Source organism: Arachis hypogaea, chromosome 19 (genome assembly GCF_003086295.3).
Source record: "Arachis hypogaea cultivar Tifrunner chromosome 19, arahy.Tifrunner.gnm2.J5K5, whole genome shotgun sequence".
In the NCBI taxonomy this organism is placed as follows: Eukaryota; Viridiplantae; Streptophyta; class Magnoliopsida; order Fabales; family Fabaceae; genus Arachis; species Arachis hypogaea.
In genome coordinates, this window is record NC_092054.1 from 158,299,500 (window position 1) to 158,434,357 (window position 134,858).

The window sequence follows — 134,858 nt, forward strand, 5'->3', positions numbered from 1 at the left end:
CTCAGACAACAGCAGCAGGCTACAAAGTCTCAAATTCAAGCCATGGAAGTTAAGCTTCGAAAGACGGAGCAGAAACAGCAGCAGATGATGACCTTCATGGCAAGGGCAATGCAGAATCCAAACTTTGTGCAGCAATTGGTTCAACAAAAGGATTGGAGAAAGGAATTGGAGGAAGCTTTCTCTAATAAGAGGATGAGACCTATTCATCAAGGACCTAGTAACAATCATGATGGATTATTAGGTTATGTTGATGAAGATTGCTCAACTTTTATTAAACTAGAATCACACATTGATGATGATGATGATGATGATAATGATGACAAGTTTGATTTTGAGGTATCAGAGATGGACCTTCTTGGTTTGAATGTTAAGGGACAAAGTAGCAGTGAATATCATCATAATAATAATCATGTTCAAGTTGGAGTAAGTAGAAATAATAATAATAATAATAATAATAATAATAATAATAATATTGATGAAGTGTTTTGGGAAGATTTGTTGAATGAAGGTTTTGAAGATGAAGATGTTCTTGCAGCTGCTGAAGATGTAGATGTCTTGGCTGAACAACTTGGTTATTTAGCTTCTAGTCCTCATAAATAATAGGATCCTTCATTGTTATATATTGAACTATATATATATATATATAGAGCAATATTTTGTGAACAAGAGATGTTATTTGTGCTACATTTTTTGGGAATGTTTTAAAGAAATAATTTAATTTGAGGGGTCTCTCTATTGATATATTTAAAAAGCTTAATTATGCAGCACCTCAAATTAATATTTCTCTCAAAAGTTAGTTCAGATAATATCACTAATCTCTTTTTTGTATGTTGTATGTTGCGTATTTAAAGCACAAGGTATGAAAAAAATGGACACCTTTTGACACCATATAAACATATATCTACTAGCTAGAATAATGCAAGTTTGGTGGTTGTTCCTTTACATTTAATTTTATTTTGATTACTTTGATTAACTTTTATATGTCTGGTCCCAATTTGCAATATTTCATACAATCCTATTACGTTACCAACAATATTTCTGTTAATTTCTGCCAAATCTTATTTATAATTGTGTTTAATGGAAGTGTCTTTGTGGATGTGTCTAATAAAAATATTTTTTTTTATGGTTGTGTTTAATAGAAGTATTTTTACAAATATATTTTCTGGATGTGTCTCTTTATATATGTGTTTAAAATATAATAATTAATTATTATTGACAATAAATTAGCAAATAATATATTAGTAACCTATACTTTTTCTATCTCATATCATCACCTCTCTTGAATTTTCCACTGTGTGATGCAATAATAAAGGTCTGAATGAATCCTTAATTCCTATATCTTATATACCATTTAATAGACAAGTTAATTATTTATGCTATATTTTTCCCACTAAATATATTCTAGCTAAAATTTAATTTAATAATTAAGAGGATGGTAATCCAAACCTTGTGCACCATGGGCGGGAGGAGTGATGAAACATTTATGTTTGCAATACAGTAAAAATTCGGGTACAGTCGACTTCACGTGAAGTTGATAATTGAGAGTCATTAAATGATTTGATTGATTTGACTAAATTTTCATCTAATAATTTTCACTTATCAACTTTACGTGAAGACGACTGCACCTGAATTTCCACCTTGTATTATATATATTTGAGTTAATCCTCTCCGGTTTTAACTAATATATTTTTTCATATTGCATTTGTATTGCAGATGTAATTATAGGAAATCTAAAACCTAATAATTTACACTCCAAATACTCATATGTGTATAAGAGATACTAATAGAAATCAACAATAACTAACAAAAAGTAGTGCGTTAATTTTTCTTGTAGTTTGTGTTAAATAATGACTTTGGTGCTTAATTTTCTATCTTTTCCTTTTAAATTGTAGCTCTAATCCCTTTTGTCTTTATCTTTGATTAGTATTGATCTAGGAGTTTCCAGAGAAATTAGAAAGAAGAGACATGTTCTAGTGTGATCTATATATATTCAAAGTTTTATCAATCACTACAATAAAGTTAAATAGTTATTCCACTTTAAGAAATAAAGAAATATTTTTATATTGCTAAATATACTTAAAAGGTGAAGTTTTTGGATAGCTTATGCAAGGTTTTAAGCATCTATCCATGCATGCTGTATTTAAAGTAAACAAATCTAGTTATTAGTAGCATAAAGTGAAACTTCTTTCAAGCATCAAATTGCACCTGGTGGTCTTAATATATATATAGTTTAATTTTTTGTTAGGATAATTAAGACATTAAATTTGGGTGAAGAAATAAGCTGCCATATAAGATGGGAGCAGAAGCAGAATTGAAAGGAGGCATACTCATATATGCATGTGAAATTCTTTGAACATGGCTAAGATAAAGTTTGGCAAATGTTAAGTTTATTTCCTTGAATGGAAAGGGAGAGAAAAGGCTGGGACATTAGCTTCCTTGAATAGGAGAAATTTTGAAATGATGGTGGCAATGACTGACACATAAATTTAGTTGGATATCATCACAATATATCACACATAGTTTGCTGCAAAGTGATAAGGTTGCACATGCTATGCATGAGCACTTTGCCTGCCCCTGCCACCACATTTATATATAAATTCACCATCCTGCAAAGGCAATTTTTTTTTTGTTATGGAAGTAGGAGTAGTGATATACTTTAACATTGTAATTTTTGGTGTTTTTTAAAACTGTGAAAAGTATACAAATCGGAGGGTCCGATTTTATTGCAGAGAGAGAGGGTACAAATCGGACCCAGGGTTTTCTGAAATCGGACACAGGATTTTCTGCCAGTACACAAATCGAACCCAAGATTTTCTACCAGTACACAAATCGGACCAGGTTTTCAGTATCTATAATCGGACGGTTCGATTTCTCTTGGACAACCATCATACGCCAGTAAATCACCATACACCCTCCATAACTCAGGTATACACCATTTCTTTCATCATATTAAAAATAAAAAGTTCTCCTGCAAAATCCATATTTTTATTTAATTTCTATATTTCATAGGCATACTTTTTGAATAGTAGTTTAAGTAAATAATATGATTAAATAATTGTAATGTAATGACAAGTTTATTCTAAAGTAATTATATACATAAGAATGTTTTCATGTTTTAGATATACATGTTTATATATACTTGTCCAAGTTGTGTATGCAGTATGCATGAGAGTTATTTGGAAAAGAATTCTTAGAGTAAGACAAAATAATTAATACAAACGTTGGGGTCCCCTAGCCCTAAGGTCATTGATTGTGAATTGTGTTGGTGCACTTATTGTTTGGGCCGGCATGTCCCATTTTTTTATATCCATTTCATCATCATGATTTAATTTCAAAGAGCCTATTGAAATGGAAGGCCTTCTAACTTTGTTTGAAATCAATAATGGGTTTAGGGGTGAGCATGGGTAGCGGGTACCCGATTACCCGTCCGAACCCAAATTAAACTAATTAAATTGGTTCTGGAACCAACAAGTAATCGGGTCTAATTCGAACCAAATCGATGGCTATTTCTAGTAATTGGTTTAGGTATCGGTTCTGGTGGTGCGGACTCTGAACCAATCCGTGAACCCAATCATATATTAATTAAATAAAAAATATATATTTTTGTTACACTTTTGTATTTATCTTCTAATATGTTCGGTATTTAATATGTTTGGATTTTAATGTGTTTAGTGTTTAATATGTTTGGATTTTAATGTGTTTAGTTTTTAATGTATTTGGTGTTTAACATGTTTGGATTATTTCTATTGATGTTACATGTTTATTGTATTTGCTGAATTTTTAAGATAAAAATTTGAAATTTTTTATGAATTTCAAAGTCATCGGGTACCCAATTACCCGAACCGAACTAATCCGTTCTTAATCGGTTTGGTTTGGTTTGGTTCGAGTACATACACAAAAAAATACAAATCCAAACCAAATCAAATCAATTACATTTTAATTGGTTCGATTCTAATTTTACCTTAAACCCGAACCAAATCGACTCATGCTCACCCCTAAATGGGTTTGAAATTCGATTGGATTGAAGAGCACAAAAACATGTGAGGGTGAGATCGAGAGTTGTGAAAAACATGTGCAGCTCTCTGGAGTATTACAGTTGAAGGTAATGTGTGCATATAAATAAATGTGCATCAGTTTTTGTGACGGTTACCTATGCAACTTGGTACTGTCATATCTAATCTAATTTTATATAGCTCGCTACAACATGATGATGTTTGTGTAATTAAGTATGATTGTAGAAGCAACATACAAGTAATAATTTGGAACACAAGTTTCAGTGATTGAGTATTAAATGTCAATTGATTGATGAAGGAAAATAGATCTAGCTAGGCTAAATCGGGGAAAACAAACAGATCAGGCCCAGTTTAACACCTTGTGTCACAAGCAATTATAATAAATATCATAATTGTATTAAAATGAACCAAAAATCAATTAGTTGTGTACTTGTGTAGGTACGAAAATTTCTCTTTCATTATATCATATATACACACAAGAAAAATTGAAATAAAAAAAGGTACCAACTACTTGTATGTTTGACGACTCAAAAGGGAGAAAAAGGAAACCAATTATATTTGTGTTTGGCGGATACTATACCGATAAAAATGTTAGGTGATGAGTCAAGTATTAGGCTAAATGCACGTTGCAACCTTCAAATATCCACACACACACACAACACACACACATATATATATATATATATATATTAATAATTGGAGGTGTGTAGTTCAACTATTACTTTGTTATTCAGATTCCATTCCTATGGGAATCAAATATACATAAGAAGAAGGTGGGAATTGAAATGATGGTATTTTGATTCTCTAGAATCGAACTTGCTTAGGAATAGCTTTTCAAACTTTGAACCAAACATGAGAATATGATATTCCCATCTTAAAATTTTTAGGAATTATTTATAATTTTTCCAACCACACACACGCATTATGTTATATTGTTACATGTACACTAAAATCAGCTACCATTATAAAATATATATTAGAATATAAATGCACATTGAAAATAAATTAAACTATATATATATATAATATTAATAACTAATTTTAATATACAAATAATATTTTTGATATATTAGTCGAGGAAAATCTCTTATTTTTATAAAATGATGCAACTTAGAATTTCGTTTTCGATACAAACACTCCATTTTGTATTTTTGTTAGTAAAAGAATTCATTATTTCATATAAGTAATTTATTTATTTATATATTTATTTACCAAAAATAAAGAGATTCGAATCCGCGATCTTTTAAATGAGTATAAAAAAATTATGTCATTTGAGCTATAGTTCATTAGCATATAAGTAATTTATTTACTAAAATAGTAATAACATAGTTTTATTTTGACTTTGGTAGGATAATTGGTATTTAACCCACTTAAAGATAATCTTGTAATTATTAAAGTAATACTTTAGGGTGAGTTTTAATGAATTCAATTTAGAAATAGGGAAATTTGATTAAGGACAAAACCCAAATTTTGTTTTGTTCAACAACGCGTGAAACATATCCGAATTCCAAATACGTCCTTATTAACTCAAACTCATTTCTCTGCCAAACACCTTCGTATCGAAGCTCCTTCGTCTTCGTCTTCGTCTTCCTGCACACACTCTGTTCCCTTTCTACGAACTCACCTGATTTTCAAAACCCATCTCCGTTTTCGCCTTCGGATCAAACCCTTTTGATCTTTCGGCGAGTTTCCGCACAATGCCGTTGCTTTGAACGGGATTTCAACGAGTGTCGGTGCCGAAAGAATCAAACGCATCGCGACGAAACAAACCTCTTATTATTTCTATTTTCTGTAATGGGGTCGGCGCCGTCAACGCCTCGCAGGGGCGAAGCGTTCTCGCCGGAGACGGCGGAGTATCTGATCGGAACCTTCATCGGTGACAAGTCCTTCCCACTTTCATCAGAGTTCTGGCAGAAGCTTCTAGAGCTTCCCATCCATGTTCAATGGCCCAGTGACCGCGTTCAAGAAGCTTGTGAGCTATTGGGTTAGTCTTATTTCCGATTGCTACTACTTCCCTGATCACAGTTTATCTTAGGCTTAGAGTGATAATGGCTTGCATGGTGAGCTTCAATTGTTCTATTAGTGAATAATAGAGTTTGTTAGGAACTTAATTTTGTTGAGATTTATGGTCTAGAATGTTGAATGATGACACTATGACGGAGTTCAGATATTTAGTTATGCTATGTCACAAAAATTGGGTTTCTAATAGAACTAGGTCATAGTACGCTAATTATGCTGTTAAGTTGATTGAGTTTGTTTCTAATGGGAAAATCTTATTTTGCTAATTGTCTTTGCAGCAAAAAACAATGGTCAAACTAGGCATCTTGCAAAGATTTTGTTCCATATGGCGTGCACCTTGCAGGAGTCCATGTCTATATCCGGGGTGCCGCCCTTTGTTTATGAAAAGGCTGTTAATGCAGCGTACATCGGTTCGGTGTTTCTGAAGCACTTGATTGAGAGTTTCCGAGGCGAATATGTCGAGCTACATCTATCTCTCGATGATAATGAGACTACACCAATGGATGTTTTGGGAGGTACGAGTGGCAATTGTCATTTCATATTTAGATTTATGATCTGTTGAGATATTAATTTCATTTAACTTTGTTCATATATGCTATGGATTTGGGTGTTGTTTTAGTATAAGATTCAAGTAGAGGCTGGCGCGGCTTTTTTCATCAGTTTCATATGCGTGTACTTTTTTTCTTTTAAAGGAAAATTATTTATCCCTTTCAAGTTTCTTTTTTTCTTTTTTTTTTTCTTGGCTGTATATGTGCATATTACATTATTACCAGTATTATTCAGATTTCATAATTTTTGCTTTGGATATTTTATACAGATCAAACAATTGAAAATTTTGTTATGCGGAATGTCCTGAACTTTATTGCTTCAGTAGATGTGAGGTATGTATATAAGGGTAACTGGAGCTGCTAGTTGTTTCTGCATAGTATTTTAAACATTTGGTCCTTACAAGGTTTTTCTCCTTTAAATTATAGTGCCAACACATATGTCCTGCATCTAGAGCTGCTTAATTTTATGATTATTGCAATGTCAACTCAGCTTCTCTGTGGGCCGTCTCCTGGACCACATGATGTGAACCCATTTCTTGATGCTGCAATGGCTCAGGTTCGAAGTCCAGACATGAACTGAACCTTCATTGCTGTGTTACTCTGTATTTGCAGATAGTGAATTTGAGGTTATGGTATTGTTAATTTTGCAGGACAGCTCTCTGGTTTGTTCAGTTGTTCGCAGACTACTCTTAAATTTCATTACTCGCAGTGGCGCTCCATTTAATAGGGCATCTTATTCCGTCTTTTATGAAGGAAGCCAGAGCAGTGTGTTGCAGAGAGTTGGTTCTGCAGCTGGTATGGTCACTTGATATACTTTTCTGTTTATGCATTCCTTGTAGTCAATTATGCTTTTTCTGATATCATAATTTTCTTGTTGCTGTAAGATTCTAGTCTTGAGGTTGGCAACTTACTGATGGGCTACTTTTGGTGTGTACTTGATTTGCAGCAAATATTGTTTTACTGCCATTCAGTTATTTGGTTAGTTCAAGGGGTGATGGATCAAGAAATCCTCTAGCAGATAGCAGTCTTCACGTGCTTCTTGTTCTCATTCATCATCATAAATGTGTTGTGAGTGAGGATTACTCTGCCACTGAGAATAACAAAGAAAATCAATATTTTTCTGACAACCCTTATTGCAAGGCCTTAGAGCATGCAGTTGATTGTGAATGTAATATATCTTTCATATCTCTACTTCATTCAGTTGATTGAGTAAGTGAGCAATTTTCATTAGTTGTTTGAATGCAGTGGATCGAGTAGATGTTGAGGGCAATGCACACTGTGGTCAACTTGTAAAATTGCCATTTGCTTCATTGTTTGATACACTTGGCATGTGAGTAGCTTGCTCCCTTATACTACATCTATATCATGCATACTTGTGGATTCATTTGATTCATTCTCCAGGAAATACAATTGGCATGTCAGTAGTTGTATGTAATCATGATCACTAAAAAATTTATATTTTCCTAGTGTGAGATGATTGGACCATGAAATAGTTGTATACAAGTTTTATTATAAATAAAGAAAAGAGAGCTTGTTTCTCATAACTTTCTGTTCACCCAATTAATATTAATTGGAAAGAGGGAAATGGAAAAAAAAAGAAAAGAAAAGAAAAGCAAAAGATGTTTGTGTCCTTGGTGCATCAGTTTCTTGGTTAGAGTCCCTAGTGTCTCCTGGTTATTGACTTCCAGTTTTGCATTAAGTGTCGTTAATTATATACTGGTGCTTCTAAACACATCAGTTTCTAAAACCTTATCACTTTTATTCCTCCACAGATGCTTGGCTGATGAGGCTGCTGTTCTTCTACTTTACTCACTGCTGCAAGGAAATTCTGCCTTTCTGGAGTATGTCTTGGTGCGGACTGACATGGATACCTTGGTATGTGGTAGCAAACTTAAAGTTTCTCCTATGGAGGAAGTGGGAATGAATTAATTAGTTATATATCTAGAAGTCAAAAGAAGACTTTGAAATAGAATCCTGTGGAGGCTTATTACTTTATGATTCATGTATTTACTTGATTATCGATATGATATATGTGACTGCCACTTTCTCAAGTCATTCTAAATCATATGAGTCCTGCTGCTGCTTCTACAATGACTGAGAATTGAGCCTTATTGTGATCTTTATCTATCTAATGAAATTAACAGTTAATGCCTATTCTGGAAGCTCTATACAATGCTCCAAGGAGAACAGCTAATCAAATTTACATGTTGCTGATTATACTCCTCATACTCAGTCAAGACTCTTCTTTTAATGCAAGCATTCATAAACTGGTAGGTGTTGTCTTTTGGCACTGAACTATGTAAAACTGCAAGTATGTCCTAAATGCTGATGTGCTATTTTCCTGGATAGATTTTGACTGGTGTTCCATGGTACAAGGAACGTCTTCTGCATCAGACTTCTCTTGGTTCCCTCTTGGTCATAATTCTTATCAGAACTGTACAGTATAATTTGTCTAAACTTCGGGTATGATCCTTAAACTTAGCTGGTCTGTTAGCTCAGTCTCTGTCTCACCTATATGAAACTTCTCTGCTGACTGATAATTTATTTTGGAAATTGCATATATATTTTATAAAATAAAATCCTATATACAGGTAAATTAATATGATTATCTGTTCTCCTGACTTTGTTATTGATGATACTGACGTGACATCTTTCCCTTTTATTGGATTACTTTGTCCCTAGTTCTTATGGCTCATATTTGTACTGATGTCTTTATTTAGTGTGAACTAAGGATATTCTATACTGAAAGTAGCTTTTGTAAAGGGACACCTTATTTCTTAATTTAGTAATATAGTTTGCGCTTGTACAAACCTGAGAGTAAGATATAAGAAGGCACTCAAATCTGTTTATCATATTTAATTATGTATATTGGAGACAGTGACTTCGTAAGTAATTACTCATAGATACCAGTAGAAGGGATGTGTATTTCAATCTTAGAACCACTATTTACATAATTGGTTAATTTTTATATAACTACTCAAAGTGCTCTTTATTTTATTCACATATCCTTTCCTTTGGTCATTTAATTTGTTTTCAATATGATAGGATGTTTATCTGCATACAACATGTTTGGCAACTCTGGCAAACATGGCTCCTCATGTCCACCGATTGAGTGCATATGCGTCTCAGAGACTAGTTAGCCTTTTTGATATGCTCTCACGCAAGTATGTCTACCTTTTCTCTTGGCCTCTGTAATAATATACTATCTCTATTTCATATTTATATCTTAACTGACTGCAGTTTCTGGGATAACAATTTGACCATATTGTTGCTTCACATTAGGTATAATAAACTAGCAGATCGCAGAGATAATAAGCTCCATAATGAAAAAGGCAACTTGATTGAGGGAAACAGCCTAATAGAGGATATGGTATGTATTGTCTAAGCACTTCTATTATTCGTTTGATTATAAACTTTAGGCTATTTCTTTTTCTAATTTATATTTTTTGTACAGTCAACTGAATTGCACATTTATACTGACTTCTTGAGGCTGGTACTGGAAATAATAAATGCAATCCTGACTTATGCACTGCCTCGGAATCCCGAGGTATGATATGATCTTCAACTTTTATTGATTGCAGATTTATAACATATAGTTCTATCTGGTTCACTGTATTAAAAATTTTACATTATAACCTTTTACACCTATCCTGGTGCTTTCTTGTGTGATTCGAGCAGGTAGTATATGCAATAATGCATAGGCAGGAAGTCTTTCAGCCATTTAAGAATCATCCACGATTTAGTGAACTGCTTGAGAACATTTATACTGTACGTGCAGTGCATTTTATTTAAGTCACAGCTTATCCTTGAAATCTTGATTCATTTCAGAGAGCAAATTCTGTTGTATCTTCAGTTAGATTTGTGAAATATTGTCTTTGTGATGCATCATCTCATGAGTCCTTAGTGTCAGAATATATAATTTATTTATTAATATTGCAGGTCTTGGATTTTTTCAATAGTCGTATGGATGCTCAAAGAGTGAGTGGCGATTGGTCCGTAAAAGAAGTGCTTCAGGTGATAATTGTCAATTGTCGTTCTTGGCGGGGTGATGGAATGAAGGTAAGATAGTGTAAGATTAAGTTATTCTGGTTTATTTCCAATAGGGAGTATAATTAGGTTCTATCTTGTTTGGCAGATGTTCACTCAACTGCGCTTCACATATGAACAAGAGAGTCATCCGGAGGAGTTCTTTATTCCATATGTCTGGCAGCTAGTACTATCGCGTTGGTATGGTTCCTGGCCTCCTTGTAACACATCGTATAGTCAATTTTAATCTGTGATGATATTTTGTTCTGTCTGTGTCTCTAATGTAAAATTGCTCCTCTTTCAGGGGACTCACGTTCAACCCAGCAGCCATAAATTTGTTTCCAATTGATCTACCTACAGATGTATGTCTCTCTCTCCACCACCACCACCCCCCGCAAAAAAAAAAAAAAAAATACATGCAACTTCTGATCAATTAGTACAATTCTCCCCCCCCCCCCCCCCTGCTTTCTAAATTTCCTTTTTTTTATTCCCTTGATTTTGCTACTGTATTTTTTATGGTGGATAATTAGCCATTATGATTAGTTGATCCATAATTTAAGCCATGCTGGTTTCGATGAAGACTTGCCAGTTTGTTACAAGTGGACCACCCCATGATCTTCAACTTGTAAAACAAGTAATTAAAGGATAGAAAATGTGTTTCAATCTTCCAACTTATGCCTAACCCACTTAATGTTAGGTCAATTTCGTCCATTGAGTAATGTGATTTTAGTTTCTTTGGCATTGGATACAAGGCACTGATTTCTTAACTTGGTTTTGTTGTTGACTTTGTAATAATGAATTGCAGTGTGTTGAAAATGGGGTGGTGGGAAGCACACTCCGGAATGGTGATTTTGACAAGCCGGAGTATCAGCTTGATCCATAGTTAGGAGCATATGCACTTGGCTGCCTAGCACGTTACTTGGTCGGTGAATATTTGTACATATACATGATATGAAATGAAATGTAGCTATTAGGACCCAAAAATTACTTCTAAGATGTGTATTGTTCTCAATCTCAATTCTTTTCCTGTTCATAAATTTTGGGTGTAGAGGTCCTTTACCGTAGATTGAAAATGAGACATCGAAATAAGTGGTGATTCTAATATTCATGTTTAGGTTTGGTAGATGTTCGTTCCTTATAATCTATCTATTTTCTTGCTGAGCTGAGCTCGTTGTTAACACAAGGCACAACTTTGTAAATTCTACTCGTATGTTGTCAAGGAAAATTTTTATCATTTGTCAAGAATATTGAGAATCTAAATTTACTGATGATAGATTTAATTCTAAGCAGTTATGCCTTATTACTTTATCATTAAATAATGTTTTGAGTTTTAATTTAGACACACCAAATTATATGAAATGCACGATAATGTATTTTCAATTTAACTAACTAAAATATGGTGAATTTTTTATACGTGGTCAGGAGGGTATTTTCGTCATCTTAGAATTAAGGGACAGAATGGTAATCTCGTCACGTTCCTGACCACATATCAATTTTGTTATAGAAGTGACCAAACTTTATTTTTATGTACTTCAAATGGCAAGGTTAAAAAGATTAAAATCCATTCATGAGAAGGGTAATATTTTCTTGCCTTTTTATGGATAATAATAATAATAATGATGATGATGATGATGATAATAATTTCTTGTTTTCACAAAATGCCAACTTCAGCAAGCATATTAGTTGAGAAAGACGGAGAAATGAACGGATGAGAATGCATATTGGAAGAATTCAAATGGATGAATGAGACAGCTTGCACAATTTTCTAATGAATTTAAACTGTCACATATTTGTACAATTTTTCCTTTATCTTGGGTCTATTTGGATCACTATTATTGTCTGCTTCCAAGTTCTTAAACCAAGATATTTGTAATTGTGTCCTTTATTCCAAAGTGCAACAAGGATAATCGATTACTCATTGTATTGAAATTTTCCTTTAAGGGAAATTAGGCATCATTCATAAGCATTTTGAAGGAATCAGCATATGATATTATGATCATGAATTTATCTCAGAAAAATCCTTTATAAAATTCTATACATACATAAGATAAGATAAAAGGTAATATAAGAATACTGGAGGCTTAAAAATGATTACACAAGGGTACCACCCTTAACATACTCAGTGAAAGCAAGAGCAATCAAGCCCAACATGGCAAATCTACCATTCCAAAGCTCAGCATCTGAGGACATGAATCCACCAGATTTTGACTCAACACTAACACCTTGAAACAGTGGGATCAATGAAGCAAGGGACAGCACCACACTAGTCCCCAAGAACCATGGGATCCCACCATTGGATATCTGTGACAACAAATCTTGACCGTTGGATAGTTCCACTGCTAATGCTGCTACAAATCCAATCATTGCAAGCCTTCCATTGATCCTCTCAGGTGCTGGCCCACTGAATGCCAACACATCACTGAACTTTGTGCTCATCTGCCATTTGCACATAAACACATCATTCATGTCAATAACCAATTTTATGATACACTTTATATTTGTTAAATTGTTAAGGGTATGGTACTCACCTTTGGTGAACGAGGCTGAGGCTTTGGTGGTGTAACTGGGCTTATAGGTTCAGTTGATTGTTCTTTCTGCTCTTCCTGCAATTCCCAAAAAGAAAACCAATGATTCATATGCCATTATATCATATTAAATGATCATATTAAAGCTAGCTAGCATGAAACCACAACACATAAATGCAACCACTACTTACCTCAGCCATGGATCGAACACTAAGGCTAGCATTCCTTCTCATGTTAGGCATGTACAGAGCAGGAACACCAAATTGGTTCACTCTTGACCTGCTAGGAGTGCGAGTCATAGGGCTGGCAAGGATAGATTGCATAGCATAAGATGAAACAGCCATTGCTAGATTGGTATGTTACTAATAACCTTGTGAGTGAAACCGCAGATAGCTTCTTAGTGAGTATCAAATTGCACTCTTGAGATGATGGAAGAGTGTTGAATGAAGGTTGGTTATATAGAGTTAAGGGGGTAAGTGTAGTGGTGGATATTTAGGTTCCACGTCATGGCATAGAAGGAGTCATAAAGTTCATTGGTTCACGTGGGTTCCATTGTCCACACATGCTAAAAGCAATAGACGTGGCTTCCATCAGAACCAGAGAGTGAGACTCACTGATTCTGATTCTGAGGTTGCAATGATTTTGGAGACTTGGAGCATTGCACTACCTCAATTAGTTGTTACTGTTTCTTGGTAAATACCAGAAGGTTCCATAGGCTTCTAGGTACTACCAAGTACATTTGCTGTGGTTTGGTTGTTGGCACGTTGCTTATTATAATTAATCAGCCACTACAAGAAATTAAAACTCTTGTCCTTTTTTATTTTTTTTTTGGTTTCCAAACTCATCTTTGAAACAACAATTTGTTGCCATTTATTGTTTCAATTTCACCAGAGGTGCTTCTTGTCTAAGTACAAACCACATGTTTTATTTGTTATAAATCTATACAAAATCATAATCCTTTTTGGCACATTTTTATCAACTTATAATTAGAGATTTATCTTTTACCCTCCATTAGACTAACACATGGCAATTGGAAACTAATAAAATTTGAAACAACTGCAATAGTAATAAAAAACTTATTTTGAATATATTGACAGTATGGGTAAAATCTTTATATTCTTATTGGGCTTTCTTGCTGTCATTAATTATTATAAACCATTCTTGGGGGTATCCCACAGGCTAGTTTGTTGAGATAAACATAGTGGTCGAATTGAATACAAATACAGCACAAATCAATGCATAACACAACACTTGCAACATTTTTATCAGCAGAATTACTTTGGTGGTAAGGGTGTAGTTGCAAATTTCCAAGAGTATTTTTCTAAAGTACTATACTCTTGTTCCCCGGCAATTTCATTGGCAGGAACAGTATCAGAAATTTCCCTCAAATCTTGTTCTGTAAGCTTTACAGCCAAAGATCCAATGTTGTTCTCAAAGTTCCTCAGTTTAGTAGTTCCTATGACATCACATCAAATATATGACAAAGCAATTATCCCTTTTGTGTAAATAAAAATTAAGTTGACAGAATTTGTTAACAACTGAAGTGTCTACCTGGGATTGGGATTATGTCATTTCCCTGATGAATAAGCCATGATAGAGCTAGTTGAGATGGAGTGCATGAATGTTTAGAAGCCAACTCATCAACTCTTTTATAAAAAGGCTTGTTCTTTTCCAAATTCTCTTCACTGAACCTTGGATGCATAGCCTGTTACAGAATCCATCATACCAGAGAAGATTATGGTATTATGCACTTGTTTATCACTAGTTAGTAGTTACATACCAGCAAGCTCTGATTAGGAAGAGACTCAACCACTGCTTTACCAGCGAAAAAGCCACGACCAAGAGGGCTATACGCCACTATTCCGATTCCTAGTTCTCTGCAAGTGCACAATGCTTCTTAGTTAGAGTATAGCAGTATATACTATAAATACAACATTCGAAAGAGAAAGAAAACATAGCATCATATCAACTTGGAGTAGTATACTATAATCATGATTAGTGAGAATATTAATCAACAGAAGAATGATGATGTTATTCTTGCTAACTACCTGCATAGTGGAATTATAGTTTCTTCAATGTCACGGCTCCATAAAGAATACTCCATTTGCAAAGCAGTAATAGGATGAACCGCATGTGCTCTTCTTATTGTGTCAACATTAGCCTCTGATAGCCCAATATATTTTATCTTCCCTTCATTTACCAGCCTTTTCAGCTCCCCAATCTTTTTCACAATCACAAAGCTCATATTTTAAAGCATATAACTAACCATAGATAGTCATAAAGTTCTTCCTTGAAAGGCATGTAACTTGCATAACAAACAAGAGATAATAGAAGCGAAACCATTAAGTACTTACAGTGTCTTCTATTGGCACTGAAGTGTCAACTCTGTGTTGATAGTACAAATCGATATACTGGACATCAAGTCGCTTAAGGCTAGCTTCGCAGCATTTTCGCACATATTCAGGGCTACCCTTTACTTCAAAATTCATCCCACCATTGTTAATGACACCAAATTTTGTAGCCAACTGAACTTTTTCGCGAGGCAACTCTTTTAAGGCCTAAGGGCAGAAGTAAAGGAATCTTCAATAATCAACATATATGAATCAAATTTTAATCTTCCAACTTTTGTTTTCCTACACCAAATTCTATTTGCAAGTTCTAAAGAGTGATCTATTTTGTGAATCAGATGTTAACCAAACTACTAGACTTTGTTTGGAACCAGAACAAACAAGCTAAGATTAATTACTTGTGTAGTGTGGTTACCTTGCCAACCATGATTTCATTATCATGATTATCCCCATAAAGATCTGACGTGTCAAAGAAGGTGACACCTTTATTGAATACTTGCTTAATAATTGAACATCCTTCTTCATGGGAAAGGGGGGCATTGTAAATTCCAGATAGCCCTCCACATCCAAACCCCAACCTAGAAACCTGCAATCCATAACCGAATATTACAATGAGTTCTTATTCTCTCACAAATACTAAACCAAAGATTTGCATTGGGAAAGAGGAACACAAATGTTTTTGGTAAAAGCTACTAGATAATCAACTTCTGGCAAAACCATGATACGCTTACTACTTAGTGCAAAGTCCTATTATGAATGATATCTGAGATCAAAAGGATCAACTGAAAAGACACAATCTTCCTTCAATCAAGTTGATTAAACTCTTCTATAACAACGTTGGATGATGAACATGAACTAGTTTGGCTCTTATAGGCATTTGTAGATGGGATCATAGCAAAAAATTACCTCTAAGCCTTGGCTACCGAGTTTAACTCTGGGAACATGAATCTTGGTCTTCTCCATTTTTAACTGCTATTGAGCTTTGGTGCTGCTTAAGATGCAAGTTGAAGACATTAAAGAGATGTTCCTATTTAAGTATCTAATTAAAAAACAATGTGTTATTCATAGGTTGATTTCATCAATTGTTTAATTGTCCAGTTTGATTGTCAATCACAATCACCAACCACAAAAATTGTATTGCTTCGAGCATTATAGGTGGAAATTGCTTTTTTTTTTTAATGTTGAGAGACATAAATTTTAAGTTTTAGTGTTTGTTTGGAGTTTATTATTTTGATAAAAAAGATATTTTTTTTTATTTTTTAGTGTGTTTGGCAAATTTTTAATAATAAAAGTAAAATCACTAGAAAAATATAAAAAACATCTTTTTTGAGAAGTTGTAATTTACATCTTTTTTTAAAAGATTTTTTTTCCTTAAAAAAAAAAAAAGATGTTTTTCATATAATAAATAAACAAAAAAGTACTTTTATATTGTTATACCCAAACATAATTGATAGATCTTTCTTTTGTATAAGATATCCAAATATAAAATTATTTTTACTTTTCTATAAGATCTTTTACAAAAAGATAACTCGAAAAAAAATATTTTCCCAAAAGTTCACTCAAACAAGCCCTTAATTTCTAATCCGTTATGAAAATTAAGATTTTAAATAGTTAGTAATTTTACATTGGCGTACACGAAATTCAGAAAATTATTTTAAGATTATTATTATCACTACAAATGAATTTGTTTTCATATTAGACAACAACATAAACTGATGGTTTTGATTGGTGTACAGGCAGGATGTCTCAATCCTTTTGGTATCATGCTTGGCGACCATGTAGAACGCTAGCTCTTTTGGTTTTTTTTGTGCATATTTCTGATTCTCACTTGAAGTTAGAAGATGTCTGGCACCATGAGCATTGATGGTGGGATATTCTTGAAGTTAAACTTGATTTGATGCTCTTTGATCCTATCAAGCAGGCAGGAGATAAAACAGGTTGGTTTTGGACAATCTCAAATACTCTCACCTACTCGACTAAAAGCGGGTATGAATGGCTACTGAAGAAGAAATTTGGCTGGAATGATAATGAAAATTGGCTTTGGCTTTGGCGCTTGAGAATACCGGAGAAGATAAAGTGTCTGCTCTGGCTTTGCCTCAACAACGGAGTTCCCACAGCTAGTTATCGGTTTCAAAGAAGTATTTCTACTTCTGATTTTTGTCAGAGATGTTATCTTGCTCTAGAGGATATTAACCACTGCTTTAGGACTTGCCAAAAAGCTCGTCAGATTTGGATTAGCTTAAATTTGGGAATGACCGCTGAGGACTCTAGTTTGGAATTTGGGTCTTGGATTCGTTCTAACCTCAACAAAAATGAGTTTCTCTTTGCAGCGGCCTTTTGGTGAATTTGGAGGGATAGAAACAATGACATCTTCCACCAAGATGATCCATGGAGTAAAGAGAAAATTGTTCACTTAGTTAAACATGCTGCTCGAGATTTCTCTAATGTTGTTATCAACCAAAAACATATTATTCCTTCTTCTTTGAAATATAACTGGGAACCACCTCCAATGAATGTCTGTAAAGTGAACTGCGATGCAAGCGTTTTTGAAAATGAGCAATTAGCTGGCTTTGGATGTATTATTAGAGACAGCATGGGAATTTGGATAAAAGGTTGTTCTGCTAGTATACCTCTTTCTAGTGTTCTCTGTTGTGAGCTTCATGCTATTTGGAGAGGGCTTGTTATGGTTTGGGATTGCGAGTGCAAAGAGGTTATATGTGAAACTGATAATCTTGATGCGTTTCTTCTTGTTTCGCGAGGCACAACCAGCATGATTAGGAATGACTCTGGTCTGCTTGACAAAATCAAAGAGATGCTCCAGCGCAATTGGACAGCTACTTTAGTGCTCATCCAGCGAACAGCAAACAAAGCGGCTGATTTAATGGCTAAGACTGTTGTTTTAAACAAGTAAGTGTATCTAGAGTGGTTACTGCCTCCTAATAATTTAGACATTATTATTAGAGAGAAATACTACTCTTTTTCTTAGGTCTTTTTTCTTTGTGTTATGCTCAGTCACCAAAAAAAAATAATGCTATATTGTTAATTAAGATTTGATTTAATTTAGAATGAATTACTTTAATATAAACTATATTACAGTATCATAAATATGATGTTTCAAAAAATATTATTAAAATTAAAGTAATATTTTTTATTATTAAACTATATTTTTTAAAAATATTATTTAAAAAATTATTAAAATATAAAAAAATATAACCAAGTTTAATAATATTTTTTTACTATGTATTCAATGGCTCACTAATATATCTATCAATTTAATTTATTTTTTTATAATAATATGTAAATAAAAATATTTATCAGATGATGATAGTTTAAAAAATATTTAGGGTTCGTTTAAAAAATTTTAAAAATAATTTTTTTAAATTTTTTATTTATAAAAGATAATAATATTAATGATTGATACAATTTTTAAAATTAGATGGTAGCTTTCTAAAGTGTCCCCACATAGTATTAATCCAGGTTTCTGATTGGCTGCTGCACGCTGTAGGCTCTATGCGTTTCACACGTAAGCTCTCATAAACGACACCTCAATCAAATCCGTGAAGCCACCCACGGCGGTGCCGTTTTGTTGCGTTGGACTAGCAGAGACCTGAAACGAAGAAAGTACTCAACACCTTGTCAAAGTTTTTGACTTTAAGATCTGGGTACCACCTCTCACTTGCCCACTGCATCGAATTTGTCGCAATTTGATTTCAGAAGAGAAAATTCCCAAAAATAAATAAGAGGGGGGAAGCTATGGAGCAAACGCAGTGGAAGAGAAGCTCGAAGATGTGGATGGTTTTGGCGTGTTTGATGATGAGCTTCTTTAGCGGCATTGAGTCGCTATCGGTGACGGTAAACGACGTCGAGTGCGTCTACGAGTATGTGCTTTATGAGGGTGACACTATTTCGGGGAACTTTGTTGTCGTCGACCACGATATTTTCTGGGGCTCCGATCACCCTGGTATCGATTTCACGGTGAGTGTTACCTCAATTCCCTGTCATGGGTTCATGAAATTATTTTCTTTTTTTTTTAATATATGTATTTGTTGCAATTTTGGGGTTTAGGGCCTCATTCTGATCCAGTTACTTGCTGTGAACTTGTTGCTAGTTGGTTGAATTGTGAAGTTATTAGGATTTTGTATCTTCTGGGGCGAGGGGAAATTGAAAAATTGTTTGGCTTCTATTGCGTTTATTAGGGCTCTCTGAATAGTCACAAAATTAGGACTCATAGTTTGATGTAGTTGTAAATTGCAACAGTTCAATGGCTTTTCAGATGTTTAGCATTTGATAGCGTTTTGTAGATAGATTTTGCTGTAATTATAATGAAGGTCAATTAGAATACACATACCATGATACTGATTACTGATACAGGTTTGAAGTCTAGGTGCCCATGGAGGTGCTTTTTAGAACTGATTAACAATTTAAGGGAATGGATTTGTTTTTGTTTAGCCTGCTGAAAGCAATTTATACTAACTCGTGTTATTTGGCTTGTTTTGCATCTTCTGTTAAGTTGCATTTTTTTATATCGGAAAAAATATGTCGAAATTTGGAAGCCTCTAATGAAATTTCCATGTGTCAAGGTTCAAAATTTGAACACCCCATTTGATGTTAAATAATCACCAGTGAGTCTTAGGCAGTTCCCACTGGCTTTTCAAACATGCACTAAATTTGTTCTTCACACCCTTTCAAAAGGATATAGAGAATTTATTGCAAGGTCAGGCTTTAGGATTAATAACATAGAGTAAAAGGTTAGTCATGGAATAGTACGGCGTAAGCGTAATACCTTGAAGCTTGATCTTTTCCTTTAGAAGCTGGTGGTCTGTTGGAGGCCCTTTGTAAAACTCTGCATGCAGTCTAAACGATGTGTGCTAATATAGTGGCATTTTAAGGGTTTGATGGGCAGACATCTTTGTTTATTTATTTGTATGAATCCATTGTGGTTTAGCAGCCATTAGCAGTCAGAATGGCTGCCCAAATTTGCTTATTGTTTTGTAACTTTTGACTTTCAGATATGCTAATTTTTCAGTTATCTGCAGGTGACATCTCCTGCTGGTAATACAGTCCAAAATATCAAGGGGACCTCTGGTGACAAGTTCCAATTTAAAGCCCCGACACATGGAATGTATAAATTCTGTTTTCACAACCCTCACTCAACACCTGAGACTGTTTCTTTCTACATCCATGTTGGTCATATTCCATCTGAGCATGATCTTGCCAAAGATGGTATGTTCTCTGCATAAGGAGGTTTTTGTGGTATATCCATATGTTTAGGCATAAGCGGTAACGTCATTACGATTTTCATGGAATTCTTGTTGATGATTTGCAGAGCATTTGGACCCAATTAATGTAAAAATCGCTGAGCTCAGAGAGGCACTAGAATCTGTTACAGCCGAGCAAAAGTACTTGAAAGCTCGTGATGCAAGGCATCGCCACAGTAAGTAGTTTTGATTTCTGTAATCTAGCACCTTTCTTATTGGGCGAAATCTATCTATTAGGTATCTAGTTTCTCAGACTTGTGTGTACTTTGCTTTTGCCCCATTTTTTGCCAGTTAGAATCAAGAAAGTGAACTTGAGCTACATGATTATACTGATTCAACTTCCTTTTGCGTTTTGTAGCGAATGAGAGCACACGAAAGCGTGTTATATTCTACACCGTAGGAGAGTACCTTCTGTTGGCTGGTGTTAGTGCACTGCAGGTCATATACATCAGGCGCCTTTTCAGCAAGTCCGTGGCCTACAACCGCGTTTAAGCCTCCCCTCCTCCTCCTCCTCCTCCTCCTCCTCCTCCTCCTCCTCCTCCTCCTCCTCCTCCTTAACATTATGGCTTCCTTCTTTATTTATTTAGCAACAGTGTTGTGTTCTTTGTGACCACTGTTTTCACTTTCAAAGGAAGTCTGTGACTTGTGTATTATGATAATCCACAACAATGTTAGATTCTTTAGTTTTCATTTCAATGGATTTACAGAATTTATACCATATGCGGCTATGCTTCTGCTTTTTATTATTATCTATTTATCGTTTTAAAATGGAATCTGTAGGTTATGGTTTGTTGAATGATTGGAGTGACATTCGGCAATTCTAATAATACAAATGATTCCTTCGAATTATGCTAATTTACTAAGAATTTAACAACTAATAGCATTAGTAGGAACACTTTTGGCTTTGATTTAAGTTTAGAAAAGATTGAAGACATGATTTCAATTTTTTTCTATTTCTATTCGAAATAATGATAGGTAATTACTTGAGCAGATGAAGGTTTATTACACAAGTCATTAGTGTTGAGCCAAATAAACGGGATTTCAACAAATTTCGTACTAAACTTTAAAATTTTGATTATCAAACAAGTTTTTCAAATAAAAAACATGCTATGATTATAAGGTCATTCGTTGAGAAAATTCCAATTGAGAAAGTAAAAGGTAGAGTACTGATTACGTCCAAACGAATTAATCACCTCTCTTCATAATAAGAAAAAAAATGATATTTTCAGGGAAAAAGTGAGAATACTCTTGAGAAATTTAAACATACTAATTTATCATAAAATATTTAAGTTATTTTAAAAAAATAAAAGAATTTAGTTGCAAATTTTTTTAAAAAATTATACTGAAAGATAATATACATATTTTATACAATACCGAATAATAAAGGTTTAATTATTCTGTTGGTCTCTATAGTTTTGCAAAATTTTTAATTAGGTCTTTATATTTTTTTTCTTTTTAATTGAGTCCTTGCACCAAATTTTTTTTAATTAGGTTCCTATATTTTTATTTTATTTTATTTAGGTTTCTATACCAATTCTTTTTTTTTAGTTGGATCCTTATAAAATTAAACCAATTATTACTAAGGGGACTTAATTAAAAAAAAAATTTTAGCACAAAGACCTAATTAAAAAAAAAAAAATATAAGAACCTAATTGAAAATTTTACCAAACTATAGGAATCATCCGATTAATTAAACCAATAATAAAATACCTTGTCATAATTTAACACAGTACATTTAGAATGACTGAAATAACCTTACATACGAAGACTATTTACTTGAAAGGGAAGGAGGTGGAGTCGCGAGGTTTCAGCTGCAACGTTGGTACTTACTTGATGGCGGTTGGAGCATGAGTGTTGAGTATGCGGGAAGCAACCACTGTTAATGGAGTGAACTCGCTGAGTTGACTCAGTTGAGCTGAGCGAGTTCGTCATGGAGCAACACTGTTGTTACTGCTTCGACTGCCTCCAGCTTCGAATCAACTCCGATTTCTCCGACCAACTCTTGTTCAATTATGGCATTTCCTCTTCCCCTTTCCCTTTCGGTTCTTCCGCCGTCGTCCAAGTCTCTCTCACTCTCTCTCTCTCTGAGAAATTTCAGATCATTCTTTTGTTCATTTTTCTTAATCTCTCTTTTTTGTTTTCGGATAATCAGATTTCTGGTACAGCTGGCAGTGAAGCTTCATCCGGTCAATTTATATTGCAGTACACGCGCTCTCATCACAGCAATTGTTTCTCCAATTATGTGTACAATTCTTCTCTATTTCTGAATTTTAATTTTATTGTTTAAATGATGGCGGTTTTGTTTGTGATTTGTGATTTGCTATTATTGTTCTGTCTGCAGAAATGAGTATATTTTGGATAGTAATGAAGGAACTAGGAGTAGTGATCCTGATACTGGCACAAGCCAATGTGGTCCTAATGTGCAAAATGGTGGAATTTCTTCATCATCAGATGCTGAAACCAAAAGAGCATCTTCCATGAGCACAAGTTGTAGTCATTCCGGAAAGTTTTCTTGCTTCAGGATAATCACTTCACTGGCCCCCGGTGCCCGCGTGGAAGTTTCTTCATTTTCTACCATCCAAGAGGTTGCCACTGATTTCTTGTCTGGGTTAATGGAAGATCATGTGTTGGATTCACTTGATATCTGGATTGAAGGGAAAGCTTCAGGAAGGGACAGCACAAATTTCCTTAGCTTAATTGGCTTGCCATTTTTTCAGGAGGACACATTTCCCGGCTCCTTGAGGCATCCAAACATAGCCCCTGTCCTTGCATTTTTTAAATCATCTGATCATGTTAACATGGTGCTTCCAAAGACTCCATACAATCTCGAGAATATTCTGCATTTTAACCCCAGTGCCTTTAAATCTGACTGGCATAGAGGATTTCTTATATATCAGCTGCTCTCAGCTTTGGTATACCTTCATGGTCTAGGGGTTTCTCATGGCAACTTATGCCCATCCAATATCATGTTGACTGACTCATTATGGTCTTGGCTGAGATTATGGAATGAACCTACATTGGAATTTAATTCAACTTTACAAAAGAGTGAAGACGTTAATTCAAGCCCTGCAAAAATTAGTTGTTACAATAGTGGTTGCCATTCTAATGGTCTTTATGCTGATTTAAAGCTTTCACCGTCAATAGATTGGCATTCTAGCTTCCATCATTGGTGGAAAGGAGAGTTGAGTAATTTTGAGTATTTACTTATCTTAAACAGATTAGCAGGCAGAAGGTGGGGAGACCATACATTTCATCCAGTAATGCCTTGGGTAATTGATTTTAGCACCAAACCTGATGATAATTGTGATGCAGGATGGCGAGACTTGAGCAAGAGCAAATGGCGCTTAGCAAAAGGTGATGAACAGTTGGATTTCACCTATTCAACATCTGAAATACCTCATCATGTGTCAGATGAATGCCTCTCTGAACTGGCTGTGTGCAGTTATAAAGCAAGAAGGCTGCCTTTGAGGGTACTCCGAATGGCTGTTCGTTCAGTTTATGAACCTAACGAATATCCTTCCACAATGCAGAGGCTCTATCAATGGACCCCAGATGAGTGCATTCCAGAGTTCTACTGTGACGCCCAAATATTTAGGTCGATTCATGATGGAATGGCTGATTTGGCTGTACCTTCTTGGGCTGAGACTCCAGAGGATTTCATTAAATTGCATCGTTGGGCATTAGAAAGTAATATGGTTTCTTTTCAACTCCATCAATGGATAGATATAACCTTTGGGTACAAAATGTCTGGGCAAGCAGCTATTGCTGCAAAGAATGTTATGCTTCCTATATCAGAACCTACGATGCCAAGGTCAACGGGACGTCGTCAGCTCTTTACACGACCTCACCCCATTCGTCTTGCCACTCCAACTGCACGTCGTTATGCCACCAATAAATATGCTAAAGTTTGGAGCCAGGAAAATGAAATACTGCGAGAGACGACTCTCCTGTCTGATGCTGCCTATCTACAAGAACTAGAACAAGCATCTGCATTTTCTGAGCATGCTAGGCATTTGAATTCTTGTTATCAGTGTCCATTAAATCAAACACAGGGAGATCCAACAAAGCAGTCAATTAACGAAAGCATATGCAAATTATCTTTGCCTGACAGAAATTACATGCTGCCATATAAAATGAATCTGATTTCTTTGATTCAGCATATGAAGGAAGAAGATGACGGTTCGCCAGGATATCCAGACTATTTGCTTTGGAGGCAAAAATTGTCTTCCTCAAAAGTTAGCTCTGAAGATATTGCTAGGGACATTTTTTCTATTGGTTGTCTGTTAGCAGAACTTCATCTTTCTAGTCCCCTCTTTGATTCAACCTCATATGCGATGTACTTGGAAGATGGGACCTTACCAGGATCTCTTTGTGAACTACCTCCTTATGTTAGGTTACTTGTTGAAGCATGCATACAAAAGGATTGGACGAGGTATCTGTGTCTGCACACATGTACTGATATGCAATTGGATGCATGTGTTTGAGCTTGATTAGATGTTAACTTTTGTTAGTCATTGTCTCTGTCTTGCTGTTGATCTATTAATATTGTGCTATGCAGGAGGCCTTCAGCCAAATTTCTTCTGGAATCACCTTATTTTCCAAAGACAATAAAGTCCTCCTACACGTTTCTTGCCCCACTTCAGCTTGTTGCTAAGGATGAGACCCGCCTTCGTTATGCCACAAATCTTGCAAAGAAGGGAGCTCTCAGAGAAATGGGCTCATTAGCAGCTGAAATGTGCGCTACTTATTGCTTACCACTTGTAGTCAATACTGTGAATGATGCTGAAGCTGAATGGGCATATATACTACTGAAAGAATTTATGAAATGCTTAAAAGAAAAAGCAGTGAAGAAATTAATCTTGCCAACCATACAGAAGATTTTGCAGGCTAGTTCTGAAATTCATCTTCCGAATTTTATTAGTCTGGAGAATTATATTTTTCTGCTCCTTTGTAATCTCTGTGGACTTCTTATTTAGATGTCTTTTTTGCAGACAACAGGTCATCTACATTTAAAGGTTTCCCTTTTACAAGATTCATTTGTACGTGAAATATGGAACCGAGTTGGTAAACAAGTATACCTGGAAACTATTCACCCATTGGTTTTATCAAACTTGTATAATTCTCTGGATAAAAGTTCAGCTGCATCTGCCTCTGTCCTTCTAGTTGGTTCTAGTGAGGAGCTTGGAGTACCTATTACCATCCACCAGGTTAATTTGTTTTGCATCAATAGTCAAGACTATGCACTCCTTTATTAGTCTGTACGCACCCACCTCAGTTCAGTAATTATTGGTTCACTGACCTTTTTTTATGAATCAGACAATCTTGCCTCTTGTTTACTGTTTTGGTAAAGGACTTTGTGCTGATGGCATTGATGTGCTGGTCAGACTTGGTATTCGTAGTTAATTTGCCTTCATAGTTTCTATCTTTTCATACTGAGATCTTCAGTTTGTAAGCCTCTCTCATTTTTGGACTTCTCAGGTGGCCTTTTTGGAGAATCCTTTATTGTAAAACAGATGCTACCATTACTAAAAAATGTTGTTCGCTCGTTCATTGATATGTCAAGCATGAACAAGCCTGATCCTGTCCAGAGTTGGAGTGCTTTAGCACTTATTGATTGCATGATGACATTAGATGGCCTTTTACCTTTCTTGACAGAAGAGATTATTGTAAAGGAGCTGCTTGAAGTATGATTTTCGTTTCTGCAAAATGCTTTTAACTGCCAGAAAGTATTGTATAAACATTAATTATTGAATTTGATGTAAATACGCAGGACCAAAATTGTGTACTCATCAGGGTTCTTATGCAGAAACATATGGACATTGCCGTGCTTCAGGTTCTTCAAATTATCCATTGGTTTGTTTAATTCCATTACTCATTCCTTGGTTTAAATGGCTCTACACTTGTTATATCTTCCTTTCCAATTGGGACTTTTCACTATTTATACTGGATCATAATTCACAAGTCACCAAGGAATTACGGTTTTTACATTAGCATAATAGATTTTGTTATTGCATTGTTTATGGGAACGGTACAAATAGAGTTATGGTGTGAGGGATTGGAGTTTGTACCTTGGCTCATGGATGTTGTGATGGAGCATTGCATATAAAACAGACTTCTTTGCTCTAGGGAGACACTTCTTCCAAATTGTTTGTTTGCAATTCCCCTTAGTTGCATTTCAAATTCTTTCCTGATAATGTGTTGATTTCTGCTCCATTTCATTTCCAACATGCATCTCACCATTTGCTAATCACTTAGTTTTTAAATACTTGTACTTGCCTCCTGTTTCTCAGGTTGCTGCTACTACTCTCTTTGCAATATGTCAGCGAATTGGGGCAGATTTGACAGTATTGCATATTCTACCAAAGCTTAAAGAACTATTTGATGAGCTTGCTTTCCAGCAAATTTCTAAAGATTCAACTACTGTTACCAGAAATTTGAAGGTTGCCAAACTAAAAATTGTTGGGGACTTGCAAATTGAAAGCCGAATGGATCTAGTGTGAGTGACAAATCTGCTTTTTAGTCTTAAGATTTATTTTATGCTGGGGAAATTAATCTGCTGGCTATCTAGAGAAAGGAACTAGAAATCTAGCCTCTAGTTGAGGAGAAAGTAGAATAATATTTAAGGGAAGTTGAAGAGAAGCAAATCATGCAAGAGAAAACAAACATTTTTTTAGTCACATCATGGTTTATGTCAAACAAAATCCATAGTCGAGATCCCAAATAAAAGCAAAATTCATTGTTTAAAATGCTTAACTAAAACAAGTTGATAATAGCAGTCGGTAGATTTCTTGAATTTGGTCCTAGAGCGTCCTTGTGTATATTTACACTCACTACAACCATCAAGTGAACCATACTACCTCAATTTCTTTTACTCAATTGCAGTTCCATCTTGATGTGCCCCACCTGTCAGTCTGTCACAAGAGCAAGTAATTAACTCTCAATTCGAGAAACAATGAGCTTTTCTTATTGATAGAACATATTATTCGAAATACCAATAATGTTCTTCAGTCATAACTCAACCTCAGCCTAGGAGACAGCAGGTCTTCAAATTTGGCCTAGGCAGATCTTTCATTCCAGAGTCTCAAATACTATACTCAAGCACCTGAAACCATGAGAACTAATCTTTTTTCGTTTTGGGTTTATATGGCGTGTGCGCGCGCGCACACACACAAAAAATTAATTTTGTAAAGTGAAAGGATGGTTACAAATGGATCAAAAAGTTAAGGTGTCATCAAAAGTGCAATTAATTCCCACTGTAAATTTTATTCTTGTTTGCTTTTTACTTTGTTAAATTTTTATCGATGTACAATCTTTTGGTTCATTTGCAGGTTGGTTCTCTATCCTTCGTTTGCCTCTCTTCTTGGGATAGAGAAACTTCGTCAATGTTGTGCTACATGGTTACAACTTGAACAATTTCTTCTACGGCAGCATAATTGGAAGGTAAGTTTTCTACCTTTTCTTTCTCCCCATATAAGTTGATATATGTGTTTTTGTCGATGTGATGCTGTAACCTCGTATTCTTTCTTGTTTGCTTATTCTAAACTGGTCATTGTTCAGTGGGAATGTGCAGGGGAATCATCAAAAGGTAGTTCAGAAAATTTTATTGGTAGAAGATCCACATTTGGCCAGGGTTCCACCTCTGAATACACTCCGGCAAAGCTGTTGCTTAATGGCGTTGGATGGTCAATTCCACAATCCCAAGGAAGTAAAAGTGCTAAGAACTTGATTCCTCAGAGACAATATTTTAAACGCAGTCAGAGTCAAGTAGCAACGCAAGAAGACACACCATACCAATTTAACCAAGAACCCTGGTTTTGGTTCCCCAGCCCCGCCACCGTATGGGATGGACCTGAATTTCTCGGGCGGGTGGGGGTTCAAAAAGATGACCTTCCATGGAAGATCAGAGCATCTGTGATATACTCTATACGTGCAAATCATGGAGCAGTGAGGTCTCTAGCTGTTGATCAAGATGAAAGTACTGTTTTCACTGCAGGAATTGGTCAAGGGTATAAAGGAACTATTCAGAAGTGGGAACTAAGCCGAACTAACTGTCTTTCTGGCTATTATGGACATGAGGAGGTTTGGTTCTCCATATTTTTCTGAAAATGATACTGAGTATTAGTAACTAGTGTAATGAAATACGTCTAATTAATATATTGTTCTTCATATTTATTGTTTATCTCAAATTTTAGGTTGTGAACAATATTTGCATCTTATCATCTAGTGGAAGAGTGGCGTCTTGTGATGGAACAGTTCATATTTGGAATAGTCAAACAGGGAAGCAAATATCAGTATTTGAAGAGTCCCAAACAGATCCTGCCCATACTGCAAGTGATCTATCCGCTGCATCAAAAATTAACATTGACCAGGCAAACATGCTCAATTTGAATACACTGTCAAATGGAATATTGTCTAGTACATTTGATTCAAGCCTTTATACTTGCATGCATCTATTAGACGCGGCTGAAACACTTGCCGTTGGCACTGGAAATGGTTCACTCAGGTGAAATTAACTGTTACATACCATTTCAATTGCATATACATTAGAAAATATGTTGATGCACCCCAACTTCTGATTTATTTCCTCTACTTTACAGGTTTATTGATGTTGCTCGAGGCCAAAAGCTTCATATGTGGAGAGGAGAATCTAATGAATCTAGTTTCCCTTCTCTTATTTCTTCCATTTGTTCCTCTGGATCTGACAAGATGCATGCAGGTGGAATTTCCACTTTGCCATCTTTTATTGCAGCTGGACTAAGTTCTGGTCATTGTAAATTATTTGATGCAAAGAGTGGAAATGTCATTTCCTCTTGGCGAGCTCATGATGGATATGTAACAAAAGTATGTTCATTTTGATTATGTTCAAAATATTAGAGAACCCCCTATTTGATTTTGCACAATACTTCATCAATAACTTTATTTGAAGTTGGCAGCACCCGAGGATCACATGCTCATATCCAGCTCTCTTGACAGAACTTTAAGAGTCTGGGATTTAAGAATGTGAGTTATCACCTTCAATTCATTGCAGTCTTGTCATAAAGTTATCCCTTTCTTTCATTTATCTTGTCCGTCCACATATGGTGTTGCTCATCAATTTTATTAACTTTGCAGGAATTTGCCATCGCAGCCCATTATTTTCAGAGGTCCTTCAGATGGCATATCCAGTTTCGCCATATGGGGCCAAGATGTTATTTCGATTTCCCGGAATAGGATTGGCCTTCTCTCCTTGCCTAAATCTGCCAATGAAATAGTATGAATGCATATCTTTATTTTGCTTGTCTAGCAGCTTCTTTAGATGTCAAAACAATCCTGCTGTTTCTTGCTTTTGTTATATCATTCTTGCATTAGTCATATTATACTCTGCATTTATATTAAAGGTCTCTCCTTGCGAATTTTCATAATGATGATGCGTATGGTTTCCATGAATAACACAGGATGGACAGCATCATATCATTCCCCAGAAGCTCTATGTTTCAGATAACAATGGAATGAGGAGCTTGTCAGCATTATCAAGTATTAGTATACTTCCATTCTCTCGATTGTTTCTCATTGGGACAGAAGATGGTTATTTGAGAATCTGTTGTTAAATATGCTATTGATTTCCTTATCATTCATTGTACATCACTATGCTTTATGATTCATCCATGGCAAGCAAGTCCCGTTTACAGGTTTATCGAGAAACTAAACAGTAAAAAACTTTGTTGGTTGGTAGTTATAATTTAAAACTTTTCTTTTCAGATGTCGGAAAAGTCGGAGCCGCCCACTGCCTAAAAAGAATAATATTTTAAGATAGATGACACAGATTTAACAGCCCAGTGTAAACTTAGATTAATATTTTGAATAAAGTCAAAGATAACTAGATAGGTTCATTAGGTTCCGTTTACAAAATGCTGATATTTCATCCATCCAAGTACAAAGCAGCTAAGCAAAGACACGTCTTTGTTTTGCAAATGGTGGAACCAACTCTATCTATTTTTATATTAAGAATAAATGTCAAATTTACTCATATTATTTTTAAGACATATTTTTTCTTCTAATGTCATGTTAGTAATATCGTTTACTTGGTTTGGCAAAATTTTAGTCAATTATTATTTTTAAATCAGGAAAAAAAATTAAATATATAAAAAAATAAAAAACACCAATAATTAAAAATTAATAGTATCTAATCAAATTTGTAACCTACAAAAATATTAAATTTATATTCCTATATTTATTATATCTTACCGTTATAAACAATATAATAAATTTATAGCTTCCAATAATTAATTTCTATAAATAACTCATTAAATATAATAAACATCCATATTATAAATGTTATAATAATATTATTAATGATAATGAATTTTACATTACAAATATTTTAATTTTATAATATTTGACCTACTTATATAAGTCTCTTATCACTATTCTTTCAAATAACATCAAATTTAACACAAAAAATTTATTTTTGAACTACACAACATCTCAAACTTACTCAATAGAGCATCATTCTTTGGACAATATTACCAAATAAACAGACAATTGGTTTATCAAAATTTGCGTGGTTCGTCTATGGAAAACATTAACACCCACAAATAGAAATGATTATATTAGATGAAAATGAGACAACTACATTTGTAGCACATGTAATCAAACACCACAATATCCAACAATAAGATAATTCTATATACTTTTCATAGTATTTGACCTACTTATATAAGTCTCTTATCACTATTCTTTCAAATAACATCAAATTTATCACAAAAAAATTATTTTTGAACTACACAACATCTCAAATTTACTCAATGGAGCATCATTCTTTGGACAATATTACCAAATAAACAGACAATTAGTTTATCAAAATTTGCGTGGTTCGTTTATGAAAAATATTAACACCCACAAATGAAGAGGAGCCTCTTTGCTTAGAAATGATTATATTAGATGAAAATGAGACAACTACATTTGTGGCACATATAATCAAACACTACAATATCCAACAATAAGGTAACTCTATATACTTTTCATAATCCCATCTATCAAATTATTAGTTACTAACCCAATACTTATTTCAGATCAAAGTGTTACAACAATTTTTGTACCATTTGATGCCAAAGAAAAAATATTGTTGGACACAACTGCTTTAAATCTAATGACACTTCAGAAAAGTAATGACATTGAAGCACCACTCCAATTCAAAAATTTGTGCAACCTTATACTTATATTTGAAGTCAAAGTAAATGATTTTAATCTCAAAAAAGGTTGTCAACAATATACTATTACCAAGATATTTATTCCAACAAAAAATACTGAACTTCAACACCCATTAAAACAAATAAAACAGGTAATACTAAAAAAATCACTTATTCAAGTCATCATTTTTATTTCTAATTTAAATTATTCATTGATTATAGGAACCAACTTCGCCAACACTAATATCATCAGACGAAGATCACATACCCATCAAGAGATTAAGGAGAAAGAAAATCATACAAATTCAAGACATATCTTCGGAAAAGAAACATACATGTAAAGATAGAACAAACAACATAATAAAAAGTGCATACAACTCAACAATTCATAAAGAACATGTTTTCACAAGAACCTACGACAAAAAAAAGGCAACTCTAACAACAACCAATAAAAAAAAGAGAACGACGAGCACCACATAAGAATACTAAGTCAATCAACTAAAACAAATGAAAAAATCAAACCACCGAATAAAAATATCACTTTGTACAACTCCAACACCCAAATCTTTTGTACTACAAATTATTTTAAATAAAACACCTTTCAAATTTAATTTTAATTTACACATTTAATTTAATTCTATAAAATATAATAATTTTTAATATTTATTATATATTATCATTAATTTATCATTCCGCGCATGAATCTCATTCTAGTTTCTTTACAAAAATAATAGTTGAGATGTGAATACATATTATATGAAAAAATTTAATTAAATATATCAAATTATTATAATTTTACAAGAAAATATTTTTATTTTAGTCGTTACTTTCATATAAATATGTCAATCTAATGAGTGAAATATACTTTAAAATAAAATAAAAAATTAATGATTAAGATTGATGATAAAAGTTTGAGAATAAACAAGTCAGTTATGATCAAATTTTTTTTATTAAATTGGATGTTAATTAAGAGTAAGTTTTAGTAGTAACACTAACATGAGAGTTTGAAACTGAGCAAATAAATAAAGAGGACTAAATGATCTCGTTTGCTATTATACTATTCGATTTTTTTGGTTTGTGATTATACTATTCGATTGATAACCAGAGTAATCTTTTATATTCAAATAATTTTACATTTAAGTTTTTTTAAATAATCTGTTTTTTTCTCTCTTTGCACTTCTTCTTCTCCTTCTTTTAAATTTATGCTGCTTCTTCTTTTTCTTTTTTATTATTTTTAAATTTTGCTATAGTCATCACCAACAACACCTCTTCCTCTTCCTCTTCCTCTTCCTCTTTCTCCTTCTCCTATTGGAATTTCGTCTTCTCCTTCTTTTTCATCCTTCTCCTCCTCCATCATCATCATAATCATCATCGTTATCATCATTGTCTTCTTCTAATACGTATCGTCGTTATTGTTATTATCGAATTCGAATTTATATAATAGACAATTTTCGATTCATTTGGTATTATACAATTATTTCATTTTGAGCTAATTTTCGTTTAATTCTTTTTTTTTTCCAAAGATAATAGGTTATATTTCATTAATTATTAAAAAATGAAATACAAAGATGTCCAAAAGCAGAACAGCATAATAAAAGGTGGGGATTTCCCAAAGACACTACACTGAAGGTATTCATCCAACGGTGCGTGGTCGAAAAACGAAGAAAAATCTTAAAGAAGAAATAATGATAAATCAAATTGAATGCAACTAAGAGCTTGTCTCATGGAGATGACGACCTAAACTGGGAGTTCTTTGGATTTCACGGAGCAACTTGACAGAGCTTGCTAGAATGGCAGACGGCATAGAAGTAGAACCTTCAAAAATCAACTGGTTGCGAGCTTTCCAACAGTTCCAGCAAATGATGGCAAGCAATTGAGGATTACGGTCAGCATTCTTCAACGGGTTAAGTATCTCTGTTGATGTAGTTCACCATGTCCAAAAGTCGTTAGAACTCTGAGACCACACGTCTTTAATTCTAGAGCAATCGATCAAACAATGAGTGACTGTTTTCGTTGCTTCATGACAGCAAGGGCATATTGGTGATATAGATGGGATGCGGTGATGAATCTGAGCAAGCACCGGAAGTCGGCCATGGAGAGCTTTCCAGATAAATAGCTTAATTTTGTGAGGCAAGTTCAACTTCCATAGATCAATCCACGGCTTTTTCTGCTGCATATAATTAGGGCAAAGCTCCAGAGGTGGATGGTAAAATAAATAGCCAATTCTGTAACCTGAAGCTGTATCATATTGCTTGGATTTGTTCAAATTCCATTGCAATTTGTCCCTACTGTGCTGAATTTTAACTGACAAAATCCTGTTTGCAACGTCTTGGGAAAATAATTCTTGAATGAGATTCTGATTCCAATTTCTATCTTCAGTAATTAGATCTTTAACTCTTGGAACCAACTCAGAAATAGCCTGTCTATTTGACATGTCAGAAATCATTAAAGGATACGGAGGAGGCAGCCAAGGATCCTCAAAGGTTCGGATATTCTCACCAGTACCCACAGCCCAATTAAGACCTTTTTCAACAATCTTTCGGCCTTCCAGTATGCTCCTCCATCCCCAAGAAGGTAAGACTCCAATTTCTGCCATTATAGCATTACCATTGCTAAAGTATTTACCTCTTAAGATTTTGGATAATAAGGAAGTAAGCTGTGTTACAAGTCGCCAAAACTGTTTGCCTAAAAGCGCCAAATTTTGGATTCTGAGATCTTTAAATCCAAGGCCTCCTTCTTTTCGTGGGCGGGTCATAGTGTCCCAGCTAATCCAAGCCATCCTCCTTTCAGAACCTTTTTGTCCCCACCAGAACTGAAAAAGTAGAGAGTGAATTTCTGAAATTAAACTATCAGGCAACTTGAAGCAAGACAATGTATAAATAGGAATAGCTTCTCCCACTGCCTTAAGCAATACGTGTCTACCACCTGACGAAAGAAGATTGCGCTTCCACCCTTGGATTCTTTTCCGAACCTTTTCTTTGATCATACTAAAAGAAGCCTTTTTCGATTTAGAGACTGTAGAAGGCAAACCAAGGTATTTATCCTGAGCCTCAATATGATTAATATTCATAGAGTTAGCCAGTAGTGTACGAGTAGTGGACGGAGTGTTGTGGCTAAAGAATACAGCAGATTTATTAAGATTTACCCTCTGGCCACTGATGCTTTCATAAGAATTCAATAAATGCAGGATATTTGAACATGCTTCAGGATTAGCCTTACAGAATAAAATGGAATCATCAGCAAACAGGAGGTGGTTGACCTTAGGACATCGCCTATGTATCTGAAGACCCTGAATTAGTCTATTTTGTTCTGCCTTGTGTAGCAAGAAGGAGAGACCTTCTGCACAAAAAAGAAAAAGATAGGGGGATAGAGGATCTCCTTGTCGAATACCTCTATTTGGTTTGAAGAAACCATAAGGTTGTCCTTCCACAATAACAGAATAAGAAACAGTTGTCACTAATTCTCGAATCCACATGATCCATCGGGAGTCAAAACCAAACTTCTCCAATATAAACCAAAGAAAGTGTCATTCCACCCTATCATATGCCTTACTCATATCTAATTTTAGCGCCATTTTATTTTCGAGACCCCTTTTTTTGTTCTTCAAGTAATGCATACACTCGTGAGCAATTAGGATATTATCAGAGATTAATCTGCCTTTAATAAAAGCACTCTGTGTAGGGCTAATTAGTCTATTCATCATACCATGAAGCCTATGTACAAATACTTTGGGATAATCTTGTAAAAGACTGAAGAGAGGCTTATTGGTCTTACCTGAGTCATATCTTTAACATCAGAAATCTTGGGAATAAGACAGATCTGAGTGTGGTTAAAACCCTTCAAGATTCTGCCCCCAGAAAAGAATCTCTTAACTGCTCGAAACACATCACCACTAAATATGTTCCAGAAGCTTTGAAAAAATTTTGCTGTCATACCATCATCTCCTGGAGCACTTTGAGGATGAATGCTAAATGTTGCGCGTTTCACTTCCTCCATAGTCACTGGTCTTTGAAGCCTACGGTTCATGTGAGCTGTAACCTTAGGTTCAAAATCAATAAACAGAGGTTCAGGGTTCTCATGACAAGTGGAGGAAAAGATGTCCTTGAAATAAGATTCAGCCACAGAAGCAATACCAGCATTTGAAGTAGCCACTTCACCATCACTGTCAGTTAGTTGCCAAATTCTATTCCTTCGAGTTCGATTTCTGAATTTCTGATGGAAGAAAGCTGTATTCTGATCACCAGATTTGAGCCATTTGACTCTAGACTTATCTTTCCAATAAGATTCCTCATTTTGCAATGCTTTTTCAAGTTTGTCCTCTATTTCTGAAATGATGTCGCCTCCATGAATTCCTGCTAAACGAAGTTCCTCTAATTCCGACTGTAGTAAATCAATCTCCACCTTCGAATTAGATATGTGTTCTTGCTGCCATCTGACAATCTTATGCCGACAACGCTTTATTTTTTGAGCTAGGATATACATGGTTGAACCATCAATCTGTTCATGCCAAACCTCTCTAACAATCTGCCTTATTTCATCATTGGAACACCATCTTTCTTGGAATTTGAATCGGCGTTTAGATCTCTCAGTTCTCGGATTAGAGTCTAGGAGAAGAGGGGCATGATCCGAGCCTGATTCTGACAGTCTAAGAACCGTTGCATTGGGATAGAGTTGCTGCCAATCAACTCCTACCAGGAATCGGTCCAGTCTTTCCTGTATCAACTCATCACCCCTCCGTCTATTTGACCAAGTGAATGGTCTTCCGACCATACCAATATCAATCAGGGAATTATCATCAATAAAACTATTAAAGGTTTCAATAGAAGAAGGAGATTTAGCACCCCCACCTTCTTTCTCCAATTGATTAGAAATGGCATTAAAATCACCCATTAACACAACCTTACCATCGAACTGTCAGGTGACTGAAGTTAATTCAGCAAATTGAGCCATTCTATGTTGATCATTTGAACTGAGATAAACACCTAGAACACCATAGGGATCATTAGAACCAGCTGTCAGAACTGATGCCGCAATGAAAAATCTACCATGCTGTAAAATCTGAACAGTGCAACCATCCCTCCATGTCATTGCCAAACCCCCTGATAATCCATCCGGATCTACAATAAACCATTCATTGAAACCACAAGATCTTAGTTTTCCTTCAACTTGTCGAGATTGATTTTTTGTTTCACAGATAAAACCAACCTCGGGGGAGTAGGATTTGCAAATCCCTTTAAGATTGTGGATTGTTAGGGGTCTCCCCAAACCCCGACAATTCCACGAGAGCAGTTTCATATTTCTTTGGGTGCCACTTGAAGGCTGGCACCCTCCACCATCATAGCAATTATATGAGGGTTCTGAGTCTCTGATTTGTTGCTAATGGTGTAGAGAAAATCAGAATTGGTATTCAATGATTTCAAAGCGACATAAGATATATGGAATGAGTGAATTAGAAAACGGAATGAATTAAAAGAGGAATGAATTGGGAGATAAAACGAAAATTAGGGAGCTAAGTGGAAAAGAAATTAAGAAAAGAAAGTAGAAGAAGATGGAAAAGAGTTTGACAAAGAAAAGACAAAGAAAGGTGTAACCATGAAGGCGGCGCAGTGAAACCCTAGCAGAGCGTCGGGCGCTAGATGAGGAGTACGTACTCCCACAATTTTCGTTTAATTCAAGATGCAAGTGTTTTTGAATTCGAATTTATATAATAGACCATTTTCGATTCATTTGGTATTATACAATAGTTTTATTTTGATAATATTTTCAGTTCATTTGATCACCACAGAGAATTAAAATCAATAAAAATATTAGCAAAATATTGATGTTGTTGATGATGACGATAATGATGATGGAAGAGCTAAATAGATTCTCCCATATTTATAATATTTTTAAAATAATTAGTAGTTGAGCTAAATATTTTGGCTTATAGAATCTTTCTCTTATATATAAAAAGTGATTAGGAGGAATTTGGAATGACTTTTTTTTTCAAAAGTATTGTTCTTTTCTTTTTTCTTTTTTTTTTTACATTTTGAATATTCAAATTTTAAATATTTTAAATAAAATATAAAGTATTTATTATTTTGATTAATGACACATTTTTTATTATTATCTGGTAAGATTTTTATTAATCTCCATTTACGACATTTATGACATATAATTAGATATTTCTATAAATATTTTACAATAGATATTAGCACTCTTATTTTGATAATGCAACTTTTTTTTTTCTATAGATTCATATAAACATGAAATGCAGAAAAATATGGAATAATATTATCAAAAGAGTTAATATTCAAAATCGTCCCTGAAAGATACATCGATCTCCATATGAATCCCTGAATGATAAAGTTAATCAAAATAGTTCCCGAAAGATGACGGATATGACCATGTTAGTCCTTCCGTCAATTCGTTCGCTGAGCTGGCTAACGTTGGGTGACGTGTTCCGTTAACTGCCTGGGTGACTGATTTCTACGTGTACACTGGGTTTGCTGACAAGGTAAGTTCGTCAAAAGAAATTAAATCAGTTCCTTGGATGATGAACCATAATCCTAAATGCGATGATAAATACAATTCTCAATTTAAGCCAAGAAAAATACAGTCCTCAATAAACAAAATGAGATATTGTACAAGGAATTTCCAGTTTGTTGCAGCAAAGATGAACTTAACACTTGAGTGCTTCATCTATTTCATGGCAAAATCATGCAAGTGGTTTCAGATGGACAGCACGAACCTGGTATAGGGTCAATTGGGCAGAAAGAGTTGTAGCTTCGGTCTGAAGGGTCTGAACTTTGCGCTCGAGTTCTTGTATATAGCGGGCCTTTCTCTCTTTTGAACGTGCAGCAGATTGCCGATTAGCAAGTATTCTGTACATACAAGATACAACAATATTCGTCAGAATACTAATCTACAGAAAGTATTAAGATATGGAAGCACAAAACGACATGAAACAAAAGAGCAGCGTCCCTTGAATCTCACTATCCCTCACTTTTGTTTCTCCCATCTCAATTTGAAATCAAAGCACACACAAAATGGGAGGATACATGATGATCTTTGTTTTTCAGAAATAATAAATTATCTATTGTAATATCACTAGATTGAGCAAAATTCATGTTAAAAAGGAAGAGTCTTCATGACAAATGGTTTTGAACTGTGGCTTGTACAGCATTTGTATTGGTTTTGAAGGTTCTGCTACAAATTCACAATTGCAGCTACATGAGCCATGTAACCTTAAAAATTTCCAAGGTGCCTATTCAGAAACTACCTATCAATTGCTACAATAACTCATCCGATTTTGAATTCCAATGCTTCAATTACTTCCAGGGTTAACAAACCAACGCTACAATAGAGCTAGAATGCCAAAATCCATTCATGCATCAAATTAAGAAAAAACATGGCAAGAATCAAATATCATTGCCAAAATTCAGCGTTCCGACATCAAGAATCAGAGATTTTCCAAAAAGAATTGTTTGTAAATAACATTAAGATCAACGGAAAAAGTTCATACATACAAATCATTGCATTACCTTAAAAAGTGCAATTATTCACTATAAACTAACGTAAGAAATTTTCATTTTCAATAGCTAACTCAACAAGACGAAATTCCTAAACTTCATGCAGCAATATAAAAGCATAAGAAACTTAATTCCACTGTTTGAATTCCGAAATTGCAAAAACAAAAAGATGTACTCAAAATAAAAAAAAATTAAATGAAAAATGAAGTGAGTATCATGTTCAGACCTTTTGGCGCGTTTCGGATCAATAGTCCATAGCTTAGCGAACTTATCAGGAGGCATTGCTTTCTTCGCCTCCATGATCTCTCTGAACACACCTGTCGCAGAACCGTCGACGGAGTTATTATGCCGGTGCCTCGGCCTAGCTCCTTTGGCGCCAGCGCTACCGTTTCCACTAGGGCTCTTATCTTCCTCGTTGTTGCCGCTTGTTCCGGCGCCGCCGTAACCGCTCTAATCCGATCCATTTCCGCCCTGAATCGAACCGTTCGAAGCCCCTCCTCCGCCGCTGAGCTTCTTGATGGGTTGCAACGTTTTGAATCTCTCCTGGACAACAAACGACGTCGTCTTGACACCTGGAGGCCATTGATTTAAAACAGCGTCGTTTTGTTACTTTGCCACCACTTAACGGAACACGTCACTCAACGTTAGCCAGCTCAACAGACGAATTGATGAAAGGACTAATGTGGTCATATCCGTCATCTTTCGATGACGATTTTAATTAACTTTATCATTTGGGGACTTATATGGAGATCGAAGTATTTTTTGGAACGATTTTGACTATTAACTCATTATCAAAAATAGGAATAATATTATAATTTTTCTAAATTCTTTTAAGTGCATATAAATAAATTTTTTATTTTGACTGTAACTGATTTATTCACTCAAACTGAATTTCCAAAGAAATAGTAATAAAATAACCCTATCAAACGTGGAGAAAGGACAAGAATGGTCGTTAGAACTAGAAGGGACAGTAGCATGAGGGATGAGCCATACAAAAGAGAACAGCACATCATAACATTTTGATAATTATCCAAAATGGATAGGGGCATTTTTGGCAATGTAGAATACATCCCACTGGAGAAGCTTATATAAAACCTCACAAATGAGAAAACCATTCTTTGCATCTCTAAACGAAATAGCATAATCTTTCAGTAGATTCTTCTCTTCCCACACAGTAAACTACCCTTCTTTCCTGGTTTCTGTTCTTCACTTTCCACTCAACGATCCAAGAACAGGGAAAAAGAAAATGCTGGCGGTTTTTGAGAAGTCGGTGGCGAAGAGCCCAGAGGCTCTGCAGAGTCCTCAGTCAAACTCTGTTTCATCACTGAAAGATGGGTTTTTGGCGCAGCACTTCTCATCTGTTCATCCTGGCTCCGTTACCGTCAATCTTGGCTCTTCAGGTCTCTTGGCCTATTCTCTTGAGAGACAGAACCCCCTTCTCCCAAGGTACAATTCCCATTTTCTATTTTTCGTGATATTTTTCCTTAATGTTTGTCGATAATTTTGGGATGGATGATCTAGAAAAGAAAAAAAAGGCATTATTATGGGTTTTCCCCCCTGTTGCGATCTTGGTATGCCCGATGGAAATTTGAATCGAAGAGGGATTAAAGTTTGAACCTTTTTGGATGAGCCTCTGATTTCCTTGTGGGTTTCTTGATGATCAAAGTACTTCTTTTTTGGTACGATGTTGATAAAGCTTGGATGTACATCAATGTTTGGTTTTTAATTGTTGTTATGTTTAATCAGTGGATCATGCTACTAGTTTAATCTTCATGGTTATTAGGATATGGGGTGTGTGGTTTATTGTTATCCCATCGCAGAAGACCCTTCATGGTGGAAGGAAATCTTGTGGTTTATAGTTGTTTTAGAAGTTTGTCTTGTTTGTTTTCATTTTTTTTTTCTATAACAATTATTTTAATTCTGATTAGAGCTTGTTTGGCCGTACCTCAGAGATGTTTTTTCTATAATTTATTGTGGATATTATTTACTGCCATATTCAGTCACTCCGTAAAGATTTATAAGGTTTGAGCTAGCTAGTTTGCGTACTTGTATTCATATTTCATATCATGTAATTTTTTGGGTTCTGGCCTTTTTGTCTTGTTTCTATCGATGGGTTTCAACATAAGACAGAAGAGAGATTTAATTTAACCCATATACCATATTTAATATCCTTAAGATTCTTCTTGAAGTTTGTTTAGATGTGTTGTAAAATAACAAATACTTCTGTTTTTGTTCCCTCAAGCTTCTTAAAATACAATTTGTCCTTTGTCAGTATATAACTCATGTATTACAGCATTGTTTTGCAGTGTCACTTGTAATCTTTGTACCATGGCCTTCACCGATTTCTGTTGCATTGTAGTTTATTGCAATTTACTAATTGAGCAAGATAAATAAGACAAGCACATAATGTGGCTACATTTTTGCTTAAACCTCTACTTCTCTAATTTTTCCTCTATAATGTTTCAGCTGAATTTCTTCCATTTTTTCTGGGCAATCTATGATGGTGTAAAATACCTTGTTGCCCCAAATCTTTGTGACTGAAAACACCTAATAGAACTAGACCCTGAAGAACTATTTTTACAGAAGACAATTAGATATTACAAAGTTGTAGATGAGTATTATCTTTCCTTAAACCTGTTACATTGTCCCTTTTCTTATGTTGGCAGGCTATTTGCGGTTGTGGATGACATCTTCTGCTTGTTTCAAGGCCACCTTGAGAATGTTGCTCATCTGAAGCAGCAATATGGATTGAATAAAACGGCAAATGAGGTGATCATTGTCATAGAGGCATACAGAACTCTCAGAGATCGTGGTCCCTATCCTGCTGCTCAGGTCGTGAGAGATTTCCAAGGCAAATTTGCGTTTATTCTGTTTGACAGTGGTTCTAAAACCGCATTTATTGCTGCAGTGAGTAATCCTTGGTCTATCTATTTTGCCCTCATATTTATTTGCTTGTAATTTGCTTCTATATGACTATACCCTGGGGTACAATGCGTCTTCCTGCTCTTTCTCAGGATGCTGATGGGTGTGTTCCCTTCTATTGGGGAGCTGATGCCGATGGAAATCTTGTTCTTGCAGACGAGAAAGAGGTTGTAACTAAGAGCTGTGGGACATCTTCTGCACCATTCCCTAAAGGTAATATTAAAATGATTTTATGTGGAAAATCAGGTGACTGTTTTGTGCCTGCTGTGCTGAGCATTTTCTGTGAGAACTCGCGTTTCAAAGATATGCTCGGAAAAGTGAATTAAGGGGAAGAAGAGAAATGATTTATCCTCCTAATGGTTCCTTTTAAGCATCTTAACTAAATGATAGAAGAACCTATTGCTGTTTAAGTTTTCAGAACATTGAAATTATATACTTTTTATTTCATTTAGCATTTAGAAGGATGTTTAGGAATACTTTTAGAATACTGTATCAATATCGTTACTCGGGGAAGAAAGGAATTAAGAGTTGGTAACCCAGGAAATGGGAAATGTAGGCACATGGATATTTTCTTGTTTCTCACCCACCTTTGTTTTTCATGGTTTACTTTGCAATATCGTTCCCGTTTCAAGCTCCTGTTATTACGGCAAAACTAACTTGTATTGCTGCTTGTTTAGGATTCTTCTTTACAACATCCGGAGGTTTGAGCAGTTTTGAGCATCCACTTAATGAGGTGAAGCCTGTCCCAAGAGTTGACAGTTCCGGTCAGGTGTGTGGTGCAACTTTCAAGGTGGATGAGGCTAAGAAGGAATCAACTGGCATGTCAAGGGTTGGGAGTGCTGCTAACTGGTCGAATAATATCTAAATATGAACTCTGTTTGAACTAAGGCTTTTATTATATGCTAGACTTGGTTGAATTTTCATGTTCTAGTACTCATATGTACCCATCAAATGAAAACTTTTGAGGTCCTAAGGAGGCTTAGCTTATCATATTAGTTAGCTTCCCGGGCAGAAATGTGATTTCGTGATGCTATGCAAGTTGGTCGCAAACAAATATTGAGCCGATACTCTCCTGGCCCATATGTAATAATGTCAACTGAGGTTCATCCTAGTGAAGATTGTTTGCTGCCTTTGTGTGGCCTTTTAATTTTCTGGATTATTTACTTAAACTGCCGATTTGATTGATGAGAAATTTGTGTAATCATTTTGGTTTGTACATTAATTTGACACATCTCTATTTGACATTGAATATAGGGGGTTTGTGTTGGCTCAAAATCAGAGTAACAAATGTTAACACATTTAGCTTAGAGTAAAAAACTAGAGGTCTTTTTAGAAATTTCTTTTCTTTAGCGTTTTGAATGATGTTGTGAACATAGAATTGCATGATGCTTCTCGGACACCAGTAAAATATTGCATAACATCTTAATACTTTCAAGAAGGAAATGTATATAACTAAAGAGGATTCACATTTTCACACTAAGGTGAAAGAACAGCAGCCGAATATGATACAACGGTCATGCAGCAGTACTTTAATATCAAACTATATGCAAAAATGTAAAAATTAATTTTAATAGAATATTCAGTCATCGTAATCTCTGATGTGGGAAGGCTCTAGGACTCCGGGAGTGACTAATCCTTTGCGTCTGCAATGCCTCCTGGTGTTATCTGGAAGACGTAAGTCTGTCAAGGAAAAACGTGACAGCAGAGGAATATTTTCCTATTCTCAAATGCAAGTTGGTTTCAGACTTTCAGTGGCCATAATGGTAATTTTCGTCAAACTATAAAAGTTCATAATGTGGCGGATTATTTAGAACCCTTATGTAAATAAAAGCTAGTTTCAAGTTGTTTTAAGTTTAACAACCTTAATTGCTGTAACTCTGGGAGTGATTTGGCGCATATTATAAACCATAATGTAAATTATAAATCATTCTGAAAAAAGGAGGCAAACTCAGGTAAAGGATATCGCTTCTGCCTCTGGAAGGTTTGGGGCGTCAAACACTTTGCAAACGCGCTGTTCCCCTTTCCCTTTCCTGAACATCAGCCTTATTGTGGCTGCATGGGCCAGCACATGCCCACCGGCTGGTTTTTTCGGATCAGTTACAAACACCCCACCTCCGGGATCGGCTATAACTGCAACAAAAATTCCAATATTGAGAAGATGGGCATCAAGACGCTTCTGGCTTCTCATCATAAAGCTAGAACTAGAACTCGAATTGTAGTGCCTTATATTGAAATAACTAGTTGGCATTATAAGTTAACATATATTCTCATCCATAAATGCAAAATTTACCTTGATTTGTCATATAAACTGCAACATTGAATTCCTCAGCTATCTTTACTAATCGAGAAAGCATCTGTGCCAGTCTTTGCTGCAAATGATATTTCACGTTAGAAAAAGTTAATTTGCATACAGGAAGAGGGAAAATGAGTGTTATTTGTAAGTGCATGTAAAAGGAGAGACCTGGCGCTCTGCTAGCTCTCCTCTTCCTGAAAAGTCCACCCGAAACAGAGCAATGACTGAATCCACTATCTGCAAAAAAAAAAAAAAAAAAAAATCAAATCCGTAATTCTACTAAGTCCCATGTTATTGCAACAGAGGATAACTGTTGCTCTGTTAGTCAATCTTACCAGAAGTCTGAATGGTTCTTCGGACATTTTAGCAGCCAAACCAAGGAGAAGGTTATACTGATGCTCGTAAGTGTAGGCACGAGCATATATAATCTTGCGCAGTCACAACCAAAATATAGTTATGTTTCAGCACCAAACAATTTTCCTCCAAAAACAGTTTGTAAAATTTAAAGCAAAAAAATTCCTACATTGTCCAGAACAGCGGCAGGATCCATGCCAAATCTCTCAGCTATCGGGACAATTCGGTCAGGTCGGCTACAAGTATTTATGGTTGAACAGAGAACGTTCAAAACGTTGAGTGGATGTTAGCATTCATGAAACCAAGTTAATGATGCAAAAGGAATGTTAACATTTATGCTGAAAGAGAAAAATCATACAAAGTTCCTTCTGTGTCAATGTAAGCAACTTTTCCATTGCCTCCCCGCATACTTGTTGGAAGCTGGAGGGATCAACAGTGTCAGTGGTATACATCAAATATTTCCATGTGTGTATATGTTTGAGGAGCACTCCAATTAATGCATACCAGAAGGGATAACTAAATGTTCAATTGCGAGTACCCGTTAACGGCATTTAATAGCTAAGCTAACATGACGTGACCAAGAACGGAAGTAAACCTGAGTTGAAACGCAGAGAGTATGTGCAAGCTGCGTTTTTCCAGAACTGAAAGAAAATACTAATAATAAATAAAGGAAGAAGAAGTCGCATCTTGAATAAATTTCTTCTGAAATTAAACATGAATGGAATCTATCTAAAGATTTCTGCAATGTTCTCACCGGAATTCTCCAAATGCTTCCGTAATTGACGATGTCTCGATTCCGCCTTTTTCAAAAATTCAAAAGGAAATCATAAGAAATTTGGTAAAAGCACAGAATTCCAAAAACTACAAGAAAAAAAAAATGTAATTTACCTCCTAGTAATTCATCAAGCGCTTGGCTTCCTGTTGTAATTCGGATCACAGATTTTCTCTGTAATGACAGAGTATAAGAAAATACTTAATCCAACTGTACGACTACTACAGATTACAAATAATTAATTAATCCAAGTACAACTAACTAAGTTCTAGTTAGCTTTAAGGCAAGCCATGAACCTTCTAAACAGTTTAAGACGTGCAGATTTAAATCAAATCCATAAGTCAAACTAAAATTCCAAAGAACGTGAATACTTACTTTGAGCAGCACATCACTTCCAGTAATATAACCAAAATTCTGCATCAAAAGTGAAAAAACAAAAATAGGAGGTGTTTAAATAGCGATCTGTAGTTAAACCAAATTTTGCATATATTATTATGAGCACTGACCACAAGCTTCTCAGCGGCTTCACAGATCTTATCGACCTTAGCCTCAGATAAGCCTTTGATTCCAGTCAAGTTCTGCGAAAATATAACAAAATTAAGTCAGAATTTGAAGTATAGAGTAATTCCGCCACATGCTAGATATTCAAATCGAAGATGTGTTTAGCGCTAAACCTTCTTTGTGTGCATCATCAACCCATTGCAAGTATAGATCCCTGCGTCCTGAAGCTTCTTCACATCTCCAGCATTGATTCCTTGAGAGATCACTGCGTGGATGCATATATTTTTGTGAATCCAAGGCAAAATGTTATCAGAATAATCGACAAGGACCGAGTTGTGCTTTTCAAACTAGATATGTGCTCGGCGAACCAGTGCATCTAGCTTAAAGTTGAAATGATTTTATCCGGTGAAAACTTGAATTAAAGAGAACTTTCAGTGAAGATCTTAGCATCGTAACTTGTAAATGCATGAACAAAACAGATATCACTTATTTCAGCATTGATCTAGGGAAACACGATGAAATAGGAAAAGGAAGAGAGAATACGTTTATCGATGGCTTCGAAGAGGTCATCATCGTCTTCGTCTTCGCGTTCCACGAGCTGCAACTGGCCGCTAGATTCTTCAGCTCTGAGAAAAAAAAATAAGTACGGTAACGGAAAAGTCACCGCCGATATCAAAATGCGAGGCAGATTTGAAACAGTATATAAGACGGAGAAGAAACGAACTAGATTCACGGATTCGGTGACTTACTTGAGCGCAGCAAGCATTTTGGTTTGGTGAAGGAAAGAGATCTTCGGAGGGGAAATTTGAATGTTCCTGAGAGAGAGAACTGTGTGAGAGATTTTGAATCTTTTATCGAACAAGTGAAGGTCCCAATATATATAGAGGGCGGGAAATGAGAGTGAGAAGTTCGTTATAGCTGCGAGCATGACTGTGAAGCGTGAATTGTATGCGCTATGCAGGCATGCAGCAAAACTGTTCGCGCTTCCTCCTCTTTTCATTTCTTTTAAAAAACATTTTTAAAAAGAATTTCTATATTAAATAATTTAATGAACACAATCGGTATCAAAGTTCCAAAAAATAAAATAAAAAAAAATGTAATAATCATAAGAAGAATTTAAGGCAATTTCTTTTGTGTGTAATAATAATGTAATAATGTTGTGGTTGTTCCTTTATCTTTTGGGCAAAAAATCTTATATTTTCTTTTACGTCAATCCATTTGACAAATGAAGTTGGGTATTGATTGAAACTTCTATATGAGATTGGGCATTTTTATTATGGTATCTTTTATGATTACTGAATTTTACGCATAGAATTTTAAAATAAAAAAAAATGGTCTTACTATTTTTAAGCAAAAAATTATAGACACAAAAATTTTCCTTCTATCATACTATGTTCAATTTGCTAGCTGACAAAATAATTTAAAGAAAAAAACTACTAATATTGGATTAATATTTAATATTCACGTATGAGTTAAATCATCAAATGTATTCCGCGTTCCGGGATAATTTGGTTGTTACATCAACCTCATTTCTTTTTCTCTTTTAAATAATTAAATAAACATCAACTTCATTTCCAAACCTAGATTAGTATCTTAATAATTTATAAGCATAAATCTTCCCATTTTTATATATACTACTTGTTTAATTTGTAGCTTCATATTGGTGATTGAAACTGATAGTCAACTTCAAACTACAGTGATCATGCATTGATGATCATGCATTTGTCAGGACTTAGGAATCATTTCAGTCTTTCCCCCTCGGTTTCAACCTTGCCGCATTGCAGATTAAACAGAGCATTTCACATCTTCACATGGACAAATAGTAGGTTATTGTGATTCAATTCAAAAAATACAGTAACAATGATGAAGTTAAACAATTGAACTGCTCAGACAGACGATTCAAGCATGATCTAGTACACAAAGAACACAGCAACTACGTTGGATGAGGCTAAACTCTTGTCCCTGGGCTCGCAGGTCTAGTTCTCCTCGTTGGTGTCAGCAGCTAAGTCATCAAAGTTAGCTTCGGATTTCCACTGAGGTGGAGTTAGACAATCAGAAGAAATTCCTGGCAGTCTTTGAGGGGAATCAAAATGATCAACTCTCAGTTTTTGAAGTGCAGCAAATGACTCTCTTGTGGCACACATGCCTTCAAAGAACCGAGTGCAACATGCCAAAGCTACAGGTATCGGTCGAAGCATTTCCTGGGGAGAAAATTGGTAATTTAGTTCGAAATGGCGTGTACATTATTGCACCTTGTTGGCTTTAACCTTCAAAATTTGCAACAGACACAGATAATCTATCATCTTAAGTGAAACTCCAATATAGAGTTCATAATGCAAATTGGCTTAAGAGTAATTAAATACTTAATTAAGACAAGTTGAAGACAGAAATTCATAAATATATACTTCAAGATTCAAATATTAAAACATTAATTTAACATAGATTCATACTCCCCAGACTGAAGGAGGGTCCTTGAAATTCCGACTCCATTGTAAATCTGTCACTGATGCTGTCAAGTCACCATAATCACTAGCTGCCTTCATCAGCAGCTCAGAAAACTCTTTCTGCAGAAATTCAAGAAATAAACAAGAAACTAATTAAACTTGTAATTGTGATACCACAGGATTGTAATGGTTTCAAATTATAAAGAGTTCAGATATAGATAGCTAGGTTTAAATATAATAACAAAATTATGTTGACCAACCTGATATTCAGCTTCTACATGAATGCAATGAAGGGAATATGGCTGCTGCAGACGAGCTATAATGCGATCCTGAAAATTATGATTTGATTATTGCCCTTGCCAGTAACCGATGACCAGAAAACTAAACGGAAAATTGGAACGCGACATGTATATTATCATTCATCACCTTCTTCTGTATAACATCTTTGAGTATAGCAGTAATCCTTGCTAAAGTCTCAATCTTCTTCTCCATTTCGATTACATGAGTCAAATGTGCAACATTCTTATCGTCCTACAGGTTAATGCCTAAGAACAGCAAATCAGAAAAACAATGAGGAGATCCGTGAAAAAAGGGGGGGATCGGAAAACCTTTCGGGCTTGAAGCTCGACTTGCAAATCAGCGATTTTGCGTTGGGCGGAGGAGAGTTCTCTCAAAACTCGGATGAGGTCTTGGCCCTTTTCGGGTGTAGTAGGGGACGAAATCTGAAGGGATTGGGTGGGTGTGAGAGGCCAGACGGAGAAACCAAGATCGGCGGCAATGGAGAGAGCGTCGGACATGCCACCGGTGCGTCTAGGGGACTTCCTTCCTACCCAGTTCGAATCACTGCTCTCCGTCGACATTTGATGCAGCACTTGTTCTGCCAATTATCAGATGAACGATACCAAGCTGCTAACAATGGTTTCAAAATTTGTTATGGGCACGATTGCATGATGATATTGATGGACGATACACACTAACCACGGTTTCAAAACTTTAATATTTAATATTCACATTTTTTCGAATTTTATAAAACTAAAAATACAAAGGATTAGTTTGAGTATAATGTAGTTAGTTCTCTAAATTTGACTGATTGATTAATTGAACTAAATTTTCATCTAATGGCTCTCAATTATCAATTTTACGTGAAATCGACTACATCTGAGTTTTCATCTTTTTATATAATTAATATTAATATAAGGAATATTCCATATAGTATTATCACACAGTGTTATTGCTTATGTTACTGTTTATTCTTCTTCTTTTTTTATCTTTTGTTATTTTTTTTTATTATCACACGGTGTTACTGTTTATTCCAGAGGTTGATTGGGTAATTACATTGGTTTAAGACAGTAAATAAAGAAATGGATTAAGAAATTGTATTTTTTATTTTTTTAAATAAGCCCTATTGATGTAAATTGGAGTTGAGCGATGAGAGAGTGGGAGAGGAGAGGAATTAATATTAATATAAGGAATATTCCATATAGTATTATCACACAGGGTTATTGCTTATGTTACTGTTTATTCTTCTTCTTTTTTTATCTTTTGTTATTTTCTTTTATTATCACACGGTGTTACTGTTTATTTCAGAGGTTGATTGGGTAATTACATTGGTTTAAGACAGTAAATAAAGAAATGGATTAAGAAATTGTATTTTTTATTTTTTTAAATAAGCCCTATTGATGTAAATTGGAGTTGAGCGATGAGAGAGTGGGAGAGGAGAGGAAACACAGGGGGGCAAAAGATCCTAGGGTCTGGAATAATAAAGAGTATCTACGATTGGAGCTTGATTCTTTCTCTGTCTTTGTCGACAATTTTCTTGAAGATATATCAAAAAGGGAACTCTTTCATATGTTCAAGTGGACAGGTAGAATTATCGACATATATTTATCGCGGAAGAACAAAAATGGACATATCTATCTATTCGCGTTTGTGCGGTACACGACTAAAGGAGGAGCTTTGAAAGCTATTGCAGATATGAATGGTATAGTGCTAAGAGGCAATAGAGTGTTTGTCAGAGAAACGAAGTACAAAAGGAAAGCGGTGAGCCAGAATAGAAGGGGCAAAGAAGTAAAGGACTATAACAGGGAGAATGATGAAGGTAGCAACCCACAGACAAGGAGTGTGAAAGTAGCAGTAGAGAAAATGGTAAGGCAGCCGGCTGATGGTACCATCAAAGATCCAAATAAAAATGGATGGACAAAGAAGGTAGAAATACCTATAGTTAATGAAAATGTTGTTTGGCTACAAAGAAGTATCGTCGGAGGTACGAAGTTGGCGATCGATTTTAATGCACTGCAGCAAAAGATTCATAATGTACTGCCAGGTGTAACACATGTGAGGGAGTTGGGAGCATATAAAGCAATGATAACGTTGGATTCTGTGCTTAGTGCTGAAGAAGCTTACACATTCAAAATGCACGACTTATTAAAGATGTTTTATATGGTATGGAGATGGGACGAAACGGAGAGAAGTGAGTCTAGAAGAGTTTGGTTGGAGTGTTTTGGAGTTCCATTACATGCATGGTCAAGAGACACCTTTCGCAGAATTGGGGAGCAATGGGGCGAGGTTGTGGAGTGCGATAAACTGACAGAATCATGTCAATCATTCAGCGTGGGCGGAGTACTGATTGATACATGTGTCTTTGATATGATTAATGAGTGGATACATGTTACAATATGTGCAAGTGAATTTGACGTCCTTGTAAGAGAAGTGGGAGGGGAGGTATATCGAGAGGAATGCTTTCGGAAGAGTGAACAGGAAACAGGGGATAGGTATATACTAGACGGAGGTCGATTGCAAAACGAAGATCTTGGTGACAATCTGAACAAGCGGCATCAACAACCGGAGGTTGCTTGGGATTAGGCGGCAATGATGTTAACGGTGGCCAATAGGTTCGTTGAAGAAGAGAAGGACAGAGTTGTAAATTCATGTGTAATTTTGAATGAATGGAATCATAGAAATTCAAATTCTCAGTATAAAAACGCTAATCCCGCGGCATTGAATGAGGCTGAGGATTCTCAGGGATCTTCTAATATTAATGGCGAGGCGGATTCGGAGGAAACAATATCTCTTGACTGTTATCTACGTAACGGAAGAAAAAGCTGTGTGTGTAATAGGTACGCTTATGGGCTGTTAGCTACAAGGCCCATTGAGGGTAGCATAGGAAACGGAGATAAGGGGACTAAGGGGGAAGAGTTGGCCCGCTGGATTAGGGCTTCCAAGGGTATCCCAAACCGGGTTGGAGCTGACCCGGTTACCCTGCTGACCCGGAATGAGACGGAGCTTCTGACGCAAGGTGGAGTCCTCGCGACACTTCCATCTTCTTCTGCAGCTGAACCTGAAGCGCGACGTAGATGGGAGGATGACCACGGCCAGCCCACTTCGGCGGGAGAGGAAGTTGCTGCCTTGTCGCCTCGTCAAGGTGAGCAGCTACAGATCGGGGATGCAGCGAGACACAAGCCTGGGACAGTGAGGGGTGCAGGGGTTGGATTGAGGCAGGGTATGGACGAGGGTTGCGGCCAACAGCTCGCGTCGGATGAGGCTACACGGGAGGCGATCGTGGCAAGGCTTGCGGAAGACAGGGGTAACGTTGGAGAAGGAGGCCGGTGGAGGCAAGAAAGGGATAAGGGAACAGGGCCGTGCCAAGAACAGCGAAACTGGGACTCGCAAGGGAGAGAGTGGGTACTTGGAGACGCAGGACATGGCAAGGGCAATGACATTATGCCGGGTCGCAAGACATCGGAGGAGGATCAGCAATTGAGAGATGATACATGGTTGGGTCCCGAGGAGGGGGGAAATCATGGTGGAGAGTGAGGCACGGGTGCATGTCAGTGAACAAGAGGATGAGCGTGTTATCTGTACTCAATCAGGAACAGAAAGGGGGGCTATCATGAATGGGGACACTGATATTCACAGTGAAAAACAAAGGCCGAGTTGGGAAGAGGAGATGGCTGAGAATAAAGAGACTTGGAAACTAGCTGTAGAGTCAGGAGCTCAATGCAATGATGAGGAGGATATTATGGCCATTTTGCAGGAGCAGAATGAAGCGATTGCTCTGAAGCGACGTCCGGCGAAACAAAAGGAAAAAGTTCGGCGAAGCAGGCCAAAATCTCGAAAGCAGGTGTGTAATAATTTTGTGAAATGCTTTTAAGTTCCTGGAATATTAGGGGGATAGGAGGTACCAGAAAAGTTGGTATGCTAAAGAAGTTTATAAGTAAGATTAGATTGGATATACTAGGGTTGATAGAAATAAAGAAAGAGCTTGTGACTAAATTTGATGTAGCTCGTATCTTGGGAAGTAACAGAGCTTGCTGGGAGTTTGTGGGTTCAATTGGGGCCTCTGGAGGGTTATTGTTAATATGGGATGAGGCGGTCTTTAAATTAAATAATTGCTATAAAGGGGATAGATGGCTGTGTGTAGAAGGGGTCGTCGTAAAAGACAATTTTCAGTGTGCTATTTGTCTAGTGTATGGACCACATGAGAGCGTGGAGAAGGCTGCTATTTGGAAAGAATTGAGTTATATCGCAGGGCTGTGTCAGGTGCCGTTCTGTTGTCTGGGAGATTTTAATGAAATTTTGCATCTAGAAGAAAGAAAAGGAGCGACTAGCTTGTTAGCGTCTGCCGAAGATGTTAGAGTATGGATAAATGACATGGAATTGATTGATCTGGCACTGAATGATCGGAAGTATACATGGTTCCGAGGGCAGTCGTGCAGTCGTATTGATAGGTGCCTAGTTTCTTTGGGGTGGCTTGATGAGTACCCGGAATCGCCACCATAAGGAAGATTGTGTGCTCAAAGGATATCGGAGTTTGGACAGAAGTGGACTGCACTGGGCTCTTTGAAAGATCACTTTGAGAGTTGGAAATTGATGCTGCAGAGAAGAGAATTGCGCAGGAGTTGGATGGTTGGGTTTTTCTCAGTTATGTGGAACATTTGGCTACGCCGAAATGAGATTATTTTTCAGAGTAAGACAACATAAGTTGGAGATTGTGTGGCTCAATCATTCTCATGTGCTACGGACTGGTGTGATCAATAACTCATGTTATTGATGGCTATGCTAAAGATGACATAGGATTATTTGATGGTTTTTCCTGTATTTCGCTCCATTTCAATATTGAGCTTCTCCTTTCAAAAAAAAAAAAAAAAATCAAATCGAGCATATTAGTCAAATTGCGTAAGATTTGTACCAAGTTATTCCTTAAATATGATGTATGTAAATGGGTTGGTAAGAGTTCGGAGTTAGTAGTAATGAATATACTTGAGGTGCTTCCATATCATATTTAAAAGGACACTTATGTTTTGAGGTACTAAGATGAAGATTGAAAAATTGGAACTCAATATCATATTTATTGGTTTAGAAATTGATATTAAAATTTTAGTTTTCATTTCTAAAATTTTAATATTTTAGTACTTTCAAAAAGTGGGGACATAAGAGACTAAAATTTTTTAAGACAAAGACGAAACTTTAATAATATTTTGAAAAAGTATGAGGAGATAATGTATATTTTATATAATGTGTACAAACAAATATACAATTGAGTTAATTTAAGATTAAAACTAAATTATAGGCAACTAATTAATTTTGAATAGTTTTCAATTTGAAATTTAAATCAAATATTAGGATTATCATGGGTTTTGGAAACAAATAAACTACCTCCCTTTTTCACCTCTCTCTCAAAATACGGTTTGTCAGCATTCTATGCCTTTCTCGTGGAGTCTCGCCGGTACACTAACGCCGCGGTCACCAGCCGCCATCGGAAATCACGCCGACGCTGTTCCGACTGGCACCGTTGCCGCACAGGCCACCGCCAAGGGAGGACGTGCATATTGTGTGGGTCGAACTAACGGCACCGCAGCAACCCGGACGTCCAGCGCCTCCGTCGCAGCCGGTGTGTGCATTTTTTCCGACACCGTCCTCACCGATGCGCCTTCGCATTCTCCCATTCCTTCAAGTCTCTTCTCATCGATGATACCATCATGTTCTTCTTTTTCTTCGGATCCAAGCATGGTTAGCTTCTTTCATGATTTGAGCCCTATGCTTCACAACAGTGTCGCTTTTGTCATGACTAGTCTTTCAAAATTATGTTTCACCACAATAATAGTTTCTCCTGTTTATTCATCTTCTTCTTCTATTTTAATGGTCAATTTTGGATGGTCATTTTAGTAGGTATGCGGATGGTTATTTTATTTTTATGTAGATGATTATTTTGATTGGATTGAGTTTAGTTATACATAATTAAAATATGTTAGATGTTCAATTCATTAGGTATGCGAATGATTATTTTTATCCTTAAGTGGATGGTTATTTTTATTAAGGGTGAGTGGCGTGTGGCAAGGCAAGTAGTGACAGTGAAATGGAATAATAATTGATGAAGGTGGGGTGGCCGCCGGTTGAAAAAAAAAGAGAGTATTAGAGAATTTCAGATAGTTATTTTTTTGAAATAAATAACTGAATTTTTTAAAAATTTAAAATTTGAAATTAGAAAATTTGAAATTTGATGTGAAATAACTGAATAAGAGTTTTTAAATTTATTATTTTGTGGGTAATTTTTATTTTTAACTCATATTAGACTAAATAAACAATCTATTGAACACATTATACAAATATCTCATTGACTCCCTAGCAGAACTCTAATATTTTATATCTAAAATATTTCTATTTCAATTAATTAATTTCAACTTTATTTTTTATATAAATTAAATTAAAATTTTATTTTTATTTTAATATATATCTCTCACCTTACATTAAACATAATATTGAGACTTATTTCAGTACTTATATCTCGATCTCTCTTTCAAACATTACCTTAAAGTACATGTAAAAGGCTTCAATATCTAACAAAAGTTTAAGGAGAGTAAGTGTATAATTAATGAAAAATACCTAGTGTTTGACTGTTTGGTGTATTTGTAGAGTAAGATGATGGACTAGATCATTAGTAGTGAGATTTTTATTGGATCAAAGTGGAAGATTATTCTTTCATGGTGCTGAGTGAGCGGTTATTCCACACCATTCCACGTAACGAACTTAATGGAAGGGAGGTTCTTATTTACTCCACAAGTCGGGCCGAACTCAGGTTTTTGGAGTCTGAACCTGATGTTGATTGGGTAATTAGACCCGTAAATTGGATATGGCTTTTCTTATTGGGTTAGGTCGAATCCACGGTTTAGTCTAACGAAGTCTTCTTTTCTTTAGGTTTGCAGTAGTTAGGCCAGCCATTTAAATAATTAAATGTTGATTGATTAAAAGAATATTATAATAGTATTGTTTCTTGTCCATAATGTAAGAAATCCCACTCTCACTACTCCACGAAGTAAGGTTCATATTATGGTGGAAACTCAAGTGCAGGATACTTCACGTGAAGTTGATACGGAGAATCGTTAGATAATTTAATTGATTTAACTAAATTTTTATCTAACGTCTCTCAGATATCAACTTCACATGAATTTTCACCCCCATATTATTGACATAGGCAAATAAGGTTAGTCCAAAATTCATACACACCCGATCTGCCCTAATATCCATGCTGGGTTATGTTTATTTAGTTAGATTTATCACAAGTGTCTTGATCTCGTGAACAAACTTGATTTTCGAAGCATGTCAGTAATTTCCCACTTGCAAACGATTTTCTGCACATCATTCTGGAACCATTTTTTCACTATGCGAGCAATCCCTTTGTCTAAGAAAGTAACCGTCACATGATTGTTGGAGGATCTTTTTGAAAACGGTTAACTATGACCAACCTACTATAAATATATTCTCAGCTAATTTTTGTTGATTTTGATATTAAAATTCTTTGTAACTTGTAAGAATTTTTTTTTTTTGTAATTTCACACATCTCTGAGTCTAATAAGTTAATGACTAATTTATTGTGGATCGAACTCTATTTAAAAATTTATTGTTAATTAATAAAAACAAAATTTAAATCTCTAATACTTATTTAAACAGACTAATAAACTAATTAAAAATTAACTTGTAAATATCTCTAATCACATTCTCAAAATTATTCAGAGAGGGTCTAAAAAACTTTGACTATTCTATTTTAAGTCCAACTTCCTTCCATTAGTAACCCTTTGAAATAAATATATAATTCAAAATTCTTTTATTCTAGACCATGCTTAAAAATTAAATCCTAACATTAAGAGTATTTATGTAATATGTAATATTTGTTACCTAATAAACCAACCAAATTCAAGCCCAATAATAGGATTAGGAATTTTAAGGTTGTGTTTGGAAAAGAGGCTGAGATTAATAGATAAAAATTAAAACATTGAAATTAAATTAAATCTCTATACTATGTTTAGTATAAAGTATAGAGGACTGAATTATATCTTAATATTTTGTTTATTTTAAGATAAAATAAGAATGCCTATTAAAATACTTTTGGTTATTAAATAAAATATTGTTAAAATTTCCGTTTCTGTCACTAGGAATTTTAATGCCTTGTGTTTTTTATTTTTTTGAAGATGATAAAAAAGACTGAGATTTTGTGTCCAATACAAAAATTTTAGTTCCAATCTTTAGCCATTAAACATGTTATTCAGTCAAGAATCTCAATTTTCATCTCTAAAACAAATACTACTTAAGAGTAGGATTGTTAAATGAGACAATTTGACCTGTTTAGACTCGATTCGTCTAAGACCGATTTGTTTATGGGTCATAATTTTTTTAGCATGATCCGTTTTATAATTTAAAAAATATTTTGACAAAAAATATAATTTTTAGATAAAAAATTTTAAATAAACAATGTTTCATTAGTCAATGAGTCAATTTTTAGGTCAAATAAAAAAAATATTGGCTAAAAATATATTTTTTTTAAATGCAAAAAAATGTAATGGACTACCCACTTAGTTTGCAAACTAGCTCGTTTAATTTGTCATTTTTTTTAGTTAATCAAATTTAGTCTATTTATTTCAGAATTTAAACGAATTTAATTTTAAAACATTTTTTTTTTTGGACCAAAGGGCAAAATTTATTTATTTGAAGTTATGAACAGATAAATGGATTGGCCGGATGGCCAAGACTTGGCCCATTTTGATGGTCCAACCTAAGAGAGCACGTGAAGCTCGTAGTTCCGTTTTACTAACTGTCTGGGCAGTTGGCACGGCAGCAATACTCCGTTTCTTTTCTCTTTGTAGCTCCGCAGCCACTTTTGACTCTGACCAGTGACCACCACCTGTGATACACGGACACTGACACGGACACGGGACACGACACGACACGGGACACGCCGACACGCGAATTTTAAAATCTTACATGACACGGGGACACGCATACTTATAAAATATAAAGTATTTTTTGGATAAATTGTAATAATATTTTAATATTTTATTGATATTAAAATATAAATTAATTTTTTAATTATTTTTAATGTCTTATTTTAATTATATCAAGTATTTAAAATATTTTTTGTTTTAATAAATAATAATATATACTATATCTAAATTTATTTTAACAATATATATTAAGAATAAGACCGGACACGCTGACACGTGATGGTATTTAGGTGTGTCCAAGTGTGTCCGGAGAAGAATTTTTTATTTTTTATTGAGACACGGTTTGGACACAGCAGACACGCGTGTCGGACGAGTGTCGGTGAGTGTCGTGTCCGAAATGTGTCCGACACGCGGACACGGCAACTCAGCAAAGTGTCCGTGCTTCATAGACCACCACCGAAAACACACCCCAGTAATTAACGTCAAAACCTAGGGGTAACATCGTATTTTCGCACAGCGTTTGGGAACCAACGTCTCCCTTCGCGACTAGTAGTAGCGCCCCCAAATATTCAATGCACCCGCTGCCATCAACAATAATCTGCTCTGCAAGCAAGTGCATCCTCTAGATTCTAGGGTTTCCTCCTCAAATCCCTACCCACAATTTTCCCAAATTCTTCCCCAAAAATTTCTCTCCTTCCACACAATGCAGCTCCTCAACTCCGATGAACCCGCCTCCGAAACCCGCAGCCATCCCGAGAAACCCCAAGAAGAATCCAGTTCCCCCGCGACCGATTCATCGGACTCCACAACCGACGAAGGCGTGGCCCTCGACGTTTCCGGGAAGAGCCTGGAGTTTTCGGCGGCGGAGGAGGAGACCGCGGAGGACTCCGCTGCGGAGAGCTTGTACCTCTACAGGAACGTTTACAGCTTGGTTCCGAAGTGGGTGGGTGCTCTGGCGCGGTTGAAGACGCTGAAGTTCTTTGGGAACGAGGTGAACTTGTTCGCTCCGGAGTTCAGGGGAATGACGGCACTGGAGTGCTTGCAAATGAAGATTTCTTCGCCTGGGATCGGTGGGTTGCCGCTTCACAAGCTGAATGGGTTGAAGGAGCTCGAGCTCTCCAGAGGGCCACCAAGGCCTTCGGCTTTTCCATTGTTGGCCGAGATTGCTGCCCTTAAGCGATTGACTAAGCTTTCTATTTGTCATTTTTCTATCAGGTTAGTTTTTTGTTTTTCTGCTGATGGAAAAATGTGCTTGCTTTAAGCCACGTTTAGTTATGCAAATTCTAAGTTCGAATAGAGAAAACCAGCTCAGGGAGTTTTACTATTGTGGTGGGTCGATTCAGCTTGAGGCAGAGTATTTTAATCAAGTGAATCAATGAATACTTTGCTTTCTTTTACTTGGTCGTGGTTTTAGAATGGAGTGATAGTTAACTTTGGGTATTGATAGTGTCAAGGTTCATTGTTCTTAAGTGTTAAGTTTGGTGCAAATAATTTCCTTTTGTTAATATCTCCTCTGTTTTGATATGCCCTTTTCTTTTTTCTTTAAAAAACAAACTAGGTATCTACCTCCGGAAATTGGATGCTTAAAGAATCTGGAGTATCTTGACCTTTCATTCAATAAATTGAAGACATTGCCGTCAGAGATCAGTTGCTTGAATAGCTTAATAACCATGAAAGTTGCGAATAATAAGTTAGTGGAGCTACCGTCCACAATGACCTCTCTTACAAGGTTGGAGAGTTTGGACCTTTCAAATAATAGGTTGACTTCGTTAGGCTCTATTGAACTTGGTTCCATGTGTAGGCTTCAGCTCTTAAATCTTCAGGTACCTAAGCCATGATTTGTTGAATCAGGGTAGTTTTGTAACAATGCTGTTCTTTTCAATTTCAATTTTATGTGTTATTGAAGATCAGATGGTGCTTTTGCTGTTTTTTATTTGGTTAGTCATTTGATATGCTGAATCTTATCTTTGTGTATGTTGTTAATTGTTCCTCTCCTTATAATGGAATTCTGTGTGGACCTGAAAATTCTGTGTATTTGTGATAGCTGTTTTCAGTTTTATATTAAGGTCCATATATTTGATCTTGTTTGGATTTGTTACATCAGCTTTGTGGTTTATCCAAAGAAATCTGCCAATAGTAGATTCCATATTTGGCTGATTGTTTTTCCAACTGTATGATATGCAACATTTTCTCTGTTTCTATGCTTGAATTTTTGTTAATATGCATTTAATTTGGTGGAATCTGACAGTGTTTGACATGGAGGAACACCACATTGAAGGTGCCTCTGTGCATCCAAGGTATTGATTTAGTAGCTGTAGTTTGCCTGTAAAGCACATTGTAATGATTCTGGGTACACCAGCGAGCTCACGTTTGTCCATATTTTCATTCTATGTGTTTGTAGGTTGTAACTGTAAACTTAGTTATTTGTGTTTTAAAAATTTTATTTCCTATGCCTTTTGTTAATTATATAAATTGAACAAATTTGTTTTTATTTTTTATATTTCAAGTACAACAAGCTGCTCAGCGTTTTTCACATTCCTTCATGGATATGCTGTAAACTGGAAGGAAATGATGAAAGTGGGTGTAACGATGATTGTAGCAGTTCTTCTGTTGAAATGGATGTCTATGAAAGCAGTCAACAGGAAAATGATCGAACAATTTCTAATGGTGAGGCCTGAATTTCCTTCCTATTTTGCTTTTTTCTTAATTTGTGCATGCTCTCCCCTTCTGGTTTATGAATGTTTGAATTATTCCTGCATGTTGAGCTGAATTATGCTCCTGTTAAATCTTTTACAGGTGCTCATAATACCTCATCAAGCACATTAACTAGTACCTCATCTAGCAGTAGATGTTTCTCAGCCCGGAAGTCAGGTAAAAGGTGGAAGCGGCGGTTTTATTTACAGCAAAAAGCTCGTCAAGAGCGCCTGAATAACAGCAGGAAGTGGAAAGTTGTAGATCAAGATCAGTTATTGAGCAATAATATTCAAATAATTTCTGAGTCTGGAAACATTGCTGCTGCAAGCTGCAAAGAAACTGTATCAGACCATGTGAATCTGGATGATAATGGGAAAAGAATATTCTCTGAAAAAGAAGTAAATGATAATTTAAGTGGTAGTAATAAGGATGAAGTAATATTAGAAAAGCAATTTTCTAGTGACAATTGCCATACTGCTGAATGTAAAGATGAAAGAGATGCATCCTTAAATGGACCTGGTGAACAGGATGAACAATCTTTGGAGATTTTGAAGTGTTCTTCTACAAAGAGGTATTCAGATCGGCATCTTGACAATCCTAAACCATGCAAGTTTAGAAAACCAATTGTTGATGCCTCAATATTGGCGTGCAAGTACAGTAAGTTCTCAATTTGTGGCTTTGAAGACCATCTGTCGGATGGGTTTTATGATGCAGGACGTGATCGGCCATTTATGCCTCTTGAGAGTTATGAGCAGAATCAGTGCCTTGATTCTCGTGAGGTCATCCTACTAGACAGGTTATTATCATCCTCACCACCACCACCACCTTCATCATCATCATCCTTATGATCAATTTGCTTTAGTGATGATTTAAATGTTTTTTGTTCTTTCAGAAAAAGGGACGAAGAGTTGGATGCTATATTGCTCTCTGCTCAGGCACTGGTCACAAATTTGAAAAAGTTAAATGGTTTAAATACACGTGGGATGCATGCCGTAGTTGATAGCTTGCAGACAGCTTCACTGCTTGCACTCTTTGTATCGGACCATTTTGGTGGCAGCGATAGAGGTGCTATGGTAGAAAGAACACGGAAATCTGTGTCAGGTTCAAACTATAATAAGCCTTTTGTTTGTACGTGCTCAGCTGGAAGCAGCACCAGTATGACTTCTTCTAAAAAACCTGCTGTAAACACCATAGAAGATATCACTCTTTCTAGAATCTCTGAACAATGTATCGATTCTATTAAAAAAAGACGAAGTTCAATCATAGTCCCTATTGGTTCTGTGCAGTATGGTGTATGTAGACATAGAGCTCTGCTTTTGAAGGTGATTATAGTTGTATCCATGCTTAAATTTCTTGTGCATATGTTGTGCTGTAGCTTCTTTACTTTTGCCCCCTGATTGTGATTATCTGATGCAAGTTTTTTTCATATACAGTATTTATGCGATCATATGGTGCCAGCAGTGCCTTGTGAGCTTGTCAGGGGGTACTTGGACTTTTCCCCACATGCATGGAATATCATTCTGATTAAGAGGGGTGATACATGGGTCCGAATGCTGGTTGATGCTTGTCGACCCCATGACATAAGAGAAGAGAAGGATCCTGAATACTTCTGCAGGTATTTAATGTGCCTCCTCCGAGGCCCGAATTGGTGTCCTCCTTAAAAAGAAGTTTGTGTTGCTAATATCAAATATCCTCTCAATTTTGCTGATGATTCGAAATTGTCTTAATCAAAACTGATGTTGGAAATCTGGCTGTGGTTTTATGGAAAAATGTTTGTGTGATATCTTTATGAAACTTAACCTTGTATGAAACTCTACATACTTAACCTCTGCCTATAAAACTTGTTTAATTTTGTGACTTTAGTGGAAATACATACAGTCTGGTTCTTCAGAATTTGATGAGTTAACTTGGTATGTAGGTATGTACCTCTTAGTCGAGCCACGATCCCCCTTTCTTCTCGTGGAAGTCATGGTCCTGATTGTTTGTTTCCATCTCTCTCTACTTGTGATGAACTTAAGAAAAAAGCTTCCACTACTTTAGTTCCGTGCAAAATTGGGTCAGTTGAGGCTGCAGCAAAGGTATGTGATTATCCATTAATGGTCATGGGGTGCTCCACTTCCTCCTTTTATAATGTCTTGTTGTTATTTGGATATAATATAATGCAATGCTTTTTACATATATCCTGGGATGGTGCAGGTACGTACTTTGGACGTGCAGGGAAGTTCAGCAGCCGAAATTAGAAATTTTGATTATAATTGTTTGGGAGAAGTTAGAATTCTAGGTTCTTTAAAACATCCCTGCATAGTGGAAATGTATGGACACGAAATATCGTGCCAATGGACTTCCACAGCTGATGGCAAGCCTCACAATCGCATATTAAGATCTGCAATTTTTATGGAGTATGTTGATGGCGGCTCCTTGAAAGTAAAAACATTTTCTATTATATATCGGCTATTATTATCATGTTTTTTTTTTTTTTGTTATTTTATTAAATTTTCACTTCATGTTCTCACAGAATTATTTGGAAAAGCTATCAGAAGCTGGTGAAAAGCATGTCCCTATGGAGTTGGCGTTGTATATCGCCAGAGATGTCTCCTGTGCCTTGTCAGAGCTGCACTCAAAGCACATAATTCATCGGGACATTAAAAGTGAAAACATCCTGTTTGATTTGGATAGAAAGACTGATGATGGAACTCCCACTGTGAAGTTGTGTGATTTTGACAGTGCAGTGCCACTAAGATCACGTATGCATGCTTGCTGTATTGCACATATGGGAACTCCACCTCCTTGTGTATGTGTTGGAACACCACGGTGGATGGCTCCAGAAGTTATGCGGACTATGTATGAAGAACGCGCTTATGGATTGGTAAGATATACTTGTTATTTATCCTGCCTGATCTTCTGGTGTATCTATCACGTTTTGTCATATTGTTTATTGGCGTTGAATTTATGATATCATACCTAGTAATTTCAGTAATTTAATTCATCTTTCATGGCCTTTTGTCAATAAGTATGTACTGGAAACAAGTCAGTCTGCTGTTTTTCTAGACATATTATCATTTAGGGTTGTAATTTACCTCCTTTTATCTTTGTTACAGGAAGCTGATATTTGGTCATTTGGATGTTTACTTTTGGAGATACTGACTCTGCAAATTCCATATTATGGAGTGCCTGATTCAGACATCCATGACAGTCTGCAGGTATGATTATCCTTCGTTCATGCAAATAGTTATATTATACCCTGCTGCCTCTGGTTGAGCTATTATTTTATTCATGCTCAACCCCAATTTACAATTATCTTTTTTCTTTTATTACCATGATCTATGCAGATGGGTAAGCGGCCACGATTAATAGATGAACTGGAGGCATTGAGTTCAATGAGTGAACCCTCAGTAATTCAATCTGGTGAAGACCTGGAAAAATCAGATGCAGAGGCAGACTTGCTGAAATTCCTTGTTGGGTTGTTTCATAGATGCATGGAAGAAAATCCTGCAGAGCGTCCTACAGCTAAAGAAATCCATGAAATGCTACTTGCACGCACAGGCCGTTTACAAGCACAAGATGATAGGAAGATTTAGGTAGGCTATTGGGGCAGCCCTGTCCTGGGAAATATATTCTAGCCCGTCAATGTTATATTATTAGAATAAATTATATTCATTCTTTTTCTTCATAAAGTTTTAGGTAGGACTTATTCAAGAATAACCATTCTTTACCAGGTCAGTGACTTATGCGGCTCTAATATAGTGTAGGGTAATTGAAATCTGTATTTTTATCTAGGTCTACTAGGTTGTTAATGTCTGAGATGTACTCAGGCATTCCCCATTTAATTTATCAGGCCCCGTCGAATTGTAATCTGTTGTAGTTTCGAATTGTATCCAGATGTAATTGAGCATATATTTTTTGCCAGATTATAAGAGAGATGAATGATTGTTTTCTTATATATATATTTGGCTGTTCTAAAATAATTAGTTGGCAAACAAACCGTTTATTTCTCGGGTAAATCTTGGTAGATCAGTAGATGCATTTACATGAAAGAAATTATATTGTATTGCTATTTGCTAGTTCTTTTATGTTGATTAATAATGCTGTGTCATAAACTCTCAACTGTTCCTCTGGCTAGGTTGTTGGCAACTCCCGGCAATGAATACTTACCTTCTACCTATGTCTTTATATTTCATCTTTTCCCTGAGCTGCAGTTGAAATCATTATAACTCTTAAATGATTAAGTCTTTTACCCAAAGGGGGAAAAAGTTTTCTTGATCTCTAACAAATTAATCTTGGGTTAGGGGGTGTGCAAGAGAGGTGTCAGTAGCCACCTTTGAACAGCTAATGCTATCAACTAGTTAAAATTATTTAATTAGGCTATAGTTGCTTATTTGTCCTAGGTGCTCTTTTATGGAGTAATAAGTCTTGGCATGCATTAGCAGCTAACTTTGGACCACTCTACACTTGTACTATCTCTCTCTAATATCTGCCATATCCTTCCTCTGGTCCTCCACCCCTCCAGTATCCTATATGCATGTAGGGTTCTTACGAAACAAACCCGTTTTCTATTTGTGGAAGTACACTGTGGACCCAACACAAACAAACACAAGCAGAAATAATTTCTGGGAAGGCCCTACCTCACTGCTCATTAAGGAATGAGCCAATGAGCACTCATCACTCATCACTCATCCCCAGTAGTTTTACTTATGACAAGTTTTGGGATGCTTTTCAATTCATCATGTCACAGCTTACAAATGAGAACCAAACGTGGTAAATTTTCATGACATGAGTCTTAACTAGACTGCATATGTGACAGGAAAATCCAATGAAGCAAGAGAATGGAAATAACTTTCTTTTGGTTTCAGATGAAGCAAACTAGCAAAGCATGCTTTGGCCTTTGGATGGGGAGTATTGAATACTCCTTTTACTTTTCTTGTCTCTAATTTTGTTACATTGGTATGACTCACTCCACCCCAAGTAGCCAAATGGAGCATGCTTTTCTTCAGAACCGGACCACAAACTCTGGCCCCTGGCTTTTAGCCAGCCTGTTTTTGTTTCAATCTATACATGGTGGACCATGTTGTTTCAGTGGTAAATGGTAACAGTAATTTTTCCATTAGTGGCAACAATTACAATTTTGGCACAAAAACCTAACCAACTATACCAAGAAAACGAAAGATAGACAGCCTTTCAATCTTGCGAAAATCAAATCAAGCTAATATCATATTACTTCTGAGAAAATTAAAAAGAGAATATTTACTGAAATAAAAAAAAGAAAATGAAGAAATAATAAACGCATGATTTAATTGGTAGTTTTGTACCTTGTTTAATCATATATTAATATTATCACATATTAAAGTTGATAATATTAATATTATTTATTTAGTATAATTAATCAATTTATTAAGCATGATTTATTAATAAATGATGTTTGCTTTTTTAATATAAGATACATTTATTAAAGTTCAATCACCAAAAAAAGTTAGAGGCCACTTTAATAAAGACACTAAAAATATCTTTTTTTTTAAAGACGTTTACATGTGTCATGTTATTATTGGATATTTTTATTAAACCGGTTAATAATTTATTTTTTAATAAATTAGAATAAAATTGGTTTATTATAGCAACAGTAATAAACCCAATTGTCTACATTATAATTATTAGACCCGATTTGATCCGATCAAATTACACAATCTAAATCGAATATCTTTAATTTTTTTTATAAAAAAGATAAATATATCCCTAATTTTTTGTTTTGCGGACATTTAAATCCTTAAAAATTTAAAAATACAATTAAATTTCTAAAAAAAATTAGATTTATTGTTATTGTTATAAAAAAAATCGGTTTTATTTTAATTTGTTAAGAAATTAAAAAATAACCAATTTATTAATACGTCTAATAATAATGCGACCCGTAAGCGTTTTTAGGCATCGACCATCCCAAAAAGGTTTTATTAAAGTTGATAAAAAGAAAAAAAAAAAAACTAACTCCGACGTTGTTGCTACAGTTACTGAGCAAATGGAAGCTGCGTACGAACATTTGGATATATTGCTTTCTTCAAAATTGTAAGCAGCTAGAATGCTGTTTCTGTCAAAATTATTTCATAGCTTCATATTATTAACTATTGTTTACTTCAATTTGGAAACGTGTTTGATTCTTAAATCTATATGAGGTTCTTGTTCTATAATTCTTTTGAACACCATGAAAATCTAAAATATCAGATTAATATATTTACTATGTTTATATATTTCCATTGTGGTGCTATTTTGAATCTCCTGATGGGCTAAAAACATTCAGTTAATGGTTATAAATTACTAAATGATACGCCTCTAGATTAAAGCAAAAGGTTCGTTCAATATTGAATAATGAATATAATGTAAAGAATTGTATTGATGTTATGGTTTGTATTTTTTCAATCTTAAAAATTGATGTAATTAAGTTCTATCAGTTCAAATTTATTGTTCAGATTTTTAATAAGTTTTTAGTTTTAAAATATTTGACACTTTGATATTTTAGTGTATTGATAAATTCTATGTATATGGAATTATATCCAAATACATTGAGTTTACTCGTATATTAATATTTAATTAAATTTTATATAAAATAATTTCATACCAACGATGTATATTAATTAATAAATTAAGAATTTAATTTTGATACACTGTCAGTGTAAAGTAGTTTTATATGTATATTCAATTACGTAATACTAATATTATATCAGTAAAAATAATTACATTTCACATTAAATCCATAAATAGTCATCTAAAAAAATGGATATGATTATACGATTGTGTAAAATATCAGTGCATCAAATAAAGCAAATGATGCTAACTATGAAGCACGGACACTTCGTTTAGTTCTGGTGTCTGCGTGTCGGACACATTTCAGACACGACACTTACCGACACTTGTCCGACACGCGTGTCTGTAGTGTCCAACCGTATCTTAATAAAAAATAAAAAAATTATTCCCCAGACACGCTTGGACACACCTAAATACCATCACGTGTCAGCGTGTCCAGTCTTATTCTTAACAGATATTCTTAAAATAAATTTAGATATAATATATATTATTATTTATTAAAATAAAAAATATTTTAAATACTTGATATAATTAAAATAAGACATTAAAAATAATAAAAAATTTTAATTTATATTTTAATATCAATAAAATATCAAAATATCGTTACAATTTATCTAAAAAAAATTTAATATTTTATATATATACGTGTTCCTGTATCATATAAGATTTTAAAATTTGTATATCGATGTGTCTCGTGTCGTGTCTCGTGTCTCTATCAGTCCGTGCATCATAGGATGCTAATGATTTACCTGCATATTCGAGTAGTTAAAGATGCTAATGTTACAATCACATAAAGGATATAATCCCATATTCTCGAAACAACTGAAATCAATTTGAATATGATCAAAGCTAGCTTTTAAACTCAATTGTCCTGGATAAACAATTTGATTGTTTATAATTAAAACCATGAGAAGTATCACGCTGGCCTAATTAAGTTGGGTTTATTATTTGTTGAATAATGAAACACAAACAAGTAGCCAAGTGTTTTATTTGCAAGATAGCAACTTTGCCTTTGGAAACCAATAGATTGTAAACATCAATACGACAAAATCAGAACAAAATCGAGGCTTTTATAGCCCTATAATTCCTATCTACTATCCTATTATTATCGCATTAAGTAATGATTTAAAAACTGCATCATGCTTAGCAACTTGATTAACAGTTCATCTTTAAACTAAGAATTTAATTTCATGTCCTCTTAGCATAAAAAAAGTTTTACATATCCAATTAATCATATATTGATATATTAGTAAAAATAATTAATTTTTATATCTATTATTTAAAAAATATTTCAACGTATAAATTTAATTAGATAATTATATAATTTTTTTATATTCTTTAATATATTAAAATTAAATTCCTTTTTTAATCAAAGGTAAGTACATAAATTTTATTAATAAAATTAAACAGTCCAAATAACTCTATCTTTATTAGACTCATGTAATTTTGTATTGAGAATGATTATTGTAATTTTTCTTAATTTTTATAGAGAAACTTTTTTCAACTTCTCAAAGAATACCTCTTTTTTGTTTTACATTTTTTTCTCTTCTATTACATTGTGCTAATCTCAAAAAAGATTTGTTTTCACTTCAATCTTGAGAAAATCAGAATATTTATAATATTTATTCTGATAAATTTTACTGATCAGAGAGTTTATTTTGAATAGAAGTTTTCATATTTGTTTTGCGAGCATGACAATGTTAAGAATTTTTAAATCTTTGAAATTGAAACTCTTTTTATAATTTCGTCCTATAAAAAATCTTCCATTCAATTTATTGCATCTTTCGTTCAATTTCTCTATAACTCCACTAAAATTAGAACATAATTTTTTGTATCTCTTCAAGTAATATCTCTAAAAATTTAAAACAATTAAAAGTGTAAATAGAAATTACTGTTGTGACGAATTTGATTAGAATTTTTTCTGTCACTAGACGATAAAAGAGTTTTTTTTTCAATTACCATTTTTTAATATTTGTACCATAGTCATAAGTCCTAAATATTTATATTATTATAGTTTCTAACATAAGAAACAAGAAAAATATTGGCTAAATAATCTCGAATGTAGATCAAAAAATTTTTGCTAAAGAAGACTGAGGATTTATTTAGATTTATCTTTTGATTACTGATCTTTTCACACATCTATGAAATTTAGAACAAATTCTAACATTTTTCCTCACTTGATTTACAAAAACGGACTGCAAAAAACAAATGGTTAATTTTTGAAAACTTCTAATTAAGTTTCAATCCGAAAATTCTGTGGAATAGATGAAAAAATTTATCTGCATAAAAAAAAAAATAGAAAGATAAAAGATCAACTTATCTTAACGTTTTACATAGCTTAAAAAAATTGAGATTAACCATCTATAATAACAAAACTGATGATATCATAAATTCTTTAATCCAAACCATCCATCTCTCGTAAAAATTTAATTTCTGAATCGTAGCTCAAACAATATCAACTTATCGTTTATAAATTATTCCCCGAACCCTAAAACCTAATTAATTCATTATATATCCTATCTCCAAATAATTGAATTTATGCAGAACAATACTGACACAATAAGTTTAGGGGTGATCATTCATCAGTACCTTGATTCATTGAAGAAGCATTTTATGTACTTAATCCCTTAGCTTCCTTTTCAAATTTTATATGATTAATTTACTCTTAATTTATTAGTCCTCTTAGCCAGAGACGGATCTAGAAATAGTATCATGGGACCAATAACATATAAAATATTAAAAAATTATGCAAAAAATTATATAATATAAAATGCATTACAAAAATATACTGATAGAGAATATATTTTAAAGTACAAAAAATATATATGTACTTTTTATTAACGAAGTGGTCAATTCCTCATTTCATAAAATTCATCGATAATAGAATTTGTATCAAATTTTTCTACAATTTTCTTTTCAATATAATTAAAAGACAATTAGGAAGAAATTTATTTTTCATTTTGTTTCTGAATTATTGTTCACAATATTCATAGTTGAAAAAAAACTCTCAGTTGTAGTAGTTGAAACAGAAAAAATTAATACTAAATAAATCAAGAAGGACGGTCACAAGAAAAAAAAAATCTACTTGATGAGAATTGAAAAATTTTATTTAATTAAAAAATATTAGTAATAATATCTTTTTATATTTTTTTAATATTGTTACTTACTTTTTAGATATTAAAAATCATTAATATTTAGATTAGACTGAATTTTTATTTATATTAGACTAAATACCAAATAAATTTTTAAAAAAAATAAATCATACTTAATAACTTATTACTATTAATTTTTTTTAAAAAGTCGGACCAGGCCTCCACCCGTCCCCTAAAAGTCCGTTCCTGCTCTTAGCTCTCCCCCCCCCCCCGGCCTACTAGAGTTTTGATACTAATCATAACTCTACCTATATAGCTATTACGTTTTACAGTTATACTCTTTTTTTTTTTTTTTTAAAGGATATGGACGATGACATATAACCAACACATGAATTTCTTTTGGAAAAAGTTACTCCCTTTTTAATCTCTTAAATGATGAAGTATAATTGTACTTAAAAAATTAGAAAAAAGTCATAAGTATCAACGAACCACATGTATGTTTAAATGTGATTCTCTTTTTCGTAAATATTCTCTTGATTATTGACACTTTGGCTTCTCACTTTAGTCCACATTGCACCACACATATATCACAAATTATAGCCGCCACCCCCACATTTTAAAGTACCCATATAAAATACCTAGTCCAAATAAAATAGAGAATACTTATTCGGTTCATATATAACAAAGAAATCTTTTTCACACTTTCTAACCTATATATTCTTGACAAATCCAGTTGCACGTGGCTTTCTTCTGATTCACCAATTATTGCTTATTTATAAAAAATAAATGTGTTGATTTCATAAAAATGAATTTAATTACATATATGCAAATTGCAAATAATAATTATTTTTTACACTTTCTTTTAATCATAAATTATATTTACTTATAATTTTTAAAAATCGTACTAATTGTTTTAAAAATTACCTAAACCATAATATAATATATAGTTGACTAATGGTGAATTTTTTTTTATCACAGAATAAAATCAAAATGATTATAATATGTTAATATTTAACATTTTAAACTTAATTCTAATAAAGTAAAATCTGATAAGTATAATATCAATACTAATTAATATTTGTTCACCACTATTCTGCATCTGAAAGATTCTTAACGCTATTATTAATCAATTATATATATAATTTTCACTCCATGATAAAGAAGAAAATGCATCCAGTTTTAAAATAAATTACAAAAATTTCCTATAATTTAATTAAGAATCGATGGGATTATATTATAAACAAAACATATAATATTTTTTTAATAATTATACTACGTATATGTAAAAAATCAGTTATTAAATAATTTATTATATAAAATATATTAAAATACAAAATAAATATTAAAAATAAATTAAACAACACTTATATTATACATAAATACATAATAACAGATTTATATTTTTTTTTTATGCAAATAGTATTTCTGTTTTTTTTAGTACATAAGTGTGTTGCATTGTTAGGAACCTAATTAAATATTCTGTTAAATCACTAAATAATTCTTAATAACAAATCTACACTATTAAATTATGTAATCCGAAAATCCTAAAAACAAATTAACATATATAGAGGTATTTGCATGGTTTTGAAAAACAAAAATATTTGATAAAAAAATATTAATTAAAAATTACTAAAATTTATTATTTTGACTTTATTTAATATATTTTATAATAAATAAATATTAAATAAAATAAATTTAGACTATTTAAATCGATTTTTTTTGTCTCTTTAATATTATGGTTTTAAAAAATAAAAGTAAAGTAAAATGGGTCAATTCATTTAAACACATTTGTGAGTATTGAAGTTTGTATCTATTATGATGCGCTTGCTCTATACATGCCAAATGGAAAATGACTCACATATACATACGTCTGCAATGGTAACATCTTCCTCTTCCTTCTTCAACCTTCCTAACTAAACATAATTACATTTGGAACACATAAAACTATAAAATGGATAATGTCATTTATACTTTAGATCTATCATGTCACTAGCCCAAACTATAACAAGAAATAAAGGGTTCCACATAGCATTTAATTTTTCTAACTAATGATTCGTTTTCCTAATCACCAGTATCAAATGTTTCCAATAAGTAGATATGTGCAGCTGGCACCTACCCGATACACCAGAAGCAAGCATTCGACAAATGGCAAATTTCCAACAGAAAAAAAGAAAGAAAAAAAAAACTCATATTTATATAAATAGATTTAATTTTGATGCACTACAACTGTAAAATAGTTTTATACGTGTATCTAATTATGTAATTTTACGTCAGTAAAAATAATTATTTTTTATGGTAGAAACTCAGCTGCAGTGGATTTCACGTGAAGTTGATAGTTGAGAACTATTAGATGAAAATTTAGTCAAATTAGTTAAATCATCTAACAGCTCTCAATTATCAACTTCACGTGAAATCGACTGCATCTGAATTTTCACCATTTTTTATATTAACCGTATGAATGATCATTTAAAAAAACAGATATAATTACACGATTGTATAAAATATTTTATATTAACAGAATATAAAAAATAAACTCTTATATAAATATATGTATTATATATGCCAAGATGCTTTTGCTTGTTCTTGAATGCATCATGCATTGCCTATGTGGCCATGCAACTGGTCCCCTCATATAAGCAAAAGCACTCTCTAATTTTCCTTTTGCCTCATCATGTTCACTAATTTTTCTTCTCACATTCACACACAAATATTGAGAGAGAGAAAGAGAAAGAAAGTGTATGTGTTAATAAAAGGGTTCCCCACTTCCTTGGTACAGAACCCAAAAGTTATTAATGCTTGTGTAATATATATAGAAAACACTCGCTATCTATGCTGTGTCTGCAAACTGCATGGTGCTAGTGTTGGCGTGACAATATTCAATTTGCAACCAATTGGGACCACTTTTTTAATTTCTTTCTCCCATGGCCTTTACCTCCCCCTAATATTCCTTCACTTATAGATAACAAATATTACAACACAAAGGATAGAAAAAAAAAAAACTATAGATTAAATTCATATTCACTAATAGTAGTATTGCAATTCTCTTTTTATATATTGCATTCAATTAAAAAAAAAACAAGTATATAAAAAATTATTTATATTATCCATACATCAAAATTAAATTCTAATTCAATTATTCATCTTCTATTAAAATTATACCAACAAAAATATTTAACTAAATAAAAAATATAGTACTTCAGGTAAAGTTGATACTTGATACCCGTTAGATAATTTGATTGATTTGACTCAATTTTCATCTAATCACTTTCAAATATCAACTTTACGGTGAAGTCGATTTTAGCTGAGTTTTTCTTACCCTGGACTCTGCTATATATAATAGTACTTCCTCCAACTCTCTTCTCCATCCAAACCCTAACCAAAGCAGCATAGAAACTCTCTGTATCTTTTCCCTATGACTCTCATAATCATTCATCACCGTAGAGAGTTCTTTCCAGCATCATCATCGATGATCATGCACCACTACAAGTTGAAGCTGCCAGCATGATCTTAACTTTCCCTCTCCTATGATTTGTTGGGGTGAGATCAGATCATGTGGCAGTTTCACCTAGTTGTTGGAAGCATGAATTAAGGAACCCTAGTCTTTCTTTTCCCACTCTACTCTTTTGTAAAATTACCAACGCACATGTATGTACAGGTGTCTCTATATAGTGATGATTATATATATATATATATATACACACATATCCTCTTCTTGTTTTTCTCATAATCTGCAGGCTTTTCTATAAGTACTATCGATCTCTCTCGTGCTTTCTCTTGTCCCTTTAATTTTTTATTCTATTTTTTGAGTATAACAATATAATCAAAGAGATAATATAAGATATTAATTACTATTTGTTATTGTGTTGCTTGTTCAATTTGAATAATAATTAAGGTTTAGGCATGATATGATTGTTAGGGTTTTGAGAAACAGGAATTGATGCATTGTGCGGCTCGGTGCATTATATTCACGATTTTAAGATCCAATTCGTGCTTTGGTCACCGAGCCTTCTTGACATTGGAGATTGATATGCCACTTACAATTTATTATAATCTTTTTGGTTAAATTTATCGATTTGAGCTGAGTTTCTATGCCGTTACATACATAATACCCTTTTATCTTTTCTTGTTTTTTGTTGTTTATATATATATGGCCCTGAAATTAGGGTTCATAATAATAGTCTACACGGTATATATATAGTTTCTGGATTTATTTCTAAGGTCCTCTGAACTATTTTACCCTGAAGTTTAAACACAATCTGGCATTCACCATGCACTTAATTAGGGTTTTCTTTCCTTAATTAATTTTTAATTTGTTCTTATTGGCTTAGTTAACTTATGTGATTTAATTTACTGCAAATTTAAAATGCATATATGGCTCATCACATCCACCACTGAGTACTAATTAAGCCAATGAATGATGCTACTTGGTCTGAGAAAAACGCTCAAATGGGACAAAGTTACTATTCCATTGCTGAAGTCATGGTAGATTCTCAATATCTCAATGTACTTTGCTCATCTTGCTAGGATCTGTGTATGTACATATACACCTTTTTCTTGGCAGTTTTCACATTGGATCATTCATTCCTAGCTAGAGAAATTGGTTTGAATTTCATTGGAATAGTAGTATCACATGAACAATCTATTGATTATGTCATGTTGAGCATCAAGTGTGAAGTGTGCAGATTGATTTCTGACAAGAAAAGGGTAGCCTAAGCAAGAAGCAGCACCACCATATATGTCTCCATCATCATATAATAAAATCAACTGGTCGTTGTTGTTGTTGATGTAGCTGTAGATGTTTACTTGTTTGTTTGCTTTTCCTCTTCTTGTTCTCTTCTTTGTCCATTTTTGGTTCTCAAGGGATTTTTCTTTGGGCTTGAAGCCCTCTTTCTTTGTTTTTCCTTTTGGTAAGATTCCACATAGCTTTCAATCTGCAAAGAGTACCTAATATACACAATGTGTCAGTGGTTTTGATTCTCCCAATTTTTTCCCTTCTGTCTTTATCTATTAATTGTTATTACTAGACATGTTATAATAATGAATCTCATCTTAATTCTGGTTGTAGTTTTTTTATGCACATCATGTAAGGTCTCACATCGGTTGGGGAGGAGAACGAAGCATGCCTTATAAGGGTGTGGATACCTCTCCTTAGCATGACATGTTTTGACGAGTGAGTGTGAGAGGTTTTGGCTGGTCTGGGCTGTTACACATCACTCTTATACTGTGAAATGACACATTACTGGACTATATTGTAAAATTCATAACCTCTTGCTTCAACAAATATTATTATACCTACACAATTGAGATTTTGATTTCTAAATATGAGTAACTGACAGATATTAAACAAGAACAATGCCTTTCATATATAGTATTGTTGTAGTGTTTGCACTCTCCAAAACATGCATTTTACATTTTAAAATAAAGCTTCATTTATTGCTAAATTTGGCAAGAGAATAGACAATTGGATTCGTATAGGTAATTAAGTGCATATGGTTGAGTTTAACCTAACTTCTGAATCAAAGATTGTGTTAATTATTGATAATTTTTCTATTTTTAATTGTAATAATATCGAGAAAATTATTAATAATTGGAATTTAGTTTTAAATTAATGAGTGGTTGAATAATTGTGGACTGAGAATGCATAAGAAAACTAATAATTTGGACAACATAAGAGACGAAAATTAATGTGTGTTATGTAGTGTATCAAAATTAATTAGATAATGTAATAATAAATGCACAGACAATAATGGATAATGGGAATAATAATAAGGAGATATAAAAAACGTAAATGGGAAAATTAAAGTAATTAACTTTGGGAAAACTAACATGGCCTAGTCTATTAAATCAGATTAAATAAACTTATTAAGCATATGCCTGGGCTTGAAGAATATTATATATGAAGGCAAAATTCATAAAAAGGTCCCCTACTTTTGGAACTTTAATTTTATTAAAATCTCATTCATTATTATGAACATAACTTTAATTTGTTTATCATATTTCTATGCTTATATACCCACCATTAATTAAGAGAACAGGCAGGTTTTGTATAAAACAATGGGAAATTGGGAAGTCTCGGAGGCAGTCCCAATATTTTAATTTAAATAAATATATTATTCATCCCTTAGCTTGATCCCCCATTAAAGGATCTGAGTTGCCATAAGCAAAACTTTTTAATAAATAAATAATTATTTAGCTAGAAGTAAATAATGTTGGTTTCTTTTTAACCTAACAATAGCTTAATTAGTTTCGGATAGTGTTTTCTTTGAAAAAAAAAAATATTAATGTAAGGTCTGAGAAACATGAACCATATCTGCTTTTGTTGGAAAAGTTGTGGCCGAAAGAGCTACATCTATCATTAATAACTTCAACTACATAGCCCTAGTTTTCAATGAAATTAAAGACTGCTATACATATATAATATGGTAGGAGAATTTTATAAATTCAATTCATTTGGATTATTATTATTATCAGAGTAAATATCATTTTCCATCTCTAATCATTTTTCTGATAGACTTTTTACTTCTTAAAAAATTTAAACACCTAAATCGGTCCCTATCTACTTTGATATATGTATGTTTCAGTCTGGTTAGGGATCGAAAATGACATTTACTCAAAGTAGACAGAGACTAAAACATACATATATCAAAGTAGATAAGAATCAATTTTAGTGTTTAAATTTTTTAAGAGGTGAAAAATTTATCAAACAAATGATTAGAAATAATAAAGGGCATTTACTCTTATTATTATATCCGTAAAGTAGTATGCATGCATTTGTTCCTCCTATTAGGAAGTCAATATTATTAAAAGAGAAAATTAATCTTGTTTCTGTGATATGCAAGATCGAATAAAGTAGTTTATAATGATAAGGATTAAGTTTGAGTCTAGGTTCAACCCCTTCTTGCACAAAAAGAATGTGAATTATATATATATATATATATATATATATATATATATATATATATATATATATATATACACACACGAGAGATTGGCAAAAATTATATGTATATTCGCACCAAGTAGAATATCACATCTCTTAGGTAATAGCCTAAGAATGTGCCACACAAGTAAAGCCTTGGATTTTCTCATTTTAATTTTTGTTGGGATCAGTGAATCAATAACTTAATATATAAGTTGATAGCGAATATTTGTGCATTGTTATTTTTAAGAAGTTATTAACTCTTGTGCAGTTAACTCTTTGGAAATAAATTGCTAATAAGATATTAAGAAGTTATTCATGTTTTATGAATTGGTGGTTATTTTTAGGAACATATTTTCATGTCACAATTATATTTAGTATCAGTCAATTATATTTAATAAAATATGCTAAATTATGTAACAATTTATAATATAGTTTACGTGAAGACATTTTCATAGAAGTAGCTATCTTATAAAACAATGTCTAGCATAACTAAAGTAGTACAGCTATTTTTTCATCTTTTGTATATATCTGAATATAAATTATTAGTGAAACAATAAAACATTTTTAATTTTTTGGAAAATTTAAAAACCTTTTTTTCTTCTTCTTTGAGGGGTTAGATAACAATGGATATTTTATATTGGGCCATAGGAAACCAATGAATGTTATGGAACTGATCTGATCCAAGCCCATCTCGAAAATATGAAATCCAACCCAAAAATAAGAATCTACAGGCCACCATTTTTTTTTTTTTTGGTAACTAGGCCACCATTTTTTTTTTATTAGCTAAGATATCGACTATTGATCAAGTCCTTTTGGTTTAAGCGAGAGATGGTATTAATAATGGTGAAAATTAGGATGCAGTCAACTTTTTCGTGACATTAAATAATTTAATTTATTTAACTAAATTTTTATCTTCCATTCTTAATTATCAACTTCACTTGAGTTTAGTCACCAAAAAAAAAAAAACTTCACTTGAGTTTCAACTATTAATGAATGCTTTAAAACACTTGTTAGCTAATTATTTTCGTGCATTAATGATTAGGGGTGAGCACAAGTCGGTTTGGTTCGGGTTTATGATAAAATTAGAATCGAACCAATCAAAATGTAATTGATTCGGATTTATATTTTTTGTACATGTACTCGAACCAAACCAAACCGATTAAGAACGGATTGGTTCGGTTCGGGTAATTGGGTACTCGATGACTTTGAAATTCATAAAAAAAAAAAACCAAATTTTTATCTTAAAAATTCAACAAGTACAACAAACATGTAACATCAATAGAAATAATCCAAACATGTTAAACACCAAATACATTAAAAACTAAACTCTTTAAAATCCAAACATATTAATAATGAATAATCATTGTCTAATGGAAAAACCATATATATTTTTTATTTTTTTAATTAATTAATATATGATCGGGTTCGCGAGTTAGTTCGAATTCCACACCCCCAAAACCGATACCCGAACCAATCACTAATAAAAGCCATCGATTTGGTTCGGGTTAGATCTGATTACCCATTGGTTTCAAAACCAATTTAATTGATTCGGTTCGAATTTGGATGGGTAATCGGGTACCCACTACCCGTGCTCACCCCTATTAATGATATCTTTGGGTAATATATCCGGTTTTGTATTATTTTAATTTAGCTATGGTGGTGGTGAATTAAGTACAAAAATATTGGAAATTTCCTAATCTTGATCTATAAAGGCCTTGAGGCAAAATTTTCTACAATGATGATTACAACACTATTGATCTTCAAAGTCAAATACTACTACTACTTCCACTTGTAGGGAAATCTAGACTAAGCCTCTATTAAGGACTATAATCATGGATCTATAAAACTTAAACTAGCTACCACTAATGTACAAAGCTAATATGAAATGATGATGAACACTGCACTCCATAATCATCTACCAATCTCAACAGTAAAACATTACTCTCTTCACATTCTCTTTCAAGGCTGGCAGTGGCTTCACACCACACTCTCCGGTTGCTCGAGTTCCCTTCGACCCTCCACGACCGCCACTGTTACCACCACCTGTAGAGTCATTCTCTTGCATATCTGGCTCCATATAGAAACGTGCTCTAAATGCTGCTAAATGTGCATAATATGCTGGAGGAACTGCACAAGAAGAAAATTCAGCTAAACAATCCAATACCTGTGCTTAGTACTATACTACTATTATGCATAAAACAAATAGGCTTACCAACTGATACAGATCGAGTACATCTAGCATATGTGTAACACAGATTGTTTGTCAAAGATTGAATTCCATCTGCTGTGAAGTTGTTTTCATCCCACAGAACATGATAATGGGCAGGCCTACTTGTACCCTGCATATTAATAGTTGTAAGCAAACTCATGAATTCATTCACATTCTAATGATATGTGGTTTTTAGTTACAAGGGAGAAAATAAAAAAGCTCTACCTGAATGCCAGCATGACTGCATAGATAGAAATCAAATTCTGTTGGATGGCATATTTTAGAATCAACAACAGTTCCTGAAAAGACATTATTGTTATTATTAATACCAGAAAATTCAGCAATGCACTTATATATTGTACATAAGCATGTTAGGAATATTCTCAATTTACCAGGCATTATATTCCCACTCTTATCTGTACTGCTCCTGTCCCGGTGGTTGTTAGCGAATAACCGTGTATGATGTCGTTTTTGTACAACTATGAAAGTTACCGGAGGCTGATAGTTTGGTTCTAAGGAAGCACATGCCTGCATAACATGTTGCATCTCAGAACATGTCTTTGTCAAAAAGAAATGTAAATGTAAATCACATTAAGAAAATGATTCTCACCTTCCGGATTGCATCTAATTCATAAAGGAGAACTTGGTAAAATTGTCCTTCACTTACACCATCCCTGTTCAAATGTCATCATAACACACTGGTGAGTAACACTATCATCAATCTAGAATGTAAAATATAAACCTGAATCAGAGCTTAAAGATACTGACCTGTAAAATATAATCCTTAGTGGCTTTTGCCCTGTCGCCTTTCTAAACGAAACCAACAAATCTCTGCACAAAAAGGGACACCTGAGAATTAAATACTATGGCCTAATGATATTACATAACAACCTACATCAACCTTCAAAACTTAGATAAGTAAAATTTATATTACTATTACCGGATCATGCCACCGCTGACTGTGCCACGAACAGGATCGTGCCAAGTTTTGTACAAATCTTGTATAAGCTCCTGTCTATGAGCTTGAGCACACACTAAACCAGCATATTTTGTCACTTCAGGCCAGTCCTGGGATGCTACTACCTATAAATTGCATAACCAAAATTAGTCACCAAGATTGTTTCGCAATGATAATTGCAATGCTTTTCAAAGAGAATGGAAGATTGATTAGATCAATACAGCAGCTATTGAAGGGCTAGAGTCTTCTCCATTTTCAGGGTGAGTAACATCTGCTCCGAATATTATGGTTGGTATGTCACTAACCAACGGTATTCTGCAGCTTACAGCATCTAGAAGAACAGTGTTTCTACCTCCCATCTGCATCAAGAGGGGAAAATAAAACAATTAGCACAAGTTTGTAGTAGAATTCAATGTTTTACTAGCAAATTTGCGGTATAATGTGAATGGTAGCAGACATACCTTAACATTGATCTTTAGAGATACATTTGCCAAGTACTGTTTGGTGATCTTGAAGACATGTTTTGTCAGACAGCATTGTGAAATTAAACCAAGGTCAGTTTCACAAATACGCTTGAGATCACCTGAAAATAAATAAGGATTAATACAAGTACCAAATAGCAACCTTTCATTAATTCTTGTAGAATAATCAGTAACTAATGTAGCTTACCATATAGAGATCCATTGTTGTCAGGCAATATTGCTAACAAAAGCTCCAACTCTTTCCCTTTAGTTTTGTTCGTCGACACATGATAAACATGCTTTAAAGCTTTCTCTACCTGCTCTGGCTTGGCATTGTAGATGGGAATGACAGGCTCTGGATTGAATTCCTAAAGAAAATTCCATGTTACTAGACCTCAGAAAACCAGCTTCCATGCTTGAAAGTTCAAAACAAAAGATCAAAGAAAAAAGCATATTGAAAACTACCATGCCAGACACTTGACACATTTGAGCAAGCTCATGACAAAATGTGCGAGCAACACTATCTTGCACACTCCGCGAAAAGTTAATGCACGCCCACCGGCTAACAGTCATTCCATTAATCATTTTCTGTATCATCCAAGAATTCGGAAACAGAATTAGTATTGAAAGTTATTACAAAAGTCTCCAGACCAAACAAATTATTATGGTTATATCTATACTACAAGACTCCTTCATTTTCTAGTGTATCTAGAACATGATTTGTAATTGAAAGATACTATTTCGAGGCTAAATCATGACGGATAATTGTAATTCTGGAGCACACTACCTTGTTCATCATGTTCCACTGACCAACTTGGGGTAAACAGTTCTTTTCTTTCCCACTTTCATGGTATTTAAGCTGCAGTTCACAAGTGCTACAAATCAATGAATAGTAGTGAAAAAGATATATCACATTTTCAGAATGCTACATGCAACACAATCCAGATAAATAGATGGAGAAACACATTACCCAAGGGGCAGGAAGAATTCGTGCTTCAACAGAAGCTAGCTTTTCACTGATTTTAAGACCAAATTCCTTTGCATAAGGATCTTCATTATAAGAATTATGTTGCACCGTCTGCATGGATTACCAAAGAATAAACAACAGATGCATGAATAGAAGAACATTGTGCTTTTTGTTATGAAGTTTTGGTTTCAAATACCCGTAAGATGTCATTTTCGCGATCGCGTGGTCTCTGGCAAGTAACTTTGAGCAGTGCAGTAATTTGCTTCTCATTCAATCTTTTTGTATACCTTTGCCCCTCCACAATTTTACAGGCCTGAGAAGCCAAAATCCATGTAAGAATAGACAAAAGAATCATTATTAAAAACAAGAGAGGTTGCTTCACTATGAAGTAACTTCCCCTACCTCCATGGGTAAGTAGTTTGCCTTCTTTTGGTTTCCTACTTGAAGGCAAGGAAGGTGAGTGTATTGAATAGTGAAACCATACATCTCTTGAAAGTATTCAACCACTGACTTCATAGTTGAGTTCTCATCAACAGGGAACCTAAAAGAAGCACATCTTCATATTAAGTCATCAACTATGAAATCATTTTACCATAGCCTCATACTAGAAAGAGAAATAACATACACAAGTTCTCTTGTTGGTTGAGAAGTCAATCCTGAAACGCGATATTTCCTTCTTACACTTCCTCTGTGTGTTACTTCAACCTTAACTCCTCTAAGGGCTTTCTTAATCTGTTAGGCACCACAAATTATCTTTATAATATAAATTCACCAATATTAATGACAAATAGTAAGCCTTATCAAGCTATGCCTATATCAGTTAGTTATCAGTACCTTAATGCGATCAGCATCCGACAGTGGCCTTGAAAGAACATCTTTCCCTAATAGTTGGCCAACAAATTCTACTACTGGAAGAGGCTCAATGAATGCAGCAGAAGCCATGTCTATGAAGTATGAAATAAACAAACAGAATGAAGAGATATGAAAGGTTAAATACTTAATTGTACTTCCATACTTGTATGTAAGAAATGGTTATTAATTGTAAGTTACATACCAATATTGAGGGAAAGGCCCATCTGAGTAGGCCTTATGCTCTGGTAGAATCCACACCATGATTCCAACCCCTCTCCAAGCCGTTGAGGTGTTCTAATATCAGGTGAAAAGAAGGACCTCCCAATGGGGCAGTACCTTAAGTTAGAAGAAAACAAATGAAGCCTTTGTTAGATATAAGCCTCAAAATTCCAACCGTATTATCATCACCATTCATTGAAGTTCAAAAATTCAAAGCCTCAAACACACAAGTACCTCTTAGTTGATAGCTCTCTCAGTACAATATCAAGAATCTGAAGTGCCTCCTGTGGTGCATCAGCTCGCTTGCCGGCTAGAAACTGGCCCAAGTGATGCAAGTTTGCACGAGCAACAAACTTGATCACCACCCTATATTCCCTTTCCCTTCTGAAAAATTGTCACATGTCATTAGTTGAAATTGAACTCATTCAATAGTAACATTTGTCTTAAAATCTTTCTAAACATTTGTCTCAAATACTAAATGAGTACTCTTAAATCTTGTAACTTTAAAAATCAATAAATTCTTCCATAAAATAATTAAGAAGGTTAATAAAAGGAACTCTTAGGAGTACTAATCAAAAAGTCCTATTTCTTTAAACAATGGTATCGTCAAAGTACAATAGAGAGAGAGAGAGAGAGAGAGAGAGAAAAATAAGCAGATAAAGAAAGAAAGAGAATGTAGGAAGTGATTAAGGGTCCATTAATAAATGCATACTTGGGGCCATTAACTCCATCATCATTATCATCAAGAAGCTTTATCTTAAATTCTCTCCAGGCAAAGGGAAGCTGGCCAGCAGTGTACAGACTTTTCCTGCCATCATAAGCAGGAAGCCTCATCCCCAAATCAGACTCTTTGTAAAGCCTCACAAGTTCTGCTATTATGGACCGATTTACTGCTCTTGAACTCACTTCTGGGCTAATTGTTACCTGTGCAAAAGCAACACCCATCATTATGATGGCATTAAATTATGGCATAGGGTGAATAAGAGTAGGAACAAAACTACAATAGCCTTAGGCCAAAAATTTCAAAAGTCTCATAAATGGCATTACTACAAGAAAAAAAGACCAAGATAGCAGAAACCCCTATAAGTGGAAAATCACAGGATGATCTTAAATGCTCTCTTTCTCTCTCCCATAGAGGGGCCCTATCATATCAATATGTCACTCTAAGAAATCTTAAAAGAGTGATATTAAGTGGCAAGGGAAAAAAAGGAGGAGGGAGGAAGGCTTACATCATATTGGTTCAAGTCCTTGTCCGGTAGCTCAGCAAAGAAGTGATTAGCCTTGACAATGCATTTTGTCCCAACTTGTCCATAGCCAGGCCTGCGAGCAAAGCTCAAGGATTTGCTTGAAGTGGGAAAACCCATGTCTGTTATGTTACCACCATCACCACCACTGATCTTGCAGCCATTCTCAACATTATTACTATTAATCCCATTTGCTGTCACAGGAGGAGGAGCAGCACCAGCAGTGCAGGGCCTGCAACTTGGTCTCATCAAAATCTCTCCTTGATCAGATTTTCTCCCACCTCTGCCCCTTCTTCTCCCTTTGTTTCTTGGTTGAGGTGATGACTGGTGGTTGTGGTGGTGGTGGTTGTTGTTGTGCTGCTGGTGGTTCTCTTGTGGTGGTGGTGGTGGTGGTCCTTTTCCATTTTGTGCAGCTTTTGGTGCCTTATTCATGTGGTTCTGAGAATGGGGTTTAATCACAATGTGTTGCTCAGAGCTTTCTTTCATCTGCCTCACTGGCATGTTTGGCTTTGTTGATCACTGGAATTTGTAAACCAAAAATCACACCAACTTCACTTAAAGACTCTTCTCTGATCTTTTTATATAATTATTTATGTCTGCGAATGAAAAAGTAAGCGATTGTTTGAGGTAAGATGACAGAAAGTAATGATGGAAAATGCTGTCAATAATGGTAATGTGATGATGCATGCAAGTTGGAAAAGACAATTATTGTAAGAGTGAAAGGAACTGAAAACTGGCATGGCCTTGTTTAACTAGACAAGCATTACCCTTCTCTTGCAAAAAACTGAAACACTCCAAAACTATTCACCCATGTTTCATTCAACAAGCAAACCCAAAATAGCCATGGAGGTGTGTAGAACCAAAAGACCTAAACAGGGAAGAAAAAAAAAAAGAGTAAAGTATGAAAAGACAAACAAGACAAGGAAATCTCAATGCAGTTTTGCAGCACAGGAAATTAACACCACATGCCAAGGAAGTGCAAAGAGAAAACAAAAAGAAAACCAATTGGATTGTTCATGTACCAATGAGCATGAGGGAAGAAAGTGAAGAGTTACTAGTATAAAACCAGAAAATGGAAAAACCCAGAAGACAAAAGCAGGTGCATAGGTTTGTCCCCTACCATTACCAACACGACGAAGAGATACAAACAGAGTGAAGGGGATTTTAGATGAAGAGGGAGGAGGACAAATTTGGAAGCAGAAGAGTAGACAAAAAAAATAGAGAAGGAACAAGAAGAATAAAACAAAAACGAAGGACAATATCCGATCCTAACTAAGACAAGAGACAAGGCCTGGTAGCCAAAATCAGTATCTACAACATTTTGTTTCTCACCAAGAAAAAAAAGAGGATGCTAGTTAGTTCAAAAAACAAATAAGGTTGAGACTTTGAGAAGGTGAGAAGCTGAACCTGGTTGAGGAAGAAGGGAAGTGTTGATGAATGATGAATATAAATCTTATAGAAAGATAGAGATAGATACATAGATAGAGATACACGCATGCAAGTGCAACAAAGAGGGAAGGTAGGCAGCCACCACTTTTTGATCACGTGTAAAAGCCTTTCTCTGCTTCCTTTTCCTTCTTTTGCCTTTAAAACTTAAACTAGTTTTAGCTTAGTTCACTTCACTTCTTCTTGGTTTCCCCCAAGCTCTCTCTATAAGCATGGACCATTCCCTATTTCCTTAATATAATATAATAATAACATTAAGAAGAAGAATAATAAGTCCAAAAGAGTTGCTGAGGGGATTGTAAGATGTAACAGCAATCATGTTACGAAGAAGAATAATTTCAACTTGCAGTGCCTCTCTCTCTTTCTTCCCTTGCAGTCACTTCAGCTTCTCCCTTGCTTCTTCTTCTATATTTTCTCAAATTTATATATTATTATTATTATTTATTTTCTCTCCAACCTATGCAAATAAATTGTGTTGTGTTAATTTCTGATGCTGAGTTAAGCCACTACCACTAGTTCACTTTTGTAAGACTTGTAACGGTCCAATTCTTTTTTCTTTTTATATGAATATAAATAATAGTGAATGTGAATGCATGATGATGTTTTGGGAGCATAGGAGGAAATGATATCAATCAATGGTGAGAAATAAAACTAAGTTTTGATGATTATAATTTGGAAAGTTGGCATTGCAGATTGGAAATATGGTCCACGAATGATTACCTTTTTGACCCCAATAGTACTCCACAACCTACTTTATATATTATCTCTTTTGCTTTTTCTACTGCTGCATGCCACACATTACCTATCATGTTTCCCATGCCCAAATTCCTCCCTAAACATTGTTTATATGTAATAATTAATAATATGGCATGCCAAGTTTTCTAGTTGCTTTTCTTTATTATTGTTAGTATATCAACTATCTTACTAATTTAATTTTGATAATTATAAATCCAAAAAATAATAATAGTCCTCTCCTACCCATGATGATGAGTCTCTGAGCACTAAACAGAAGGGTCTTGTTTAATTTACATGGTTTTGGTTGCATGCTCATCATGGTCATCATCACAAGGCTCCATAGTCCATAGCACAATGCACAACACTACATTATTAAGAGAGAGAGAGAGAGAGAGAGAGAGTGGGATTTTTTTTTTTTTGTAAGGAAGCATGGGCTTGTTTTTATTTTACCTATTATATATATATAATTATATATCATGCACATAAAACATGTAGGGGGCTAAGGACAAAGTTGAGGATGTTGGGGGTGATGGGCAAAACTTATAGACTCTATAGTGCTTCCTTTTTTGGGCTTTGGGATTTGTTTTTGTCACTCCCTCCCTAAGTACAAAAAAACGAAAATTGCAAAATAATGGGGGTGAGTGTGCTCTTTGGTTTTGGACAAGGAAGATACATGTTTATTGGAGTGATCATCATAATACTATTACTCGGTAGTAGTGGTGGAGTTTGAATTTCCCAAGCAAAATTCAGGGAATAATGCAATTTCATTGAACCAACTTGAGCCGGTCGGATGATCAATTCAATCGTTTGTTTAAACAAGTATTAGAAATTCGAATCTTATCTTGTGTAAATATTAATTCACTCGTCAATAATATACCATTAAATAGAATTTAAATCCACAACAAATAATCATTTACCTGCTAATAGGGGTGTTTGCGGTGCAGTTTGGATCGGTTTTGAGTAAAAACTCATTCGATCCGAACACTAATTTTGTTTGCGGTGCGGTTTGGATTGGATGACTTAAAAAAAAACGATCCGATCTGATCCAATTTCAAACGGTTTGGATTGGATTGGATTTGCAGTTTTATAAATTAAAAAGATTAGATACATATAACAAGTCTTAACATCAAATTTTAAATAATCAACAATAACATAACAAGTCGCAACAATATTTTTAAAAGCCAACGATAACATAACAATAGAAATAAAATTATAGATTAGTTAAAATAAATAAATAAATAACATTTTGAACATAAAATATTTATTAAATAATAATAATACTGAATAATATAAAAATGTATAACAAATTGAACATGTTATAAGTATAATTGTAAATATAATAATAAAATAATAATATTATAATACATTGTGCGGTTTGGATTGGATTGGATCGGTTATAAAAAGTAGATCCAAAATCCAATCCTTGTAAAAAATAGAATCCCCCGAATTAATACGGTTTTAATCGGTTTTCAATTTAAATTGGATTGGATAAGCGGTTTAATTTAGATTGGTTTAAATTTAAACACCCTTACCTGCTGAGTTGAAAAATAAATGAAAAAACGAAAAAAAAAATTGCAATCTCAAATAATAATGTTGTTAAGATAAATACTTAAAATGGGTTTTGAATAATGTTAAAGAAAAAGAATAAGGGAGGAAGTGCGTGTGGTGGGGCCTAGCCAATGGGTAATGGCCTATTCTTCTCTTCAGAGACATACATAAACATAACACATCCCAATATTATTGCACATTTTGCAGTGCTGCATTTCAGCCTATGATTCTGATTCTCCACCCATTTCAATGTTGTTGTTGTGTCTTCTCCTCTTATTACTAGCCTTAGATTTAAAAAAGACAAAAGGTTTTATAGCTACAATTGTGTTGGCCTTATAGTCATAGATGCATGACCCACCGCTATGGCTTTCAACTTTCTTATGAACAATAACGTGACCTATGATGATCATGATGATGATGATGATGATTCTATGAGAACTATATAGTATATAACATTATTATTTTTCCCACCATGTGATGAAAGCACACTAGTCACTACACTACACAATTCAAGTAAGTATTCCACACCTCACTGAGTCACAACTTATTATTGTTTAAATCTTTGGTATGCTAAAAGGCAAGTTATTATTAAAGGTCTCATTTCACTTGAAAATACATCGTACAACTTTATTCAATCATGCTTTCTTGATATATCCATATCAAAAAAACAAAAGAAAAATAAGTGAATAAAGCTAATTTAATCACAACAAAGACAAAGTGTAACAATATATACAGTGCATGTGATCATGCCCTATCCTTGCAATGAAAATTATGTATCTATAAAGCAGATAGATTTGATTCATATCTATCTATGGACTGCATGTGCTGCATTATTATTATTGGGCTTATTGACCATTGTTGGCACAGATGCGACAAAAAACAATCCTCATTTTCTGAATTGTACTAGTCTGCTTTTGATTATGAGATGAATTAACATGTTCATATTTTGATGAGTTGATTATTCATAATTAATGTTAAGTTGAAAATACATACATAGAACAAGAAGTTAATTATAGAGTTAATACTCAATTTAGTCCCTAAACTTATACGTGAGTCTCAGTTTAGTTTCTGAAATTTCAATTGCCTCTATTTAGTCCTTAAAGTTTATAAACGTGCCTCATGTTAGTCCCTGAGATAATTTTTAGTATAAAAACGTTAATGGAGCGCTGTTATAGACCATCAGATGTCACGTTAAAACTTGTAAAATAATGTAATTTTAGTTTTGGCATTTAAATAGCTCAAAAATGGTATCATATCACTTATTTTGTTAGGTAAAATTTTAATAAACACCATTTATGATGTTTTTGGGTTATTTGAGTGCCAAAACTAAAACGACATCATTTTACAAGGTTTAGTGTAGTATCCGGCTGTTCACGACAGTGTTCTGTTAACATTTGTATGTTGAAAATTATTTCAATGACTAATATGAGTTATGTTCACAAAATTTGAGGATTACAAAAAGATAATTAAAATTTTAGAGACTAAATTGTGGTTTGCATACAAGTTTAAAGACCAAATTGAGTATTATCTCTTAATTATATGACATTAGCAAATTAATTAGAGTGGCAAGTGATATACACGTGATGAGGGGAGGATTAATTATGGTTAAAGGAGTATAAAATAAGAGAATATATAAAATTCTCCCCATGATGAAGCAAGGTTGCCATCATCAAGAACTGCATATGCGCAGCATTTATGTTGTTCTGTCCCTATTGGAACATGTTATTGTTTATCTAGTAGGTGAACAATAAATTAATTTAAATTAAAAGAGCCATTATTATTATTATTATTTTGATGTGAGTAGATCTGAATCTACCAATGCACGCCTGTGATTAAATTCATGATGATACATAATTGTTTCTACTTACTAAATAATCTTTTCTGCCAGAACGTGTGGTTGGGATAATAATAATAGCGCAGAAGAACAGAACAGTTCAAGGCCTTTTGCCTCTTGAATAGTACTATAGCATATAATTATTAGTGTCATGACACTTCAATCTAGGCTTGTTATAATCGAAGGTAAAAACTTAGGTGTAATCGACTTCACGTGAAGTTGATAGGTGAGAGCTGTTATTAATTGATTTGATTAATTTGACTAAATTTTTATTTAACAACTCTCAGTTATAAACTTCACGTGAAGTCGACTGCACTTGAATTTCTACTATATATATTATATATATTTGTTATAATTAAAATTAACCGTTAAAATCACACTAAAACATTGATGTATCGATACATTTCAAAGTTTTTCTTTCATATATATCTATCTACTTCCATGCGCACTAAAGTGCTCACCTTACCCATAATTAAATTTGTCATCATCATGGAACTACTTCTTTTTTAAGAAATAAATTAGCAATAGGAAACCCTAGCTAGCCATCATTAGGGTTACAATGCAAATTAGGCTGCACTAAATTATACTTTGAGTTTAACCAGTTTGACTTCATTAAATTTCAAATATACAACTTCAGCTAAAACCATAACTCTCAACTTGTCAAGTTTCATGGATAGCCCTACTTCTAAATACATAAATGTCAATTGCTTACTAATATAAAATATACGTTAAAATATAAAATATATATTAAAAATAAATTAAATTATATATTTATATATAAATATATAATAACTAATTTTTTTATATGTATATAATATTTTTGTATAAATATATATATAGGGACTAATTAATAATAAGTTTATTTTGGTAAGTTTGGATTAATTTGTAAGATATTATTGGTTCAAATTTAATTACAATTGAAAAAGGAAAAGATATAAACAGCAAACATCCCTTTTTTTTAAAGTTGAAACATTAGATATTTTTATTTAATAATATTTTAATATGCTTTCTCAAAACATAAGTTAATAAAACCAATAAAGTTAATAATGTGGTGTTATTTGCTTTCCCTGAATGCATGTCTGTTTCAAACTTTTGAAGGAACCAGCAATCAAGAAAACTAAAGGAATATATTAATTATATCCTAAAGGCTTTATTTATCTCATGCAAATAATAAAAATTTTGGTATGTAACTATGTATACAATATTATTTTGGTGTCCCACATAATCTCTTCTTTTCATGAATTCCGGCAGGGTTTAAAGTAGATAGAAAGTAAAAGCATATTACTATGCATATAATAAATTAGATGGATAGGTTAATTTTTCTGAAAAGTTTGACAGCAATTTAATTGGTCCCTTTATATGATTTTAATCGCAAATTTGGCAAGCAGTACAGTGAACCTTTTTTCTCTAATAAAGTATAATTTAGTTCCTGGCTAAGCACTACTTTGTCCGATAAAAATATATAGAGATATGCGTTGCCCAAAATTCAAATTTAAAGTTATATTAAAGTAACCATCTATATATCTTTTTATTCTTAATGAATAATAGTGGTAAATCATTTTTTATTGTCCGCGCATATAAATTGTACTCTAAAAATTAAAAGTTTAATTATTTTATCGATTTTTATAATTTTATTAAATTGTTAATTAAATTTTTATATTTTTTAATTAAATTTCTATATAATACCAGATTTTATAATTAAAAAAAATTATGAAATTAACAGAATATTCTATAAACAAAACGAATATGTCTAACACTTTGACTTAAATATTTTGTTAAATTGTTAATTTCAACGTTTTTGTCATGATAGAGATATAATTACAAAATTTAATATAATATAAGAATCTAATTGAAAATTTAGTAAAATTATAGGAAGCGATCGAGTAATTAAACCAAAATTAAAGTGATATTAAACTATAACTTAAAACGAGTTCGGGCTCATTGGAGCAAGCATAAATTCACCTTTAGCTTCTTTTAATTTTAGAGAGAAGGATAAATAAGTCCTTGACCTTTTGCTTCGCAGACATTTTCGTCCCTGACCATTGAAAAATACTTTTAAGTCTCTGACCTTCACAAAATTTGGACGGATCAGTCCCTGACGGAAGTATTTGGACGGAGGGACTGATCCATCCAAATTTTATGAAGGTCAGGAACTTAAAAGTATTTTTCAATAGTCAAAGATAAAAATGTAAAAAATAAGAGACCTATTTGTCCTTTTCTCTTAATTTTATCTAGGCAATCCTTTTCATCAATGGCTCAAATCCACAGTAACCATAAGCTTCACGTGTATAAAGTGTAAAACTGAGTTTGAAAGATAAAATTAAAATGAAAAGATTCATTGTATATTATTTAACAAGCTAAGAGGTATGCAGAAATAATATAGGAAACATTTCAGGTGCACCGGAAGTATCGGTGCTCCAATTGTTTTAACTGTTGATCTGAATTATAAAAAATATATATAATATATATTAATTGAAATCAACGGTTAAAACAACTGATATACCGGTACTCCCCGGTGCACTTGAAATGTTTCCAATAATATAATGCATGGAACAAAAAATGAGCTGAGGCTATGAAAGTTGTCAAAGTCGGTGTCCTGTAGCCAGCAAACATGAAAGCAAAGACAATGAAAGACTTTAACAGAGTTGGTTATGCATGCATCAGTTTGAGTTGACAAGAGAGGAGAGGAGCAACATAATTCTTCGTTTTCCTCATACAATCCATAGAACTTCAGAGTTGTCGAAAACCTTGTCCCTCCCTTGTGTGGTATATGTCCATGTCTCATAATCTGATCATGTTTTAATTGGGCTTATGATATTCTCTGATTATTTTTTATCAAACAAATTGGCCCAAAACCAAGTTATATAGTCAATTTAGCTATATTGTGTGTTCCTTCCTATACTATTATAACGGATGAGGATGTTATTATCAGTTATTAGTGTCAGACAATGATGTAATTAAGTTTGTACTAAGTAAATATGAGCCTAAAAAATCATAATAAAAATTATAATTGAAACAGAGTATATATATCACATATAAATTCAATTATATTATATTACATAAAAAATTAGTTACTAATTAGTCATTATATATAAAAATATATTTAATATTTTATAATTTTGTTCTTATATCATGTCTGACTATTCTAGTGACTAATTATTTTTAAGTAAAAAATGTAAATAAATATATAGACACAAACTACAGAACTGTGAAGGAGGCAGAGAAAGGAATAGCATGTGTATGGCTTCCAACGTAACCTTTGAGCCCAATACACAGCTTATGTCGGTATCAGAAGGCACCAACACAACTTTCATCATTCATTCAAAAGCAAATATACGTTCAGAAAAAGAAAATTAAAACCACAAAAGCCAACGCCAAAGTACTTTCCTTTGCTTTCACTTTTATTATATTCTTTTCTCAAATCTCACACACCCATCCCCTTTCTTTTGTTTTTATTGATTATTCATCATCATATTATTATTATTCATCTAATTATTGGCTACCCTACAACCCCATGCCTTATTTACTTTTAACAACATAAAATAATCTTTAAATTAAAAGATAGAAAAAAAGAACTTTTTAGTTTTAATGCGGAGAGATGGTTGGTGTATAGTAGGATTATGGAGGTATATGGTGTTTCACCAGGATATGAGAACTGCGCAAGATAAATCGGACCGTCTGATTGAAAGTACTGTAATCAAACGAACCGAGTACAAACCATACAGAAAATTCTGGGTTCGATTTGTGTACTGTCTCCATGTGGCAGACGGTACAGAAAACCTTGGATCCGATTTTAGTACCCACGAAATTCTGCTCCACACAAATCGGACCGTCCGATTTGTGTCCCTCTCGTTTTGCAATGAAATCGGACGATTCGATTTCTTCCCACTAAAATCAAAAATTGAACCCGTCACAATAATGTATATCTCTCTAATACTCTATAACTCAGCGTAATTCACATGTCAACCTCATATTAAAAAAATTTTACCAAAAAAAATGGTTTGCTGAAAAAAAAAAAAAGGCAAGGACAATTTTGTCCGTAAATGATAGAGGGAGATTTGTCTTTTAGGTGTCTTATTATTTGGGCCCCACATGAGTCCAAAAGACCATGGGCTAATGAATCTTTTTATGTGGGGCCATGGGCATGGCCATCTTCCATGCATCATTCCGTACAGTAGCTACTATCTTAGCAAGGGCCAAGGGACTATAGCATGCAGTGTACCTAATTATAGGGGACGAATGTTAATATAAGATCTTATATGTACTTTCACACACTCAATTATTCAAATTACAATAACGAATTTCGAGATAGAAAATCACATTATAGAAGGAAATTAAAGAGATAATTTTGCCATTTTGTTTTGATTTATTGAAGGGAAGAAATTAAAGATCATGAAAAGGTGTGGTTCTCAAAAGATAAAGGAGAAACATAAAGAAGATTTAGAAAAGTATGTAGCAAGGTAAGATCATTTTCATTAGAAGTGCAGGGAACTTTTTTGTAGTGGTTTTAGCTTCCACTTTATACTTTCATTGGACATGACAAAAGGTTGTAGTTGGCGATGGGACCAATGAAAACTGGGTGCATAGTGAAAGCTGCCCTCACTACTCACTCTATCTTCGGTGTTTAGTACTGTGTTTGTGTTTTCGGACAAAGATTAGAAACATAACATTGGAAGATTTTCAAATATATCTTCGTAACGGTGTATCAAAAAATTTTAATAGTTGATTTTAATTATATATATTATATATATTTTTTATAATTAAGATTAACGGTTAAAAATTACTGAAACACCGATATAATGGTATACTTGAAAATTTTCTCATAACATTATTTTCTCTCTCTTTGGATCGTTCAAATTCTAGTTTGATAAACGTCAATCCAAACCCACACAATATTATTACTGTAATCGATGGTGGCAATGGATTGGCACAAGTGACAATGGTGGTTTAGTTGTTAGTGATTATACAAATCTTATTGGAAGAATTAATATTTAAGCTGAATAGTAATACGTTAAAGGTTTTTTCCTTTTTTCCTCTAATAAAAATTCATCATAGAAAAAATGAATAGAAACATGATGCCATAATAAAGCAGTTAACTTATTAATTTCGCAATCATTGAGTTTGATACTATCTAATGACTTTTTTTGAAGTTTGAATATGCCATTATGTTGAGGGTGTTTTTATAAATTTTTAGTTTTAAAATTTTACAACAGCAAAATATAATTCAATCGTTTTCTATAAATCTTAAAAGTAAAACTACCGAAAATAAAAAATACAAACAAGATATATTTTTTTTTGGTCTACACAAACAAAGTCATAACTCCGAAAGACTTCTTTCCCTAATACCTAACAATATTAGTTTTTTGGGACAAATAATTCTATTTGGGTCTACTTGGGGCCCAATAGCTTACATGTTCATATTTCTTGTTGTTTTTATCTTGGGCCATTCTATATTTTTCAGGTCCAAATAAGCCCAAAAATTAAGTGTTATAAATAGAGACGATCAGGACAGACTGGCTACTCAAGATTAGAAAATTTTAGAGGCCCAAAATTTTTTATAAAATGGAAAGTATGACGCCGGCACTAGAAGAAAAGAATACTCATGTATAATATTTTAGGTAGAATCTATTGGTGACTGAAAAAAAAAAAGAAGTTATTTGTACGATAGATAAGATGCATACTTTGTGCGGATTTAATACCAAGGAACTAAATTTTGTTTTATCAGCAATTAATCAATAACTAGTAGGTGGCAAAAGTTTTAAAAAATGTTAAATTACACAGTTGGTCCTATACTTTTAGTGAAATTGTAAATTAGTTCTTATATTTTAAAAGTTTGTAATTGGGTCCCTAAAAATAACTAAAATTTGTAATTTAGTCCTCGTTGTTCAAAAAGTGTTTGATTTAACAGAATATTTTCAGTATATTCTCTATTTTAACATAATATTCTCAGCATATTTTGAGAATATTCTGTTAAATCAACACTTTTTGACCGGTGGTAACTAAATTGTAAATTTTTATTTTTTTAAGGATTCAATTACAAACTTTTAAAATGTAAAAACCAATTTATAATTTCACTGAAAGTGTAAGGACCAACAGTGTAATTTAACTTTTTTAAAAGGAATTGAAAAAGGTAAACTGTTTTGAACTCCTAAAAAAAACACTAATCAAAACACTAGATAATCTCAAATATTTGTCGGGGATAGATGCAGCATCCAAAAGTCACAAAAAAATTCTTATATCCTTGCATCATGGAATGAATCCTTCATATTTCAATGTAAAATATTAACTTCTTCATAGTCTAGAAATAATGAAACAATAAAATTAGGTATTCAAATATTTTTAAATTAAGTTTTTAACTAAAGTATTGTGCTTTTTCTTTTTTATTGTCGGTTGTCAGCATTGTCTTTTTCTCTTTTTTTTATGCGCTTCTTTTTTCAATATTTTGTCGTCGTTATTGTCGTCACTATCATCTTTATAGTTGTTTTTTGTCATTTTTTATTGTTGTTGTTTAATTATTTATTTATTTATTTATTTTTTATTATTATCATTGTTGTTTTCGTCATCTTTATCTTCTTCTTTTCTTATATATATTCAAAAAATTAAAGTACATAAATTTTACTATACAATACAAAAAATTTAAAGAACCACATACTTAAATATTGACTCAACTAATAAAATTTGTATAGCATATAAATTTTGGTATTTAATACATAATTTTTTTCAAAGACCACGTGTCGAAAATATTAATACTCAACTAATAAAATACACATAATACATAAATTTTAATAGACAATACAAAAATATTAATGCATATATTATAAAAATTTTGGTGTGTAGACCATAAAATATTTTGGAAGATCCATATATAATTTTTATTGGAATAATAATCGCTTTTTATTTATATTGAATAGAATAGTGATCCATATATAATTTTGGAAGAGTTTTAAGTTTATCGAAAATACCAGTATTTCTGTTATTTTAACCGTTGATCTGAATTATAAAAAATATATATAATATATATTAATTGAAATCAACGGCTAAAATAACTGGAATATCAATGTTCTTCGATACACTTAAAATTTTTTCTATAATTTTTGGGATATATTTGACACAAGTCATAATCTATCCACGTTTATGTAGTCCATAACATATGACAACAGATTCCCCAATGCACTACCTTGATAACTTTGTTTTTACTTAAATATACAAGTGGCGCCATTAAATTATTATGCTGCTAAATATCAACTTGACACACCATGAGAAGAAAAGATGCAACATGCCTGCTTTTGTTGGTATGCTTGTCAGATAAGCATTATCAACGTCCTCTAATTAGGTATTTAAGTGCCACTAATTTTCTCACTCTTCTTTTGCTTCTTCATTGGAGATAATTTCCTACACCTAGCTAGAATGATATAACTAAATCCTTCAGCTTTTTTATTAGGGGAAGGAATTTATAATTAAATTCTATAAGGACTACAGTTTAATTTCCACTACTGTTAACATACATCAAATTAAAGTCATTTTCATAAATGCCTTTAAAAATGTTAAAATTTCCTAAATATAATTTTATTCTAAACTTCTATTTAAGTGAAAATTGCTATTTAATTTTAAAAAATAAAATAAACTCTATAATTTGGGACTAAATTTTTTTATTATGGACAAAGAGTGTGTGCAATCTAATTTTATTGGCTTTGTATATATTTTTTTATGAAAATGTGTAATTGGTGGATTCGATTATTTTGCAAGAAATTTTTTAAAAATTTTTTAATATCAAATCAGAATGTCTGTTTTATTTGTTGTGAATTTTTTTTTTTTTGAAATTCACAAATCAAAAGATCTTATTTTTGCTCAGAAGGTTTGATTTTATACTTTAAATCAAAGAAAAGTATATGTAACCAAGAGGTAATCAGTCAAAAAGTAAACAACTTAACTAATTTATAATTATATTTAATTAATTTTATTTGTTTTTAATTTATAATATTTGATATTAATTGCTTCTCACCCCAAATTAAAATTCTAAATGATACGTTGGAGAAATAGGAGCGGAGATCACGGAACTTCCAACAATTCCGATTCTTAGTATATAAAAAAATTTATAAAATATATAAAAGAACATCCATTTAGTATGAAAAAGAAACATTCTGATAGTTAGTAGAAGAAACATCCTAATGCCTAGCATAAGCACCATCCACGTAGAAGTTTTCGATTCACCCAGAGGCATTTGACTGGTTTTTTGCTGGTACCCTCTTGATTTCCTAGCATTGTTAAATCAAACATTATTACATTTGAGATTAACACCCTTACAATCTTACCATCTATGATCATAAAAAATACTCCCATATAAAAAATAATTTGGGACAAATTGGGGCCTTAATTTCCTTTGTGTGTGTGTCATTGCTTTCCATGGATGTGTAACATCTTGATAATTGATGAGATTGAGAGTAATTATATTTAAGTATTTCTTAATACATTGTCTAATTCATTTGAGATTCTAACTCTTTTATAATCAAACGGTGTTTTTACATGAATCAAACTTAACTCCTCCTTAGCTTGAAACTATCATTTAATTTAGTTATATTTAATTAATTTGTTTATTAAAAAAATAGAAAAATAAAAGGAATATCCGAAGCTGCGTAGAATGGTGGAGAAAAGTGGAAGTGTTTGTTTTGCAAAGAAAGAGTTGGAAATGAAAAGAGAGGAATGCATGCATAGGGACGTGAAAGAGGAAAGGTTCACTTTTTCATTTGACCAAACTTGTTTGGCTGACTTGCTGAGCAAATGAATGAGGTCACTTTTTTCTTTCTTTAAGTGTGTGGTGTCTCTCTGACTCTCACTCTGTCCCACAAATCATACAATGTTTCTTGTACTTTTTGAATCTTCTACTTCAAATCACGAAGATTCATGGTAATAACTTCAAGAGCAACAATGGTCAACTAAGTCACAACTTTTTTGTTTGAGTTTGTAATGAAATATAGAGAAGATTATTTGTAGATTTTTCAGGTAGTTAGATACAATTAATTAGCCATCATCACTCATATGTGGTCATGAATGACATGAAACTACTTCCACATTTTTTTAATACTTTTTTTTTCAAGCATGATGGTGTGCTTTTATTTCGAATTGTGATTTGTGAGAAGTGATGGAGGCATGCAGTAGCACTACCACCACCAATTTTCTTAATTGGATGGTTCTCTGGTTTCTGAATTGACCAAAATAAAAAAGAAACAATATGTATTTTTATATTAAAAATGATAAATAAAACATAAACGGTAAAAAATTATACTATAAAAAATACATAAAGAAATATATATAAAAAATAATATAAATATGATTTAAAATAAATAAAAGAATAGAATCAATGACTCTTAGGTAGTGTTTAGTAGAGAGACAGAGACGAAAATATTATGACTAAGAGACAGAGACTCAAAGACAGAAACTGAAATAAATTTCAGTATTTTATTTAGTGCAAAGTAGAAAACAGAAATTGAAACAAGAATGAAACTCTAATTTAATTTGTACAAAGGATAAAATTAGAATTAATTAATTGAAATGAGAGTATTTTAGGTATAAAATATAATTAAAGCTTCAGTTTTAGTCTCTAAAAATTTTAGCCCCCTGTGTCATGAATTTTTTGAGGTACTAAAATATTGAAATTTTGAAAATGGAGATACAAATTTTAGTACGATACTGAATTTCAGTCTCCCAATCTCTGTCCCAATACTTTAAAACAAACACTGCCTTAAAAATTTATTAGGATTTTTGGTTTGGTGAATATACTAAAAAAAGGCGTCTATGTTGTACTATTACAAGAATTATTGGTGTGATGAAGAAAGCATATAAGAGTAGTACTATTAATCACTATAGCATATAAAAAGTTTTCAAAATTGATGTCTTCAGTACTGTAGGGTAGGCAAATCCAAGTACTTTGACTTTTTTTGCTCTCTATCCCTAATTATGTTATAGAAAGTCTATATATCTAATAGTTTTTTAGCTAATATACCATGAATTTTTTTTTTTTATCTTTTCAATATTAGCTATAAAATTGTGAATTATTTAACATTACTATTGGATTATAAAGTTAGTTTTTTGTTGAAAATAACTGATGTGCCACGTTGATTATTGTGTATCATTACTTTTTTGCTAATTGTTTTCTGGTGAAAACTCAGACTGATTTGACTAAATTTTCATCTAACGACTCTTAGCTATCAACTTCACGTGAAATCGCCTGCACCTGAGTTTCCACCTTGTTTTCTTCTCTCTACTTTCTCTAATGAATGGAAGCTGTGAGGATGCTTCACTCCTCAGTGCGGTAAAATTTACATGCTTCAGATTAGTTCAACCTCAAAACCCGAACGCCACTCTTTTTAATAATAATAATAATAGACTCATGTTTCATCTAAACGATAAAGACAATATCCTATCACTTTATTATAAGAATAAAATTGTAATAAACATTTGATTCTATATTCTAAAAGTATGAATAAATTATTAAAAAGTTAACGCTTCGTTTCAAATCAAACAAAATAAATAATAAGTAATGACAATAATGGAAGAAAAGATATTTAACAAGCAATGTGGTAATGAACAACCTTGTCAGCAATGCACAGATATACCAAGGCTGTAATAAAAGCGGAACTTAATCAATCAAACAATTAAATTAATACACAAATAGCATTAGCAAAACAAAAACGGGCAAGCACCAATAAATAATAAAAGAGAGTGTCCAGGTTCATCCCCCTGAAACAGTCCCTCTCAAATTGACACCCTATATATATCAAAAAAACATGAAAAAGCTCTTTGCACAGCAGGTTCAATACAAGACCAGCTTCAATTCAAGTTCACATTTTTTAGCATCCTAGATTGACCCTTTTGCCCCTATTCCTCCACTAACTTTTCCCTTATTATAAAACAGAGTCACAAATCCAAGAGAAACAACAAAACAATAAACAGAGCCTTGGTGCCCTGCTTCAATGGCGTCCATGGCTACCTTCTTCGTGAAAACCACCTTCCCCTCTCATTCTCTGACCAAATCGTTTGAGACCCGTTTTGCGCCACCCTCGAAAGTCAACGTCTTTGTCGGAGTCAGGTCGAGAATCCATCCGGGGCTCCGAGTTTCGAGCGGGTTGATCGAACCCGACGGAGGGAAGCTTGTGGAGCTGGTGGTGGATCATTCGGCGAGGGATTTGAAGAAAGGAGAGGCCTTTCAGCTCCCGAGGGTGAAGCTCTCAAGAATCGACATCGAATGGGTCCACGTGCTCAGCGAAGGTTGGGCGAGCCCACTTCGAGGGTTCATGAGAGAGAACGAGTTCCTCCAAACGCTTCATTTTAACTCGCTCCGACTCGATGACGGGTCGGCGGTGAACATGTCCGTGCCGATCGTGCTTGCCATTGATGATGAGCAGAAGCAACGAATCGGGGATTCAAAAAGAGTCGCGCTTTTTGATTCCAGTGGCAACCCTGTCGCCATTCTCAATGAGTGAGTTTTGCTACATAACTTTATACCTCTGTTTTCCTCTCTTTTTTGTTTTTAAGTTCAATTAGGCACTTTTTATTGCTTTGTGCTGCGTGTTTTCCTTCTTACTATGTGTAACCTCGTACCTTTACCGTTATTTCATGTATCGGATTGGAAAGGAGGGGAGTACATTAAAATTTTCATTTTTTTTTACTTTTTTGGGTGGGGGATTTAATATTTTCTATTTCTTTTGTTTTTTATTTAGAGGTTCACAAGAAAGGAATAGTTTTGTGCTGTTTTCACGTATGCAGGATTGTTTAGTTTCTTGAGGCATGTATGAAGTTTAGATAGTCAATTATTGAGAGCTGAAATTGGAATAGGAGGACCTTAGGGGGTAGAGTTTGGCAATTGGGGGCCTCTATGATTGTGGTTATTGAGTCATTTTCAGGTTTTGGATCTTTCTTTAGTTCTTTTTTCCAATTTGTATTTTTCTTCTATCGGTGGTTGGATAGTCAACCACTAATACAATGCCGTGGTGGATTTTGAGATGGTTTCCACTTATATTGTTGCTTTCTCTTCTTTTCGTCTCTTTTAAAGTTTTTGTTATACATAATTATCCTCTCATAAGAACAGGTTTTGTAGTGGAACATTTTCAGCTCTGTATTATTGGTGCATAATAGGAATGCCGGTATTTTTGTAGTACCAAAACGGAAATGATAATTAGTATTTGTCACTATCAGTAAAGGAGATAAACTTGCAGTTACTAGTTGATTTTATTGAAACCAACTCTTTATCTTTGCATGATAATTGTATTATCTTTTTTTCCCCTCTGTTTTAGTTGCCTTTACTCTCTCTGCTATGGCTTATAGTATTGTTTTGTTATTTCAGTATTGAAATTTATAAGCACCCTAAAGAAGAGAGGATTGCGCGAACTTGGGGAACCACTGCCCCTGGCTTACCTTATGTTGAACAAACTATTACCAATGCTGGAAATTGGCTGATTGGTGGTGACCTTGAGGTTATAGAACCTATCAAGTACAATGACGGGCTTGATCATTTTCGCCTGTCCCCTTCTGAACTGCGCAACGAGTTTGCAAAGCGCAATGCAGACGCCGTGTTTGCATTCCAACTCCGGAATCCTGTCCACAATGGACATGCTCTGCTGATGACCGATACCCGAAAGCGGCTTCTTGATATGGGATACAAGAATCCTATTCTCTTGCTTCATCCATTGGGAGGTTACACCAAAGCAGATGATGTTCCACTTGAATGGCGAATGAAACAACATGAGAAGGTAAGTTATTAATATGAATACTTTTACTATGCAGATGTATGTTTAGATGACGTTTCCTGTGTGACGATATGTTGATTCCAAATATGCCTGTCTGCTCCTCTGAACAGCAAAAATTCACTTGTGTTGCTTTTGGTCTTTTTCATATAGGTGCTTGAGGATGGTGTTCTAGATCCAGAGACAACGGTGGTATCCATATTTCCATCCCCAATGCACTATGCCGGACCGACTGAGGTACAATGGCATGCAAAGGCTAGGATCAATGCAGGAGCTAACTTCTACATTGTTGGTCGGGACCCTGCAGGCATGAGCCACCCAGTTGAGAAAAGAGACCTGTATGATGCTGACCATGGGAAGAAAGTACTGAGCATGGCACCCGGACTAGAGCGTCTAAACATTCTTCCTTTCAGGGTAATTGAAGAACGAAGTTGTACATTTTTGTGTACTTATGCTTCCTTGATACAAGTAGTGATCGTTCCCATTGTTTGCAGGTTGCTGCATATGACAAGACTCAGGGCCGAATGGCATTCTTTGACCCTTCAAGGCCTCAAGACTTCCTCTTCATATCAGGCACCAAGGTATAATTACTAGAACATGACCTATTTGTCTAGGATAGTGGCCATGTTTTGTTTATATTTGTAGTACCTTAAACCATACATCCTAAACAAGGTTATTTTGCTCCGTACAGATGCGCACATTGGCGAGGAACAAGGAAAGTCCTCCTGATGGATTTATGTGCCCCGGTGGCTGGAAGGTGCTAGTTGACTATTACGACAGCTTAGTACTCTCCGGCAACGGCACAATGCCGGAAGCTGTTCCAGCTTAGGTGTGTTGTTGTTCTGCTGTATATTTGATTGGGAGAAACCTTAAGCTTATTATTCTTCTGTCATGATCTAGATTCCAACACAGGTCACTATGACTAATAATAAAAAGTTGAAAACTTTAGGGAGAAGGCATTGTGACATAATTTGCCCCCCTCTGTAATTATGGCATTTAGTGTTGCCTCTTGCACTCGGTGTGTGCCATTGTGCATGTCAACCCCTCTGTAACATATTGTGCTTGTGCTATGGATTTGGTTTGGTAGTTTTACGATTGTTATTGAGTTGCCATGCAGCAACCTATGGTTTCTATAAATTTAGAAAGGAGAAACATTTGTCATAGTCGTCACACTTGATATAATCCACACAATTTTGAGAAAAATGGGACTTTTTATTTCCAAGGAAAAATTCTTGGAAACCTATTACATGTGAAAATCCAACAGGATAATGGATATTAAGTAGTTAGCGCAAAGAGTTTACATATACTGTTTGATATATTGATTTTGGATAGTGTTGAGAGTATTGATAGAGACTCCACCTTAAAAATAAAAAAGTAAAAAAAGGCAAGTATAAACGATATCGAAATGTTAGAATCAGTGTCCCACATTATCATGAACAAAAATATGAGCTAAAACCCTCCAATGAACTATTAAAGGATCATGAAAAGAGTTGTGTTTGTGTGTGTGGGAGGAGAATGTAGTAGCTAATAGCTATGGCTGGCATTGCACAACAATAGTCAAGAAAAGACAATCTTAATTATTAAGTCACATGAAATCTATGTTGAGTCCAATTCTTATATGCCAAAGGAAAATAATACATAACTAACATTATTTCTGTTTAATAATTATAGGTTGAGATTTCCATCCCCCATAGCAATCAGAGAATCCGGCAAAGAGAATTGATCAAGTGGTGTGTGAGAAATTTCCAAAAAGTGTAAGGTGTGATGCTTAGCAGAAATTACTGTATCAAGGTTCCACAATGATTAGTGATAACTGTTAACTGATGATAATGTGATACATAAAGTTGCTCAGTGTTAAAACATTCCTTTGCAAAATCATTGTAACAATCGGCACAAAGTCATTGATCCTTTGGCCCATTCTTTCTCTTGAGATGTTGAATGTATGGTTGAAAATTGTTATACAAATATATTTTGCTTCAACAACTATAGTCTAAAAAGACATGATTAAATTGGACTGATTTTTTGTGGGTCCCCTGTATATATGATATATCTACATATAAAAAGACCATATTAGAAGTGTACTTGCCCCATGATAACAAGTGAGGATGGAGAAGCAGGTATGCCTAATGTCTCAAGGATGACAACAATAATGTGGTACAGTTATAACTGAATTTGGTGGACAACCACAACAATTCACAGGCAGAATCACTATAAGATGGACTTGTGAAGAAGCACTACATGGCAATGTGATAACAATGAATGAAATAGGGAGGAAGAGACATGTTAGAGAGCCACCTTGTGTTCCATTTCTATGGGAAGTAAGGCCAGGCATTGCTAAGAAAGATTGGAAGCCAGAGTTGTGTTCATGTAGCAGCCAGTTTCCTTGTCCTGAACCTCCACTCAAACTAATAGCCTCAGTTCCCTTTCTTTGGGAAGAAAAACCTGGAACACCACTACCTAATTTCTCACTTTTTTCTTCTTCACTGGATAACATTGTTTCCAATGATGAGAGTAGTGAAGCTATTACTGGCATGGAGCTTGAAACATTTAGGTTTGACATTGATGAGTCAATGGAGGAAAAGTCATTGGTTGAACCTGAAGTTGAAACCACATTGTGGGCAACTTGCTCAGAGACAGAGAGTTGCACAAGCAGCTATGAAACAGGAAGGTCAAGTCCAACTGGTGCCACTTTCTTAGAATGCCTATTTCCATTGTATCCACCAAAATCAGGCTTTCTTGAAAGGGATGAGAACTTTCTGTTTTCAACTCAACCAGCAGAAGTAAAGGCAGAAGAAGATGTTGATGATGGAGAGTGTACTAATGGCAGTGAGATGATGATGAGGAAGGTGCCAACACTTGGAGAACTAATCATGATGAGTAGAAGAAGAAGCTGCAGAAGGAAAGCACTTCACATGAACTGGGATCATAATCCACCTAAGGTATTAGTATAGTACAAACCTTTCTTTCTATCAGTTTTGCTTTCTAAACTAATGCTTTGATGATAATGATATTTGTGCAGGAAATGAGAAGAAAGGAAGATTTTAGATGCTTCAACTTTGTACGTGGCAACATAGTTGAGGGACTATTCAAGAGAAGCTACTTGCCGAGAATGAAACTAGTCAAGGCAAGGCAGGGGACGATGATAATAGAGCCAAAGCTCACAATATAATTTCTATTTTAAGCTGAGCAGAACATATACCACACTTGGTCTTATGTTTTCTTATCTCTTAAATTCATTCCTTTATACTACAGTTTTCTTTGATTGTTCATTGTTACCACCAATGTGCGATTTCTCCAAACACCAACTAAACTATACAAAACCTTTGCACCAGCAAGCATCATAGTTTTTCAGATAATTGTTCAATCCTTTGATAACTAGAAACTTCCGTGAGAATTGGTCGATTACTGACACAACTCATTGAAGCGAATTTGATGCAGGCAACATGTGATAAAGAGACTTGAGAACTTACATAGCTACGTGTACATTTTTCCTGAGGTAGACAAGTTGCATAACACCATGGCCAGACTAAAACATGTAACTCGAAACAGAACACAATTAGCCATTAAAAGATATATTTCTACCTACAGGATAGAACATTAATTGACAGTTAACGTTACTTCAAACAAACCTTAGGATTTTCAAAGCATTCAAAAGGTGCGAGCTATAAATTTACATGCTCAACTACTGTATGACCTAAAGAAATTCTTCTCAAAGATATAGTTTTTAAATAGTAATCCATATGGTCAATATCTATTTGTTAAGGTTTATAAACAGATATCTAAACCCCCCAAAAAGCTAAGGTTTTCTTTCAACCACAATTCACCAACTTTTGTCCGTCAAGAACTGTGAATACATAGCTACGAAGAGTCTAGAGAGTGTTCTTGGAAATTGTATCCCCAAAGCGCACAAACCATTGAGCATTCGATGAATTGTTATCCTGCTGCAGTTGAAGCCCTTCCACTTTTGATTGCTGTTGTCCCTTCCCAATCAAGAACTGTGCATAGTCCGCATTCTTGGCAGGGCCGGAGCGCATCTTGCTTGGAGGGGCTGGGAGTAGTGAGACCAGAACCCTGGCAACTTCGTGCATAGTAGGCCTTTCGGAAGGGTTTCGTTTCGTGCAAAGCAGTGCAAGCTGAAAGGTCTTCTTGACATGAGCCAAGTCAATGCAGGTAATGGAAACCTCAGGATCGACAGCCTCCATTACAGTGTTGTTATCTGCCTTGGACAATATCTAAGGAACAGGATAGGTTAGCGTAAATACTATTAAAAAGAGAAGATATTTGAATGATGCAGGGAACACATACCAGTTGATGCAAGTTAGACTCGTTATCCACTGCTTTCTTTCCAGTAAGCAACTCAAGTAGAACAATGCCAAAGCTATAAACATCTGATTTTTCATTAAGCCTTGATGTTCGGGCATATTCAGGGTCAATATAGCCTATTGTTCCAAGAACATAAGTTGAGGTGTGTGTTCTTGCACTTGAGATGGATTTGGCAGTTCCGAAGTCAGAAAGGTGTGCCTCAAAGTTCTCATCAAGTAGGATGTTCGAAGACTTAATGTCCCTGTGAACAATTCGAGGGTTGCAGTCATGATGGAGATACGCAAGGCCTTCGGCAGCTCCAACTGCAATTCTCAAGCGTGTCTCCCAATCAAGTTTCACCTTCAGTGGACCTGACAATTTGAGTGCAGAAAACAAATCAACACGTCACTAAAATATTGTGTGAACATAAAACTTAACATGAAAACATTAGTCACTGAAATATACCATGAAGAAGATCCCACAAAGAGCCATTGGCCATATAATCATAGAACAGGAGATTCCCATAGGGAGTTAGTGCATAACCATGCAACGTGACAAGATTCCTGTGCCTAATGCTGCCAATTGTTTCAAGTTCGGTCTCAAACTCCTGCAGGTTATGTGGATGCTGGTTGTACAATCGCTTAACTGCGATTGATCGGGAATTCTTCAAAGCACACTTGTATACAGTACTAGAAGCACCGTACCCTATAGCATATTTCTCACTGAGATTCTCCGTACTTCTCATTATATCATCTAAGGTGTGGATAGCCATATCCATATGAAGAATAACAAGTTTCGGTGGCCCTGATAAGTAATATTGGAAAAACAAACAAGTAAGAATTAAGGACAACAAAGTTACTAACATGTCATTTATGAAGTTCACCATACCTTGACCAATTCTGCCGGAACCTTTCACCAATTGCTTCGATTGGCTTGATTTACGGATAGCAACAGTTACCATGGCCAACAATGTGATTAAACCCAGAGCAAGACATATAACTGCAATTCTTGATACAAACACTGCACAAATAAACGGGGTAAGAAACAAGGACCATTAAATTGAAAATAAATACAAAACACTGCATACCTCTGGATTTTGGAATATGAGGACGACATATTGATCCTAGCCAATCCCCACATAATAAAGGATTTCCAAGGAAGCTGCAATATGTAACATCAAAGACAATCAATCATGGATAAAATTTGGCACGAAAGAAAATATCTAGGGTTATTTACAATACCTTTCAGCTGAAAACCGTGAAAAGTTCTTCATGGCAGGAATAACTCCAGAAAAGTTATTATAAGATAAGTTCCTAAAGCATGTACAAGTCACACTTAAGAAACTTCGGTTGAAAAATAAACAAATAGGAAATTCATGGAGCCAACAGGTATACTCACAAAGAGGTAAGACTGAAACAATTACTAAGCTGATCAGGAATCTTCCCATGCAAGTTGTTGTTATTCAAAATCCTACAATTCAGTTTCAGCAAAGGCAGAATAAGGAACATGCTATAAACAACATATCAAGAAAAAAAAAGAAAAGAGAAAAGAAAAAAAAACGCGAACACACACAAAAGAGCAGTTCACAGGAAAACGTACAGAGACATAAGGTTCTGCAGTTGGCCAAACTCTGGGGGAATGCTACCCGACAAATTGTTGGAGGACATATCACTAGGGGTAACAAAAATAAATAATTAATAAAACAAACTAAACAATGTGAACTGGTCATTAAAATGTTAAGCTTGTGAGAAAGCAGCAAGATACATGATTTGTATGCTTCTTAGATTGCCAAATTCGCCAGGCAAGGGTCCATAAAGTTGATTATGACTCAGGTTCCTGCATTTACAAAATGCAAATATTACGCAGAACTTAGTCTAAGAAACCCCAAAAGAGTTTAAAACTAAATGTTTTTGGTAGTTTCAATCTTACAGTGTCAAAAGGTGCTCCAGATAACCCACAGATGCTGGTACATGCCCAGAAAAATAATTGCTAGACAGATCCCTGAAACAATAGATTAATAATTATTCAATATTTAATTTTCAGCATATGATATACAATTCATGAGGGGAGGGAAGGGCTACATGAAACTTACAGGGTATCAAGATTTATGATGTGTCCCAGCTCGGTAGGAATGCTCCCTTTGAAATTGTTAGCAGAGAGATTGCTGGAAATTAAATAATTTCACTCTCGACACAAAATAAGAAAAACATTTTACATAAACTCTATATAAAGTGAAAAAAGTTTTTTTTTCCATGACATACAGGTAGGTCAAACTCTCAAGGCTGCGGAAGCTAAGTGGGATGGAGCCGCTTAACTGATTTCCATGAACATTACTACATAAGATAAACAAATGAAAACACAAGACCCAGTATAAGTTATATTCAAACAAAAGAAGATTCTGTTTTTCAAAGTCCCTCAGCTCATTGGCAGCGTGCAGATATCTTACAACTGATTCAATGCAGTACAAGAGCTTATATTATGCGGAATAGACCCTACAAGATGGTTGTTGGCAAGATTCCTGAACATAAGAAACAGGAGGAACTTAATACAACTGGCACATAAAGAAGTGATTCTATATATATATTTTTTTTAAATAAGAATGAATCATACTCACAATTCAAAAAGGTGTTCAAGTTTTCCAATCTCATTAGGAATTCTACCCACCAGTTGATTGTCATTTAATTGCCTACAATAACAAATTAGTTATAAATAATTACATGCAGTGAAAAGAGGACCAAGATGATACAATCAGAAACAGACTCACAAGTAGCTCAATTTCGACATGTTGCCAAGTTCTGCAGGTATTGGACCAGTAAGCTTGTTTCCATGAAGATACCTGTATAATCAACGTGCTCAGGCAAGAACAAATAGTGAAGCAATTTCAATCAATGTGAAGTTACACTTACAGCTTGCCAGTGAAGGACAAATTGCCTAGTATTGGAGGGATAGGGCTAATTCATTCTCACTCAAATCCCTGCAAAATCATTAGTGCAGTTTTAATAAGCATTCCAACAGTAAATGAAAGATATTATGGACCTAACAGACATGATGTATGATTATCTTTTCTTACAGAATTGCTAGGGCTTGCATTAAACCAATTACTTCTGGAATCTTCCCAGTTAGTCTATTTCCTTGAAGTGACCTAGAAAGATAGTCATAACACGATAATGATTATGGAAATAATACCCTCAGTATCGGGGTTAATCATTAAGAGACAGAAAATACAAATCAAGTGATCATATCGATGCTAATAACTACAATAATTCCTTAGCCAGAATACTCACAATGTAGCCACTTGAAGAAATCCAATATTATAGGGAATCTCTCCAGAAATCTGATTATATGAGATGTCCCTGAAAATTCAATGATAACATAGAGTCACACTGCAAGACTACAGAAAAGAAATACAGACATTGAAAGCACCAGAAAATTTACATACAAGATTTCAAAACTTGTACAGTTCCCAATGCTGTCAGGTATAGTTCCAGTCAAGTTATTGCCTCTTACATCACTGGGAAGTCAAGCAAAATAATAAAGAATAAGAAAGGTCAAAACTTAAAAACCAAAAGGAAGAACATAAGATACAACAAAGAGAAGCCTCAGGTGTATGCAAAGGGGTACTTACAAGTACCACAGACCAGTTAATTGACAGATATCAGGGGACAAAGTTCCAGTCAACATGTTCCCTCGCAATCCACTATACCAATGCATAATCAAAATTAACCGTTTGGAGATTAGTGCAAAAACCAGGAAACATCCATCCGTAAATGAAAATTATACAAAGAAAGGAGAATACACACAGGTACTGCAAGACTTCATTCCAATAGAGTAGTCTAGGTATCTCTCCAATGAGCTTGTTTTGTGCAAGATCGCTGCAAATGAAAGAATGCAATTATTAGAATGTATTCATGAATAAAAGGACTTGCAATGGAACATGACATGCAGAAAATCAGAAATATCCAAATAAAGATTACCACCAAGATTAATGCACATTTGAATTTGATTGAAATACATGGCATAACCCCAAGCTCATAAAATTTACACTTAAATGAACTTACAGGGTTTTCAGGTTTGGGATTTGGGATAAAGTTGTGGGGATGGGACCAGTCAACTGATTCCTCTTCAAATTCCTGCATTTGCCAACAAAACATAAAACTCTCCCATCCACATGAAACACGACAAACTTCAAGATAATATACTGTTTTAAAACTTACAAAAACTCAAGCTGCTTCAGCTTTGATATGGAGAAAGGTATATCACCATATAGCTGATTGTCAGACAAATCCCTACAATTTCATGACATAAGTAATGGTATCAGAAGTTATAACATAGGTAAAACAATTAATTGAATTAGAGAAGGGCAACATGCAAACAGGGCAAAGTACTAGAAAGCACGTACAGATGGGTAAGATCAGCACAGTTCCCAATTTCATCTGGTATTTGACCGGATAATTTGTTCCCCTGCAGGTCTCTGTGATTGTAACATAGAATTCAGATCGAATACTTGTGCAAACTAAGTGACATCAGAAATTTACGTGTAGTAGGTTCAACTAGATGAACATCACCATGAACATTAAGATAAACATACGTACAGGGATTGCAAGTTTCTTAAATCACCAATGGCTGGTGATATTTCCCCGCCCAGTAACAAGCTCGACAAGTTCCTTCAGGAAAAGAAACAGACAAAGCACTTCAATTTATAATACTCCAGGTAATAGTTAACACTACTTATAGATTAAAAGAAATTGCAGCCAATCAGAGTAATTAATATAACTTAAGCAACTAATCCAAATTCCAAAGGAGAAGAAACATACAGAGAAATCACGGTGAAGCTAGAATTGTCACAGAAGATGCCACGCCATGAGCAGAAGTCTTCGTTGTGGACATCGTCCCAATCATGCAGAACATCTGCCATATTGTTGAAGGAAGCCTTGATTGACATCAATGCTTGTCCTGTGCATTTTAGAGTCATATGAGTTCCAAGTTTTACAGCTATCTCAAAGTCCTATGAACTTGTTTGCAAACTATGCTTACATTAAGGCTATATTTTTATTAATATGACTAGCTAGGACTTCATACATTCATTCCACAACACAAGTAAAATATAAATACTAGGGAAAATATGTAGCTAACAAATTAAGCAAGGTAGCCATTTGCAAAACACACCACACCAAAAAAGAAAATAATTTAGAGAACTAACGAGTAAAAAATAAAATTATAAGTACATTACTGAAAAGGGGGGTATGTAACTTGTCCAAGGGGCTCAGAGGAATAAAGGTAGTAAATAGTGTTCTGGTGACGTATCATGGACGTCGAGACACCCATGGCAATAGAAAATTATTCAAGCACACCGAAAGCAACACTATGAAGTATAAACTTTAAGAACAAGGATGAAATCCAAATTAAAACTAGTGTGTAGAATAATTTTTGACCCATTACAAATGTATTATACTGTTTTTAGCAGGTGATTATTTTAATTTTAACTATGGTTGTAAGTTACTTCGTTATAGTTATACCAGAATTATTAAAATATTAATTAATTAATTGATTAATTAATTGTGAATATTTAACAAAGTCATAATGTACTAAATAGAAGTAACTCCTAATCATCATATTAGTATGATTATGTCAAGATTAATACGCATCGTTGCTGTAGCAAATAGTCAGAGAATCATATCATAGTATTATGATTACAGTTCAATGTGATTCGCTCATCATCACAACACAAAAAGGTTTCAATGATAAACAAAAATAGTAGTACATGATTTCCTCTCCTGTTTTCAGCCAATTGCAAACCACTCATCATAATCACGCTTATTAAATTTAATTTTGAAAAATAAAAAAAGGAATAATATAATATATCACCGAAGCCAACAAATTTTGTAGTAAGCACCGACAAACAATCGCACTACGACTACGCTTGAGTGACCTTCTACAACTCGATAGATTAAATAACAACAGAAGAAAAAAAAAACGTTTCATTTCATTTTACCAAAAAAACTGATTTGAAAGCGTAGAGAAAAGTAGCTGAGTATTGTTCCAAGTTCCAACTCTCTTTAAAAACCAATGAACGAACAAGTCAACATTTTTCAGTCCTAAACTGAGAAATAATACATAATGCAAGATGAAATTTTGGAGAGCGAAGTGAGCAAAAGGAAGCTAAGTGAGAATAGAATGGTAATGAATGCAGAGACGAACCTTCTTCAGTGAGTGGATGAACAAACGGAAAAAAGAGGAACGGCAGCATCACCATTAACAGAGGAGGAAACAGCACCGGCCTTTTCCTCTGCCGGCGGCTACCATGGAACAACAGCAGCAGCTCATCATCCTCCATTGAGAATGAAAATGAAAATGACAATGAGAAAGAAAATGAGGTTCCACAATCACTAGTAGAGGAGGACGACGATGTTAGTGAGCTAGCTATGCTTGGTAGACAGAGAGAAAGAGAGAGAGAGTGCAGGCGTTTGGCGTGACCTGTAAGGTAAACACTGAAGCAGTGTTTTATGAAGAGAGAGAGAGAGTAAGGTTAGCAAACGGCGGTGAAGAGACGTTAACGGGTGACAGCGAGTGTATGTAGCCGCCGTCATTCGTACTCGCCGTTTCCCAGTGCATTAGCCTTCTCTAATTTGACAGCTACTCCCTTTTTCATCATTTCATCCACACGCGCTTACCTCATCGCGTGACTTTCACTATCACCATCTCCTACCTCCTTTTACAGTTTAGACTCTAGACAACTACTCTTCTGATTCAAGTGATTGCACGCGCTAGAGTGAGCGTGGATATTGCCTGATGTACAATTTTAGAGGCTGGAGCGTGTGTGCATGTGGCGCGTGATAAACTAAGGTTGTGATTGGGACTGTGATTGTATTGATAATGGTAGTACTAAAAAGAGATATATAAGGCTTAAAAAGAAACTTTTACTTTAATAAGATAAAAATATTAAATTAAATAAACGTAGCTTAATAGCACTTTTTAGAAGTTTTGTCTTCACCCGCTGGAGCCCTACTATTTGAATAGTTTTTGTTAGTTTGATTTTGATGTTATTGATTACTTTAAAAAGGATAGTGAAGGGGGGACGAAGATGATGAGTTCCTCGGGAGGGAACTATCCTTCAACATTGAAAAGCAACGCATAGTTATGTGTGTGTTCCTCTCAACTCTCAATAACTTGATCCAGGAGTTCTTATCCACTATCAGCAGCACTAGCATTATATGAGAATTAAAATGGTTTTTCCTCTGATTAATATGGATTTGGGGGAGGGATCAATTCACTAATTTACCTAAATAAGTATTGAATATTTAAATAAAATTTATTTTTTATCTTTTCCTATTTTTTTTATAAGTCTTATTTTGGGTTAATGGAATAATTAGTTTATTCCCCTTCAGTTTAAAAAGTTTTAAAAGTAATTTTTTTTAGTTTTTAACTTAAGAAAAGTAGTAGTTTTAATGTTTGGTATAATTTTTTAAACCAAATTACGACTTTCTAAAAAGCTATCTAGAAACTTATAGAGAAATTAAAAAAAAATTACTTCTCTCATAATACTACTATTTTTTTACCACATTTCTATAAAATAAGTACTTTTAGAATTAAAAATTTAAATATAAAATAACTTATTTATAAACTATTTTTAATGTAATTATTTATTATTTAAATTATTTTTTTTAAATAATTAAATTATTTATTCAAACTAAACGTTAATAAATATTGAATATTTAAATAAATTTTATTTTTTTATCGGTTTCTACTTTTCTGGTATATCCCATTTATTAAAGTTGCAGCCATTCCTTGTGCATAGCTTAGTTAAAACTGCTAGCACTGTGTAAGCATTTATTTTACATTAGCTTTTAAAAATTCATATACAGGTGTGTGGGGATAACACTCATTTAAAAAAAGGTACACAAATAGCAGACCTATATTTTTCTATCACACTTGATGATTTTCATAATAATGTTGATAAAGGTGTTTTTCGTTTTTATACGTATGTAACACCTTTATTTATTCCTGCAAGTAAACTATTTATTACTAGGACTATTGGTATTAAATAGACAAATCTTAATAAGTTAATTCAACGTTATTAGCAATCTCCCATTCCCTTTGGAATATTCTAAATTCGTTCTTATACACATGTATGTATGATATAATAATTCATTAATAATTTATTATAAGTGAAGAATATAGTATGAAAATGAAGTGCTTTTCTTTGTTGGGGAAAGGTAAACAAAGACTGAACAATGGGGCATAAGTTTCTGGAAAGAGTGTGGGTTCTTAAGAGGAATTATAAATATAAATGTGAAGGAAGCGAAGAAGAAAATGCAATGGGTGATGAATGTGCAGCTTTGCACAGTTGAGCAATAAAACAGGGTTTACAACATAGCAATGTATAAAGCTGACTATGCTATTGCTGAGTCGTTTTCCTCTATTGAGTCTTCAATTAGAACTGTCTTCTCTTGATTTGGTAATTATCCTTTTGCCCCCTTTTGTAAATATTTTATTTCTTCCTTTAACTTACTCACTTTTTAGTTCTTCCTCTTGTTTTTTTGCAATGAAAAGGGTTACCGTTTTTTCTCTTTTTCCACTTCAGTGTGACTTGCGGATATTGTGAACCATTTATCATTTACATTTATGCATATTTATTGGCCCAACAATCAAGGTGCAACCCTGGCCGTTGATCTTAGATCAAATGCTTGGCTTCTCTCTATAGTCTATTTTAAAGCAACAAGGTAGCTTCTGAATGTCTCATAAAGTGGGATGCCAAAATTTAATGTTCTCTAATCAATTGGCCCAGTATTAGGTTTACATTTGTATGATTTTCTTAGCTAGTAAAAAATAAAAAATCTTAATTAAAAACTAAAACTTTAGAATATTTTTAAGAATTTGTTTAATGTTAATGTATTAATGTATAAAATAATTTATATAGTTGTATAATTATATTTATTTTTTTATGATCATTCATATAATTAATATAAAAATAATATTTTTATTAATATGACGATAAATAATTAGATGTAAGTAAAAATTATTTTATAATTATATTACATCCAAATTTTATTTTATTTTTAAAATGACTAACATTGGGCAATGTAGGTTTTCTAATACAAAAATATTTTGCTTTTCACAAACTCTTTTAACTTGACCTATGGCTGATCAAAACTTCAAAAGAGACAAAGACCAATGATTAATCAAACCAATGAAAATGACTAGTAAGGGATACTAAAATTATTAAAGTCAAAATCAAAGATGACTTCATCTGCAATTGATCATATCTATCCTGTATGTTTTTTTTACCCTGCATATGCCTAACTAATAAATTAAAAAAGAATGCCCGCGTGGACCTTTCATAATAATATGTTATAATAGGAAAAAAATATTTTTTTCGATTATTATTAGTAGGTTAATTTTTTGTATATTGAAAAAATTTTGGTGTAATAATCAGTCATTAAATTTTATGATGTTTTTTAGAATTGTGAAAACAGTACAATACGTCTCCTTAGATTGACAAAAATATACAATACAAGGGGACGTATTGTCAATCCAAAAGGATATATTGTCAATTCAAGGGGACGTATTATATTGTTTCCACAATTCTAAAAAATACCATAAAACCTAATAATTGAGTATTACACCAAAATGATATCAATATGTAAAAAAATAAACATTATTAATACTCTCGACTATTAAAATAGTGAAAGATAAATTCAGACTAATTATATTATATAATTTAATCAAAATACTATTATTACACTTAAATATTAGAATATACCTAAATCAGTCACTCTCCTTTAACATTATCATTAAGACGTCACTAATTTAGGCACCTACACTTATTACATTATTATTAATTCACTAACATTATACCCAAATAATTCTATTACAATATTCACTATTAATTATATTTTTTATTTATTGATGTATATAAACTCCTTTAGAGAAGTGTGTTGAATTATCACTCTGCCACATTATTGTATAAAGTTATTAAATCTATTTTTTTTTTATCAAAATTCAGCCTCTACTAACTATTACCATCACTGTATATTCAGTTAATCATTCATTTGTGTTGAAGATTATTTGTTCCGATCATGCATTATATTCTTCTAACATGAATTGAGCAATCACTTCAAAATCTTCTACCAAAACACTTATATTAGATGCTACTTGCAAACTCACATAATAAAAGTAATTCTACTTCCAAAAAATACTAAAAATCAACAAATCTAATCAAAATTAGTTCTCTAAAAATTACAAAAAATAATAAATGTTACCCTACAAATTGTCAAAGTTTTATAATTTTTAAAATGGTTTAATTATTCTGTTGGTTCCTATAGTTTTACAAAATTTTTAATTAGGTCCCTATACTTTTTTTCCTTTTAATTGAGTCTTTGCACCAAATTTTTTTTAATTGGGTTCCTACACTTTTTTTTCCTTTTATTTAGGTCCCTATACCAATTCTTTTTTTTTAGTTGGGTCCTTATAAAATTAAGCCAATTACTATTATCCTTATAAAATTAAGCCAATTACTATTAAGAGGGACTTAATTGAAAAAAAATTAGTGCAGAAATCTAATTAAAAAAAAGTATAGAGACCTAATTAAAAATTTCACGAAACTATAAAACCAACAGAATAATTAAACCTTTTAAAAATCATAAGCCCGCTTCCATTTAGAATTGGGAACTAAAATTCTTGAAATAGCAACATCTCATGGTTTACTTTACCCTTAAAAATAGTGAATAAAACAAAATAGAAAATGAAGAGTCAGTGAATAGGGTCTATCATATGCATGCATATTAATAAGATTGTTGGCAATGTGGGCAGAAGAGAGAGAAGGGGGGGATTCTGCCGGCACCATATCCGCCGGTAATCCGCCGTCAGCAGGATACAGGCGGCCGGCGTGGCTTCGTCATAGGGAAAGGTGGGTCCCACAGTCCCCACTGACGACACTCACCAGTCAGCACAGATAGAGTCACACACAAATGTTTTCTTGTTCCTAAAAAGAAAGGAAGACAATTACCCACCAAAACAAACATAGCTTGAAAATGATCATTCATATTTGATACCCTCACTCCCTCACTTGTCCTTCTCATCCTCCTACTTTAATTAACCATGCACCACCCACCATTCCCTATTCCGATTATATTCAAGGTTTAACGTACGGAATCAAATTATATTTTAATAAAAATTTTCTGCTAAACTTAACCCTTATATTTGTTTAGTTCTCTTAGCGTTTGGTGGAGAGATAGAAACAAAAAGACTGAAATTGAGAGACAGAGACTAAGAGACAGAGATTGAAATAAATTTCAGTATTCTGTTTGGTGTAAAATGGAAGACAAAAATTGAAACAATAATGAAACTCTAATTTAATTTGTACAAAGGATAAAATTAGAATTAATTAATTGAAATGAAGATATTTTAGGTATAAAATGTTATTAAAGTTTCAGTTTCTATCTCTAAAAATTTTAGTCCCTCGTCTACTTACTTTTTTGGAAGTACTGAAATATTGAAATTTTAGAGATAGAGACAGAAATTTTAGTACTACCATCTCTGAACTAACAAATATGATACTGAATCTCAATCTCTCCGTCTCTGTCTCAATACCTCAAAACAAACACTAAGTATTAAATTAAATTTAGTTATACGCATATATTAAGAAAAAATTAGCTTAACTTAAAAGAAATTAAAACTGGTCTCTCTATTTAGGCTTTGGTGAATGATTCAGTGGGATTTTAATCAAGCTCTCGACTTTTTCCAACATCTTGCTGCGACCTTGTTAATTGTTTTCTAAGGGTTCAAGTTCCTAGACAAGTTCGTTACAACCAACCAAACCTTGAGTTATAAATATGAAAATTTGAAATATTTTTTAAAAATCGTTGTAATTTCTATTTTTTTTTCAAGAGTATATTAGCATTTGTTCAAGATTTAGGGGTGTTCGCGGTGCGGTTTGGATCGGTTTTGAGTCAAAAATTCATCCGATCCGAACACTAATTTACTTGCGGTGCGGTTTGGATTGGATGATGTTTTAAAAAAAATCCGATCCGATCCGATCCAATTTCAAGCGGTTTGGATTGGATTGGATTTGCGGTTTTTGTAAGTTAAAAAAATGAATACATATAACAAGTTTCAACATCAAATTTTAAATAATTAACAATAACGTAACAAGTCTCAAGTCTCAACAATATCTTAAAAAGCCAACAATAATATAACAATAGAAATAAAATTATAAGTTAGTTAAAATTAATAAATAAATAATATTTTGAACATAAAATATTTATTAAATAACAATAATAATACATGAATAATATAAAAATGTATAACAAATTGAACATTTTATAAGTATAATTGTAAATATAATAATAAAATGATAATATTATAGTACATTGTGCGGTTTGGATTGGATTGGATCGGTTATAAAAAGTAGATCCGAAATCCGATCCGATCCAGCGGTTTGCAAAAAATAGAATCCAATCAAATCCGAATTAGTGCGGTTTTAATCGGTTTCGGTTTGGATTGGATTGGATGAGCGGTTTAATTTGGATCGGTTTGGATTTGAACACCCCTATCAAGATTATCGAATTTAATTAAATTTTTGTTAAGATTACTTAAAATAAATATTATTAAAATGTTTTTAATAAATATATATACTATAAAAGTATTGTAAATTTTAGATTTTTTACTTTTAATAACAAATTTTAAAAATTCTCGAACTTTTTAAGTTTTTGATTCCTCTAAAACTCAACAATAATATAGTATCATAATAATATTATTGTATTGAAATTTATTTTTGAATTGATGTTTTTCTATTATTAATTACTCTCTCATTTCAAATCACTCTTATTTCGTAATACATTCATAATACATATTAATTCATTTCATTTGTTATCTAATTTTTTACTAAAATTATTTTAAATGTAATTATTTCAAAAATATTATCACAAAAAATCACAAGATAAAGGGTTTTTTATTATACCATGGCAGAATAAGAATATATATATTAAAATAATATCGAAAAGTTAATATCGATGATAAATACAATTTTAAAAGATGTGATCAATAAATAAATTATTAAAAACCTTAAAAATATTAAATAAATAACTAAATATTAAATATGTATTTAAAAAATATTTTTAAAAAAGTATTATTAAAAATATGTTTTTTTTTAAATTTAGTAATTTTAAGTAAAATTTTCTCAAAACTTTTTTTTATTATGAATGACTAATTTTTTAAAAAAATTAGAGTTCGAATTTTACTTCGATTTTTTTGTGTACATCTTCTAAATAGTTATTCAAAAGTTGTTATAAAAATTTAAGTCAAATACATAAATTATTTGCTAAATACAAATTTTTTATTATTTATAAAAAATATAATATTTTATAATTATTTTATTATATTTTTAAATTATTTAAAAATTTATTTATCATTCATATTTTTAAAGATTATTTTTGTGTATCATATCAGGTTTTATTTTAGTAATTTACCTTTCTCTCTATTACGTCGGACAAGGTGTAAATACAAATTCAAGAACGATTCGGATTTCGGACAGAGCTGCTAGCGAATTTCATTTCATGGTGATAACTTAATAATAAAACTATGGCATTTAATAAAATTATGGCATTTAATTTGCATGCAGCTTCCTGAGCTACTTTTAACAACAATGATATATTAGTACGTAGTACAGTAGTAAATTTTAAAATCACAACCGAAATAAATCCATTCATAATTAGTGAAAAGGTTAAAAGGAACTTAGAGTTGCATGTTGCAGTAAATAATGTCATAATGATCCTACTTTAGTTTACCATTAAGATTTAATAAGAAGAAATAATAAGTGCATTATTTGTGGATCCCATAAATGTGAATATATATATATTATAGGAAAAATTTTAAATGTACTGAAAATATCGGTATTTCAATTATTTTAATTGTTGATTTTAATTAATATATATTATAAATATTTTTTATAATTTAGATTAACAATTAAAACAACTGAAATACCGGTATTTTCGTATATTATATGGTTGAAACGAATAACGTATAGTTAATTTAATGTGAAAATTATAGTTAAAATTCGTTAAATACTTTAATATACATGAAGTTAAATTATTTGTAAGTTAATTTTATGAAGTTATCTAACGACTTTCAAATTCATAATTTCATTAAATTAACTGCACCTGAATTTTCAGGTATTATACATGCGATGCTTGTTGAAGAACAGCAAGGAAGTGTATGAAGAAAATAATTGAGCGGCGTCGTATTATCATGCGTATTTGGCGTATTGAGGGTCGACCGTAATATTGGAACATGGTCCATCTTTAAGAAGAAAAAGCCATGCTTTTAGTTCATCCTCTTTCAATGCACCAAAATAATTCAAATTTCCCTGTTCCTTGCCGTAAATGAATGCTAGTAGGAAATTAGATTTACTACTGTTTTCACTTGTACTATGTCCCACGAAACTAGTTTTTTTATTTATTTATTAAAAAAAAGCTAACGTGTATTTTGAAAATATAAATTAAAATTATTAATAAAGAAGTTTTTATAGAAAAATATAAAATTGAGTTTTTAATTATTGTGTATTTATTAAAATAAGTTAATTTAAAAATTTTTATTAATAATAATTTTAATATATGTCATAAAAATATATGATAGCTAAATAAAAAAATATTTAATTATTCTGTTGGTTTTTATAATTTCACAAAATTTTTAATTTGGTCTTTATATTTTTTTTTAATTAGATTTTTATATTTTTTTTAATTAGATTCCTTTTAATAGTAAATGACTTAATTATATAGGAATCTAACTAAAAAAATTTGTACAGAAACTCAAATAAAAGAAAAAAAATATAAGAAATCAATTAAAAAAATTTAGTATAAAGACTCAATTAAAAAAAAATAAAGACCTAATTAAAATTTTTATAAAATTATAAAAATTAACAGAATAATTAAATCTAAAAAAATAGAAAATGCAAAACTAAATTACTATTTATAAATTACTATTCATCATTAAATGGTAGTATGTAAATAATGAAGGAATATAATATTTCTGACACACATTCTCGCTCACTCCTTATTTTCTTGAAGTACGAGAGATATAACAAAAGAATTTGTTAAAATGAATATTTGTAACAATTTCTTAGCAGAACTTTTCAAGAAAAAAAATTCATTTTTTCATAGTTTACTAAAATTAAAAATAAATATGATTTTCGATGATATCACGAGAGAAAGTTATTATCACACTGAAGAGGTAGTTCTTTTTACATTTTAGTGATAATTTTGAAGCGTCTTCATAAAATTAGTGACTTTAACCAGTGCGATACAATTTTTTTTTTTTGGCTTTTTTAACTCTCCTTCTAGAATGAGTTAGTGGTAGAGACTATAAATTGCTTATGTGTTATTTTATATGGATGATGTTATGTGATCAAATTATTTTAGTAATTAATTTTAATTAAATTGATCAAATAATTTAGGGATTAATAAGTTAAAATTTTAGTTGAAAAAAAAAAGAAAAATAAGATGAAACACAAGGAAAAATAAATTAGTTGAACTTAATTACAAAAATAAGTTATCACTTAATTTGGTTCTTGAAGCTACACTTAAACTTCAATTTAGTCCTTAAAATTTTAATTGTCTCAATTTAGTTTCTTAATTTTTCAATTGACTCTTTGACGGAAATTACTACAGAGACTAACGAGATTAAAATTTGAAAAATTTAGGGATTAAATTGAGGCAATTAAAATTTTAAAAACTAAATTGAGGCAATTGAAATTTTAAACAACCTGCTAGGGGCCTACAGCCTGTCCTGTATTTGGCATAGCCTGTTATAAAATAGACACATGCTATTATAAAAGCCTTATTATATTGATAGGTCAAGCCTATGTTTACTAATTAGTTTTATTGGCCTGTCAGACTGTCTAGGCCTGTTAATACATAAATACATATATAAATAATTTTTTTATTATTAACAAAATTATGAGATATTTTAAATTTATTATATTTAATTATAAATAATTTTGTATATTTTAAATATTTTAAAGTTTAAAAATTCTTATAAATATTAAATATGACATATTACATATTATATGTTTATTAAATAATAGTTTTTTAAAATAATATTTTTATTTTTGCAAAAAAAAATTATCAGACCTTTTTAACAGGCCAACTTTAGTACTTTAAAAAAAGTCTATAGCAGACTGCAGATCAGGTTCAGGTCAATTAATTATATAACAGGTCAGACCTGTTAAAAATCAAACTTAACCTATTTTTACCTTTAAATATAATTTGAGGGATTAAATTAAATATTTTCTCGACTAATATACATTAAAAGAATTATTATTTATTAATTTGAAATCGATAATTCCTTTCTTAAGATAGATCATATAAATAAACATTTGAGTAGTAAATTTTATTGATTCAATTAATTGATTTGGGGGGCTTATTTAAGAAAAGTTACTGTACCATCCACTTGCGTATATTAATGTTACCATTTATACATTATTATGTCAAATAAATGCTTATTGTTCATAACCAAAAAAAGTAAGCATTTATCAGTCAATAATAATTTAAAGGGTTACTACAGATAGTAACGTGTTAAACACTCAAGCTTGTATAAATCAATGTTAATTAAGCAATAAAGCTTGTATAAATAAATGCTATTTAATGCCTTTAAGAAAAATATTTATAAAATAAAAAATATTTAGTAACAAAAATGCTATTCAAACTTGGTTAACTTCTAATCTGTCTAGAAATAGCAAAATGGAAGAGAAGATCTTTATTATTGCTGTTTCGTCCCTATGATATGTAAGAAATTTGCTAATTTTTTAAGGAAAATATATCACGCAGTATGCGTTGGTTCACTCCATTTAGGTTTAGTCAAGAGAGATAGAGAGTACATCTTTTAAATTACTAAAGCACAGAAATTTAAACACCAATACAAAATGTTTGATTGGATGAAAACCATCTCAAGAGATGTTTATCAAGATTAATGTCGATGGGTTCTTCTATAACTATAACAACAATGCGGTTTGTTGTGGCGTTCTTAGAGATTTCTTAGGAAGATTTTTAAAAGTTTTCTCTTGCAACTTGAGAAGTTGTTTCATAATGCATGCTTTATGAGCAGTGTGATAAAAGGGCTGCAATTAACTGTGACAAATAAATTGAATCACATTATTATTGAATCGGATTTTTATATGGCTATCAACATAATTAAGAATGGATGTCTGTCTAATCACCCCTACTTCCCCCTCATCCAGGATATCCTTGTTTTGTTTCGCCGCATATGGAAGATTAATTGGCTCACAACCTTCAAAAAGCAAATTTGGTGGCTGATTGTCTGAGAGTCTACCGTTAGAGATTTATATATATGATATCCCTCCTCCTCTTGCTATAGTTTATTCTCTTATTTATGATTATACGGGTGTTATTAGGATAAGAGACTCTATCTAGACTTCCCTTTAAAAAAAAAAAAAACCAAAATTTATTTGACTTAATATTTATTAATTATTATAATAATTAATAAGTACTAAATAAAATAAATTCTATCTTATTTTAAATAATTTATTTTGGTTACTAAATATTTCTAATATTCTTAAAACAATACATACATAGGATTTAGTTCAATTTCTTAACAATTTAACTACTCAGAATTTATAAATCTTTGAGTTGAGTTGAATAAAATTTGAATTTAGACAAACTTAACTCATTGATTTGATTATGTATTTATTATTTATTTCATAATTTTAATTTATTATATTATTACAAATATATGTGATTTTATAAGTAATAATTAGCAAACAACTTAATATATATATCAAGAGACTTAATTTATATCTAAATTGAAAGAGAACGTAAACTTTTAATACATCAAATTTGAGCTATAAAATTAGGCTTGACTATTTAAACACGGAATTACAAGTCAACCTCAATTTTCATAAATTAGGATTGAACTTGCACAAATTCGATTCAATTTGGTGTATGTCACTACCATTTCCAAATTGGTAAACATTTCAATTTTGGAATATATTGGGATTTGTTTTAATCTATTACCTTAATATGAGAGGTTTTTGTGCTAATGTATGTTTTTTAGAAAATTTTTTAACAAGAAAAAATAGCCTAACACTACACATGGGAAAAGGAAGAAAATAGCTGGTTATTGATAAAATTTTAGTATAATACACTGAATTTTATGATATTTTTTAAAATTTTGAGGGTGTATTGTTAATATGCAAGAGGTATTATTTCGCCCCAAAATTTTAAAAAAATACTATAAAATTCAATAATAATGTGTTACACTAATTTTTTCTTTTATATCTAAAAAATTTAGTCAAAAATAACAACACATAAACAAAATTATATAGTAAACCAAAAAATGAAGAGTTGAAGAAAAGAGTCAAAATAAGAAGCAAGAGAGTAAAAAAATGGCACTATACTGTGGATGTGGAAAGCAAATAGTATTGGAAGATCAGTTATTTCACAGTTTCTGAAGAAAGCAAATAGTGTTGTTTCGTTCGCAGTTAGAAAAGCATATAAATAGTAAATAAAGTTCCCAAGATTACGTATCCTCGCAGAGCTTTTGTTATGATATTGATAGTTTATTTTTAGCTTATAAAGGTCGCAGATGTGGTTGAAGAAGTGATTGATAATTGATTGTACCCAACATAGGACCCGTGAGCCCATATCCCTTTGCATATCATCACCCTCTTCCTATATTTTTATTTTATAAACAATGGTAACAATATTAATCATAGTGTGACGTGAAACTAGATATGATACTTTCGATGATGCCCACATATTAAATAATACCTTTAAACTATCATATATTAGGGGCCCATAGAGCACACCATTATACAAACTACTTACTACTATTTTATCTATAGGTTAACACTGTATGTTGTGAGAACATTTGTATGGAGATCTTAATCGCATTTTCTTAAGCACTATTTCCCATGCCAACCGTGTCTATTTTGGGTCATGTGCAACTAAGTAGATCCAAGTCAAACAAATTCCAACTTAGATAAAGTATAGGATAATAATAATTATATTCGGATACATGTCATAATATACTCACCAAAAATTACGTGCAGTAATATTATTAATATTTCAACATTTTATATCCAATAATTACTTTAAAATTTTAATACTCTCTTAACATTTGATTTTCATATATTGTTAATATAAATGTTCACATCCAAGTATTGTTATCCCATTAAATTACTTTTTGAGTTTTGAAACATTAATCACAAAGGTTGCATAAATCATGATATTTTGGTTAGTTGATAGTAGTGTCTATTAATTTATAGTGAGTTTCTCAAAATGACTATTTATGTGTATATAATTTTTTCTTTTATGAAAATAGTTCATCAATATCTTATAGTAAAATTCAAAATTTCAATTATCTAAGATTGAAAGTTGCAACTGTTTTTTTATTTTTTTTTTCTTTCTATAATTGATATAAATATTTGTTCATATTTGTATTATCTTGTAGGGTGGTCCTTTTATTTAATTTTACTTGGAGTCGGTGGCTTTTAACATAAAAGACCCATTACTTTTGGGTCATGCGAAGTTTCCACCATTCCCGTACCTAAGGGTAAAACCATAAAAACATTCGCCGTTGCCGGGGATCGAACCCGGGTCACCCGCGTGACAGGCGGGAATACTCACCACTATACTTCAACGACTTTAGTGATTGTACGGTTGTTATACAAATTATTTCATACAGTTGGAATAAAATGGTTTTGAAAGGACAAAAGTCATTATTAAGCTTTGAGAAGAAAGTGAGTTCTTCACATGCTCAATATACTATATGGCTATGTAGAGTTAGATGAATGACACTTTATCTTGCCGAAACCCCCTCTCAAGAATATGATTTCCCAAAATCTGGAGGCTCTACATCTTTTGCTGAAGAAGGTAGAGTGCATTTTGCCTTCATGAATAATTTGTTGACCACTCCATGTTATGTGCTTTTTTGAGATTTACATTAGTCATAACTGAATTATGGGGCAATTCCACATTATTTTGAACTTTCGTTTGATTTTTTTATTTGTTAAAATGTTGATATATTAATGATTTTACTATTACACGTGTTAAGTATTTATCTCAATCTGTATTTGATCAGAGAACAGTGAAAATTTTATTTAATTTACACCCTCAGTCACAAGAAAATCAAAGTTCAAAGTATTTCAATATTAGATAGGTCCAAAATAGAAATGCAGAAGAACATTGTGACATTCAAGGAACAATTGACAACAAATCCATATCTAAACGTTACAGTTATCTGAGTCTTATGTTGTGGCTTCTTACAAACTGAAACCACCAAGGTTCACTACTTGAGAGGGGAGTAAGGGGATCTTTTTTTTTGGGGGGAAGATTGATTGTTTCAAATTTCAATCACAGCTTGTAAAGAAAATTGAATGAGACTGATAAAAACCCAATATTGTGGGTGGTTGGAGTCTTCATTGATCAGGGTCAGCATTATGCCATCCCTTTGTGCATGGAGGAATACTCATAAACTCATCAAATTCTTTCACGTGAATGTCACAGCACTTCCACTGCAAAAACAATGACACAAAAAAAAGTTAGTAGTGTTTTTTTAAGAAACTCATCACAACTACAAGCATTAGAAATTTAGAATATGGAATATTCAATACCCACCCCTCTCATCCGGTCGTGAAACACCGCGGGGCCAGGATGGTAGCTGCAAGCAGTCTCATGATTATCCTTCTCCTTGAAAGTTTGGCCGCACCCTTTATTTTTACACGCTTGGGGCTCGTTTATATCGACTATCTTCTTAGGATCCTTTGGATCCTGAACACTTGAATTGGTCTCAGCGCAGACATGTCCGGCAACACTTCCAGGGTTGTCTCCAACAGTATTTACAGGTTTGACTTGTGAACCTAAAACAGGAGAAAGACAAGTAAAATGTAGGATAGCAAACATGATATAGGGATTGCTTAAGACACTGCCATGAGCAGAGAATTAAGAGTACCATGATCTGAGCAAAAGAATCCCTGCCGACACCTAGAACAAGAGTCCTTTGCCGATGCATTGGTTGAAGGAGCTGCAGTTGGAGCAGCCACAGTAGCCTTCTTAACCGGTGCAATCACTTGCTTTTCGGATGTATGTTTTCCGGTCTTACATCTTGATTAATATGGGAAAAAGATTAATCAACAAATTCAGGGGATTTTTATTTTTATTTTTATTTTTTTAAAAGAAAGTTATTATTTTCTCTTATTCCATTGATGTTGATAATAGCAAAACAATCTACTTCTTCACTAGCATCCTTGAAAACTTATCTGGAACTTCTGGTTTATTCTCATTCCAGAATGCAAGATATTATAATCCGGCGGACATAAATTTAACACGAAAAGCATATCAAATACATGTAATTTCATAAAGCAAATCAACACATGAAGAAGTGGCAAACGAAGTCTATATTATCTATTGCAAAGAATCACCAAGCAACATTAGATCACCCAATAACATTATCATATTTTTACTCAAATATGGCAAACTCTTGTAAACTGACTAGTTGACTGCAGTTCAAATCTTTATAGATTCAGACATAGTTGACTAGAGAAAAAGAGCAGAGACAATAACTCACCCTGGAATTTCCAAAAACAGGCTGAAATCATGACTTCTTTTCTTGCAACAGCTCCATTCTTTCATCCCATCATGAAAGATTGGCTGGAAAACAAAATGGAAGCATAATCAATTGCAGAACTGATAAATAGTCATTAAAAAAGCTAGAAAGTGCCATGAATAAATAAATTAAAAGGCGCTGACTTACTCCCTGAAGAAATGAAGTTTGCCCATCAATAAGCGCAAGTCCCAAACATGCCAAATGGAAAGTGAATCGGTAAAATATCATAAAAAATAACTGTCATAATGATATCAACACACGATATTACATTGGATATAAAGTTTCACTTAGTTCACGGGTGAGTTATATTATCAAAGCTCATCAAACAATGATTTACACACAAAAAGGGAAGAAAAAAATTGAGGGTCCAAAGACCAACACTTACATTTTTTCCCCAGGTTAAATAGTTGGACGCGGTATTGGTTTTATTTTAAATATACAAGACAAAACATAAATTTCGAATTCAAGCAAAATAATAGCAATGACCTTTATTCAAGTTTCTGACAGCTACAACAATCTTAGAACCACTTTTAAGACAATAGAAGAAGAGTTTTCTGCAAGAGCTGCATATTCTTCAATTCATATTGTTGACTATATACACATAATTGTCTATGCCAGTAGGTGTATATACTGCATATCAAGGCTAACTTTCATATGCAAGTGGCTACAGCAGCATTCCTTTCATGGGCATAGGATGACCAAGAAATCATAGAACCAAGCTACAAGATCATCAATAAAATCGAAAGATAGGATTTGCACCCATTATATCAAGGATGGAAAAACCTACCATAACTCTTGTTCTAAACACCTCCCGGGTAAATGATAATTGGAACTTCGGAAGTTCGGAAATCTCCTAAATTCTTGCCCAACAATATGCACTAAATGAATCGAAAACCCGGACATTTTATCTTTTCCAATAAAAACTTCCTATATTGTAAACCTTAATTGCCAAAGCCCCTTTACATTTGAGCTTTTGAATGAAAGAACTAGAAGACACAGTATGTTGAATCACAGCACCTGAAACGATTCAATCACATAATTTCCATGAAAGGGAGCAGCTTTTACAACATTTTATGATCCCGTGGATCCTGGGACAAATTACTAACAGTGCTCATAATTCAATGCCCGGAAAAAAGGACACTCAACTCTTCAAGCTTAACTAACACATTACAAGAGCCTCCAAATGTTAGCCACAGTTTCAACAAACCAAACCATCAATCTACACACAGTAGCAACAGATTGAAACATAACAAGTGGGTGAAGAGTGCAAAGAGCTACCCAAATTTGGAAGGCAGTGCATACAAAAGAAAGTTAAGGATTGAAGTCAAAAGGGTCAATGCGAAAAGGGGGAACATGAATAATAAAGTGATAAAGGATGAAACTTGATCATGTAATTGAGAGAGAGAGAGAGAGAACAGACAGAATCATGATATCGACAGGAACCGTCAGGGTTATCGTCGTCGGAGAAGATGGCGTCACAACCAATCCTCTGGCAGCGAACTTTGCCGGTCTGCGCCATCCCTCAAACACTCAAAAGCTAAAGCACTCACAAATCTGTGTTGGTATCTATCAAATGAATTTCGAGAACTCTCACTTTCAGCTTCAGGAATGAAGTGGAATCCGACACAAACAAGATCTTTTTTCACTTTTCATTTTTCAACTAGCAGTAGCATTACCTAATCTTAGTATTTTCAATATTTTTTTTTAACACAACTCTAGCTAAATCTCAAACGGGTTGGGCCTCTTTTTTTTCTTTAATGGCTAGAGGGAGGACAAAGAGATGGGAATCTTACAGATTCCAGTTTGGATAATTTGGACCTTAGGCCCGTTAATATACAAAAACAAAAACTTTTAATCAAGATTTTTTTTTTTTACCAAAGATAAAAGACTCGAACCTGCGATCTCTTAATTGAGTATGGGGAGTCTATGTCATTTGAGCCATAACTCATTGACTTTTTAATCAAAATTCTTAGACATATAATTTTCGGCAAATGCATACATCTAAGTAAATGATTTTAGAATATTTTTTACATTTTTTTCTCAAAGATAGTAGGTTATTTTATTTCAAATGAAAGAAAATATTTTGTCCAAAATTCAGGACTACACAAAAGAAAGTGGGGTTCTCCCATCCTTTGCTTAAACATTAGCGAGACACAAAAAAAAAATGAAACTAAGAAAAAAATAAAGTTGAAATTAAGTTAGGACTAAGGCCTCACTAGTTTTTTTAATTGACTGCCAAATCACTTTTGAATAATTATCATCCTCTTTATTACCTCTAGATGTTTCTATAGAGTTATTTTTTTGTCCCTTTGACACTCAAACTGGCAAAATTATCTATCAACCAGTTCGGATTGGCTTTTTTCTCGGTTGGGGAGTGCTTGAGTTTGAATTATTGAAGCTGGAGTTATCACCAGTTCCTCCACATTCGATCCTCTTGACCACTTGATCTGCTTTGACCCACTCGCCAATATGATCCTGTTTAATAGCGCCCACTGATAAATCCTCCATGAATTTAGAACAATGTTTGGAATTATGTCCTAAATGAGCATAGTAGGTACAAAAAATTCCAATCCTCTCGTATCGCAATCAAATTTTCAACACCTTACCATTCATTTCATCCATACAAATGCTGTCTTTCACCCTTTATCACCATCCTGCCAATCTTTGGTCTTGAGAATTTGATATTCTCTTCTACGAACAGAGAAAAAACCAATGTCTATCCCCTCTCCAATTTTTTCCCCAAGTATTTTTTCAACGTGAATAGTTTTGAACTGCTTAGACAAACCCCATAATTGGATCCAAATTGAAAAACAAGTAACGCTTTTCTGTTCCTGTTCATCCGATTCAACCTATCTTCTCACATGCAAGATATAATTCTTAAAGAGTTAAGGGGATTCTTTTTCAATTATGAGAACATCAAAATCATTCTCAAAGAATAATTGAAATTTATTAGGACCTATCTCAATCAATCGGAACCCCTCCGATTTACTCCATATCGCCCTTAGGGCATTGTCCATTGTGCCAATCGAAAACACCTTATCTGCAAAGAGTCTCTCCGAGAGACTCTTAATACAAGCCTCTAACCCCTGAGAATAATCTTTTGTCTCCAATACTACAATATCCTCCTCATCCTCCTCACTACCTAGATCAATTTTAGAGTTTCTCTCTTCACCGAAATTTATATTGGATTGAGAATGTTAATTGAGGAGAAGTTGATTATAAGGTAATGAGAATTAGGAATACAAATTGTTGTGATCGAAGAAGATAAAAATAAAAAAGTAAAAAAGAGATGGAAATATCAAAACTCTAAATAGAACACTGATAAAACCTAATAAAACCTAAAAGAGCACTAAATATTTTAAGGTTATTATATATATAAATTACAAACTCTATTGTATCAACGTACAATATTCTTTACGTTGTGATCTGTTAATACGTTAAAATTAATTTTATAAAAAAAATTTTCAAATATGAAATGATAAATTCGTTTTTTATTATTTTTAAGACAAATAATTAATTTTCCGTACAAAGAAAATAGTGGACTAATATATACGAAAAAAAGCTAATCATTTATTAATACATATACTGTTTCTAATAATTAGTGTATAATAATACAGTTAAAAGTTAAAACATAAAATAAAATTTTTCTAAATTCACTCAATTACTAACATTTAAAAATATTTATGTTTTGTGGTTTTGGCTTTCCTTTTTGCAATGTTGACTCACCTACCAAGAAAAAGAAAGAGATGTGTGCGAATGACGTGTGTCGCCAACTAACCATACAATAGAATAGAGGTTAGAGAGAGTGTGTTCTCCACAGGTTAAGGAACACACACATACCATCCTTGTCTTCCATCTTCTCCTTCTACTTGGACAATGGAATCCGTTTTAAGCTTCAACAAGATGATAATGAAGCCACTGGCACCGAAGGGGTTTGCTGAGAGCAACATAGCAGCAAGGAAGAAGAGTCGCATGGCGGTGGTTGTGAAAGCAGAGGGTGCGGGTGTTGGTGTTGGAATCAACCCTGATATCAGGAAGACTGAGGAGAAGGTTGTGGACTCTGTTGTTGTCTCTGAACTCTCTAAACCCCTCACTCCCTATTGCAGGTACTATCCTTCTGCCTTTATAATTTGAGGAGTCCTAGAGGGCAGCACTTTTGTTAAATTCTAGCCAGCACTTAACCATCAAAAGGAAATTGAATGATTCTACACCATTAAATGCAATCTCACACTTTTAAAAACATTATTAATGACTAATTGATGGCTAAAAACCACAAAATCTACTGACTCATAGACTTTCTCTTATAATTCATATAATTTCAAACATGAACAAGGTTTAGGGATGACATGTCATTAAGGAATATATATACAATTATATCACTGAGTACATACAGCTGATAATATATGCTTGATTCATGAATCTTGATTAATTTTGAGGTGGCATGAGAAGTGATGAAATTTGAACATGCTCCATGTGGAAGAATTGTCTTAATTACTCTCAAGTCCTTATTGCAAGTTCATGCCAAGAAACTCCTTGTTTGACATACTAAGTTTGAAAATTATTGTTTGGAAAGTAAAGCTACCATAATACATATTGGCGTGTCTAGTAGAGAGTCTTCAATTTTTTAGGTGCATCATGTTTAAGTTTCTAAAGTGTTGATATTGTGGGTGCAGATGTTGGAGATCAGGAACTTTTCCTCTGTGCGACGGAAGCCATGTAAAGCATAACAAGGCCACTGGGGATAACGTTGGACCTCTGCTTCTGAAAAAGTAGACAATCTTAGTATTTGCTTTGATTTCAGCTTGGTCATTACCACTTAAAAATAAAACTACTTTTTGTGTGTATCAGACTTGACTTTTCAATGCAGCAAATAAAAGGTGGCTTCCCTATTAGTTAATTAGTTTGTCCAATATTGACATATTAGTCTTAGCTGCGGTGCTCTTTACACCTACCTCATATTTCAATATCGCTAAGATAATTTAATAGTATAAAATCCTATTTTGGAATTTAATGTTGATTCATCCAATTACACATAACGCTGATTGCACAAGATTAAACTCTTTCTTGCGCAAGTTTAGAGCATTGTCCATGATTTTGCTTTGGACTCCAAAATCTAAAACATAACGTCGACAGCAGGGTTCGAACCTGCGCGGGCGAAGCCCAACAGATTTCAAGTCTGTCTCCTTAACCACTCGGACATATCGACTGCTGGCTTTCTGTTTCCTTGAATAATACTTTTATTGGCTCAAAGTGGCCCATTTTGTGTTTTTTTTTTGGGTATACCATTTTCTGTTATATGTGGATTGTGGACTCTATCTTCTATCGAACTCGGACCCAACTCCTTCAAACAAATGATAGCAAAATTCTCTCTCTCCCCCCCCCCCTCCCAAAAAAAAAAAAAAATGTTAGTGGTAAGTCGTAACATTGAATGCATTATTTTTACAAATATACTAAATGTATTTATATTTATATTTATATTATTTATAAACAACGTTATGCTTGCATTATGCACTTCAAATTTGAAAACTAAAAATACAACCAATCATCTTGTGTGGGGAAACGTTGATCAGTGTTTCTCAAACAACTGAACAAGGAAGATTCAATTATTCAGAATTTCAAATGCCTATAATAATATATGTTGGGGGAATTTGAATATTTGAGCGTAGGAAATTGTCGGCAAGCGGCTATGGTGGGGACAGGTGTCCCCCGTTCCGTTGATCCAAAGCTTGGCACCGTTTGTTCATATACACACGCTTAGGAGAGTTACAACAATTTCCAGCTATCATCTTAACAGATGTATATGTGTGTGTGCACCTTGTTTGGATTTCTAGCGCCATCACACTAATCAAGTTTTTCAGTTTTTCTTTCCAAAATATGTAATAATGATGACATTGGATTGCTGGATCTGTGGCATTACTTTACTTTATTAGTCAGAAATGATCAGCGCCAGCTTTCATCATCATTTCATCATCTATCATTCAAGTTCCACAATTTTTCTTTTGGTCAATTTTATGGTATTTTTTATTTGGTATCTAACTTTTACTTAAATTAGTTTTTATAATAATTTTTAAATATTTAAAATTTTTTAATTTTTATACTTTTAAATTTAAAATTAATTATTTAATCTATTTTAACAATTAGGTAATACTAATATCTTTTAGACACTATAGCAAACATCTTTTCTTTTTTATTGTGGTCAACTGCTAAGTGGCCGAAAAAAACCGTGAATAAATTGTAAGTACTAAGTATACTAAGTATTTTTTGAATTTATATATTCTGTGAAAAAATTTAATTTATACAATATATTACAAATAATTGATTTTTTATACATAATTAACATAATTAACTTAGAATTGATAGAAATATATATAGTGTGGTGATCCATGCACAGTTGTACTAATTATGATTTTATTAATTTCCAAGTGACAAAGTAAAATCCAGAGGAGGCGTATGCGTAGGTGTTTATAGGTAATTTGGATTTAAATGAAATTCTTCCTGGTTTTGACGATAATTGGTTTGGCCAAAGTTGTAAAGGT

At 33.4% G+C, this 134,858-nt stretch overlaps 15 protein-coding genes, 1 non-coding gene and 1 pseudogene across 29 annotated transcripts in view; 9 read left to right on the forward strand and 8 right to left on the reverse strand.

The window, feature by feature from the left end:
* The window catches only part of LOC112776231 (heat stress transcription factor A-6b-like), a 2,048-nt gene extending 1,126 nt beyond the window's left edge, over positions 1–922 (forward strand). The window contains exon 2 of the mRNA XM_025820307.3: positions 1–922. This exon is cut by the window's left edge and continues 228 nt beyond it. Within this exon, the coding sequence (XP_025676092.1) occupies positions 1–600 (600 nt within the window). The 3' untranslated portion in view covers positions 601–922.
* A 4,513-nt stretch (positions 923–5,435) lies between these two features.
* LOC112775193 (uncharacterized) lies at positions 5,436–11,851 on the forward strand. Its single transcript, XM_025818684.3, has 18 exons — positions 5,436–5,997; positions 6,311–6,547; positions 6,850–6,913; positions 7,007–7,136; positions 7,231–7,375; positions 7,527–7,748; positions 7,826–7,910; positions 8,353–8,455; positions 8,725–8,850; positions 8,930–9,043; positions 9,626–9,744; positions 9,863–9,950; positions 10,035–10,127; positions 10,259–10,348; positions 10,520–10,639; positions 10,716–10,807; positions 10,911–10,968; positions 11,412–11,851. The coding sequence occupies exons 1-18, from the start codon at positions 5,808–5,810 to the stop codon at positions 11,487–11,489; spliced, it is 2,154 nt and encodes a 717-aa protein (XP_025674469.1). The 5' UTR covers positions 5,436–5,807; the 3' UTR covers positions 11,490–11,851.
* Positions 11,852–12,609: 758 nt separating this feature from the next.
* On the reverse strand, positions 12,610–13,673 carry LOC112775194 (early light-induced protein, chloroplastic). Its single transcript, XM_025818685.2, has 3 exons — positions 13,323–13,673; positions 13,135–13,209; positions 12,610–13,042 (listed from the first exon to the last, which is right to left on the reverse strand). Exons 1-3 carry the CDS (start codon positions 13,473–13,475, stop codon positions 12,698–12,700), a joined length of 573 nt encoding a protein of 190 aa, XP_025674470.1. The 5' UTR covers positions 13,476–13,673; the 3' UTR covers positions 12,610–12,697.
* Positions 13,674–14,230: 557 nt separating this feature from the next.
* On the reverse strand, positions 14,231–16,600 carry LOC112777460 (perakine reductase). Its single transcript, XM_025821833.3, has 7 exons — positions 16,386–16,600; positions 15,895–16,065; positions 15,486–15,689; positions 15,180–15,352; positions 14,912–15,008; positions 14,683–14,836; positions 14,231–14,587 (listed from the first exon to the last, which is right to left on the reverse strand). Exons 1-7 carry the CDS (start codon positions 16,440–16,442, stop codon positions 14,406–14,408), a joined length of 1,038 nt encoding a protein of 345 aa, XP_025677618.1. The 5' UTR covers positions 16,443–16,600; the 3' UTR covers positions 14,231–14,405.
* A 2,357-nt stretch (positions 16,601–18,957) lies between these two features.
* Positions 18,958–21,455, forward strand: LOC112776944 (transmembrane emp24 domain-containing protein p24beta3). Its single transcript, XM_025821223.3, has 4 exons — positions 18,958–19,454; positions 20,516–20,702; positions 20,806–20,913; positions 21,096–21,455. Exons 1-4 carry the CDS (start codon positions 19,233–19,235, stop codon positions 21,227–21,229), a joined length of 651 nt encoding a protein of 216 aa, XP_025677008.1. The 5' UTR covers positions 18,958–19,232; the 3' UTR covers positions 21,230–21,455.
* A 1,005-nt stretch (positions 21,456–22,460) lies between these two features.
* LOC112779804 (protein GFS12) lies at positions 22,461–30,486 on the forward strand. 2 transcript variants are annotated; one of them, XM_025824152.3, is made up of 16 exons: positions 22,461–22,799; positions 22,890–22,981; positions 23,079–25,169; positions 25,296–25,623; positions 25,729–25,944; positions 26,054–26,126; positions 26,216–26,421; positions 26,508–26,570; positions 27,028–27,233; positions 28,066–28,177; positions 28,295–28,816; positions 28,930–29,240; positions 29,335–29,578; positions 29,664–29,737; positions 29,849–29,987; positions 30,172–30,486. In XM_025824152.3, the coding sequence occupies exons 1-16, from the start codon at positions 22,668–22,670 to the stop codon at positions 30,322–30,324; spliced, it is 4,962 nt and encodes a 1,653-aa protein (XP_025679937.1). In that variant the 5' UTR covers positions 22,461–22,667; the 3' UTR covers positions 30,325–30,486. The 2 variants fall into 2 exon arrangements, 1 of the variants encoding a protein (XP_025679937.1); XR_003190872.3 differs by having other exon boundaries at positions 22,469–22,799; positions 29,671–29,737.
* A 9,880-nt stretch (positions 30,487–40,366) lies between these two features.
* Positions 40,367–43,485, forward strand: LOC112775592 (stem-specific protein TSJT1). Its single transcript, XM_025819325.3, has 4 exons — positions 40,367–40,862; positions 42,083–42,323; positions 42,431–42,551; positions 43,016–43,485. The coding sequence occupies exons 1-4, from the start codon at positions 40,663–40,665 to the stop codon at positions 43,201–43,203; spliced, it is 750 nt and encodes a 249-aa protein (XP_025675110.1). The 5' UTR covers positions 40,367–40,662; the 3' UTR covers positions 43,204–43,485.
* Positions 43,486–43,734: 249 nt separating this feature from the next.
* LOC112775591 (meiotic recombination protein DMC1 homolog) lies at positions 43,735–47,484 on the reverse strand. The gene is made up of 15 exons (XM_025819324.3): positions 47,008–47,484; positions 46,802–46,884; positions 46,432–46,523; positions 46,264–46,335; positions 46,133–46,171; positions 45,874–45,931; positions 45,740–45,785; positions 45,581–45,626; positions 45,344–45,405; positions 45,155–45,221; positions 44,967–45,059; positions 44,800–44,868; positions 44,629–44,707; positions 44,302–44,468; positions 43,735–44,012 (listed from the first exon to the last, which is right to left on the reverse strand). The coding sequence occupies exons 1-15, from the start codon at positions 47,256–47,258 to the stop codon at positions 43,968–43,970; spliced, it is 1,269 nt and encodes a 422-aa protein (XP_025675109.2). The 5' UTR covers positions 47,259–47,484; the 3' UTR covers positions 43,735–43,967.
* A 1,599-nt stretch (positions 47,485–49,083) lies between these two features.
* Positions 49,084–49,562, reverse strand: LOC112779192 (AUGMIN subunit 2-like). The gene is made up of 2 exons (XM_025823437.3): positions 49,311–49,562; positions 49,084–49,233 (listed from the first exon to the last, which is right to left on the reverse strand). The coding sequence occupies exons 1-2, from the start codon at positions 49,560–49,562 to the stop codon at positions 49,084–49,086; spliced, it is 402 nt and encodes a 133-aa protein (XP_025679222.2).
* An 8,868-nt stretch (positions 49,563–58,430) lies between these two features.
* LOC112775344 (uncharacterized) lies at positions 58,431–64,553 on the forward strand. The gene is made up of 11 exons (XM_025818917.3): positions 58,431–59,132; positions 59,476–59,740; positions 60,425–60,584; positions 60,714–61,407; positions 61,504–61,933; positions 62,045–62,226; positions 62,530–62,689; positions 62,808–63,035; positions 63,127–63,477; positions 63,710–63,811; positions 63,941–64,553. Exons 1-11 carry the CDS (start codon positions 58,621–58,623, stop codon positions 64,187–64,189), a joined length of 3,333 nt encoding a protein of 1,110 aa, XP_025674702.1. The 5' UTR covers positions 58,431–58,620; the 3' UTR covers positions 64,190–64,553.
* A 14,319-nt stretch (positions 64,554–78,872) lies between these two features.
* LOC112775600 (protein argonaute 10) lies at positions 78,873–86,080 on the reverse strand. Of its 13 annotated transcripts, none has more exons than XM_072226566.1 (23): positions 85,125–85,945; positions 84,870–84,970; positions 84,088–84,698; positions 83,571–83,782; positions 83,093–83,242; positions 82,842–82,975; positions 82,622–82,731; positions 82,413–82,519; positions 82,190–82,328; positions 81,984–82,100; positions 81,791–81,898; positions 81,608–81,679; positions 81,286–81,408; positions 81,029–81,188; positions 80,821–80,942; positions 80,581–80,718; positions 80,342–80,484; positions 80,170–80,232; positions 80,012–80,075; positions 79,794–79,929; positions 79,627–79,700; positions 79,405–79,531; positions 78,873–79,319 (listed from the first exon to the last, which is right to left on the reverse strand). In XM_072226566.1, the coding sequence occupies exons 3-23, from the start codon at positions 84,601–84,603 to the stop codon at positions 79,117–79,119; spliced, it is 3,018 nt and encodes a 1,005-aa protein (XP_072082667.1). In that variant the 5' UTR covers positions 84,604–84,698; positions 84,870–84,970; positions 85,125–85,945; the 3' UTR covers positions 78,873–79,116. The 13 variants fall into 13 exon arrangements, with proteins under 13 accessions (XP_072082667.1, XP_072082674.1, XP_072082669.1 ...); XM_072226573.1 differs by having other exon boundaries at positions 84,088–84,621; positions 85,510–85,550; XM_072226568.1 differs by having other exon boundaries at positions 85,435–85,515.
* Positions 86,081–100,296: 14,216 nt separating this feature from the next.
* LOC112776774 (ATP sulfurylase 1, chloroplastic) lies at positions 100,297–103,568 on the forward strand. Its single transcript, XM_025821012.3, has 5 exons — positions 100,297–101,141; positions 102,006–102,411; positions 102,559–102,819; positions 102,900–102,986; positions 103,097–103,568. Exons 1-5 carry the CDS (start codon positions 100,636–100,638, stop codon positions 103,232–103,234), a joined length of 1,398 nt encoding a protein of 465 aa, XP_025676797.1. The 5' UTR covers positions 100,297–100,635; the 3' UTR covers positions 103,235–103,568.
* Positions 103,569–103,964: 396 nt separating this feature from the next.
* Positions 103,965–105,874, forward strand: LOC112776775 (uncharacterized). The gene is made up of 2 exons (XM_072226575.1): positions 103,965–105,344; positions 105,425–105,874. The coding sequence occupies exons 1-2, from the start codon at positions 104,661–104,663 to the stop codon at positions 105,572–105,574; spliced, it is 834 nt and encodes a 277-aa protein (XP_072082676.1). The 5' UTR covers positions 103,965–104,660; the 3' UTR covers positions 105,575–105,874.
* Positions 105,875–105,939: 65 nt separating this feature from the next.
* On the reverse strand, positions 105,940–113,196 carry LOC112776773 (uncharacterized; annotated as a pseudogene).
* Positions 113,197–126,834: 13,638 nt separating this feature from the next.
* On the reverse strand, positions 126,835–129,990 carry LOC112776704 (cysteine and histidine-rich domain-containing protein RAR1). Its single transcript, XM_025820929.3, has 6 exons — positions 129,743–129,990; positions 128,470–128,472; positions 128,284–128,366; positions 127,669–127,820; positions 127,335–127,576; positions 126,835–127,231 (listed from the first exon to the last, which is right to left on the reverse strand). Exons 1-6 carry the CDS (start codon positions 129,839–129,841, stop codon positions 127,136–127,138), a joined length of 675 nt encoding a protein of 224 aa, XP_025676714.1. The 5' UTR covers positions 129,842–129,990; the 3' UTR covers positions 126,835–127,135.
* Positions 129,991–131,673: 1,683 nt separating this feature from the next.
* LOC112779358 (CDGSH iron-sulfur domain-containing protein NEET) lies at positions 131,674–133,219 on the forward strand. Its single transcript, XM_025823598.2, has 2 exons — positions 131,674–132,428; positions 132,996–133,219. Exons 1-2 carry the CDS (start codon positions 132,199–132,201, stop codon positions 133,093–133,095), a joined length of 330 nt encoding a protein of 109 aa, XP_025679383.1. The 5' UTR covers positions 131,674–132,198; the 3' UTR covers positions 133,096–133,219.
* Positions 133,220–133,446: 227 nt separating this feature from the next.
* TRNAS-UGA (transfer RNA serine (anticodon UGA)) lies at positions 133,447–133,528 on the reverse strand. The gene has a single exon. It is a non-coding gene; the product is annotated as a tRNA-Ser (tRNA).
* Between the last annotated feature and the right edge of the window lie 1,330 nt (positions 133,529–134,858).

What these genes read in the sequence shown, in the direction of transcription:
- LOC112775193 (XM_025818684.3), top strand. Translation starts at nt 5,808, where the DNA reads ATGGGGTCGGCGCCGTCAACGCCTCGCAGGGGCGAAGCGTTCTCGCCG. An exon ending in GAGAGTTGGTTCTGCAGCTG is followed by an intron (nt 7,376 to 7,526) that starts GTATGGTCACTT and finishes CTTGATTTGCAG; the next exon opens with CAAATATTGTTTTACTGCCA. An exon ending in ATAATTTGTCTAAACTTCGG is followed by an intron (nt 9,044 to 9,625) that starts GTATGATCCTTA and finishes TCAATATGATAG; the next exon opens with GATGTTTATCTGCATACAAC.
- LOC112775194 (XM_025818685.2), bottom strand. Translation starts at nt 13,475, where the DNA reads ATGGCTGTTTCATCTTATGCTATGCAATCTATCCTTGCCAGCCCTATG. An exon ending in GTGTTCGATCCATGGCTGAG is followed by an intron (nt 13,210 to 13,322) that starts GTAAGTAGTGGT and finishes TGGGAATTGCAG; the next exon opens with GAAGAGCAGAAAGAACAATC. An exon ending in CTCAGCCTCGTTCACCAAAG is followed by an intron (nt 13,043 to 13,134) that starts GTGAGTACCATA and finishes TGCAAATGGCAG; the next exon opens with ATGAGCACAAAGTTCAGTGA.
- LOC112777460 (XM_025821833.3), bottom strand. Translation starts at nt 16,442, where the DNA reads ATGGAGAAGACCAAGATTCATGTTCCCAGAGTTAAACTCGGTAGCCAA. An exon ending in ACTATAATTCCACTATGCAG is followed by an intron (nt 15,009 to 15,179) that starts GTAGTTAGCAAG and finishes GTGCACTTGCAG; the next exon opens with AGAACTAGGAATCGGAATAG. An exon ending in TTCCTAATCAGAGCTTGCTG is followed by an intron (nt 14,837 to 14,911) that starts GTATGTAACTAC and finishes ATTCTGTAACAG; the next exon opens with GCTATGCATCCAAGGTTCAG.
- LOC112776944 (XM_025821223.3), top strand. Translation starts at nt 19,233, where the DNA reads ATGGAGCAAACGCAGTGGAAGAGAAGCTCGAAGATGTGGATGGTTTTG. An exon ending in ACCCTGGTATCGATTTCACG is followed by an intron (nt 19,455 to 20,515) that starts GTGAGTGTTACC and finishes AGTTATCTGCAG; the next exon opens with GTGACATCTCCTGCTGGTAA. An exon ending in TGATGCAAGGCATCGCCACA is followed by an intron (nt 20,914 to 21,095) that starts GTAAGTAGTTTT and finishes TGCGTTTTGTAG; the next exon opens with CGAATGAGAGCACACGAAAG.
- LOC112779804 (XM_025824152.3), top strand. Translation starts at nt 22,668, where the DNA reads ATGGAGCAACACTGTTGTTACTGCTTCGACTGCCTCCAGCTTCGAATC. An exon ending in TACCTATTACCATCCACCAG is followed by an intron (nt 25,945 to 26,053) that starts GTTAATTTGTTT and finishes TTTATGAATCAG; the next exon opens with ACAATCTTGCCTCTTGTTTA. An exon ending in TACGGCAGCATAATTGGAAG is followed by an intron (nt 28,178 to 28,294) that starts GTAAGTTTTCTA and finishes GTCATTGTTCAG; the next exon opens with TGGGAATGTGCAGGGGAATC.
- LOC112775592 (XM_025819325.3), top strand. Translation starts at nt 40,663, where the DNA reads ATGCTGGCGGTTTTTGAGAAGTCGGTGGCGAAGAGCCCAGAGGCTCTG. An exon ending in CAGAACCCCCTTCTCCCAAG is followed by an intron (nt 40,863 to 42,082) that starts GTACAATTCCCA and finishes TTATGTTGGCAG; the next exon opens with GCTATTTGCGGTTGTGGATG. An exon ending in AAACCGCATTTATTGCTGCA is followed by an intron (nt 42,324 to 42,430) that starts GTGAGTAATCCT and finishes GCTCTTTCTCAG; the next exon opens with GATGCTGATGGGTGTGTTCC.
- LOC112775591 (XM_025819324.3), bottom strand. Translation starts at nt 47,258, where the DNA reads ATGAAAAGAGGAGGAAGCGCGAACAGTTTTGCTGCATGCCTGCATAGC. An exon ending in GAAGTGATGTGCTGCTCAAA is followed by an intron (nt 45,932 to 46,132) that starts GTAAGTATTCAC and finishes CTGTCATTACAG; the next exon opens with AGAAAATCTGTGATCCGAAT. An exon ending in GAAGCATTTGGAGAATTCCG is followed by an intron (nt 45,627 to 45,739) that starts GTGAGAACATTG and finishes ATTTTCTTTCAG; the next exon opens with TTCTGGAAAAACGCAGCTTG.
- LOC112779192 (XM_025823437.3), bottom strand. Translation starts at nt 49,562, where the DNA reads ATGTCGACGGAGAGCAGTGATTCGAACTGGGTAGGAAGGAAGTCCCCT. An exon ending in TCGAGCTTCAAGCCCGAAAG is followed by an intron (nt 49,234 to 49,310) that starts GTTTTCCGATCC and finishes ATTAACCTGTAG; the next exon opens with GACGATAAGAATGTTGCACA.
- LOC112775344 (XM_025818917.3), top strand. Translation starts at nt 58,621, where the DNA reads ATGCAGCTCCTCAACTCCGATGAACCCGCCTCCGAAACCCGCAGCCAT. An exon ending in TGATCGAACAATTTCTAATG is followed by an intron (nt 60,585 to 60,713) that starts GTGAGGCCTGAA and finishes AATCTTTTACAG; the next exon opens with GTGCTCATAATACCTCATCA. An exon ending in GATCCTGAATACTTCTGCAG is followed by an intron (nt 62,227 to 62,529) that starts GTATTTAATGTG and finishes CTTGGTATGTAG; the next exon opens with GTATGTACCTCTTAGTCGAG.
- LOC112775600 (XM_025819352.3), bottom strand. Translation starts at nt 84,603, where the DNA reads ATGCCAGTGAGGCAGATGAAAGAAAGCTCTGAGCAACACATTGTGATT. An exon ending in CTAGCCCTTCAATAGCTGCT is followed by an intron (nt 80,485 to 80,580) that starts GTATTGATCTAA and finishes TGCAATTTATAG; the next exon opens with GTAGTAGCATCCCAGGACTG. An exon ending in GCAGTCATGCTGGCATTCAG is followed by an intron (nt 79,532 to 79,626) that starts GTAGAGCTTTTT and finishes ATTAATATGCAG; the next exon opens with GGTACAAGTAGGCCTGCCCA.
- LOC112776774 (XM_025821012.3), top strand. Translation starts at nt 100,636, where the DNA reads ATGGCGTCCATGGCTACCTTCTTCGTGAAAACCACCTTCCCCTCTCAT. An exon ending in GAATGAAACAACATGAGAAG is followed by an intron (nt 102,412 to 102,558) that starts GTAAGTTATTAA and finishes TTTTTCATATAG; the next exon opens with GTGCTTGAGGATGGTGTTCT. An exon ending in TAAACATTCTTCCTTTCAGG is followed by an intron (nt 102,820 to 102,899) that starts GTAATTGAAGAA and finishes CATTGTTTGCAG; the next exon opens with GTTGCTGCATATGACAAGAC.
- LOC112776775 (XM_072226575.1), top strand. Translation starts at nt 104,661, where the DNA reads ATGAATGAAATAGGGAGGAAGAGACATGTTAGAGAGCCACCTTGTGTT. An exon ending in GGGATCATAATCCACCTAAG is followed by an intron (nt 105,345 to 105,424) that starts GTATTAGTATAG and finishes ATATTTGTGCAG; the next exon opens with GAAATGAGAAGAAAGGAAGA.
- LOC112776704 (XM_025820929.3), bottom strand. Translation starts at nt 129,841, where the DNA reads ATGGCGCAGACCGGCAAAGTTCGCTGCCAGAGGATTGGTTGTGACGCC. An exon ending in CTGTTTTTGGAAATTCCAGG is followed by an intron (nt 127,821 to 128,283) that starts GTGAGTTATTGT and finishes ATATTAATCAAG; the next exon opens with ATGTAAGACCGGAAAACATA. An exon ending in ATTCTTTTGCTCAGATCATG is followed by an intron (nt 127,577 to 127,668) that starts GTACTCTTAATT and finishes CTCCTGTTTTAG; the next exon opens with GTTCACAAGTCAAACCTGTA.
- LOC112779358 (XM_025823598.2), top strand. Translation starts at nt 132,199, where the DNA reads ATGGAATCCGTTTTAAGCTTCAACAAGATGATAATGAAGCCACTGGCA. An exon ending in CCCCTCACTCCCTATTGCAG is followed by an intron (nt 132,429 to 132,995) that starts GTACTATCCTTC and finishes TTGTGGGTGCAG; the next exon opens with ATGTTGGAGATCAGGAACTT.